The 142,261-nt window shown below is 43.2% G+C and overlaps 1 protein-coding gene and 1 long non-coding RNA gene across 6 annotated transcripts; one reads left to right on the forward strand and one right to left on the reverse strand.

Moving 5' to 3' along the window:
• The first annotated feature begins 60,897 nt into the window (after positions 1-60,897).
• Positions 60,898-69,636, forward strand: LOC148051521 (uncharacterized). 2 transcript variants are annotated; one of them, XR_015699873.1, is made up of 5 exons: positions 60,898-61,254; positions 66,047-66,363; positions 66,800-66,846; positions 67,961-68,122; positions 69,367-69,636. It is a non-coding gene; the product is annotated as an uncharacterized LOC148051521 (long non-coding RNA). The 2 variants fall into 2 exon arrangements; XR_015699874.1 differs by lacking the exons at positions 67,961-68,122; positions 69,367-69,636 and having other exon boundaries at positions 66,047-66,107; positions 66,257-66,363; positions 66,800-67,101.
• A 10,779-nt stretch (positions 69,637-80,415) lies between these two features.
• On the reverse strand, positions 80,416-120,420 carry PRKG2 (protein kinase cGMP-dependent 2). Of its 4 annotated transcripts, none has more exons than XM_087737151.1 (19): positions 120,301-120,420; positions 116,518-117,042; positions 107,632-107,798; positions 105,993-106,106; positions 99,276-99,381; positions 97,873-97,936; positions 96,523-96,600; positions 95,392-95,486; positions 94,537-94,605; positions 90,682-90,780; positions 89,619-89,769; positions 88,191-88,327; positions 87,964-88,053; positions 87,572-87,713; positions 86,657-86,820; positions 85,842-85,964; positions 84,861-84,923; positions 83,954-84,020; positions 80,416-83,125 (listed from the first exon to the last, which is right to left on the reverse strand). In XM_087737151.1, exons 2-19 carry the CDS (start codon positions 117,027-117,029, stop codon positions 83,030-83,032), a joined length of 2,337 nt encoding a protein of 778 aa, XP_087593277.1. In that variant the 5' UTR covers positions 117,030-117,042; positions 120,301-120,420; the 3' UTR covers positions 80,416-83,029. The 4 variants fall into 4 exon arrangements, with proteins under 4 accessions (XP_087593277.1, XP_087593276.1, XP_087593278.1 ...); XM_087737150.1 differs by having other exon boundaries at positions 120,244-120,341; XM_087737152.1 differs by lacking the exon at positions 83,954-84,020 and having other exon boundaries at positions 120,244-120,341.
• Between the last annotated feature and the right edge of the window lie 21,841 nt (positions 120,421-142,261).

Here is a 142,261-nt window from a genome sequence, read left to right on the forward strand (position 1 = left end):
GCATCTTAAAACATTTTTTTCCAGTTAAAACGGATTTCCCAAGCATAAAAAGTATGATTTCTGGTTAGGTTTCAGTTTAATTCTATCTAGCTGCAGGGCCTCAATGGATAGACTGTGGCAGTTCTCTGTGTTTAGAACAGCATAATTAAAAGTATAATAAATTGATAAGAGCACATTATTTCAAGACAGTTATGTTCTCCAGAAATTCTGTAGTACTGTCAATGAAGCAGCACTATAACTCTGCCCCAAACATGTGCTCTGTTATCCATTGCTATCATTATTTTCTCTAACATGCCCTCTTCTAAGGGCAAAGCAGTAACACTGCCCAAGGGGTTAAGAAGATGCGGGGGGGGTTCCCACTCATGGTTCTAGATGCATATCTAGAAAGAAGCCAAGAAAGGCATGAAGGTGTCAGAGACAACAGTACGGCAGGGTGCCTAGAGGTGCCCAGCTGCCCCATGGGGCTTGCATGAGTTTCCTTGCTCACCAGAGTGCTGCTGACTGGAGGTGCTCTATATGGAAGTCATCTTCACACAGTAGTCCTACCCCAGCCATTTTGCAACACATGGGCAAAAAAAGCTAAAAATAGATGCCAAGGTTTTGGAGTGTTCCTGAAATAAGGGGACAGAGCAAATAGCTCAAGAGTAAGCACAGCATTTGTTCCAAATTGCAACCATCTAGCCACAAGGAGCAAGAGCACCCATGGACATATTTTTGCTACATTGCTTCACCTTGAAAAACAGGTAAGACCCCAAGTCCAAATAACGTCTGAAAACTGTTTCCTCCTTCAATCTTCAAAGAAAGGCCAAGAAACTGGAGTACATTTTCGGGTATATCCAAGATTTCCAGGTCAAAGGGTTATTATTGTCACCTAATCTGGTGGTGTGGGCCAGACAGATTTGCCCTGCAATTTCTGCCACAAAGCCTCAGTATCTGTCTTTGCCATATTGCGTCTTATAAGATTATAAGCCACTTGAAACTGGGCAAGGAGTACTCTCAGCATGAGTGTGAGCATCTTCTATTGTACCAATTTCCCCCCCTTAGAATTACAGTTCCTATTTAGCACTGGATTCTCTCTTGTTCAATATTTTCTTTATGGATCAACTCTCTTTTCAATTCAGTTTTTCCCACGCTCCATTCCATTTGGGTGTTTCCATGGAAACAAGAGATACTTCCTTCACAAATGCTCAATAGTGAAAATTGCCTGAATGCATTAATTAGCCAGTTGTAAGTAAAATTAGTGCAACAATGGATTAGTTGCTCTGTACTTTCCCTACTGTATCCTGTCTCTAACGCAACCATGCTGGCCTTTCTGCAATGTTCTCACAGTACTCCCTGCCCATGTTCAGCAACCTCAGAGGCATGTTTGCTCCATGCAGAGGGACTGGGAGACAGCCGTGGATATTATGCCATGTTTTACCTCTTTCCCCTTTTTTCTTTGTTTCTAGTTGATTTGATATAGAATGGTTCCCCATTCTATATCAAATATCTATATCAAATTCTAGATCTACTTTTTTTACTTCTTTGTCATGGACCAATGGGACCTTGGCAAAAATAAAAGGCTACTGCTGTATACTCATCGAGCCTGAATGCCTCTTTCCCACACAGGACTTTACAGAAATACCTGTCTACTAAAAGTCAGAGTTGCCCATGAGCTCCAGCAAGCTTTGGGATCCCAAGAAGGGTAATTTCTATACTGAAGCAATCCCAGCAAGATTTTGACACTACCTCAGTCCTCTTCTTCCATTTGCTTTCTTCCTTCACACCTCTTCAGGAAAGTGGCCATCGCTAAAGCAGCCTGACTTGCTCTGCAACAATACATCATAAGAACAAATGTTCTTCAGGGTCCTGTGTTCTCCTGCTTAGATTTTGGCTAACCCAGCTCATGCTTGGAGTAGTGCCATTAGGTCAAAGAAAGAGCACCATATAGGCGGGACAGGTGGCAAGAAAGAGTTAAAGGACTATTATGCAGCCATGATCACCTGCAAATTGCTGCCCCTGGCAGCCATTATCTTCTGATTTGTAATTTCCTTAGAACCCACAATCTTATGGAAATAGTACAGACGAAACCTCCAAGCTGGAGGGTATAAAACAGTTTAAACAAAAAGCTTTTGAAACGCATCGAATAGGAGCTGGACTGCTGAGTCTTTCCTGCTTCCTGCTGTGATACAGGGGACACACACGGTGATGGAGGAGGAAGGATGACCACTCTTACTGGCGGCTAGGTAACTGATTCTTTTCTTTTGCTCATAGGTGGATGATATTAAGAGTTATGGGTTATAAGTGATGAAATCTTATTATTTCAACGGCAAATAAGTGAATTGATGTGGTAGACGACTCTGTTTCTCATGTTTGTTTATTGTATTTCTTAATGAGCTCATGAAATAAAGTCTAAATCACAAAGTACTTTTTGTCCTGTAAATCTGCGAGATCCAAACAAAGCTTGACAACGTGTCCTGAGAAAACAAGGGAAATTTGCCATTGGCTTCAGCAGTAACAAGGCTGGCCCATCCTCATCCTTGAGGAGGAAAACGAATTCACAGAAAATATCAGCACTTCCCATGATGAGGCTTGGTAGCTCTTACCATATTGACAGTACATCTGAGGAGCTCAGAGCGTAAATAAGTCTGGCTGTTTTCACCAGAGCTGGGAGCTCTCACTGGTCCTTTCTGAGTCACAAATCCATAGCGTCAAGGCATACTTACAGGAAGAGTGGCATCACAGGAGGAGTGGTGTTTGCTGCAATCTATCTCAGCCGTCTCAGGGACCTCCTGGCAAATGCTATCCAGAAATTTCAGTAACTCTTTGTTAACTGTGATCAGCAGATGCTGGGAGGGCAGGAAAAGTGCTCCACAGCCTGTCATGAACATGGTGGTGAGAGTGTTTCTTTTAGGATGTTAAGAATTTTGTTACCATTGCAAAAGTTTATTTATGCTATATATGGCTTGCTTGGTTTTGCCTGATTCAAGCAAATAACTAAAACCTGGTTATCTCTGGATTGCCAGAATAAAAGTGGAAGTCAAAATTTTAAAAAGGTTTCACCAGGTTGCACCCCAACCCCAAAATAAATCCTTCTGCACCTTCCAAAAAAACATGACATTGGATGTTTTGGTTGCTTACAGAGCTGGCCAAACGAAATACCCGCCCCCAATTTCCCTCCCACTTGTTTGAGATCATGGACTTTGAGAGACATGTGGGTATTACATCTTCAGTAACTGAATCTCACACATATACACACAGTTGGCATCGAGCTGAGTTCTTCTGAAAGCCAGCCTCTATTTAGTCAAAAAGGAAACTACACTTTGAATTCCTTGTTCCTGACTGTGATAGTCCATAGACATCCACAAACACAACTTCAAATGATGACAACAATATTCTTAAAAACCTTTTAGCATAAGCTGGTGGCAACAACCAAGAACAGGCATTACTTATTGCCAGACTCCCACCCATTTCCTCTGCGTAATCAAAAAATGGATATTTCGCTTATTGCAATCAGGATCAAAGGGTCCTGTCTCCCTCTCCAATCATCCTCTTGGCACCAGATATTCCTTCTTTCTTTAAATAGGTGGGTTTTATTTATGTTTTTGACCTGCAGTCCTACATGATACTGGGTAAACAGCTCCTATTCTGTAGCCCTATATAAACCACCTGGCTGCAAATGTTTCTGCGTATTGGTACTATCTGCACAGAAGTTCCTCTGTCTCTGCTTATTGCTTCCTGAGCCACACAGAGGCAATTTGGCTTCTTGCTGCTTCAGTATAGGGTCAAAAGTTCTTCAAAAAGTGTGAGTACTGTGTAACAAGGTGTTGAACATGCAAAACTTTGTTCTCCTGAAGACTGCATTGAAGAGCTGGGATGACAACCGAATGTGATGTTTCTGTGTGGAAAGAAAGTTTTGCTGGCAAAGCTGTTAGTCACATTGATCCTGAATAAAGTGGTTTTTTTTTTTTAATCAGGTGTTAAAATTAGTCACTAAAATCCCTATTTTAAGTATATCTTTGGCACTGGGAAGATGATTTTGTCTAGAGTCCTCAGCTCACAGAGCTATTAATGCTGTTTGGGGTCTACATTCTTTAAACTTCAGCACTCTCTGAAAGTAATTTATAAACAAAGTAGGAAAATGCAGGTTTCATGCTAGAAATGGCAGCAGTCCAACTGCCAGCAACAATCAACCAGAATTACTGCATTATCTTGGGGCTTTCTGTACTCCAGGACTGCTTGTTATCTTCCATTCTCCCATTTGCTCCAAACAGCTCAGCTCAGTGTTTTGGTAGGGGTTACAGTAACCTATGGGCAGGTCTAAACCAAGCAGTACAAACAAGCTCTAAATCCCTTTCAAGAATAGGCAATTCAGGGGAGCAAGCCTTGCTAACAGAGATGCGTACCTTGCACCAGGCAGCTTTACTGCTCATTCACGCATTATGAGACAAGGCTTTTCTGAAGCATGCCAGTGGCACAAGTCCCCAGATCCCAGTGTTAGAGAGGAAAGCAGCTTCTAAACAAATTCATTTCTTTCCTGTAAGAATGAAAGGACCCTCTGCACTGCTTTAAACTTTTACTGACTTAAGTTCTTGTGTCATACATAAGCCAAGTATTTCAACACGAAAGAGATTAATACTTCTTTCTTTCCTCAACCCTCCTACCTCAGTTGTTCCTTAGACACCGGAAGTTAGCAGAGATCATTCCCAACAGAGGTAACCATGCATACTGGCTTTCCGCAAAAAACACAAAGCATCACCTTCTTTGAAATCCCAGTCCATTATCATACTTTCAGAACTGTGGCAAGAGAAATCTCTTTCAAGAGACATTTCCAACCCAGCCAAATCAATGGATTCTGCCTCCTGAAGATCATCAGAATAACAGCCAATAAATACCTAAATTTTACCAATTCTTTTTAAATGGGAATTTCAAAGATGAAGAAGAAGGGGAACCATTCAGACTCGTGTACCCCAAATGGTATCTCCAAATGTATTTTTCTTGGAGCTATTGAGGGGGCTGCAAATTGGAGGTCTCAAATTCAGCAGAAGTTCTAGCAGGTCAACACTGAAATATAAACTAGATGAAATTTCACAGACAAAAGTTCTTTAGGATAAATTAAGGCACTCTAGGCCCTTACCAGCTTTCTGATGCTTCAGTATTAAACTTGAAAGCAGATCAAAAGCTTCCCTTTCTCTCCCATTTGTATAAACCAAATTTTCAAACCTCCCTCATTCTCTCCCACAGGAAATCTGGGACAAAGGCTTTGCTTTGTTTTTACTCTGAGACATTATAACATAAGATGTTATTTCACTTTGTCTCTACAGTTTCCAGAAAAAGAGAACAAACCAACCAACTGGCAGAACTCCAGATGCTTGAAGTCAAAAGGAAACGTGTCATTTTTTGTGGAAAATTAATATAAAATAACATTTTCTTTCCCATGAAAAAACAGTCTGTTTGGGGGAAGTTAAGAATTGGTTCATTCCTACGGAAAAGCAGAAGAAGAGCAGTTCAGTGAAACCTTTGTTCCAGTTCAGGGCAGCTCAGTAAAGGCTCCCCTGAGAAGTTTCTGGTGCAGGGCTTGTATCATCTGCAGTAGTGCTCAACAGAGACCTCTCTCGCACAGAGATATTGCTGTGGTAAGAGTGGTCATGATCTTTTTCAGAGCGTTTGCATGGCTTTTAAGCCATGGAAGGAAGATCCGGGAAGTACAGGCCTGTCAGCCTGAACTTTCTGCCAGGAAAGATCATGGAAAAAATCATTTTGAGTGCCAATACCGGGAACGTGCAGGAAAACCAGGGGATCAGGCCCAGCCAGCATGGGATTATGAAAGGCAGATCCTGCTTCACTAACCTGGTCTCCTTCTATGATAAGGCTTAGTGGATGAGGGGAAGGCTATGGATGTTGTCTGCTTGGACATTAGTAAGGCCTTTGACACTGTCTCCCACAGCATTCTCCTGAAGAAGCTGGCTGCTCATGGCTTGGACAGGTGCACTCTACACTGGGTTAAAAACTGGCTGGACGGCCGAGCCCAGAGAGTGGTGGTGAATGGAGTCAAATCCAGTTGGCAGCCAGTCACGAGTGGTGTTCCCCAGGGCTCAGTACTGGGGCCGGTCCTGTTCAATATCTTCATTGATGATCTGGATGAGGGGATCGACTGCACCCTCAGTAAGTTTGCAGATGACACCAAGTTGGGTGGAAGTGTCCATCTGCTGGAGGGTAGGAAGGCCCTACAGAGGGACCTGGACAGGCTGGATCATTGGACCGGGGCCAGCTGTATGACATTCAACAAGGCTAAGTGCCGGGTCCTGCCCTTGGGTCACAACAACCCCATGCAACGCTACAGGCTGGGGGAGGAGTGGCTGGAGAGCTGCCTGGCAGAAAAGGACCTGGGGATGTTGGTTGACAGCTGGCTGAATATGAGCCACCAGTGTGCTCAGGTGGCCAAGAGGGCCAATGGCATCCTGGCTTGCATCAGAAATAGTGTGACCAGCAGGACCAGGGAGGTGATAGTGCCCCTGTACTCGGCACTGGTGAAGCCGCACCTCGAGTGCTGTGTTCAGTTTTGGGCCCCTCCCTACAAGAAGGACATCGAGGTGCTGGAGTGTGTCCAGAGAAGGGCAATGAAGTTGGTGAAGGGTCTAGAGCACAAATTTTATGAGGAGGCTGAGGGGAGACCTTATTGATCTCTACAACTACCTGAAAAGCGCTTTAGTGAGGTGGGGGGGTCGGTCTCTTCTCCCTAGTAACAAGCGATAGGATGAGAGGAAATGGCCTCAAGCTGTGCCAGGGGAAGTTTAGGTTGGATATTAGGAAATTCTCTTCACCAAAAGGGTGGGCAAGCATTGGCAGAGGCTGCCCAGGGAAGTGGTTGAGTCTCCATCCCTGGAGGTATTTAAAAGATGGGTAGAGATGGTGCTTGAGGACATGGTTTTGTGTTGGACTTGGCAGTGCTAGGTTAATAGGTAGATTCGATGATCTTAAGGGTCTATTATTCTATGATTTAAAGTTCAACAAAGCTGAGAAATGGTGCCTTAAATAATTCATATTTTATTGTAATTCCAGGAAAAAGGAAGAGCAAAGGATGCATGCAGCATGCTCTTCTTCAATCACCTGTTAACCACAGCTCCTACAATGCAAATCTCATATGATCTTCCCACCATTATGTGCAGTGTTCCATGCAGGTCCAGAAGTGGGGGGGGGGGGGGAAAATCTCCTCTCAGCCCAGCTGGATGAGCAGAGGTTTGGAAAACAACCTCCCAAGTACCTGCTGAAGATAGGGCTCTTTTGCATAATAAGAATGACAAATTATTTTTTCCTATTCTCTAACCTCATTTGTGACTACTTTGTTTTGCCTCTCCTGCTTTCATTCTCCCTCACAATAACAGTAAAATTCACCAGTAGTATTTTCTCACTTAAAAAAAATTGTTCCTCTCTTGCCTGATGCTGCAGAAGTCTCAAAACCTAATGAGAGGAAAATGTTCTGAGAATATGGGAGAAATATGAACATGCTGTTTAGCAACATGCATCAAATATCTTTATCCATGAGTCAGACATTCCTACACACAGGCAATGGCCTAGTGGGATTTTCAGCAATTTTTCAAAATTCATGGATGTCTGTTTATGTATTTAAACATCTAAAGACCGTTATAAATTCAGGCCATGTTTCCTTTAGTGCCAGGGTGAGTAAAAAAGTGAAATATAGGAACAGTTTTAAATATAATTTCCCCTATATTTGGAAAAGGTAATTGGAGGAGTTACACTTAAATTCAGCCATTGTCCTTTAATGGACTGGGCGAACTCTAAGTACTTGTGCGTTTTTTTGAAATAGCCAGTGTATTTCCTACTACCCCTCTCTCTCCAGTGGTTAATGCGTTTTCTGCACAGTGCGTCAGACCAAAATCACATTAATCGTGTGCACTCTGATTCACATGGCTGGTCTCAGTTCTGTTACATTGCTTTTCCAGATTAGAACCTAATGACCTATTACGCTGTGAAACAGATATATAGGCAGAGACAGCCCTTTCCTCAAAAATCATATGACCTCAGCAAGAAAGAAAGGAGGAAAGGAAGATTACCACAGTCCTATTAATTTTTCTAATGGGCCAGTAAATGGTAAATAGGTGCTGAATCTATGACTAGTCAACACTTAAGATTGCTACAGAGATCAAAAGAGCAAAGAGTTGATCAATGGTTTATCTTTTGTAAGACACCTTCTGTTCTATTTGTCTCTAATATTGTTGCAGTATTTGCTCAGCATTTATTAGATACAACGCTCTGACATTTTATGTCTGCAGATTGTCAATGGGATACTGAAGCAGAGGGGAATTAATTACACACTGATCCAGAAAGACGCTTAAACTCCCTTTTCTATTCAAGTGAGTAGCAACATGATGTATTCAACATCATGTGTTCACCATGGTAGATCTAAATGAACTTATTTAGTTATGAGGAGAAACCCAGCTAGTGCCCCACTTCTATAGAAGAACAAGAAGTGCATCTAGACCTGCAGTCCTCATCTTGTGTTCTATGTCATCCTTATTCTCCAGTTTGACCATCCTGCATGTATTGATCTGTAAGAGCAGAGGTTCAGACTATTGGCACTGGGATCTTTCATGTGGAGAGCAAAATTTTCCAAACAGAAGAGCTGAACAGGACTGCTGAGCTTCTATTACCCCAGAGGATGGTAAGGCAAGAAGTGTTCAGCACCACAGAGGATTTAGCCCAGACTCTCAGCTGTTTCCAGCTTTAAAGTAGTCCATGATGTAAGCCTGAGATTTATTTTCAGCTCTTCACCTTTTCCTTGACATAATTGGGATTGGAGTTTTCACACTGCAGCTTTCATGCTCATGGGGCCAATCCATCTCGACAGTAATGACACTGCTAAGAATTGGAAATGCATTGTCTAGGTATCTTACATGCTGATCATACCAAAGACACTGCAGTGAGAGAAAGTGCAACATACTGAGATCACCTTAGTGAAGAGGAGGAAGTGTAAAAACGCACAGCCTTAGCCAATTTTCTTGCAGCTCAGTGCAGGGATCAAAGACATATTTGGAGAAACACCAGAGGAAGCAGAGAAGAGACAGTCACGCAGGCATTTACTAATACCTTGAGTCCCAGGTAGAGTATAGCTTGCATACAATATTAGCCGCTATAAAAGAATAGGCAACAAAGTTACCACAGAGATTTTGAGTTCTTCCCCTAATAAGAAGCATTTATCATTTGTTAACAAAGAACAGTGTCTGTTTTTAGCCACTCCACGAGCAATAGTGAGAGGATCCAAGGTTCATGCCCTCTGTCCCACTACAATGTTATTGAAGATGAGTAATAACTTTTTCTGTATTAAATACAGCTCATTATGTGATAAAATGTACGTTTAAAATAAATTGCCATCGAAGTGTTCTCTTTGCTGATTCTTATGAGAAAGACTAACTTGGTAAATTCCAAACACTGCCCAAAGGGGATATAAGGATCCTCAGCTTCTCTGGCCTGCTTTAAAATAAGTAAAGTTAGGCTGCACACTCATAACAACAGTTATTGAAATTAATTCAAACATTATGAGCATGCTCCCTGATACAGGGACAGAGAGGGATGCTCCTCCATAAAAAGATGTGTATAAAATCCTATTAACCCATTTGCTTTCATTAAGCTCTGTCCAGGGGAAATATTACAAACAAAGAAAACAGACCTATGATTTGATACATCTCTAAGTCTGCTCTGAGGCAGCATATCTGCAGCAGCCATTCTAGATGCAAAAGATGGATGAAAAAAATACTTTCAGAAGACAAAGCTAGACATCTCTGAATTTACACAAAATGTGCTGCTGCACATCTTAGTCGTGTGTTTCTGTGCCCATGAGATAAAAGGCTATGGGCTATATATCACAGTACTGTGGTTTGTTTTAGAGTTTAGCCAATGCCAAAGAACAAAGTGTTTTTATTGCATAGACTTTTCAGAAGCATAAGCAAATGCTGAAGTTTGATCCTAAAAAAGTTCTACCAAGTCCTTATGAACCTGTGGATGCCACATTCAAGCAAAAGAAAAGGAAATGGAAGGAGAATTCCCCTGTGGTAGAACTCTTAGGCTTTGTCTTCCTTTTTGAACACAGGAAGTGCAAAGGACCATGAAACATAGAGCTCTCTTCAGGGCTGAGAGATCACTTGGCAAGCTTAGCCTAGCACACAATGGGAGGAAGAAATAGGCAATAATCCCTTAAATATCTGCTTCACCACACACTTTTACAAGGCAGAGCTCTCCAAGTCACTTAAGAACCACTTTGCTCAAGACTCAGAGCAGATACACCTGATATCTTTCTCATAAAAGAGTGGTTTTTCCACGTCTATGCAGTAGAGACGCAGTCATGTACAGAGGAGACTTAACTGAGGAAGAGAGGAGGCTTTTGACCCTGCCTGTATGCAGAAATACAACTAATTTACCTGAAGGAGAATTCCTGAATTGTGACTTTAAGGGCAGTTTCTCAGCAAACAGGCAGAAAAGCACTCGGGGAAAAGGGTAGGCATACTGAAGTGTTTGCAATGGGAAGGATTTGTTAAAGCCACTTGCCCGCACTTGGGTGGGCAGTGTGCTACCCAGCACGCTGGATAGTTCAATTTTACACTGTAAAATCAACCCTTTTTCCTGACATCATAAAGTGAAGTAGCTGAAAGAGGGCTCTCCCCCAAGTCTGTGATCTCAATGCTTCTCAGCTACATGTCCAGGTATGAAGAAAAGCTGTATTTAGATGAAACATGACATAAAAAGTACTTGAACACAGTACGAGACATACTGCGTATCATAGAAGCATAAGTAATGCTCCAATTACAGCAGCTACCCTGGAAAAGAAATATTCCAGCTCTTGAATACTCAATGAATACAAAAAGCCTTCGATGGGTGCTTATTTGATCGACTCCAAAGATTAATGCAAAGAATCATATGTAGGAGCAGCCTGTTAAAACCTCTCACGAGAATTAGAGCTAAAAGTCGTAGATATATCGCTGTAAATAAATGAGAAATTAAACAAAAGGACAAACAAATTATTAATATATAATTTTTTTCCTGAAATACAGGTAGAAAACTTACACGTTTTTCTGGTGCCAGGAGAATGTCTAAATGACACAGATCTATGTCTTTCCTCCAAACTCTCCCAACAAACAGCTATTCAAATAGCTTCAAAGAGTGAAAGTGTGAAGTGGAACAGCACTCAACTTTTTGTTGTGTGTGTTTTTTTTTAATTAAGATACCTTGAAATTTTGTTAAGAAACAAAAAAAAGGGAAAAAAAGCAAGAAGAGAGGTTACATAATTTTTTCTTGCACAGAAGGGACTAGTGGATATGATTTCTTCCCGTGAAAACAAAGATTCTTAGGAGCTTCCTGGTAATATTAAATAAGTCTTGATGTCAATAAAGACAACCAGCTATAAGAGTAGGCTACTTTCTTTTACACCTTCTCTTATTTCAGCTCTTGCTACTGCTTTTATTTCTTTTCAAGTACCTACTTAGGAAAGATACCAAAATTGCTACTGTCCTTCAAAATAAAGAAGTGTTGGCTTTTCTAGTGAATAGCAGCAGAATTTTATGGAATTAAACAGATCGTTTCTAGGACAGTTTGTGTCTTTGATCTGCCTCATTATGCCTGAAAAAATTTTAGCTAAGGCTAACCTTCACCTTAGCAAAGTGAAGCTGTCTAAAGATTAAACATCTAATCTAAGGCAGAGGAGCATTCTAAAAGAAGAATTTTATTATAAGTTGCTCTTATCAATGAGTCCTAAAGTCTCTGAATACAGAATCTGGGAGTTTTCTACAATCCTTTGCTTAGCAGCCACTCTGAGGATTTCTTCCTCTCAATAAACATCAACACCTAGATAGAAACGTAGAATCATAACATATCAGAAATTGGAAGAACCCATAAGGACCATCATGTCCATCTACCCACTCCTCAGAGGACTAACTAAAAGTAAATGACGTGACTAATAGTATTCTTCAGAATCTTTTTGAACGCTGACAAAGTTGGTGCAATGACCATCTCCCGGGGACTCTGTTGCAGTGACTGACCACTCTGTCAGTGAAGAGCCTTTTCCTAAGGTCCACGCTGAACTTCCCCTGATGCAGATTCTTTCCGTTTCTTTGTGTCCTCTCACTGCTCACCAGAGAGAGGACATCAGCACTTGCTCCTTGTCTGCCACAGGTGACCTCAGCAAGTCTTTATAAGTCTTGCCCTCAAGACCTTTCACCACCTTAGTCGCCCTCCTCTGGAAAGAGTCTGATACCTTCTTATACTGAAATGCCCAAAACTGTGCACCGTAGTCGAGGTGGGGGGAGGGGGTGTCGTAGAGTGCGACAATCATCTCCCTCGACTAGCTAGCAATTATGTTCTTGATACACCTGAAGACATCTTTTCGCTGCCAGGGCACACTGTAGACTACTATTCAACTTGTCATCAACCCAAACCCCAGATCTCTTTCTGTGGTCATGCTCCCTAGCTTCTTGTCTCCCCATTTTTACATAAAAACAAAGTTTCCCAGGTGCAGAATCTGGCACTTTCTCTTGTTAAATTTCATATAGATAGTGATTGTCCGGTCTCTACTCTATCCAGATCCCTGTGGAAATCTTCTCTGCCATCAAGGGAGTCCACAGATCCTCTTAGTTTAGTATCACTATCAAACTTATTTAATGTACACTCGATTCCTGTGGCCACATCATTTATAAAAGTATTATAAATGACAGGCACACTCTCTAATTTCCTGGTGACTATTTTGCATCAAGAAACAAAGAATATATACGAATAGCACAAGCCAGAGACACATATGCAGTTTTGGTGTGAGTAAGGGCTACATGCTTACTATGTGTCCTCATGAAGAATTTTTCTCCATGTGAGAAACACTGTTTAGGGTTCGTTGAGGCTGTAAAACAGAAGATACAAGGAATCAGCACAACTCCTGGCTTGCTGACGAATTCTGGGGGGCTCGTCTTTTTCTAAAACATAACTCCCAACCATATTATTTCACTAGACCATGAACTACAAATGACGCAATGCAAATAGTCCAAAGTAAGTAAGAAGAACGTATGTCTCCAACATTCAAATACAGCTCATGGAGTTGCAGTATGGCAAGCTCTCTGATATTTACATGCAGCGGGCTTGCTTTCTTTGAATGCTGCCCAACGTGTATCATTGAAGTATAAATTACTGCACGCATTAAGCAATATTTGTGGAAGCAAGCCTACGTCAGGCTTTTACATTCCTCTGGGGCAGGAGCCTCAAAAGATTTAGAGCAGAACTGCATCCCAAGAGATGTGGTTACTGTTTGATTTAGGTACAGAGTGCTCTTTACTAATTGAAAAACAGCTTTTGAGTTTGCCACAATTAGTGACAGAATAGAAGAAAGGACCTGAAAGCTGGAACTATCTGGTGCGAAATTCACACTCAGAAAGTCAGAACCAAATACAGAAAGCATGAGGGTTATCTTTTTTTTTTTAAAGACAGCATTTTCAAATCTGCACCAGCTCTCTAATTCTGCACTAGATTTCTCTTTTTTTTTTTTAGGCATACAAATCACTTTGGGATTTCTGAGACCTCTCAAGGCCCCAGCAACTAGGGAGAGACAGCTAATCTGCCAAGAGGCAGCAACTTATATCAGTCGTGGTGCTACAGGACATGTGCCACAGAAGTTACAGAGGCTGATAGGTTTCTCTTATTCTCTGCGGCAGCAAAGCAATAAAAGCATGACATCAGCAAAGTAACCTGGCTGGGTTTTGACACTCATCTTTTGTGCCAGCCCTTACAATCCACTAGGATTGAGCTATAGCTGTCAATGGAAGGAATACCTTCTGCCCCAAAGTTTTGATATTTCCTCTCTTAACATGCACAAGCAGCAGTTCTGCAAGGCACTTCTCCGGTGGTTCTGGATCAGATGCTCCCACATGTCACGGGAGATGCTCCCCAGCAGTTTCGCAGGACGGTTTTTCTGCAAGTGGAGGTGAAGTTACCAGTTGAGACACTGCAAAGCCCAAATTAAGCCCATGGGGCTTTTCTCTTGCTCCACATTTAAAGGCAATTCCTACATAGAGCAAACATACACAAGCTGAAAAGACCTCCTGTTCCCTCCGCTCTGAAGTTTTTCAGAAGTGATAGTGTCTCAGGATGTAGTTTCGGAGTCACTAGACGCTCTGGTCAGCAAAGGGCACAGCCCAAAGAAGACGAGGGAGAGGATATATCCACAGCTACCTCTTCCAAGCCACTGTGCCATTAGCTGGGGCATCATGGGACTAAACAAGGAACTTGTACGGCAATTCTGCCAGCTCGTTCAGCAAAGATACATTAAAAATCTCCAATCAGATATGTTCTTAACAAGTGTCAAAAAAATCAAAGTGTGCCGCAATTTCCAAAAAGATAGCTATTAGGAGTGTTTGGGAGAGGGAGGCAGGGAAAGAAAACAAATCATGGCATTTCAATATTTCTGTATGATATGAGTGCAAGATTATTCAAAAGAGACTTTTTTATGGGTCGGAATGCCCTCTCTTCCTCTACTTTCTAATAAGCAATGTCAGAAAAGAATAAAAAAAATTGTCGGAAGACCTGACACTTAAGTGCACTCACGCTGTAGTCATTTTTCTGTCACAAAAATCAATCTGATATGTCGTCTTGACTATTTGTAAGTTTGTGCTAGAAAGAAAATTTACTCTGTCCTTTTCTATTAAAAAGCAAGAAGAATTTGTAGAGCTATAATCTGCTTCTGGCGTTCCTTTCAAAGGTAAGTTGCGTGTCATAATGAAAAGGAATACGCTTTGTATATAGAGGAAGGAAAGACAGGTTTTTGCCACCCACATTTACTGCTGTCATTTTTATTTGGTGGTTGTGTTAAGAAAACTCCCAAACACAGACTGTCAGGTCCAAATATAGAGACGCTTAGAAGGCATTGCCCTCTGCTAGCAGTTGACAGATGCATTGATTTCCCATCTTAAAGTGAGAACGGCCAGAGTAACGTTGAAACCTTGTGTGGGATTTAATTACTGCTTTCCAGAACTCATGTTCTAGACAGTGGACCTGCAGCCTTCTAAGAGATTCAGTTTCAAGAATGGGAAGAAGAACACAAAGATGCACAAAGCTGACTTAAAACAAGTGATTAATTTCCCATCTTTCCACTGACTTTGAACTACTGTACATAGGTATATGAGAAATATTAGCGGAGTAAGCCATGTAATTTATGTAAATCCACTTTGCAACTATGTCTTCCTCACTTGCTGCATATAATATTATTCTCTTGTGGTTAAGACAGATTAGTTATATTTATGTTCCGAAGTCTACTGCCACATGACTTTGAAAGAGCAAAATCTCTCTTCCTTGTAAATACTATGAAATTTTTGCAATTTTTGCTTATTTTTCCAAAACATTAATTTTTTAAAAAATCGTTTTGATTAGATTTTAATTGTTTCCATATCACCATCTTGACTTGCTCTGAATTATAAAAAGCAAGCAGAAAAATTCAGGCATGATTATACATTTTTTCCCAACAGGGGATCTTTTCTTTTATCGTGATGTTAGTGCTAAACTGAATTATTCAATTAATTCAAGTCATCTCTCTCAGGTTCACTGCCCAAATCTTCTTCTGTAATTTGAAAAGTCAATCCACCAGTTGATTGGACGGCTTTCTTCAGCATTTAGTAAAGTAGTGTGTACATAGGTTAATTGTATTTGTTAAGTATTTCCAAGCCAGTAGAATTAGCGGTGAGCTGCAGTTACATACTAGCACGTTTAAGTCTCTCTGTTTTCGACCCAACAGTTGAAAGAGAGAACGAAATGGAGCGAGGCAAAAGATCACAGCGATGGAAATCTCGGCACTTGGTCTTACATATCTTTCATAATGCCACTAACATGCATAAGACAACAGCAATAAAGATGTGATAATTCACCAATGATCAAAAGGTCTTATTTTCATGAATGCAAAAGATAACACAAGCCAAGAACTGAAAGTCAAAACACTCTGCTCATCTCCAATCTGGCAATCTCCAAAATTATTGCTCTTTGCTTTCAAGTAAATGTAAAAGCTCTGCACAGGTCTTTCTGGTGCAGAGCCGCGTCCCCAGAGATATCCAGGACAAAAAAAGGCAGAACTAACTCCTCACAGAGCAAGGCTCTGAGTGATATAAGAGTGATATAACAGTGAGTGATATAAGAGTGAGTGATAGATGAATCATTGATGAAGAGGAAGATGTTTCCCACTGACTTATCCTGCTGTCTGCCCTGGAGCTTAGTTTTCACAGCTGCTCAGCTCTAGCAAAATGACCAGCATCAGCGGGAGTAATCCAGACTCTATAGTTTTGAAGTCAGCCCCAAAATATAGACTTGGCAGAAATTTCTCAAGTAAGCTTGAGTGAGAAAAGTGCAGTATTGCTCTTCAAGTCTCACCCACTAATTGCAAAACATTTTCTGGCTGTTGACCACTATGTATAGAATACATATATGGAGTACGTCCATTGCGTTGCTGAAAAACCATTCTTCATAGTACTTAGGTTAAGTCCGTATTTTTTACAAAGAATATATTTTAGGAAACAGCATGAGTGTTCTGAACCTCCAATGCATTTGCTTCAATAAATAGAGTAGCGGAAAAAAAGTCTTTAAATGTTTCTAGAAGCATTAAGGATATAATATTTCAAAATTGCCATAATTCTTATAAAAGTTTATTTTTATTTGACAGAATGGTTAATTTAGTGGACTGTTCTTCTTGCATGCGCACATTTCTAATTCTTAAACTCTCTCTGCAATAATTTGGATATAGCCTGCAAAAGCTCTGAGAGAAGATATGTAGTGATTTTTCCAATACTTTAAAGACAAATAAGAGATCAATATTCCAGAGAGCAACTTTTGCTGTGTTGAACTTGCTCTGTAATTAGTTCATGGTACAAGAACATCCCCGCAAGCATCATATAACTTTTTATTTCTTGTCTGCTGTCTTGCCAGAATAAAAATGCCCTGAGTGGGAAAACAGTGCTATGTCATACGCCAGTACACTACAAGTGCCGGCAAAGTCTGTCTTTCCTAGTATACCACTGCATTCCCATCAGCAAAAAATACCAAGTAATTCATGGCTTGGTTGTCTGCAGAAATCTACAAGGTAGCACAGATGCATGGACGGAGAGAAGATGTGAGGGTGCTGTAGCAAAAAAACGGACTGTCTGCAGCTTGTCTTATAAAATACTTTCCAGAAAATTCATTCTGTGAACTTAGCTGCTAGTTTTTTTCTTATTCCAAAAGGTTATTATAAAATCAAGCAGTAGATAAAAAAAAGTCAGTTAGACAAACCACACCTTACAACTGCTCTATAATCAAAGCAAACAGTTCGTGGGAAACCAGCTCTTATAAAATAAGCCACAACTGAAACTATTCTTAATGTCTGTGCGAACAGCTACATTCATAGACAAATGCATATTGATGCAAGGTGTCTACCAGCAATTCAAATTCCCCTGTTGGATCCCGTATGATTTGGTTGACTCAGGACTATTAAAATATTTCGGTGGGCCCACAGTCTTGTCAATGCAACAGCCCTGCAGCTCTGCATGTGTACAGGGCTGCATGTGTTTGTCTCTAGATGAGGCCACATAGCTTCCCCGTAGTCAAGGTAGCAGTCAGCAATGAACATAAGAACATTGCGTGGAAGTCTCCCTTTGCTGCACCGCTGATGTCCCTTAAAAATATTGCTAATCCTAATCCTTTCCAGTTCCTGATTGGCAGCTTTGATATCTAAGCTCTAGGGTCTTGTTCAGGAACAGGCATAAAAATCGTTCAACAGCTCTAACTGTGAGTGTCTCCAGCACGTCAAACTTCCCCTGTTTCTCAAGGAACAGCATCGTTCCTTCTGCCTGTCGCACTAGTGAGTTTTTTCTTTTTTTAATATTTTTTTTTTTAAATATTTTTTAAAATTTTTTTTAATATCCTTCTTATTCGCTGGTGCCTGCTAAGTAATATGTGTTTCATTTTTACACTATTCCTTCAGGTACACGGGGCTTAAAATTTTACTTCCCCTTACCTGAGACATAACTAACATATATAACTCCTTCAGTCTTTCTTCAGGGAAGTAAAGCATCCCTGTTCCTAACAGTTTCAGGTGATCTCAGAACTTCAGGACATTTTTCTCTATGTATCAAGCGCTTAGACACTCAAGACGGAACTCGGCAATCTTGCTGGAGGAAAGTTAGATCATCCTACCTACAATTTATCTTATTTGTTATGATTGGAAATACTGCAACAGCCCATTACGAAATTACTTGCTACTACTGAAAATCCCAGAGGGATATTAATCAGGCAGTCCAGAAAAAAATAATGTATTTTAAGCCCAGTCAGCCACACACAGCCGCTCGCTCACCCTCCCACCTCTGCCCCCAGTGGGATGGGGAGAGAATCGGGAAAAAATAAAACGCATGGTTTGAGATAAAGGCTCTTTTTAATAGGAGAGCAGAAGAAGAGGAAATAATAGGAACAGTTATGAGACATAATATACAAAACAAGTGATGCGAAATGCAATTGCTCACCAAGTGAATGATGCCTATCCCCCCAGCAGTGATTTCTGCCCCCCCCAGCGAACTTCATCACTTCCTGAGCATGACGTCGTATGGAATGGAATAGCCCTTTGGGCAGTGTCAGTTGTCCTGGCTGTGCTTGTTGAGCACCTGGCAGAGCGTGGGAGGATGAAAGTCCTTGACTAGTTTAAGCACTAGTTAAGAGCAACTAAAACATTAGTGTTCTATCAACATTTTTCTCATCGTCAATCCAAAACACAGCAGTCTACCTGCTACTAGGAACACAAGTAACTTTCCCAGCTGAAACCTGGACAAATAAAAACAAAAGATCTTTTGCTACTCACAGATTTTGGACAAAATAAAGACAGAATTTTTAAGGTGAGAAAATTTCTATATGCCTGCACACATAACAAAGAGAAATAAAAGGATTACTATGTGTAAACTGGTGAAAATTGACCGGAGTGTTTCCCTCTATCATCTTCAGATAGTGATGGTGCAGTGAAGGACAGAAAAATCCAGGTGAGCATCCCAATTACTTATCACAGTAGCCTGACTTTGCTCACTCATGGCAATCAAAATCCCGTCCGTCACAAAGGAAGTGACAAGACCACCTCAATGTCATAAAATGCATACACATCCAGGCAATAAGATATATACAGTCAACCAAGAGTAAGTGAGAGGGAGAGGGCAGCAAAACTTTAAAAATTTACTATAAGCTGCTTCTCTGAATCACTCCATTTTCAGTATTTTTTTTTCTCATGAGCAAGACCATAGGAAAAACTTTACAAAGTCCAATTACTTGTTCGCAAATACATACGACACCTAAGTAGGACGAACCTACCTAAACCTATCCCCTTAGCTGGCGATAACTCAGTTCAACATTAATGTACTCACCACCTTGCATGACATAACCACTAAGTCCCAACCAGTCAGGCATTTATCATAGAGGATGGGTTGGCCTTTCTGATCCTTGTATCAAGCTGGTGCTTAATCTTTCTGAGGTACTGTCTTTTGTCACTCTTCCTTTTTTTTTTAGGATATTATAGCTTTTTGCAGCAGTATTTTTCTCTTGAGTGCTTGAGTTACTAAGTAGAAGGTTTTCAACAATTGCAATTCTCTCTATGCTTGTCTCAATATCTTCTGTCCCTTAGAGCCTAACAGCAGCTTTCTCCATCCCGCTGAAATTGGCCTCATAGCTGTGGTGCAGAGGGACAAGGATTGCTAATTGCCTGCATGCACAGGTGCTCCAAGAGGCTCTTCTATCTCACAAGAGAGAAGGAGAGGAGAAAATAAGCACTGAGGGAGAGAAAGCACTGTTTCAGGAATGGCAACATAGACAGTAACTGTCAAAAGCCTTGTAACTCTCCCTGCGCGGCCACATGCTGGCTTCAAAATTCTGTGTTTTCTCCCTCAAATCCTCCCAGACCCTTGGCAGATTTATTATATAAATTTTGGTAAAGTTGATGCCGGTTGCCATTGGACTAAGCCCAGCACACTGTATATACGTATACATAAAATTATAGTCCCTTGCCCAAAAGCTTATCATCAATTGAGGAAAACAAGAGATGACAGCCAGGCAAGACACTGAGTGCGTCAGAAAGGAAAACGACACGACATAAATTATATGTAAGCGCCCTCTGCTGTTCAGGAACGCGAAACATAAATCATCCACTGCCCAGCCATCACTTCTCAATATATGGATTTTTGACAGCACTGAAACTTGGTCCTTCCTCTCTCAGTACAGTGATGTGAATTTATGGGTAACTAGGTGATCAGACCATTCAGCAAACACGGCTATCTGTTCTTCAGGATCTGTCATGTATCAGATAGATTGTTTCACGGAAAAGCCCCATTATTCAATCAACGACTCAGAGAGCATCCAGCCAGATTTCCGTACATCCAGAAAAAAACCCAGGTCTCTAGTTGCCTTGGTCCTCCTATGGTTTCACACTTATGCACTCCGTTGACATGTAGCTTTGTATACATCAGCTTTTATGTGATTCACTATTTAATGCATTTCTTTTTTTACAGAGACCTTCAAAATATTTCTTTCCTGAATTGTTTTTTTTCCTTGCTACACTTTGTCATTGTTACCTCAATTCTTGCTCAGTCCCAGCACCACCCTACTTCTCTGGGAGACCTCAACGTCTCCTCCCCACTATGCAAGTAGGCCTGAATGCAAGGGCCTGGTTACGCAACTTCAGGGTTGAGGAAGAAATGAGGAGTGCGGTGGGTTTTTTTTTTTGGACAAGATCAGATAAGCAAGTGGGTGGAGAGGAATCAGGTTAACCTTGTCTATGTCATGCCCTTTCTCCCATGTTTGATCATTTTTCTTGAAGAATAAAGAGGGCTGAAAAGTGGAACTTGCCATCCTTTTTGGTTAGAGATAAAACTCCTACAATCCTCTGAAAGGGAAAAGTTAGAGTGACTAAAGACTAAAGTCTATAAGACTAAAAATAGTATGGATGCACTTCGGACTTTTGCAGATCTACACACTGCACTCCATCAGCGACATTCATCCTCACCAAACACTGTGTGATCAGTAAGATGCACTTCATATGCACATATACACATTGAAGGTGGAAAACAAAAGCACTGATAGGATAAACAATTAATTTCCTGTTTTACAGGCAGTGCAGAAGCTGGATGCGTGCTTGTGTGTCGTAATTACATGACCCTTCTGTATGCTAGGCACACATATACGGAAAATGCTGTATTTTGCGCCGTCCTAAGGCGGCTCACTTCTCTCTCAGTAGTAGACAACGATTTTAACTCAGGGCATCTTTAGGACAAACAAATAGTTGCAACATGCACGTCTCATCCTCTCTCCCTGGAATTACTTATTCTATAAAAAAGATTGCTATGAAGCTAAGAATGCAGCCAGAATGAAGGCTATCTTAAATAACCAAACAAGAATAGCTTAAAAATTTCTTGACTCTCTGTGTGCTTCTTCCTTTCATATAACAGCACGCACTGCTTAGAATTCAATACCTTGGCAGTTGGCTCTCTGCTTTGCCTTGTTTAGCTCTGCCCACCGCAGATAATAAGAAGAGCCTGCCATGTACCGAGCCACAGGTATATTAAAGCAACAAGGTATATTAAAGACGCTTCTGTTTCTTGATGGGATGCACACATTTTTTTTCCCTGAGCAAAAGGGTAGAGCTGCCCATTCAGATCTTCTCACTAAGAGTAATGGCACCAAAATCTTTTCTTATATTTTTACTGCCATTAAATTTCCACTGTAGGTGTCAGGCCACGCTTAATCATCTGTTAAACAATTTGTGTTGCCGCAGAATAGAAAGTAGCAGCTGCTAGTCCTTGCATTTCCCTCTCCCTCCTCAACCAAGAAACTCTACACGTTTCCTTGGCATATTTGCAGAGTGGGCCTCGAGGTTTTCCTGTATCAGCAGCTCAGAAAGGTAATTAGCTTAATTCTTATTCTCAAGGAATTCAACAGAATATTCCCTTAAAACCTAGTGAGTTTTATATCACTTTGTAATAAATTATACTGCAAATGTAGTGAAAATGGTATCACTTTGATCGTTGCTGGACTTCAAAACAAATACTTATCTGCAAAGAAGACACCTGAAGCAATGTATTTTGATAGTACAAACAGGCTGGTTTCTCTTATGTATATTTAATTAAAGGCTTCACTCTATTCCTTTTGATTTTTTTTTTAATGCTGGGGACAAGCTGCATTCCTTCCTGAAAATGTAGAACATGTTAGCCAGTTATCTCATTTACTGTGCCCAGCAGCAGTTCTTAAAAGAGGACAGTTCCAGAGGGAGGTACCTCTTCGGTCATAAGAAAAAAGGAAAGGAAGAGCACCATCTCATTTCTATTGGCCTGATACACTATGCAATGTGTAGTATTTCTATATGTTTGTCCACATGGAAGACAGAACAAAACTCATTCTACTTGTCGTTTTATCTGTACTCATTTTGAGTCCTGCTACTCAATTCATACTTTTACGGATATTTTAAAGACAGGATCCACCATATTCAGAATTGCAGGCTCCTGCACTATCGTGCCAGATCTCTATTGCAATTTTATTATATTGTAATAATAAGCCCCTAGTGCTGAACTTTCTCAAGAGTATGACGTGTGTTGGGAGATGGATACATCATTGTAATGGGTTATAAACGCATTCCGTTAGCTAAAGAAATATAGAAGTAGCTCTTGTCAATTTACAGCTGTTTAGGAAAACGTGAGCAGTGTAAAAGGGAGAAATAGTACTCCTCTTCTTCCAGGGAGGAAAACTCTTGCATGACTGTCTCTACGGAATCCATACGGATTATGTGGATGCAAAGTTGATGCATAAAGGATGAGGATATCAAGTCCATTATCAGTAACGAAATGTACACCAACACCTTCAGAAGACACCATAACACTGTAAAAGGAGACTCTCCCTGTCCCCAGCATTCTACACTTTAATTTTCAAAAACGACAAATACATAAGATTAATGATTCCATACATGCACATACTGACACATTTGTTATAACGGCAAAGGAGATATACTTTTTTTTTTTAAAGAAAACCATCTGACACTTCCAGTTTCTCTGTGAAGACAGAAAGCAGTGACAATGCACACAAAAAAGAGCCTTACCCTCACCGAGCAATGAGGACCCGAATTTTTCACATGTCTAATCTCTCTAACAACCACTTAGAGTAAAATGGATTTAAATTGACCTGGGTTCTATCAGACACTACCCAGCAAGCCTCTGCTTAAGAGCAGCCACTCATGTAGCCATGGACAGGACTGTTTAAAAATTCACTGACTGCAGATTTGCTTTCGAAAGACAGTTTTGAAAAATGCAAAATTCGAAACCTAGGGATTTTTGTGACAACACTCAGTCAGTGTCCAGACTTTATAATGCACGTTATTTCAGAGACATCCATGTTCTCCTCCCTTTTCCTAAAAGATGTCGTGTCCCTGTAGGGCACTCTCATGAGAGGACACCAGCTTGTTGACAGCCTCACACTTCAGGCATGATGGGTGCTCAGTGACTGACTTTTTGCCCATCTATACAGCTGGTGACATTCAGATGTCTGTCATGAAGCAGAGAAATTTCAGCGACAGGGATACACCTTTTCTGGGTATGTCACTGGTTTTGTAGAGAACACGAGAGCAGAGAGTGTTATTTACCGAGAACTTAGCAAGAATTTCCATTCCAATTCCCATAGCAGCCTTGAGGCCAAGTTACGAACGTAAAGACTGGATGGGTAATGAATGAAAAACTGACAGGAGCACTGGACTTAATGGTAGTGACTGAAGAGCCAAAGTGTAACCTGCAGGAAGATAGATACCAGTAACATTCTTCAGCGCTCACCTCAGGGAGTACTGCTCTTTGATACCCTCATCAGCTACCTGAGGAGTGGAAAAGAGCACACACAAACCTCTTTCTGAATACAACCAAAACAGAGGAGGAACAGCTGATATTCTGAAGAGCGAGTTCAAGGAACTTCAACTGACTAGAAGGCTGAGGTGACACGATATATCATGAAGTGCTACAAAGGTAAATGCAAATCCTTCCTCTGGAAAAAAATAATCCCAATATACTCTTGAACAACTGGCTTTTCACAGCTCTTCAGAAAAGAACATTGGGATCCTGGTAAATAACAAGATGAACATGAAGTACCATGGATGGAAGCTCCACTTGATTTGATTCTGATATGTGAAAAAAACTCTGCTTTTGTGTTTCCAAGGAATAAAACCATGCCCCTTTCTAGTAGAAGTGTGACTATCATTGAGAATTGCCCTCTGTGTATTAGTACAAGCTGTGACCAGGTGGACTGCTCATCCGGTTTTTCCATTTTCTAGAAAGTAACTGCACCCTAAGGACATGAGCTGCCAGGAGCTTAGGGATATATACATATGTGTTAAAGCAGATGTTACAGCAAGAGGATGCTCCATTTAAAGAACAAATCTGAGGCATATGAAATGTAACACATCCTAGTTAAGTGCATTTTCTGCCGAAGGAAATTAGTTATAACTAAAGCAAAAAGAGCTTCAAAAGCTTTCCACCACAGTGCTGCCTAGAACCGGTGGTTGTTCTATGGTACTTAACTATCTGGCTTTGTGCAGCTAAACCAGGAACTGACTTCCTGGAAAAGAGCTTCACCTGAGGCAGTGGGAACACGAAGACAGAAGCCAGCTTGTAAATAACCCTATAGCTGATGGAAAAGCATACACTGGCAATTCCAGCAAAGGCTGAACTGGAAAGACTGTAATTGGAAGCTATACTTAGAACCTTGAAAGTGGGAGTCAATAGGAGTCCTCATCAGCCCCAATACAGGCTGAAGCAGCAGCTTTTTTTAAGGTCTAAAACACTGTCTGCTAGTCTTTCATTCACTGCTGCTGTGATACTATGCTGCGCCGAGGTCTGAGAAAGCATCTCTTCCCAGAGCTTTCTGATTTCTGGTGCAAAACAGCTGTTTGCCACTGGGTTTGCGTTGTGAAACAAAAACCACAGTTGCACTTATGTAACACAGATGTCAAATTAGCATTAGAGCTTCCACTGCTCAAGCCAGAAACACATAAAAAAAGTTCTGAAAAACAATAAAGAAACAAGTGTAACAAAACCTTACTATAACATAAAAGTCCCCAGTTAAGTATAGCCATATTATTCCTCTGAAATATTTTGCCTCCATTTCTCAAAGAAACTTATAAAAATGCCTGGCTTCCTCTGGACCATATGTTTGAAACAGAGAATAATGGAATATATTTTCTCTTATAAAGGCCAGAGAGGGTGTTTGTGACCAGTGAAGTGCTAAAATGACATTTGCACTTAACTGACAAAAAAACCCTAAGCCTGTTAATAAAGTCCAAGTGCTTTTCACTGCCGCTAAGTGAATTTACAGGGAAGACTGTTCTATGGAGCAGGTCTGCACAAAGATCAGATCTGCAAAGTCCACACATTATGCTGCAAAATCACCATTATTCCTAGATGTATTACAATCGAGAAGACAGGTTGTAAGATTTTTTTTGTTCAATATTAATTTTTACATCTGTTTTCCCTCAGATTATTTCAAATATATTTCTCCATCTAGAGACGCAAGAAAGCACAACTACACTTCAGTGGTGACAATATTTAGAGTCATTCTTTCAACAGTCTGACTCACTTGTAGATATGTTCTCTGTGTTGATTTCTCAAAAAGCCATCATCTTTAGAGGTTTTTGCCTAAAAAAACACAGAAGCATTTTTATCCCTTCGAAATCCATTTTGCTCCTCCCCGTCCAAAGACTGTGGCTAACAGCGAAGCCTTTGCTAGAATATGATACTACTTATCAAAAATGTAAACTCATCAAAAGACACTGCCCTTTCCCTGGTCAGTCTCTGACTAAGACTAAGAGAAGACAGAAGCATCTTCATTCCATAAGAGAAGTGAAGGCCAGCCAAGGAGAAGCGTAGGGTAGGTCACAACTACTGTTGGCCACATAACAGTCTGTCCAAGAAAGTTATCCATACTTCCTCTTGTCAAAGAGAGAAACTTTTTCAGAGTGTATGTCATCTTCCCTTCACTAACAGCACCTCTAGATACCACACAGTCATAGAATCAGAGAATTATTTAGGTAGAAAAGACACTTAAGATCACTTCGTCCAATGGTAAACATAACACTGCCATGTCCACCACTAAACCATTGCTAGAGCACAAAGTCTGCCCTTGTTTTAACTACACGGGGATGGGGACTCAACCACTTCCCTTGGCAACCTGTTCCAATGCTTGACCACCCTCTCGGTGAAGATTTTCCTACTATCCAACCTAAACTTCCCCTGGCACAGCTTGAGGCCATTTCCTCTCATCCTATCACTCGTTACTAGGGAGAAGAGAGCGATCCCCACCGCATCCAGATCATCAATGAAGATATTGACAGGACCGGCCCCAGTACTGAGCCCTGGGGAACACCACTCGTGACCGGCCGCCAACTGGATTTGACTCAATTCACCACCACTCTCTGGGCTCGGCCGTCCAGCCAGTTTTTAACCCAGTGTAGTGTGCACCTGTCCAAGCCTTGAGCAGCCAGCTTCTTCAGGACAATGCTACAGGAAAGAGCATCAAAGGCATTTATGAACTGCAGGTAAAGTATGTCCACAAAATTTTCCTCATCCAGTGATTGGGTCACCTTGTCATTGATGGATATAATCCTCCCAAGTCTTAATATTGGGAAAAGCTGGCCAGACAGTAGCATATCTCATCAGTATATGGCATGCATGCAGGAAGTGACATGGTAGGTAGACAGAGGTATGGATGCAGTGATATCTGGGCTGATCCCACAATGGGCTCCCTGGCCAAGTGTGCTATGCTCTGCTGCCCGTTGCAACAGGATGCCCAATATTTCAACCGCAGCACCTGCTCTCCTACGCCCAGTCAAACCACATCACAGCAAGTTCTTACATGGTGAGTTTGTGGCCTGAGGAGCTGCTTGCCTACTCTCCTCTTGCAGTGTAATGGGTCTAACGAAAGAGCAGATGCCTGAAGTTGAGCATTATCTGCTTTTTCTCTAGCCTTTGCCTACAGAAGATAGTCCTCCGAAAGGAAAAATAAACACTTGATAGGCTGAATGACTAGACCGAGAATATTTTTAGCCCTGCCAGTTAATCAGGTACTTGACAGTGTAATTGCAAATAGTTGGAGGGCCAGGGTGCAGGCACTGTAAGCAAAAAGGAGTTTGGGGAGTGCAAGATGACAGCTGCAGCCTCTCGACCCCTTAATCCAAGTAGCGGTAATTTCTTACTGGCTGCAAAGCTTAAAACAAAACCAGGCCGAGAACTTCTCTAGTTACAATTTATTCTCTGAAAATCCACAAAGAACAGCGTCACATAGGGACCATCGACGCATAAGACCAGGGAACATTGATCATACGATTAACACATGAAGAGCAGGTTGCTTTTCCAAGAGTCATTTATCAAGGAACAAAGTAAGGTTTTAGTACAAGGAATCTGCTGTTTACCTTCTCACTCACATGTACTTTGAGTACAAGCTAAACAATTTATTCCTTAACAGCGTACAGTAGCCTTTGACCTTTCCTGCTAAGCAGCTGTTCGCATGGTAGTTATGTCCCCTTGAGCTGGGATGCCTATCAAGGTTGTTCCTCGAGGCAGAGCGACCTCCGGATCTCTGCGAATTGGCCAATAACACGCATAACCTTGTATTATTGTGCAATACGATTCTGTGTTGATAACTGATTCTTTTCTTGGTAACCTCGATTTTTGTCTTAGTAGTTTTGAATCATTTTAATATCCTTTGTGCACTAAGTAATAGAGTGAACCCTGCTGTCGAAGTTTGTTAAGTGAAATATTTACAATAACGGATTTGAGTAAAAACAGTATTGCTGATAACTTTGACGGTAATGCTTTAAGCTGTTCAAATCAACCTTTGGTCCATGAAGGGCCAGCACCATGAACTCAGTTATAAGGGCTGTCATTGGTCTCTGTGGAGCAAAATAGAGTAGCATAGTGTGGAGAGGAAGATCACCTCTTTGAAAAATGCTGGATATTTCTGCAAGTAACGGTGTAAAAGGTAAAGGATCCCCCTTCCTCCCTTCCAGAAGAACTTGGTTTATTCATTTAATTTTTCTGTCAGTTTGTTTCTTCCTTCCATCAACGTTTCCCCTTCAGGATGAGGAAAGGAAAAAAAGAAAGAGGTGGTAGGGTTTCTCCTATCCCCCAAAAAAAGTTACCTGGCCATTTAAGTTTCTTCATGGAAGAGCGTGTATAAAAAACCAGAGACAATATTTCTGCAAATATTTTTCACTTTCCTAGAAAAATATTGGTTTTTTTATCCTTATCCTCTAAGACATACATTAATGGAAAACAAAATCTCAACCGCACAACTTCAGCAAACTCTTTCCCCTAAGCACTGCATTTTCGGAAAAGCATGGAGGTAAAATGCTAGCAGATTGTGTTGCTATACTGTGGATAAATAAGTAAAGGATGCACAGATTTTGCCAAGGTGTCTGGCAGAGGACTAAGAAACTAAATTTATTGTAAACAAAAATTTTTCACTTATGCCTCAGTTAAATTCTGGAAACAGAGACATGAGATCTTTATACAGGTTGGCCAAATCTTTTTCTGTTCACTTCTCTATTTCTGAAATCTTCCTTTCCCTCTCAACTGAATAAAGTCAACGCATTTCACAAGAATATATCAGAAGAACTTTGAAAGTTGGCTTTAATCCTGTAAGTCACCATGACTAAAACGTGTGTTGTGGGCACATGGGGCAAAAGCAAACTTATCATTACAAAGAAATAGGAAGTTCACCCCTCCATAGCACATACTAAGCAAGGAAATTTTATTAGTTTGACAAACAGTGCTCTTGAGCCTATGGTAGAAATTTTCTAACAATTCTATAAACAGGTTAAGCCAAGGGAAAATAAATACATTTTTACCATGACAAGTGAGACCCTATGGAGGGTTTAGAAACTTGACCCTTTGGGACTCTATATTTCTTTTGTGTCACAGCCTTGTGGCAGAGGACAGCTCTTCATCATCATCTTCTAGGTGGTAGAGGACACAGCTCAGAGAGACTGGGTAAGTCATTCAGAGTCTGCTTCACTAACATTTTTCTGTGCAATGTACTTGGAAAAAAATGTATAAATAATATGTGCTTTTGAAGTAATATATGAATTTTCGTGAATTATAAAATTTATCACTCAATATACTTAACTTGATCATCTCAGTCACCAAGATGAACGTGGAAGCGCTGGCTTTCAAATAAAATTCACCAGTAGAAGCAAGACCCATGCAACATTAAAGTCCTACTTCAGAACTTGTCCATAATTACCTTGACTTCATCATCCTAGGACTGAATGTCCCTGCAGCCAAAGTTTCCAACAACTAAAAGAATTAGGAACTGAAGACTGATAGGGTTTGCGAAGTTATCCCTATTAGCGGTCTGTAAATATTTGTGAAAATCTCCTGATTTTGTGAAACGCAGTAACGCTGAGGTAACTACTAAAAAGAAGACTGATTTTATTTTGCACTTATGCCTACCATTCCATTGCTGGTGACATTTCAGAAATCGTAACTTGCACTTCCAAAGCAATGACCATCACTTTGCACATCAAACATTCTGCCGTTGAGACCGTTAAAGATGTGTGCATATTTTAAAAAAGAAACAATACCTGCTGTGTTTCTACTGAAATGAATTCAGTAACCAGGGCTTTGGGAAAACAAAAGACTATCCCAAGATTTGCAGTTAAATTAAATTACAAAGCTTATGAAAAAGTGCAAGAATTGGCAAGTTGTCATTTTTTTGGATTTTATTTTTATTATTTTTATGGGGCTTTTTTCTGTCGTCTTTAAACTCTTTTCAAGATGAGGATGCTAAACAAATCCCATAGCACCTTCAGTTCAAGTTCTGTCTCAGCATTAACGGAAGAAATTACTAGAAAAATAATTAGTCTGTACTTTTAAAATATATTATTCACTAAAAGTTGCCCTATTTAAGAAATTAGTGTGGCTAATGAAATTTATAACAAATAAAAAAGATTTCAATGCATAGCTGTTTAGTTAGGGGATGAATGAAAAATGCTCAAATCAAAATATATCAGTCATTAACCCCAGCTATCAACTAATAAACACAGAGCCGCTTGCTCACATCACTTCGGTGGGATGGGGAGAGAATCAGAATAGTAAAAATGAGAAAACTCATGGGTTAAGATAAAAACAGTTTAATAGGGAAAGCAATAGCCGCAAAAGGAGGACTTCATTCACTGCTTCCTACCGGTAGACAGGTGTTCAGCCTTCTCAAGGAAAGCAGGGTTCCATCACGTGTAACAGTTACTTGGGAAGACAAACGCTATCACGCCCAATGTCCCCCCTTCCTTCTTCTTCTCCCAGCTTATATACTGAGCATGATGCCATATGGTATGGAATAGCCCTTTGGCCAGTCTGGGTCAGCTGTCCTGGCTGTGCCCCCTCCCAGCTTCTTGTACAAGTGGTAGAGCATTGGAAGCTGAAAAGTCTTTGACTAGTGTAAGCACTAATTAGCAACAACTAAAACGTCAGTGTGTTATCGACGGTATTCTTATTGTAAAGCCAAAACACAGCACTGTACCACCAACTATGAAAATTAACTCTATACTAGCTGAAACCAGGACAACCACCCATAAAAAGAGGAGGAAAGAGGTATAGTCAGAACTCTATTCCCATCCACCTGCATTTCCACTTCCTTTGATGCTTTGATGCTTGCCTTTTCCAGATCACTTATTTTTTTTCTTTCTCTGGCCCAAACCCAAGTATACCACTAGAAAGTAGAAAAAGTGTAATAATGTACAGAGGGTTCAAGAAAAGAAAAATCGGCTGTTGCAATTAATCACGGACTTCGCTTATGAGTTTGGGCGAAGAAAAGTGAAGAAGACGAAGGCACTTTGTCTTTTGCAGTCTATCCCTTTTATAATATGATCTAGTGTTCACGACCAAGCAAAACACATTTCATTGTCTTTTTTCCACGGGTCACTTCTTGGTTCTTGAAGCTGGTGCACGAGAATTCTTCTTCCATGGATATATACAGAATCATACTTCTTTTTCTGCCTCTAAGTTTCACAAGCTGGTTTGTAGCAGGCCTCAAGGCCACAGCTGCTTTCCTGTGAACCTCTTTATAAGAAGCCTCAAGCGCATAGCTGCATCTCGTCAAAAAAAACCACTATCTCCTTTACTCCCACAATCAGCCTGGCAGGCAAAGTTTATCTTCATAAAGCTCTGCCCCAAATACCTTGAGGAAAGACATTGGGTTTCCTCCTCCTCCAAGACCACATGACGTTAGTATCCAAATGCAAGAAGAGCAGATATTCTTAAAGAAAGAAGAGACTATAATTCTCCAGTGCACCTCTAGTATCCTCCTGTAAAGTTTTTATAAGGCTACAAGAATAAATGCTATATTTATTATGGGACAATCTGCCTGAAAATTCACATCACAGACCTGTTATAAATTCTCTACAGCTTTACCAGATTTAAAGAATTTTTTCAATATTTTTCAGGTCAAGTGTCTGAGACTGCTTATTTTGGCGGAGGAAGTTGAATAATTTGGGATGAGGTTATTCATGCATTTCCAAAGACAAAACTAAGAAAAACCCACTCCCGTTATTTCTCTGCTTTAAGTGACGAAATCATCCTTCTTTTGAAAAGGTTTTGTATATCTGAAGTAAACTACAGAGAAGTTGGGACAACAGAGGGAGCACATGAAGATAGTCATCCTGGGGCATTGCGGGATATGACGATAAACAAAAATTCATTTTTAGCAGAAAACATCTGCTCTTTGCCGAAAAAAAAGATAAAGAATTTTTGAAAACAAATTTTCTCCCAAAAAATAGCCCTGAGAGAAAGAGTTGAAGATGCCCCATGAATACAGAGCAGTGATGAAGGCAGCTCTCCCTGAGCTATGCAGAATATGTATCTTCCTTATGATTCAGCAGCACACAGTACTGACCGAACGCCTGTGGCGGAGACAGAATTGCATCTGTCCTTTGCTATTATCAGTACCTGATTTCTCCAAACCTCTTTAGTGCCGCCTTTATCAACGTCATTTGGAGAACATCTACACCAGAAGCACTGACTGTGTGCTAATTCCTGTGGTAATACTGGAAGAAATGGCAAGGCAGCCTGCTTGGCTTGCAGTTTACCTACTCCTCTGAAATTACTGAAATAGGTGCTTATGCATGACTGACTACATCTAAATAAAATAACAAGGCGGTATCTAGCAGATTCTCCCAATATCCAACAACATATGCCTTTCTCATCTGAATATAAATATTCTTGCAGCTTCAGCATATCCCAATGTTAAATTATGTGATTATTAAAGAAACTTTTCCAGATTTTCAGGAGCAAAGTGCCTCGGAAAATAAAAACGAATATACCAATCTGCTTTCAAAATTGGAGTGGGAACCCCACAAAAAAAAATCCATTTTGAAATATATTTTCTCCATATAATCACTGAAAATACATGACATTTCCCAGATGCCAAATTTCTTACAGAACCGGTGAGTACCAGAGCATATAGCAACTCCTCCTTTTTCTCACTATTTCTCTCAGGTATTACTTCAGCCTACTCTCTCATGAAAGTCAAAGCAAGGCAGCATCAGAGAGTTGATTTGTTTGAAGAGAAATAACTAGCAAAAGGGAGGGAGATGTTATTGAGAAAGTAAATTCTTCTGGTCAGAGAGATTTCAACAGGAAGTACTACCCGAGGTAACTGTCTCCACTACCAAAACGGATAAAGCCCTGTTTGATTCATAGTTTCATCTGTAAAAAAATGGTTTATTTTCAGGCGCTATTTTTACATATTCTTGCCTAATTTAGCAGAAAGGCTGGGGAAGATGCCAGAAGACTGGCTTTCCTGATGATAGGTAGTAGTAGTTGGTTAAAGCTGCTCACCATCATAGGCAGCTAGTTTTTCTTTGGAGGGATAACTCAGAAATGCAGGGAAGGAGGATATCGTCACTCAGTGGAAAGGAATGCTGCAGAGCTATATATTCATTTCAAGGGGGAGATAGTAAAATAACAGCACATAAATGAAAAACCAGTTGGAATTCATTTTACATTTCTGATCACTATTTTACAAGAGCTATGATGGACACTCAGCACATGACAACAATTAATAACCTTCTAGATCAGTAGCAACTAACAATAAAAACTAGAGAAGAAAAATAATCACTCAGCATGCTTTGCATGAAAGAGCAGCAAGAGAATTTGCTAGGGCACTGGCTTGTTTGCTGATAAGTGATAAATTTGAACAGGCACGGAATCTCCAAAACCTAAATTGGAAAATCAGGCTGCACAAATTTCTATTAAAACAGGAAGACATATATCACATCCACCTTGGAAAAATAATGAGAAAAAATGACATCAGGCTTCCATGACCAAAAGCAGATGGGAAGAGGATTAATATAATTTTAACAGTTTATGGATAGCAGAGCTGTTCAGACATCTGATTTGGATTCATAGAAAAATTACACTAACCATTAATGTGATGCCCCGCTGAAGTATATTTTGATAATGAAACAGTATGGTGTAACACCTACAGAATACAGTAGATAGGGAGTGCATAACTGATCTGAGAGGGAGGCTTTTGTACAGGAATACTTAAGAACTATGAGTATTTCATGCACAGCTTCACAGGCACCGTCTCCAGGCATGATTGCTTTTAATATTCTTATCAACGAAGCTGAAGAGAAAATTAAAATCACTGCTGCTACATTTTCCTAAAAAAAAGTCTGTACAGGTGAGAGCAGAGCACTGGTTCATAATACACACGTTTTTAAAGGTAAGATCACAAGAACAGACGTGCAAGAATGGAATTTCTGGAGGGTGTGAATTCAAGAAAGGCTGCTCTTAGCAGTGGAAAAGAGATTGCTCCATGACTTTAGAACAGGAGAGAAATCATGACGATCTAAGCATGAATAAACAGATCAGTGTAAAACAGCGGTTGAGTCCACAGTTCTTAAGGGATGGTGAAAAACTAGAAAGGGGCCAGGGAGTACTAATAATATTGTGAGTGTAGAGAAAATTATTTACAGCGACAGACTGCAAGAGGTTTTTTATGTTTACCATAAGAAAATCGAGAGCTGCTTTATTGCAGCATCTAAGTCTTTTCAGTAGAAAGAAGTCTACAATTTAGTAAACAAAGTATCACACAAAGCAAATACTAGAAGATTGAGCCAGACAGATTCAAACTGAGAGCTAGAAAATAATTTTCAGCCATTCAGAAAATCAGATATACTTAGTTAAGCAGCAGTGATACCTTCCCAGGAACTCTGCTTTGGCCAAGTCCAATTTATTGTGCTCCATGCTACTGGGCTCCACACAAAATTTTTTATTATATGTTTTTCCTGTGTATCTAAGAAATCACCTGTGTTTCCACCTTCTTTGACACAATGTAACCAGGATATACAGCCAGGTTCTGTGGCGTTGTATTTATTTCAAGACACATTAATTTATGTATATGCTCTCTCAGTCAGCTTTACCAGCCTTGCCCAAAGAAGGACAAGTGAGTAATTGTTCACACCTAATTGTTACAGACTGTGACCGAGGTCACCTCTTAAGTTTTCCTAAATGCCCAGTTCTAAAAAGCTCTTTCCAGAATTCAGTACATGGACACAGCAAGACTGGACCCTGCCATTAATATTTAGCCTGGAAAGTTCAAGGGAGACAAAGGAGAGTGAGGCAATCAAGACACAGAACCTGCAGATTCATGCTTGTATGAAATCTTACTGCCAAACTGAAACTTTATGTCCTCCACACAGCTTACTTCCATCCTCGGAATAAGATGGCCCTATAGTTGTACTCCCTGTTCATTTTCACACTGAATTTTGTCTCTTGTGATGCAGGCCGGTCAGGCCTTTCAACACTCTTGAACTTACGAAAATAGAGACTCTGGTGGTGGTTTGAGTGGCATCCGAACAGGTAGGCGACCTAGTGCTTGATCTCTTGCTAGTAACAATATTTAACATACCTATATGATCTTTCTCTCTGCCTTATGGTTACATAGATGTCTATGCCTCTCTTCGACACGATGTGGAAGAGGAGTGGGAGCAGAGATGCTTTATTTAAGGTGAGCTCAGAAGATTTCAGGGCAGCACAATCCATATGGAGAGAGCGTTTGTGGGCATAGTGTATAATCTACAAAAATTCAGTCATCTGCAGCTTTTAAGATGAAAAGTATCTTGCGTGGTCTTCATCAAGCTACAGTTTGTTCTTAGGAATCCTGTTCTGAGGCAGCTAGCTCCTTCGAAGCCTTGTAAAAGAAATCTGGCTTCCACGACGAAGACTAGGTGATGCTGTTTGGATCAGAAGGGGCCAAATGAGCATCTGGGGCAAAACCACTCATCTCTCTTCTTACAAAAGTAAAGAAAATTTTCCCCAGGCATTGAGTAGTTTTGACCATGCAAGAAAAAAAATTATAAAAAAAATTTATTGCAAATTTCCAAAGAGATAAAATTGTACAAGATTTTTCTCTCCAAAAAGGACAAAATGTCCAAAGGTAACAATACATATCCCTCACTGCGTATAAAGCCAATTTTTAAACAATGGGAAATATTCAGAACAAAAAATTTCTAATAAAAAAGTTTAGGACCTGCTCAATAAACAGTCCTTAGAAAGAATTTTATGTTCAGTCTTCACAGGTGTAAAGGACAATGGAAACTGCTTTTTTCTGGTAACATAACAATGTCACTTTCAGCCATCTAAAATAAAATCACTGCTTAAAAGTATCAGCCCTGCATTTACACAGTGTTGCTGCTAGCCCAGCCTGGAACTCACCACAATTACACCATAAACTATAACTGCGTGTGCACGACAAATTTCAGGGACTATTCCTTCTAATTCCGCATCTGATAAATGTTGTGCTATAGTGAATTCTCTAACGTTCATACACTAACGTATCCTACTGCCTCTCTATTTTTTTTTAGATTACCTAAAAAACCAGCCCATACACAGCAAGAAAAATTACTTGTTATATATTCCGCCACTCTCCAAAGGAAGCAGCTACAGGAAATGGTAAAAAGTTCTACCTCACTACTAATTAAAAAAAGCATGTAGAGGAATTACTCAGTTTGTGAAACGACAGGTGCACTTTGCTATCGTTTACAATTGCCACTGTGATAGCTGCACTCTCCTTAAAGCAGTACTGAAAAAGTAAGTTACTACACAGATCACGCACTTAGAGTTGTGTCAGAAACTGACAGAGACGAGTCACCCTATTATTTCAGTCCAACCAAGAACACTGTCACCAACTAGTGAAATTGCCTGAGAGCATCCATCCACCTGGTCAAAAACCTGGGAGACTTAGCATATTTGCAGAGAACATAGGTATTGCTATGCTACGGAACTGACCGTCAGCCGCACAGAAAATGTAATTTGGGCCTCCAACAGTCAATCCCAATCACGTGCTACTGTCGCAGAGCAACTTGCAAGAACTGTAGAACTTCTAATGCTACAGGCTGGTGAAGGAGTGGCTGGAGAGCTATCTGGCCGGGGCCGAATGCATGAGATTCAACAAGGCTAAGTGCCAGGGCCTGCGCTTGGATCACAGCAACCCCATGAAACGCTACAGGATTGGGGAGGAGTGTCTGGAGAGCTGCCTGGCAGAAAAGGACCTGGGGATGTTGGTCGACAGCTGCCTGAACATGAGCCAGCAGTGTGCCCAGGTGGCCAAGAGGGCCAATGGCATCCTGGCCTGTATCAGAAATAGTGTGACCAGCAGGACCAGGGAGGTGATTGTGCCCCTGTATTCGGCACTGGTGAGGCCGCACCTCGAGTGCTGTGTTCAGTTTTGGGCCCCTCCCTACAAGAAGGACATCGAGGTGCTGGAGCGTGTCCAGAGGAGGGCCACGAAGTTGGTGAAGGGTCTAGAGCACACGTCTTAGGAGGAGCGGCTGAGGGAACTGGGGTTGTTTAGCCTGGAGAAGAGGAGGCTGAGGGGAGACCTTATTGCTCTCTACAACTACCTGAAAGGAGGTTGTGGCGAGGTGGGGGTCGGTCTCTTCTCCCTAGTAACGAGTGATAGGATGAGAGGAAATGGCCTCAAGCTGCGTGAGGGGAGGTTTAGGTTGGATATTAGGAAAAACTTCTTCACCGAGAGGGTGGTCAAGCATTGGAACATGTTGCCAAGGGAAGTGGTTGAGTGTCCATCCCTGGAGGTAAATTAAAAGACGGGTAGATGTAGTGCTCCAGGATGTGGTTTAGTGTTGGACTTGGCAGTGCTAGGTTAACAGTTGTACTTAATGATCTTAAGGCTCTTTTCTCACTTTAACTATTCTATGGTTCAAAGAGTGATTTACTCTTGAGGAAAAAAGGCATGCCCAGAGAGAGCAGGGGTGGGAATAGAGGGTATTTTCTGGGTGAAGACTTCCAGATAAATAAATCAGGCACCTAAAATCCTTCATCTTGGGTTCTTTTTTTGACTGTGTGTAACAGATGTTGATTTTTATGTTTACATTTTTCTTTCCTTTCCTCAGTAGTCATACAATAACTTCTCTTACTTCTTGACTCACAGGTTTTAGTTGAACAATAAGATTCATGTTGAAAGGTCATGAATACAAGAAAATTAATTTAGGAGAACACATTACTGACAGACTCTTTCTCAATTAACTCCACACAGACCTCTGGTTCTCCTCTCCTCCGCTCTCCTAGTCTCTCTTTTTCTTTATAGCTGCCAGCTATTTCTGCCTTAAATGATTGAGATCAGAGATCTTGTTGGCTTCCATTTGAGTAAGGCACGTGCTGGCTTGAGGTTTGACTCTTGCTAGCCTGACTTTGGTTCCACTTGTATTTTTTCATTGATCAGCTTCCTGGTCTGCAAAAAAATGTTCTGCAGCCCAGCAGAAACAAACACAGCACAACAAACAGTGGCAGATATTGCTTTCATCAAGGCACAGCTCAACATTTCAAAAGCTAGGTGTGCTATTTAAAAATAGACGTTTGCCCTGAGTTACCGTTATACCTCTGTAACCGGCACGCATGTCCGGTATGGTCGAATAACCAACGTTGCTCTCGTGAACTAGGAGCATATCATAGAGTCTATTCTCTACTGAGCAGCAACAGAGGAAGCTATTGAATTCTGAGTACAAAATGTGATTTCGTGGCTGCTCTCAGATTCATTTTTTCTCTTCTCAAATAGACATAAAGTATTTCCCAAGTACATCATTTCTCTTTTAAATCATACTGTCTTGAGTGTATTCAGGTGTGTATCACATATTGATCATTGCGTCCCTCAGAGTCACAACAGTAGGCCCTTGTGGGAAGAGTGCTATTCACCAAAATACATCTGTATCTCTCTGATCCAAAAGTAATTCATTCCTCTCCTCCTTAACTCTCAGCAGCTTCAGGCTTATTCTGCTGGAATAAACCAAACCAAAGAGGAATTTTCTTTTCTCTTCCCAAATATGGAATTGCTTTGAAACGCCTGACTGCACGGAAGCCAAATCTGGACATTGCTCAGCTCAAGACAAACTTCAAAGCCACATCTCTCAGAATCTATTCTTGTGAAGAAATGGCTGAATGTCTTCTTGAAAGGCGCAGGGACTCTTAATAGGCATCAGGAAACTATATTTTCTACTCTTTACCTTTTTAACTAAGGTGAGAGATGCATCTGATGGGGCTTATTAGAACTGTTTTCAGGTCTGGAACCAGCAAACTGACAGCCACACCACCATTCATGTATATGTCTAATGATTAGTTCTCTATTTCCTCAAGTTCCTGAGAAGTTTTTATAGGACAAGCTCACTGCCTGATGCCACCAAATACATGACATGAATTCACACTTTTATCAGAAATAGTGTAACCTATTTCCAGGAGACAGTAATGCAGCATATTAATGAAAGGACTCTGCAGTTCATTAATGTCTCCGAGCAATTTCATATATTTTTCTGTCTCTTTCTGCTATAGCCACAACGTATTTCTTATAGGGACTGATTGCTTTCCATGCTTTTCCAATGCAAGGAAATTTTCAGTGAGAGTTGACTAAGCAACTGAAATTCCCTGTTAAATAGAAAGGAATTCGTGGAGGAAAGACTCTAGTAAGTTTGTTCTTTTCCTTTTCAATTCTCCTGGTCAGCATTATCAAAAACGAATGGATAGAAAAATGGACTTTTTGGGAGTGCGTCCTGCATTTGGCATATCCCATAAGACAAGGAAGCCAATATGGCTCTGCCATGGTCTAGCTTAAAAAAAAAAATCGTAAAAAGACCAGCTTTCTTGGCTTTGGACAGAAGGGTGGAAGTATGCTTTTGGATTTTGTGTCCTTTAATAATATTTTTCTAGACTTTCCGTCAATTAGAAATCTTTTTGTCTTATAGATATGGTGTTATCCATAGAATAGATCCTATCCAGAAGTTTTAAAAAGTTAACTTTTATGATAAATCTTAAAGAAAAAAAAATTATTTTACTTCTTCTTTTTGAGCCAACATGCAGCAGCACTTCAGAGAAGCCTCGTAACTTGAGTAGAGACACAACCCTGTCGTCTGTGCACTAGCCAGTACCTCTCTGCTTTTCGTGGAGCTCTGCAGATCCAGCTTAGTCCTGCTCTTCTCCAAAAAAGACAGCTTAATAGAGCTTTTCATTTCTGGCAAAACCCAGGGTATTTTTCTACCAGGTCTAACTGGTCTTGTAGACATGCCTGACACGGAATAAATGGTACCACTCTATATGGAGGCACTAATATTTCCTTCTGTTAAAGACTTTCTAATCTGCAGAGGACCAAGAAGAATCGCCTTTGCCCTCTTTTTTTGTGTCTTGGGTCTGAGGAGAAGGGGAAAGTAGGCCTCCAAGCAGTACCTACCTTGCCCGAATATCTCTATTCCTCCTCAGGGAGGAGAGTTATATTACTCACTTCACTGTTATATTACATTAGTTATATTACTTACTTCACTGTAGGGAAAGAGGCACTACTACATTGTGCTCTGCGGAGTAATAGGTCACTTTCCTTAACATTTCTCAATCCGATGGCACCTGATTGAGATTGGGTGAGAAGCTAGAGAACATTATGATTTTTCATCTCCCTTTTCCCAGTCTATGCGTAATATGCTGCATATACCGTGATAGCTCATAAAATACAGAGTTTCTACCTAATCACCAGCTTTCATGGAGAGAACAATGAACATAAGAGAGATTTGTAGCAGTCAGAAAACCAGAGATATTTCCAACAATAAAACACAACTGAAAATATTCTGTAAACAGAAAATATTCAGATAACTTGGAGAAATGCGGATGTTTCAACAGAAGTTGTAAAGAACAGCAATTTTATGAAGAGAGTATTTCATGCGAAGGCGCAACGAAGTTCACCTTTGCACAATTGCAGCCTCTGTAAGAGTGTTTTTTTTTGAAAAAAATCCTGACAAATATAAGAAGCGCAAATAACTTATAAAAATCAGCTCAGGAAAGAGAAAGTCCCAGAAAATTCAGGCCACATTTTTTTCTATTTCTTTTTTTTTCTTTTTGCAAATGGTCTTCAATGTCTCTTTGGAATTATTTTTACACATATGCTGTAGATTCAAAAATCAGACTGTAGTTTCTTTCTTATTATTTCTATTTTACAGATTAAGATATTTTAGCTCTCTCCAAGATGTAGCAGTCTCAAATTCTGAGACAGTTCAAGTGTTAGTACGATGTGACTCTAATAACCTTTTTATGTAATGTGTAATACTATGCTTATTTACTCTTCCTTCATGAGTATAGCACTTTATTGAAAAATATTCTCTGCGAACCTGCCAGCCAAACTATGACCCTGGTATGGCGAAAGCAGATTTCAGGCTGGTGAATTAAGTACTAATTGAGATCCCCCTGGGAATCTGCTTTTGAAGTTTTTGAGGTCCTTTAATGCGTGTTGCTTTTGAAGAAATATCTCTTATGAGTGCAAGAGCAGGAAATTCCAAAGTGTTGGAATTCAAGCAAACAGGGCAGAAGACGAGCTGAGCAGGGATCTTCTTCTAGAACTTAGGTGTAAAAGAAAAGTGTACAGATATTGAAAGCAAGGACAGCTGACACAGGAGGACTACAGAGATGCTGTTCACCACTGTAGGGGGAAAATTCTTGTGGCCAAAGCTCAATTAGAGTTCAAGCTGCCCAGTACTGTGAAGCACAAAAAAAAGGCCTTTTTTTTATGTTAACCGGAACCAGATGATCAAAGATAACATTGGTCCATGACTTGAGGAGGTCACTCACCTCACAGATAGGTATGTAGACAAAGAAGAGACATTCAATGCCTTCTTCACATCTCACTTTAAGACTGAATGGGCCCTACGTGTCTTCGTCCCATTCCCCACCCCCCCCGCCCCCCTCCCCCCGCAGAAGTCCTGTGTTGAAAGAACATTACTGGGTGATAATAAACTCGCTGTCGACTTCGAATTTCCTGAAGACTTGCTGCTCCAGTTGGGTGCACATAAGTCTGTGGGGCCCAAAGAGATTCATCACAGGGTACAGAAAGCACTGTCCGATGTCATCGCAGGCCCCCTCTCTCTCCATTATTTTTCAAAAATCCTGTGAGTCTGTAGTGCTCCCAGTGAGCTAGAAGCTGACAAATGTTTTCCCAATTTTCAAGATGTGTAAGATGGAACACTCTGGTATATATAAGACTCTCAGTCTCACTTTTGTGCCTCTTAAAATTATGGAGAAGTTTATTCTGGGAGCTACTGAAAAACACTTGAGAGACAACAGAGTCATAGGGAGAATCTTGGTTAACCAGTTTAATTTCCTTTTATGACATGGTCACTCATGTAGTTGACCAGCGGAAGCCAGTAAATGTGGCGGGTTTTGTGGCATTTTAACAAAGCTTTCTATACTGGCAGTCACAATATCCTTCTGGACACAATGTCCAGCATAGAGCTAGGCAAGTCCATAATACAATGTGTGAAAAATTGACTCATGGATCAGGCTCAAAGGGTTATAGAAAATGGTGTTACCTTATCCTGGCAGCCACTCACTAGTGGGGTTCTCCAGGACTGAATTTTAGGGCTAGTGCTCTTTAATATTTTTACAAACGATTTGAATGCAGGACCTAAATTAGGTAAGTTTGCCAGTCTTATCAATCTAGAAAGAGCTGTGGCCTCCCTCGAGGGCAGAGAGGTCTTACAGAGGGATCTGGCTAGACGAGAGGTGGCCAATCACCAACCATATGAAATTTAACAAGAGCAACTGCCGGATTCTGCATCTAGGAAAGGTAATCCTGGGTTTATGTACAAATTGGGGGACAAATGCCAGGAAGACATCTGGTGGTTTGGCTTGATGATAAGTTGAATAGGTTTCAACAGTGTGCCCTGGCAGCCAAAAGGCGTCCTTAGGTGTGTCAAGCACAGCCTAGCTAGCTAGTCGAGGGAGGTGATTTTCGCACTCTACACTGCAGTTGTGTGACCCCACCGCGACTACTGTGCGCAGTTTTGGAAATTTCGATATAAGAAGAGTATGAAACTGTGAGATTTAATTATCCTCGCCAGAGGAGGGCGAAAAAGATGATGAAAGGTTTTGAGGGCAAGAGTTATAAGGACGGACTGAGGCCACTTTGTTCCGCTTGGACAAGAGAAGGCTGAGGAGTGACTTCATCACGGTCTACAGATTCCTCAAGGGTGGCAGCAGAGGGCGACGTGCTGATCGCCTCTCTTTCGTGAACAGCAGTAGGATATGTGGAAATGGAATGACAGTGCATCAGAGACTTTTAGGCTGGACATTAGGGAAAGGTTCTTCACTGACAGATCTGTTACTGGAACTGTCTCCCCAGGGAGGCGGTCATGGAACCAACCCTGTCAGACTTCAAGGCGCATCTAAATAATGCTCTTAGTCATCAGCTTTATAGTTAGGTAGTTTGTGAGGAGCAGGGAGTTGGCCTTGATGATCCTTATGAGTGCCTTCCAGCGTCTCTGAAATGTTAAGTATTCTGAACTAAAGTGAAAAAAGAGGAAGTACTAAAGATTTAAGGGCAAATGCAAAAAGAATAAAAAAAGTGGAAATTGCAAAACAACTCCGAAGGGAGATGTTTTTTTTTTTTGAAAATTTGGCATTTATTGAGATGAAGCAAATCTGAATGGACTTTTCATCATAATGAATGCACTAAATTAGTATCCAGACAATGTCAGACAGCAAATGCCCTTTTTTAATTGAAGAACCAAACTAGTTGAGAAAACTGTGAAGGCAAGTACGAGAAATGCAAACAGTGGTTCTATAGCGCAAAAATTAGCCGCGAAGTTCTCCATGCATCTGTAGAAATAAAATAACAGTAATGCGGTGTTTTTTGTCACTCCACCATCTAGAAATATTAAATATACTCATTCATTGCTTTAAATAAACCGTTAGCTAAAACCTGAGCTAGGAATGGTCTACACTCCATACCTCATATATATTCACCTGAGACTACGAGTCAAATTTCAATCAATGCTGTGCAATTTGCTGGATGGCAAGTCTCTAGATTGCCCTTTCAGTAGCAGTTGACACCATCTTTTATTAGAGCTAAATGTGACATTAGCAGCAACTACTTTTCTCTTGTCCTAAGAGACACACTGTCCATTAAACAAGCTTGTCACCAAGACGACTCATTGTCAGTGTCCGCTAAGATAAAATAGTGTGACAGAATCTTTCTCTAATAATGAACTTAAGAAGTTTTTGAGAATTTTTAGTTTCCTCCAGTACTGTAAGAAAGGGTCACTTTGCTCTGGCTCTTCTCTGCCAGTCCTACAATATACAACTTCTTTTCCACAGAGTCGGATGGGAACAGTGCTATTCTGAACTCGTCGAGAGTCAACAGTAAGCTCTAAATGGGAAAAAAAGTTGTACATTGTATGACTGGCAGAGAAGAGCCAAGGAACAGAAATACAAATATCAGCATGATGCTAATGTAGGTGACGTGATCACAGAGGAACATTACCGTACGCTCAGATGTCAGTGATAAAAACCACATTTTTGTACAAGATAATGTAAGATATGCCTTCTTATTAGAGGTCAGTGGTCAATGCACGTCTCAAAATCCCTAGGTAAGACCCAAAATTCAGTGGGGAAAAAAGCTGTACTTCCCATACCGCAGAGGCACAGCTAAGTCTAACATGAAACTGTTTCTTAAATACAACCATCTCTTTAAAGAAGCTGACAGGAGCAAATCAATTTATCTCAAGAATGATTAAAAATATCACAACACTGTCTTTATTTCAAGAAAAAAAATTTGAGAAAACTAGAATACGTAAAGTTATTTTAACAGTCAGTAAAGCTCAAACGAGTTGCAGTAATGAATAGTTAGTATATCCAAAGATCCTATACTGTGTTCTTAAGACCAATTTTCAAGCACATGTAGCCCTAAAGTTGGATAACATGGTCCTATAAAAGCTACTTGTTCTTGAAAAAATAACTCATCTGATGATAACTGGCTACATATAGCTACAGGGTTCCCTTGGAACCTTCACTCCGCAGCCATTGACAATGGAGCATGGCCATGGAGCTAGACAATCCTAGGTTTCTCTTCTGCAGGCACCGGTGCATGGAGGTCAGGGCAGATGAAGAGACTACAAGTTGGTTGTTACATATAGTCCAATTGTGGCTACGATGAACACGTCCTGTTCTGGGAACTCAAAAATCAGAAGACGCAATGGCAGGCAGACTACCAAGGCAGGAGGCAGGCAATGATGTATTGAAGGGGCTACGGGGAGAATATTAATTCTGAACTACCCCCTTTGTATTTCCTGTATATGGATATATGCTCTATGCTGTTGTTGCAAATAACAGTAGTATTTGGTATGTGGTTTACAAGTGACCCAGAGATATTTACATAAAAGTGCAGAAATTGCTATCATGAACTTTCAATGATTAAATCCGTGACTATTTTATTTCTATTTTATAAATTTCCTTCATGATATCGGAAAAACAGCTCAGCGCTATGAGCGTGTACTTTTGCTCGCTGAAGAAAAAAAATTGCTGCGAAAGAAGAGGTGTGAGGCTGTTACTGGCATGTCCCCTCTACGGTGCCTAAATGACAACTATTTAACTAACATAAAATTCAGTCCTTGAAGTTCTGGAAGGAGATGGAGGATTCTGGCCACTATGTGAACTGTAAATTCAGTGTGTAACAAGCATATTAAAGTATCTCAGATATTTCCATTTCAAGCGTCCTCTCCTGTTGGCACAAAGGGATCCCAAGTCTACTAAGTTAACGTAGTTACATCTCAGAATATTTGAAAAACTTTGCAATGGCTTTTCACAGATTTACATAATTCTTCAACTTCTCAGATACTGAAAAAGTACCTTTATCACTTGCTACGTTGTTTTTTTAGTATACAGAATGTCCTGAAAATATTTAACTGAACTTACCCAACTATTCTCCATTTGTAAACAGTCTGTGCAACAGGATCTTCCATTAGATTAGTCACTGCAATTCTTTTCACTGCAATAAAAGAGAAGACTACCATAGTCTACTGAACTATCATAGTCTACTGAAATTACACCATAAATTGTTATTTATGTATGTAATTGCCCAGACTGGAACATAGCCTGGCCACGGAGGTTAATGCCTGAAGTTTACAAGTCAAGTGATGATTTCCAGGCCACATCTGCAGGGATCTTGCACTGAGTGGTGGAGTACAATGGAAACAACATCTGCTCTGTTTTAAGGTAACAGTACTCTGCTTTTGGCTACCCACGTCCTAGAGTGATAGAAAAGACATAGTGATGCAAAAGTGTGATTATGGCATGCTGAGATATAGGCACTCATCAGACATCTGTACATATTTTGCACAGTTCTAAAATGGTAAATCTGTTGGAGTCTGCTAATTTGCAGTGCCATGTTTAGCTCAGTCCTTGAATCTGAATTATGGGAGTCTGAGACATTAATGCATGCTTTAGTTCAAATTCCATTTCAAGCTCTTTGTACAATAAAGCAGGTATGACTGGATTCCTCTACTGAATAGCAAGCAAGAAATCGCTTTAAAAGTCTGGATGAGGCAATAATAAAATTAAGGATCAGATCCATGTAATTAATGATCACAAAAATTTTTTTCCGTAAAGGCGCTAAAAAAAATTTCCATCTGTAAAGGTTTCTTTTCACATTTAGTAGGGAAAACCAATGCCTGCAAGAATGTAAACACCTAAAAATGAAATCTGCAGTCCAGTGAGTAGTCAGTTAGTTGCTCAAGAGCAGCTAAATAAAACTTTATCTGCCTTTGCAAATAGCCAGGTTGTCACACATAATCCTGCAGCTGAAGTAGCAGCAACTCATCTGCCAGCACCATCCATATCTACAAGAGCAATGCTGCAGTCTTCACTGAAGACAGCACAGAATCCAAGTACTCTGTCAAAACTAGAAATGAAGAAGCAAATTGAGCTAGACAGTGAAAGAAAGGCTTTTTTTTTTTTTTTGTCAGCACAAAGGCACACACAACTACCTGAGCTGTGATCTATGCATGTGCACACATGAACAGCTCTACCAGCTACTCCACTACAAGCAGGATGGTGTCTCTTCACAGAACTGTATACATGTTTAACTATGGAGAAGGACAATCTCAAAAAAAGAAGCGTTTTTAAAATACTTTTCCTGGTCAGTAGCACCTCAAGAAAAAAAACAAATAGGCCTGCGGTTTTGGTCACCTGCCCCATCTTGAAAAATCACTCGTTTCTAGGGAGAAGAGACCGACCCCCACCTCGCCACAACCTCCTTTCAGGTAGTTGTAGAGAGCAATAAGGTCTCCCCTCAGCCTCCTCTTCTCCAGGCTAAACAACCCCAGTTCCCTCAGCTGCTCCTCCTAAGACGTGTGCTCTAGACCCTTCACCAACTTCGTGGCCCTCCTCTGGACACGCTCCAGCACCTCGATGTCCTTCTTGTAGGGAGGGGCCCAAAACTGAACACAGCACTCGAGGTGCGGCCTCACCAGTGCCGAGTACAGGGGCACATCACCTCCCTGGTCCTGCTGGCCACACTATTCTTGATACAGGCCAGGATGCCATTGGCCCTCTTGGCCACCTGGGCACACTGCTGGCTCATGTTCAGGCGGCTGTCAACCAACACCCCCAGGTCCTTTTCCGCCAGATAGCTCTCCAGCCACTCCTCCCCCAGCCTGTAGCATGGCATGGGGTTGTTGTGACTGAAGTGCAGGACCTGGCTCTTAGCCCTGTTGAATCTCATGCAGTTGGCCCCGGCCCATCGGTCCAGTCTGTCCAGGTCCCTCTGTGGGGCCTTCCTACCCTCCAGCAGATGGACACTTCCACCCAACTTGGTGTCATCTGCAAACTTACTGAGCGTGCACTCGATCCCCTCATCCAGATCATCAATGAAGATATTGACCAGGACCGGCCCCAGTACTGAGCCCTGGGGAACACCACTCGTGACCGGCCGCCAACTGGATTTGACTCAATTCACCACCACTCTCTGGGCTCGGCCGTCCAGCCAGTTTTTAACCCAGCGTAGAGTGCATCCATCCAAACCGTGAGCAGCCAGCTTCTCCAGGAGAATGCTGTGGGAGACAGTGTCAAAGGCCTTACTAAAGTCCAAGTAGACAACATCCACAGCCTTCCCCTCATCCACTAAGCGGGTCACCTTATCATAGAAGGAGATAAGGTTTGTTAAAGCAGGACATTCCCTTTCATGAAGCCATGCTGGCTGGGCCTGATCCCTCGGTTGTCCCGCACTTGCTGCATAATGGCACTCAAGAAGACCTGCTCCACGACCTTCACCCACACTGAGATCAGGCTGTAGTTTCCCGGATCCGCCTTCCAACCCTTCTTGTAGAGGGGAATCACATTTGCTAACTTCCAGTCATCTGAGATCTCCCCGGTTAACCAGAAGTGATGCAAAGTGTCTGGGCGAGTTCCTCCGCCAGCTCCCTCAGTATCCTCAGGTAGATGCCTTCTGGCCAGATCTCTGTTCATCCAGGCTTGTGTTCTCCCTCGCCTGATCGTCTTTCTGCTCATGAGGACAGCCTGCTCCTTTAAGATTTCCTTCCTGAAAAACATCCAGCCTTCCTGGATTCCTCTGCTCTTCAGGACTGCCTCCCAAGGGAATCCCTCAATCACATTCCTAAACAGGCCAAAGTTTGCCTTTCTTAAGTCCAGTGTACTGGTTTTGCTGCTACATATATATTTCTTCAGAACTCAAGAGGCAGCAAATATATCGCTGTTCCACCCGGTCCTGACATATACAGGTATTGCTACCATTGCTGAAGGCTGTAGGAGGTGATGGCTGCCTTGAAAGACCAACACCATGTCCTGTCACTGAGTTGCAACATGGCAGGAAATGATGATCGGGAAGCTTACAGTGACGGGGAAAAACTCTGTTGTGCTAATAGATGTGGTTTTGGTCACTGTGCACCATGACAGAGGGCAGGTGGGCATACGTCTGAGAAATGGAAGATCCTGGCACCCTGTCTGTTTCGAGGGGGTAATCTAACGTGGAGAAAACCCATCTGCGCATCCCGAGACGTGATGTCGTCCTACCTCGGACAACCGCTGGGCTTGTTATTTTGTCTCTCTTGCACCACAGGGGGCCTTTGCTCTGAAAGCTCAGATTATGTAGACCTGGCATACCCAACCCTGCCTGGCAACAGAGATGCAGGAAAAATTTTCCCTGATGCTTGGTCTCACCAAAGCACGGCTGAGCTGCTGAAATGCATCAGAATATCTGCAGCAGCTGTAGCTGTGCCTGAGCTCAGAGAGAGACATGGGTGAAGATCTCGGGTTTAAACAGATGTTTAGATGTCTGGGAAGGGACGACATTGTTAACAGGACTGCTAAACTGCTTTAGGCAGCTGAGTGAAGAACTCATATTTCGCAAGGAGCTGAGATAACCATAAATTCCTAATAAAAATGACGGTGACTAAAGCTATACACTCCTAAAAAATGATGAATGCTACGAAGCATCAGTAATGATGCCAACATATGGGGTTTTTTTTTAAATATTAATATTTCATCTGGCATCTTGCATTGCACGAAAGATAGGATACTTCATTTGTTTGTGTCCATAGCATCAGAGTATCATGGCCCTTGAACAGATGGAGGAGAAGCTTACAGCATGCAGAACTACCGTGCACTGGCTAATGAAATAAATTATTTAAAAGATTCTAAGAAAGGAAAAAAATAAACACTGCAAATTACTCATGCACTAAAAGGGGCTGATTATTCCTCTTTAATTAAAATATGCAGCCGGACTAGTAACTACTAGACGAGCAATCAAAGAACGCTATGGCTGTAAAAATTTAATTCTGTTTGTGTAGCTAATTAACAAAGAGCAACCAAATACTCAGCCAACACTGCTGAACTGTAATAAAACTTCTGAGACTAACAGCCAACATTGTCCATGAGATTATGCCAATGACTTCTTGGCAGCCAACTGCCCGTCCCAAATCACCGTCATAGCAGGTCTGCAATTCAGCCACCAGCTTCTAAGATGATGATCCCCACTAATGAGAGACAGTGTCTCAGAGATCACCTCCTCTCTGTCATGTTCTCCCTTCTTGAAAGCTGGTGATCTTAGTCACACAAACAGAATTTCTCCAGTGACACTATAAAGCTGCTGCTACTGAAAAATACACTCAAATGACTAAGTTCCAGAGAAGTTTGGTGCCCAGCAAATTCAGCTCATGTGTGTTATGTAGCCCGTCCCTACAGTATAACAGACAGCCCTAAGAAGGTCTGAATAGACAATGGATTTGGTGAAAAACTGCCTGCACTATCCAGCACTATCAACAACCAGTTCAAGACCAAACGTTTTATGTTGTGAACTGAAAAGAGATGCAGCAGGAAAAACTGGAAGAGCCATCAAAGCAGCAGGCCCAGTAGGTAACGTTGTTGAACTGGTCTTGTAAACAGAGTGGAGTTGCTTTCTATATGAGGTCTCTCAGTGCTGGAAAAATCTGTTTCAGGTTAGAAATGAAGCCAACTCTTGTACCAAATTAACACTATGACAACAAACAGAAGGACCAGATTTTCTATGCTAGAGTATAAAAGAAGCAAAAAATAAAAGATATGCATCATACCTCCAGTCATCCATGTTAGCCCTCTTCTCTTTTTTCATTGCCAGGACAAAGTAAATGGCATCCAGATGCGGTCAGGAAATCTAAGACCAGTATTACAAGTGCCTCTGTGATTGGTTTTTCCTACGTGGTGGGAAAGCTAGAGTCAGCAGTTCATTCTTTTACCTCAGTGTCTTTTGCTGGCAGGAGCTCACTATTCTCCCCAGGGTGTACTAAAAACTGCTGTTATAAATGTTGTAGAGATTGTCAAAGTTAGTCCAAAAGCAAGTCATTGAATAATCAGGCAAGGCAAGTTATAAAGTTTGTCAAGTTATCAAGCAAGGTAATTTGTATGTTATACACGAAAATCATTACTAGTCCCAGACATTACGCAGGGCTGATTCCTTACATCATTGAAACAGTGATTAAACTGAAACACTAAGCTAGGTCTGTGGATTAAGTAATTTTAATTAATTTTTGGTTTTAAGTAGCTGCAGTCTTGCACATGTCTTAAATATAAGTTATGTTTATTCCTAGAGTGAAAAGAAGTAGGATGAAGAACTTTGGAAAGAAGACCCAGAATCCAGACCTTGTGAGTTGGCCCTCAGCCAAAGGGCAACCTGGAACCAGGACAAGGGGGTGAGCAGCCATCACACGAAATGGCTGCCCATCAGACCACCCCATGTCTCATTCTATTTTTAAAATCACCCCAAATGCAACATTGCTTTGTCATTGCACATCTTTTTCCTCCTAACTGATGAATGACCACCCGAATTATTCAACCCCGCTTCCGATTTCAGCCCTGTCTCTGATGTTTCCTCCATCTAATTTTGCAGAATAGTTGCTACAGAGAAAGTGTGGTAAAATAAATGAATAGCTGAGGCATTACAAGCCTCAGATGAGTAATTTACTATTTTAAATACTTTATAAGCTGCATGCCTTGAACAGAAGGATGGAGGACATATTGGAGCAGATTATGTTTTTCATGAGCTGTTGTAAGATATGCAGCAACCTGGCAGAGGACGTAATGGGAGAGGAAGAAGAAAGACATAAATGACAGCAATTCTAATACTCTTGCAAAATATTTCAAATTAAAAAAGCCAATATTTGACAGCACTGCATCTTCAGAGGTTATGTGAAACATATTCAGCTAGTTCTTTCAAATCATCATTAGTAGTTTCCGTTGAATATCTTCCATTTTCCCTCATGTTTTTTCTAGGAAAGGCAGCAAAACGATTAAATCACTGGTGCAGGAAATAGATCCTAGCTATGGATTATTCAGTGGCCCTCCAATACGGTATGTCAGCTCAGTATCTCATTTTTCCCTGCACATATAGTATTTCTTAGATTACATATCTATGCAAGGTAAAGAGGAGATAGCTTGTCTGAAGATCTTCGATAGTGCTGCCGAGCCCCTAGACTTGATGCTGGGTCTGGTGCCTCAGACAGGAAACTTCAAAGTGTCTTTTGTTTGGAATTTGCTCGTACTGTTTCTATGGCATTTTTAATCTAGCACCTGCATTTTCATGCATGGTTTTTCTTCCGGGAATTGGGATGCTTTGCTGAAAAGCATTTCTACAACTATCAAAATGCCAGTCAACGAGATATCTGTGTGAAATAGTCTTCTGCTCGTCAAAGGGACATAGCAATGAGTGGTCACGTTTCTTGATTCTACTCTTGCCTAACACTTTAAACAGCACAGACATACATTTCCTTTTTACAGCTTCACCAGTGTGCACCTATCTCCGTCAATTCATCAAGCCTTCAAGGGAAACAATATTAACAGCTATCACCACTACGCACTTTTTACACGGGACAGCTCTCCCTTGTCTTCCTCTTTTTTCTTTTCCCTTGGGAATGATGATTTTTGATGCCTCAAGCTAGGAAAGAAACCATGACAAATTCAAATAGTGCTTTTGCAAAAGCTGATAAAATTAAAAAAATTAATTGCATGTGCAAGCAGCTAAATAAAGAAAAGCTATTGTAATAACCAAATGCATTAAGTAAATCTATTCATACATGCTGAAAAAAAAAAATGTTGCTTTTGAAGTAGCATTCATTAAAAATTAAGAGAAAAAAATCATCCCTGCATGGCTTACTGTGTACACACTCACCTGCTGTGCAAATTAGACATAGTGAAAATAAAATAAGTTGCATAGAATTGCAGAGTCCCAGTGTTGATGGGGCTTTGAAGAGGCTGCCAAAAGAAGGTGATGGCAAGTAATAGCATTCTGTTCTTACACCTTCTGTGTGGGAGCTGTCGTGGTTTAACCCCAGCCGGCAACTAAGCACCACGCAGCTGATTGCTCACACGGCCCTTGGTAGGATGGGGAAGAGACTCAGAAGGGTAAAAGGGAGAAAGCTCGTGGGTTAAGAGAAGAACAGTTTAATAACTGAAGTAAAATAAAATAGAACATTTTAATAGGTAAAGCAAAAGCTGCACATGCAAACAAAGCAAAAAAAAAGTAATTCATTCACTGCTTCCCATCGGCAGGCAGGTGTTAAGCCATACTCAGGAAAGCAGGGCTCCATCATGTGTAGCGGTTACTTAGGAAGACAAAATGCCCTCATGCCCTATATCCCCCCTTCCTTCTTCTTCCCCCAGCTTATATACTGAGCATGATGTCATATGGTATGGAATAACCCTTTGGCCAGTCTGGGTCAGCCCCCCTGGCTGTGCTTCCTCCCAGACCCCCCCCCCCCCCGCGGGCACCCGGCAGAGCAGGGGAAGCTGAAAAGTCCTTGACCAGTGTGAGAGAAACTTAGCAATTATTTAGAGAGAGCTTAGCGCTACTCAGCAAGAAACATAACAGCAGTGGTTTATCAACATTGTTCTTATCCAAAACCCAAAATACAGCCCGATACCAGCTATCAAGAAGAAAAGTAACTCTATCCCAGCTGAAACAAGGAGGGAGCCTTCACTGGATGTGTTCGGTCTTGGAGCTCAGCTCTGGTTAGACTGAAAGACTGAGGGGACCACTAGGAGGTGAAGCAAGAGCAAACACCACCCCAGTGCTGGTGGGTGTTTGAAGAGGCCACCAAGGGAAGGTGAAGGCCAGAAAAAGTTTTCAGTTCTTGCACCTTCTGTGCACTTGCTAGATTTTTTCCATTTTGCTCTGGCTAGAGTGAAAGAGTGAGGAGATTATTAGGAGCTGAAGCAAGCTCACAGTCCCAGTCTTAATGGGGCTTTGAAGAGACTGTGAAGGGAAGATGCTGGCCAGGAACAGCATTCTGTTCTTACACCCTCTGAGTGGGAGCCATCACTGGATGTGTTCATTTTTGGATCTTGGCTCTGGCTATAGTAAGAGACGGGGGATAAACAGGAGGGAAGCGAGCGCAGCACCCCAGTGCTGGTGGAGCACTCATGAGCTTGCCAAGGGACAGCTGCATTCCTGTGAACCTGTAACAGGCCTCAAGGGCACAGCAGCATCTCATCAAAGTAAAAGACAATCTCACTTATTCCTACAACTCCCCCTTTTTGTTTTTCTGTCACAAAAGCTTGTTTAATCATATTCTTCAGCACTTTCTGTACCCAAGACACTAGACAAGAAACTATCATTATTATAGTGCAAAATATTAGTAACAACAAAAAACCCATTTTGATTAGAGACATTATCCACCTGCCAATTCCACAACTTGTTAGTAAGTGATTCAGACAATCAAATCCATCACTGACTTTAATTTGCTAACTTCAGAGCTTTGATTGCTTTATGGATTAATTTGTAGTTATCTGATAAGTCATTCCCCATCAGTCTTGTCAGAGTTCAGTGTCTTCTGCTGCTCGTTCTTGTAAGAACCGGTCTTATGCACCTTGCAGATACCCACTTAGGTCCTGTGTCTGTTGAGACACAAACATACCTTCTGCCCCAAGTTAGTAGCCGATATGGCCCTTCCCAACATTTAAATTTTTCATCATTACCATCGCCTTCTCCTGTGATATATGTGCCATTCCCAGCTCCATAGTTTTAAAATATTTGACTATGGATGTGACATCTTCTTGTTGAAAAGGCAGCAATAAGTGTTTTAGTACATATGTAGCTTTTCCTAAAGTTTTTTGGGGAGATTCCTGAGCTTCTCCCTCTTTTTGATTTTGCAATAGAGTTTTTAGGCTCTGTGTGCCCATTCTATGATAGCTCGCCCTGTGGGGAATAGGGTATCCCTGTCTTATGAGCGATACCCCATGTGTGGAAAAATTTTTAAGTCGCATGGCTGACATATGCAGGGCCATTACCTGTTTTTATTTCTTTTGGAGTACCAAGCGCTGCAAAGGCAGCTTGGAAATGGCTTTGTATGTGCCGGCTAGTTTCACCTGTCATTGCAGTGGCCCAGAATGCGTGGGGGTAGGTATCTATGGAAATATGAACATATCTCTGCCGACCAAAGTCAGGTACATGAGTCACATCAGTTTGCCAGAGCTGAAGGGAGGACAGTCCCCTAGGGTTTTTCACAGTGGGTGGGATGGTTGTTGTTGACAGTCTGGACCTGCTTGCACAATGAGTTTTGCGTCTGTCATAGAGATTGCAAATTTTTTTCACAAGAGCTTTGGCAGATTGGTGGAAAAATTGATGTGATAATTGAGTTTGAGAAAGTGTGTTTGGTACTGAGGTATATAATGCAATGTTCATTAGGTAATCGGCTCGTGCATTTCCTTCTCTAAAGAACCTGGGTAACTTTATATGGTTTCTAATGTGGATTACACAATAGGGATGTTTTCGTTGTTCTGTTAAGAATAATAGCTCATTATACTTCAAAAACAAGGCTTCTTTCAGTGTATGTTTTAATTGTGCCCTTTCAATGCGTTGCAGAATTCCTACAGCATATAGTGAGTCTGATATAATATTTAGGGGAGTTAGAGGCCATTCTCTAAAAGCCATGGTAATGGCGTGCAACTCGACTAATTGAGAAGAACCCTCAATTTGTTCTATTTTGTTTTGCCATTGACCTTCTTTTTGCCATGTGATGACTGCTTTTCCTGTTTTCCCTGAGCCATCAGTGAACACCTTTTGACCCTTAACCGGTTGCCACTGGTATAGTGGCACCTCTTCAATTTTTACATTATTTTAAAAGGTGAATATTTGATGGGGTGGTGATGAGTATCAATTCTTCCACTAAACCCTGCTAAGGCCATTTGAAGTTCTGAACTATTTTGTAAGCACCAATCTAGGTAGTCCTTTACGAGAGGAAGGACAATGAGATGACGCTCTTCTCCAGCCATTTCTAATATTCGTTCTCTTCCCCTTTTTATCAAGGCGGTGAACATTTTGATAAGAGTAGCCAGGGTTTTCGCAGGTTGATATGGCAAAAACACCCATTCCAACATTATGAGAGGGTCTATTCCTTTGTTCTCCCATTGTCCAATGATTGCTAGAGGCTGTTGTTTTTGGTTGCAGATATATAATTGTATGGGTAAATTTTCAAGTCATCAGTGACATTGTTGCAGTGAGAGTTTTTCATTTACGATTCTCAGTGCGTTTTTTTTTTGCTTCGGTTGTCCATTGGCGTGGTGTATTAGTATCATTATCTCCTTTAGGTATCTCAAATAAGGGTGTTAATTTGTAGTTACCAATACCACGCTGTGCTCTAATCCAATTTATGTTTCCCAATAGTTTTTGTACATCATTCAAGGTTTTTATGTCTGCTGAAATGATCACATTTTGAGGCTGAATACTTTGTTTTAAGATTTTCCACCCAAGATATAGCCATGGTTCTTCCATCTGATTTTTTTTCAGGTGCGATTTGCAGTCCTTTGCTTTGCAATGCATTTTTTCAAACAGGTAGTGCTTCATGCACCATGGTGTTCGTGGGGCCTGCTAGTAAAATGTCATCCATATAGTGATAGATATATATTTCCGGGAATTTTAGTCGTACAGGACATACGGCTTTAGCCACATATGTTTGAGAGATCATTGGAGAATTCTTCATTCCTTGAGGCAGGACAGTCCAGTGGTATCTATCCATTGGCTCGCCTCGGTTAATTTTTGATACTGAAAACGCAAAATGCGGTGCATTTGTAGGATGTAGTGGGATAGTAAGGAAGCAGCCTTTTAAGTCTACTATGATTATGTCCCAATTTTGGTGTATCATTTTTAGCAAGGGTAAGCTGGGTTGGAGCGCTCCCATTTCTTCCATAGCTTCGTTTATTCGTCTCAAGTCATGTAGCAGTCGCCATTTTCCACTCTTCTTTTTTATAACAAATACAGGAGAATTCCAGGAGCTGCTTGTAGGAGTGCTATGTCCTTGTTGAAGTTGTTCTTTGACCAGTTCTTGAAGGGCAGCGACCTTTTCTTTGGGCAGCAGCCATTGATCTAGCCAAATGTGTGTTTCTTTTTTCCAAATAAGTTTCATTGTCGGTCGCTCATCAATGGCCGCTACTGAAAATTTTCAGGGCAATTTAAGGTGAAGCCGCATTGGGACATTACGTCTCACCCCAACAGGCTCATGGGCAAATTTGTCACATATGGCAGTACAGTATATGTAGACCCTTTTTGGATATTGATATTGAGCAGGTGGGTACTTTGAAAGGTTTGAGAAAGGCCGCCGATGCCAATCAAGCCCTCTGTGGCTATTAAATCTTTTGATTGAAGAGACAGAAAATCAGAGATAATAGCAGGAATATTATTTTTCAGACATATTCAGGTAGTTTAACGCATACACGGCTTTACTTAGTCTGTCTGCTGGAGCGGCTCCTGGCATTCCCCCTTTTTGTTTTTGCAGGTTCAATTGTGTTTTGGAAGATTTTCCAGCCCAGATATTTCCAAGACTCAGTTTTTTGCACTTTTTCAGGGCCTATTTCAAGTCCATATCTGTATAGAGCTCGTCATATCTCTTTTTCTTAGTTGTGGGCAATCTCTTTTAAAATGTCCAGTTTTTCCACAGAAGAAACATGATTTCTGTACTTTCATTGTGGTGGCAAAAGCTGTAGCTAATGTTTCCATATTATGGGACATTGACCCCACCTTTTGGGTACCTTCTATCATATCCATTAAGGAGGGATTTTTTTTAGAGGCAAAAACACTTTTTTACAGTCTGTATGTGCATTTTCAAAGGCTAATTTTCAGAGTAGGACCTCTGGAAAGCAAGGCTAAATTGGCGATTTTCAGCCCCCAAAATGGAGGCCTGGGGGGGGGACAACTTTGGGCAGGCAGGTGAGAGACAAGGGTGTTGGGAGGGTGTTAAAGCAGGGTGCACCCCAAGGTCATATTGTTCCCCAAAGTTAGGGAGGCTGGCATGCAACAGGCCAAACTCTGAGATGGGTGAGAGTTGCTTGCTTTTTCCAGCTCTTTATTCAAGGTTTGTGCAGCTACTGGAATAGTTACAAAGTCAGGTTTGGACAACATAGAGCATCCCTCAGCTGGAAATTCTTATAGCTGGCACTGCTGTATAGAGCTGGAGCTTCAATGAGCTGAAAGCCAAACTTGAACTTGAAAGCCAAACAAGCCCAACTGACCATCAGCCAGAGCTGTAAGAAGCAGAAGCATCTCTTAGCTGGAGTTGTAACAAGCCAGGGTGTCCATCAGCCAGATCTGTAATTGAGGCAGGCCCAGGCAGGGCTGCCCCCAACAAGGAACTAGGAGTAGCAGGGGGCCTGGTGGGGATTAAATCCATGCCACACACTTGTCTCTCCCAGTCCCATTCCAGAGAGCAGAAGAGGAGGGGGGGGGGGTCCTCCCAGCTCTCCTGGGACAGGCTTGCTGCAAGGGAATGTAGGCTGTGGAGCGTGAACAAGGTGGCAGCACAAAGCAGCAGAGTCTCCATCCCTGAAAAGGGGAAAGAAACCAGTCACTCAGAGCTCCCAGATGTACAGCCCCAGAGACCCCCTCAGGAGATGCCTGTCCCCCTCTCCAGCCAGAAAAGTCACATATCTCCCCAGAAGGGCAGGTAAGAAAGAGCATCTTGCTCAAACCCCTCTGCTAAGCAGGGTGCACTTCAGCACAGCACAAAACAACGGAGAACAGCAGAGGGGCTGAGGATGGGCTATTCCCAGCCTGGCACAACTCCACTGCCAACGGGCTGCAACTGGGTCAGACCCCAACAGCTCTTGCTCCACCTTCCCTGAACTCCTTTCCCAGCTCCCAGCCCCCTAAACACGAGGCACAAACTGCCCAGGAGGAGTTTTAGTCTGGGGGGCTGCACCAGCTCCCACAGCATTACTGCGTCCCATGTGACGCTGACACCCCACCCCACCCCACCCACCCCCCCCCGTGTTCGTACACTGCCAAGAGGGGCAGCGGGGGCAGTTCCCCAAAGGGGAATGAGTACTCTCCTTCACTGCTGGTACCCGGGGCCCAACCCTGACCTCTGCCTGGGGAGCCCCTGGCCACTGTTGGGCCAAGACCCTGACAGCTCTTGCCTCCTCCTCAAGCCCCTGGCCGCAGAAGAGAGGGACCCTCAGCTCAGCTGTGCAAGCAGCCACAGAGACAACCCAGTAATGGACTGGCCAAGAGGGACAAGTGCTGAGCTGGGAGCACAAGGCATCCCTGATGAGCTCAGCAGGGAGCTGAGACTGCCTTGTGAGCCAGCACAGAAACTGCAACAACAGTGAGCTGACCTTCCAGCAGCAAGTGCTCTGGAAAGCGGTGTCCTATACCCACTTAGCATGTCTACACAAAAAAAGGTTTAAAAGTTACACAATACCTACCCAAGATAAGGTTCTCTGCAAGAGCTGGTCCACAGGAGATTTCCCAAACAGATGGACCCTCTCTGGGGACGCCTAGCTGACTCCCAACTCCATGACATTGATCATCTGTGACAAGAGGCTTTTCTGTCATTCCTACTCCTGGCAGCCATTTCACCAGTTTCATGCCAGTAACACCTTAAATAATACACAGAGGTGTGCCTATAGGTAAGTGATCATAATAGTTGTCATTTATAGTAACTTGTAATAAAGAAATTCACAGAAAAAAAGCCTCTGTGTCCTATAGCATCCTACAAGCCTGCTGTTGTGACCTTCACATACCTGTGGATCATGTCACCCTCATAGGTCATGGCAGTGACACCTGCATAGTCTGAGCACCAGGGACAGGGACACCCACCCCAGGCTGGCATCACCCAGCTTGGCCTGGCCCAGTTGTGCCCAGTGTGCAGCCCCTGCACAGAAGAGGGGGTCCCCAGCAGGGCTATCCCTGCACCCAGAAACTGCCCCCAGAGAAGGAGGCAACGCACTTGGCTCCATCCAGCCTGGGGGGAGGCACCCATGGACTGCCACAGTGACATCTCATGCCAGTGCAGCAGACCTCCCACCACCTCATGTGGCCTCCAGCTCAGCCCAGGGACAGGCACCGCAGCCCCCAGCAACACTCAGACTGCTTCTTGGCCAGGCGAGAAGAAACAACCAACATCACCACCCACAGCAGGGTTTTCCTGAGCAAGAGCCAGACACAGCCCTGGCGTGCCTGACCCCACTGGGCTCTGCCGTGAGTGCAGCACCTCTCCCATGGTGCGTCCCCTGAGACCGCCATGCCCTGAGTTGCACTGGGCATCTCCCATCCTAGCCAGAAGGAAGAGACCCGTGGCCCTCAGCTCAGCCCTGATGGTCAGGCATGGAGTTGCTTGGCTGCCACTTCAGACACTCACTGGGTAGTGCCTGCAGCTCCTGCGTCCTCTGCCCCGCTCTGAAGGGATCCCATAGGAGAAATTACATCCATGTGGAAAAACAAGCTTGTCCTGTCTCTTGTTGATGCGAAGAGGGTGAAATACCTGGAGCGTTTCCCCAAGCCCAGCGACTGCCCCCGCAGGGGGTGTCTGGCAGGGACAGACTGCACCAGGACCAGCATGGGATGGCTGCACACATCCTCATCCCCAACCCACAGAGGAAGCAGTCCAGCACCCTGGGCAGCCCCAGCCAGGGCTGCTCACCCCGTGCCAGAGCTGGGGGGCATCCTGGCCAGTAGCCACACGTACACCAGCACCACTCACCACCGAGGCTTCCCAGGATGGCCTCGTCACCCAGAGCCCAAGTGGTGTCACAGTTACCTAACATGCCACACTGCAGTGCTGTCCTGGTGTCTCCAGTGGTCCTGCAGCACCAGGACAGTGCTGGGGGCTGCAGCAGCACCAGCGACAGCACAGCAGGATCAGCAGCAGGGGCTCAGCACCCCCTGCCCACACGAGTCCCATCCCAAGGGACATCTGGCCCAGTGTCCTACCCCATCTCTTGTACACCTCAGCCCACACCACCTGGATATGTACCCCCAGCCCCAAGGACATGCACCCCCGGGCAGCATGCAGGCCTCTAGGCCTGGGGAGATCCCCCACATCCCACCACCCCCGGGACATCGCAGGGCAGACGAACAAGGAAAAGGATTTTGGGGCAGGTGTGGGATAACAGCACCAGGACCGGGGCTGTATGGCCTGAGCTCCCCGGCCCGCAGGCAGGACGGGTCCGGGAACGGCTCCTCCCGGACAGAGAAAACAAACAGGACTACAGCGGAGCTGCCGAGACAGAGCGGCTAACGCCCGCAAGACGAAGCCACTGCTGAACGGGAGCTGGGCACAACGGCGGCACGCGGAGCGGCGCCTAAGTGACCGCAGCGAGGGGCGGGGCGGGAAAGGCGCAGTGAGGGGCGGGGACGTGAAGGTCGCGGAAGGGCGGGGCGGGGGCGGAGCGAAAGGGCGGGAATGGGGCAGGCGGGGCGGGGAGGGAGGCGGGGCAGTGATATAGAGGCGGGGAGGGGGCGGGGTAGGAGGAGCATGGGCGGAGAGAGGAATGGGGGAGGGGTGGAGCAAGAGGGGTGGGAACGGGCGGGGATAGGTGCGGTGCGGTGATGGGCGGGGAGAAGGGTGGGGCGTAGCCAGAGGGGCGGGGACGGCCGGAGAGAGGGGCGGGGAGGGGATGGGCGGAGCGAGGCCTAGGGGCGGGGCGGAGCGAGAGGGCTGCGGGGCGGGGCCCCCGTCACCGCCTGGCGGGCGTGAGGCGGGACTGCCCTGCCCGCGCCGCGCCGCGCCTCCTACCTTGCCGTGGCGCAGGGCGCTGGGCTCTGGCCGTCCCGTAGGGCGCGGTGGTCGTGGGGCTGGCCGGGCTTTGCACCCAGGACAGCCACAGCCATGACAGGTACAGCCCAGCCGCAGGGAGGGGCAGGATGCAGGCGTCAGAGGCAGGGCTGGAAAGAGAGAGCACCAGTCTTTTTTTCTACGTTTTTCTGGCAGAGGGGCGGAGAAGAGGGGCTTCTTCAGAACTTGGGTTTCCAAAAAAAGCAAGGAGACCACTGCAAAACAGCGATAACTTCCTGGTCGTACACCATAGAGGGATACTTTTCCATGCAAAGGATCTAAAACCCTTTCTTTAGTCTTCGGGGCCACGATGCTATACATGCAAGTGACGTGCGGAAACAGACTCCACAACCCGTAAGATTGTAAAGTAGGTATGTTTATTCAGCGCTGGGCAGCACGGGGGGTCATCCCGCCAAAGTCGTGCGCGCATACGCGGTGGCTTGTCCTGGATTTATACAATAGAGTGTTACATATACATAAGGTTTCCCAACACGCCTATACATATGCATGACCTGTCCCCGCTTCGTATTAAAATTAGCCCCAAGAAGTCGTTTCTATAAACCCCTCCCAACTGCGCTTGCGCGGTGCCTCCTGGTGGTGGTCGTAGGGGGTCGTGGGGATGAAGACTGATGACTCTTCTTCGTCACCGCTAGTAACCCCTTGTTCTTGCGCAGACTCAGTTGCTCCTTGACTCTTCTCCAAACTGCAGGGTCGGTTTCAGCTGGTTTTTAAGAAAAGTTTCTATTCTTATCAGGAATTGTCCTTTGCTGAGAGAGTACAAGACTCCTTACTTCAATAATTTTGTACAATAGTTAAACTTTTATAGTTACACTCTAAAGCCCCTTTTCACAAGGGCCACTGGATTTGCTCAAAAAAACAGGCTGGGCTGCATCTGTGCATTGTTAATGGCCCCTTGCATGCTGCCAATGTGGGGTCCCACCCTGCCCACAGGGAAGGCAGCTGGGATCCCTAGAAGTAGCTTCTCTGGAGCTACATAAAGGTTTTGTTTGTGCTGCAGTGTGGTGTGAGAGAGCTGAGAGGTGCTGGAAGGGTCCTCAGTGTGCTTAGGACCAGTGCTGCAGAGAGATACAGGCAGATGCAGGTACAGGATTGGAGGTGGTGTCTCAGCAGGTTCAGAAATAGTAAGAGTCCTACAGTGATTTTGGGGGCTGTGGCCTTCGCGGGCAAGCTTTTTCCTTAAATAATTGCCTAGGTAGGCTAGGATGTTCATTAAATTTTTGTAGCTCTGAGGTAAATAGTACAAAGCTGTGGGAGGGTGGTGAGGCTAGGAGCTCCTGGAAGTACTGCTGTGCTGGCAGGAGCTGTGCCTGAGGGGGAAAGGTGGGGCAGCTCCCGGGCGGGGGGCTCTAGGCAGGGCTGAGTCTGGGTTCTGGAGTGCCTGCGGCAGGAAAATGGAGGGCCTGGTGCCAGACGGAAGTGGGTGCTTCCAACAGGCAGTAGGAGGGGAGTGATGGAGATGGACTTTGGTAGCTCCTTGCAGTGTCCCCTCTCCTCTTGTTAGCTTGGGAGGCCTTGGGGGGGCTGTAGTGCAGGCTGAGGGATGGCTGCAGGGGGGCTGCTCTGTCCCATAACCCTAGAGTGACAAGCCTTCTCCTCATCCTGCAAGCCCAGGGGGTGGCTCCTTTGGGTTTGTATGGCAAGCCTGTGGTCAGCTCTCTGAATTATCTGGGCAATGTAAATGATGCTGGGGGACCCAGAGCCTGCTGGAAAGCAGATGTCCTCCTCAGCAGCTGCAGGTGTGGGCACATAGTTACAGGGCTCCCTGCTCACAAAATAATACCACTAAAAGCCTAGAAAATGAACTGCAGTGAGATGGCTGCTCAGCCAGACCTGGCATGGCATGGCACTGCTGTTACCTGCATATCAACTGCTATCGAGGTGTCCCCTGGCTCCAGACTGTTGTCTTCAGTGAAGTTTCTGGTGCTTTGTTAGAGCAGAGCTGTAGAGGAGTAGGGTTTAGCATTAGTTTGTGCAGGACCCGCACACCACTGGATCACTTGACAATCAAGTTGTTACCGAGACCAAAGCACAGCCAAGAGGGGGATTGATGGGGACACACACACATATACTCAAATGCCACCCTGGTATTGAAATTCTGCTCTGACTCAAGGCTCGGAGGAAGATTACCCTCCTGTGGTCACCTAAGTGAGCTGCAGGGCATGGCCAGCAGCCAGCCCTGGGGAGTTAAAGGCTCCTGTGCATGTTTTGGAGAGAGAGACAGCTTAGCCCTGGTGCCTGTGCTGGCCTGGGGCTGCTGGGGCTAGGCTCCTGCAGCTTTTTCCACCCGTGGCAGCCCTGGGCAGCAGGTAGGACCCCTGGGGGTGACCTGGATTAAGGGAAAATGTGCATTTTCCTGCTACTTGATGGCACAAGATCTGTGAAATATATGCTTAAAAATGTGCAGGGAACAGCCTTATTTCCTTCACCTCTGTAGCTCTTCCCAGCTGCTTGTTCCCATGTGAGACAGGGTGCTACCCCAGAAGAACAATGTTGCTGGAGCACTTGGCCTGTGAACTGGCAAGGTGAATACGGGAAAGATTAAATGGGCTGTGGCTGCCCCGCATGTTGCTGAGGGGGTTTGGGTGTCCCGAACATCACTAAGGGGAGTCTCGGGCCCCCTGAGCATCTCCGGGGGGCTGTGGGTGCCTCCTGTGCCACGGCGGGGGCCGGGGCTGCCCCGCTATCCCCGGCAGCACGGCGCCGGCTCCCAGCCGGGGCCGCCTGCTCGCGCAGTCCCTTAGCTGCGCGGCGTGGGAGCGCGCGGCGTTTCCCGCCGCTTCGGGCTCGCGAGCCGTTGGTGGGCGGCAGATTGAAAGCCGCGCTCGCGCGCGCAGAACTGCAATCCCGCCCGGGGGCAGAGCTGAAGCGAGCGCCTACGGGCAGGGTGCACTCCGCGGGGCTAGACAACAAACCGGGCAGTCGCCCCGGGGCAGTCTGGGCTATTACAGAGAGAGAGCACAGAGGGGGCGTACTGGGCAGGGACTAGGCAGTGCCCTCGGAGCACAACACAGTGCTTCAGGGGAAATTCTGGGGGAAAACCCGAGGTAATTTAGAGGGGATACAGGGAACGGTTTTGGGAAAAACTGAGATAACTTAGAGGGGACAGAGGAGACATTTTTGGAAGAAAACCTGAAGTAACTTAGGGGGGACAGCTGCCTTTTTCAGGGAAAATCCGAAGGGATATTTTTGGGGGAAAAGCTGGGGTAACTCAGAGGGGACAGGTGACTTTTTTTGGGAAAAGTTGAAGTAACATAGACGGAACAGAGGGCACTTTTTTTGGGAAAAGATGATGTAACTTAGAGGGGACAGAGGGGCTATTTTGGGGGGGGAAGCTGGGATAACGGGATAGACGTGACTCTTGGGGAAAGTTGAGGTAACTTCAAGGGGATAGAGGACAGTTTTTGGGGTGAAAAGCTGAGGTAACTCAGGATTTATTTTTTTTAAAGCTGGGGTAACTTAGATGTGACAAAATGAGCATTTTGGGGAGGAAAAGCTGGGGTAACTTAGAAGGGACAGAGGTGGCATTTTTGAGGAAATTCTGAGGTAACTCAGAGGGGACATTTTTGGGTGAAAAGCTGGGGTAACTGAGAGGGGACAGAAGGTAAATTTTTAGGGGACAATATGAGGTAATTTAGGGGGTACAGAGGGGACATTTTTTTAGGAAAAAGCTGGGGTAACTTAGAGGTGACAAAATGAGCATTTTTTAATGAAAAACCTGGGGTAATTTAGAAAGGACAGAGGTACAATTTTGGGGGATAACCAGAGGTAACTCAGTGGGAACAGAGGGAACTTTTTTCAGGGAAAAGCTGGGGTAATTTAGAGGGGACAGAGGGGATGTTTTTTGGGGAAAAGATGAGATAATTTAGGGGATAGTGGTGACATTTTTGGGGAACAGTTGAAGTAACTTAGAGGGGACTTTTTTGGGGGGAAAGCTGAGGTAACTTAGAAGGTACAGAAGGGACATTTTCTATGTGAAAAGCTGTGTAACTCAGAGGGGACAAAGGTGACATTTTTGGGGGGAAAAGCTGGGGTAACTTAGAGGGGACGGGAGGACATTTTTTGAGGAAACCCTGAGGTAATTTGAAGGGGATAGCGGTGACATTTTTGGGGAAAAGCCAAGGGTAACTTTGAGGGGACAGAGGTGACATTTTTGGGGGAAAAGCTCAGGTAACTTAGAGGTGACAAAATGAGCATTTTTTTTTTACAGAAAAGCTGGGGTAACTTAGAAGGGACAGAGATGTGATTTTTGGGGAAAACCTGAGGTAATTCAGAGGTGATAGAGGGGGCCTTTTTTGGGAGGGGGAAGCTGAGGTAAATTAGAGGATACAGAGGGTACAGGGTGAGAAACTGGGGTAACTCGGGGACAGAGGGGGATGTTTTTTGGGGAAAAGCTGAAGTAACAGAGGGAATAGAGGGAATGTTATTTTGGGAAAAGCTGTGGTAACTTAGCAGATAGAGAAGTGACTTTTTTGGGTGAAAACTGGGGTAACTGAGAGAGTACAGAATGGACATTTTTGGGGGGAAAAGTTGGGTTAACTTTGAGGGGACAGAGGTGACATTTGGGGGGAAGAAGTTGACGTATCTTGGGACAAAATGAGCTTTTACTGTGTGAAAAGCTGAAGTAACTTAAGACATTTTTGGGGAAAAAGCAGAAGTAACTTAGAGGGGAGAGAGATGACAATTTTTAGGGAAAAGCTGAGGTACCTCAGAGGGGACAAGGTAAGCGTTTTGAGGAGAAAGGGTTAGGTTTCCTAAGGGGGACAGAACCAGCATTTTGGAAGGGAAAGATGGAAGTGACTGAAGGGACAGGGCAAGCCCTAGGGGAGAGCTCCATCATTGATGAGAGTAAGGTTGAGGTTGTTTAGGATGGGGTAAGCATTTTTGAGAGTGTCATCTTAGGGAAGACATTGGCAGCATTTTTGTGGGAGAAGCTATGGTGTTGCAAAATGCTGAAAGTAGCAGAAAGGACGAAGATTTTTATGCCATGCTGGATGAGCTTCTTGGTTTGTGTAGTTATTTTGGCTCTAGGCACTCCGGTCCGGGAGGGATGAAGAGGGCATCATGTAGCAGGATTTTCATGGAAAAGAAGCATCATCATAGGGACTGATTCAATTTAACAACTGAGCCTTGGCATTTTCCTAGAGAAACTCATGGAGACATCCTCTCTGGAGCAAAGGAGAAGAAAGATTACCAGCACCTTCTGGTAAGTTCAGCATGATATCTGCCTTCAGTGAACGTCTCCAGCATCTTTTGTCTGGCAGTTTCCTCAGAATCCACTAACTTATGGAAATGGTATAGACCAAACCTCCAAGCTGGAGGGTATAAAACATCAGCTTTCCCCTTTTGAAGCAGATCCAACAGCAGCTGAACTGCTGAGGCTTTCATGCTTCCTGGTGTGATACAGGGGATGCCCGCACTGTGACGGAAGAGGGAGGATGAGCACTCTCACCATTGGCTAGGTAACTAATTCTATTCTGTTGCTCATAGGTGCATGATATTAAGAGTTATAAGTTATGAAACCTTATGACTTGAATGGTGAATAAGTGAATTCATGTGATAGACTTGTCTGGTTAAAAGGGGATTGAGCCCCTGTTTGTTGTGTTTGTTTGTTGTATTTCTCAATGAATTAATGAAATAAAGTTCAGATCAGAAGTACGTTGTCCTGTAAATTTGAGAGATCCAAACAGAGTGTGACAGTTGGGTGGGAGGGAGAGGCCAGAGAAGAAAGGAGGATGCCAGGATGGAAAGTGGCCCGTGATGCGGGCTGCAGGTAGGGCACAGGCCTGACTGAGGGAGTGGTGCTCCAAGAGTCAGACCATCCCTGGGTGTAGCAGGGAGTAGGAGGGTGTAGGAGTTGTGCTTCTCAGGTCTTACTGTGTCCTCGTTCCCTTGCAGCAGCTGGTGGAAAAAAAAGAGGCATGGTGTGGACCTACAAGGCAAGGGTGAGCATGAAGAGGAGTGGTGCACTGAAAAGGGGGATGAGAAAGGCACCCTGGGCAAAGGGACCTCCCCGTCACCAGAGTTGAGATCTTGCAAGAGCATCGCTGCCACCTTCAGTGCCCTGGCTGGCTTTGCACTGGGTGACCTCCCTATAACCAGGGCTCAGTTCTTTGCTTTTGTTGGCCTTTTGCCGTGTTGCTCCTTTGGCTGCCTGGAGAGAGTGACAACACTGTAAGGAGGGCCCCTGAGTCACTCTACGCCTGTCCCGATCCAATGTCAGGGGAGGTTTCAATACGATCCCAAGGACGAGATTAAGATGCTGGAATCGGTCAGATGTCGTACAACCTTTTATTTGAGGGGAGAAGAGAACGGAGGGAGGAGGGAGGGCAAGGGAGGAGAGGAAAAGAATAGGAGGGAGAGAGGGAGAGAGAGAGAGAGAGAGAGAGAGAAGTTTATCACCACCACTTCGAGTCCGATGATCTTCCGCTGGGTCTTCAGTGGCCTCAGGCTTCGTCGGGGACCGAAGGGGAGGGGAGTGGCCTTGAGCGTGCAGGAATGGAAGGAGTGGTCGCGTGCCCCCACTGAGGGGCTCCTTATATAGGGGCTCTCACGCATGCGCAGATCACAAATGTGTACGTGCGGTTTGTCACAGACTTGCTGCCCTCTTTTCGCGCCTTTAGCCCCTGCCTCTGCTCTTTTCGCGCCTTTAGTCTCTGCGCAGGCGCACGAGGTTGTTTTCCTCAAAACTGTGGATGTTTTTTTCGAAGCGCGACGCTGGATGGCGCTACAGCGGCAATGTCGAGACAAAACCACGTTTTCTATCTGTCCTTTGCAACGCCCAAGGAGGAAACCGAGCTGTCTGGACCTCAAGCCCACCCTGTAAGCTGGGGAGGGCTGTTTCCCTGCCTGCTGGCAGCCTGCCCAGTGTGACCCCTTGTCATCAGGGCGTGTCACGGCATTTGCCCTTTGGCCACCTGTGAAGTCCCTTGGCATGTTGAGTGCTCTGGCCTCCATGCAGCCTAGGGGCAGGTCTGAGGCTCTCCTTCCCTGCTCTTGGCTAAGGCTGGGTCCCCAAGATGTTGTTGGTTGTGCTGAGCTCTCTTTCTCCTTTGGCAGGTCATGATTGTCCCTGTCCCTGCCCTTGTTCACATTGGTGTGAGCGTGCGAGAGGGTGAGCTTGTTCTTTAGGCCTCTGATCAAATTGCTTCAGCTTAGCCTGAGTTTCCCAGGAGAGAAAGAAAGGCTCTGTGCAGCCACACTGGGGTGTCCTCTCAGCAGGTGAGTGGAGGGAGAGTCCAGGCTTGCCCCTTCTTTCCCTGGATGGAGCGAAGCCACTTGACAGCAGTGCAGGCAAGGTGACTTGCCTGTAGTCAGGGCCTGGGTCTCTGCCTGGCCAGGTGTCCACCTGCGCAACCACCACCAGTGTGACAGCCCCATCCTCGGGATGTGTTTCAAGAGCCGAGGAGCCCTCTGTCCCCAGAAGCAGCCCAGCCTCCTCCCTGTAAGCAGGGCTGGGGAAGCTGCACTGCTGCAGCTGTCTGCTTTAGCCAGCCAGCAGGAACGACCCCTCCCTCACCCGTTAGCGAGTGTAGACTAAGGAAGTGCTGTGCTGGAGGGTGGGCACAGGCGTGCCTGTGGCGCATCTTTTGGCTGGGGCAACCTCCCTGCAGCTGGGCTCGAGGTCACTCCCTGGGCTCCTGAAGATGTGGTGGTGTGCTGCAGCCAGGAGGACCAGTCCACAACTTGTGCATAGGCTGGAGCCTCCTGCTCTGTGACGCTTGCTGGGAGTGCTGAGTGAGCGGCAGAGGTTGCTTGCTCAGCAGGAGGTGCTTGGAGGGACTCTCTGTAATCAGGCAGGTATTGCTGGCCCTGGCCTTTCAGAAGCGTGGGGCTGAGACATGTGGGGCTGGGTGAGCCCTCCCTGTTATCAGGGCTGGGGTCCCAGCCCTCTAGCCTTTGGCCATGCTGCTTCTAGCTGCCTAGATTTGTTCCTGTTGCTGTGGGGGAAGGATGAGCTCTTTGGTTACCTGGGTGTCCACCTGCCTGCCTGTAAGCAGGCTGTGGGTCTGGGACCCTTGGTGCTCCACTGGCAGCTCATGCAGAGTGACTGCCCTGTTAGCAGGGGTCCAGGTCAGGGTGCCTGCAGATTGGAGGGAAGGAGCCTCCTTTGGCCTTTGGGACCAGGACTGCCCTGTAACTCCGGACCTGCAAGTGCCCTGCAGTCCCAGGCACTTTGCAGTCCAGGTAGCGGCTCGAGCACCCCCTAAGCAGGGGCACAGCCTCTGTGGCCGCTGCTTTGCATGCCCAGGTCCATTTGCCCAGGGTGCCTGCCTCAGAGCCCAGCCAGCTCCAGCACCGTCCGGAACCCTGCTGTCGTCACTTTGGTGAGAAAAGCTGATGGATATGGGGTGGGCCGGTGGCCAGTAATGCTGTGGGGAGCCGACTCCGGAGCTCAGAGTCCCTCTGTCCTTCAGGCAGAGGAACAGAGCTTCCCAGCTCTAACTGTCCTCCTTCTTTTGCAGTAGCTGGTGCAGAAGACAGAAGAGGCAACATGTGGAACTGCGAGGCAAGAGTGAGCACGACATGTTATTCATGGGTACCCAGTAAAATGCTGTGGATTTGGGGCTCAGAAAAAAAACAAACCAAAAAAACCAAACTTAAGTGCTGTGGTTTTGGGGCTTAAAAACAGAGAGTGAGTGTTGCGTTTCTGAAGCTCAGAGAAAGACTAAGTCATGCATTTTCAGCACTTGAAAAAAAATACTTTCCATAGCACAATACTATGGCAGTTTTAAGGTTGCATGCACCACCATCTCACCTCAGAGAAGGCGAGTCCTGTGTTTCTGGTACTCAGAAATAAAGTGCTGCATTTTTGGAACTTGGAAATGGAGCCTAAGTAAGTGGGCTGTTTTCTGCCCCCAAAATGGAAGCTTAGGGAGGACTTCGGGTGGGTGGGAGACAGGAGGGTGGTGGGAGGGTGTTGGGGGCCAGGTGGGCAGGGTATGTGGGGGCGGTGAGTCTGGTCACATTGGTCCCTGAAGTTAGAGAGGCCGGCATGCACCAGGCTGAACTCAATGTCTGAGCTAGTCTCTGGGGGGAAAGGTACTTTTTTCCAACTCTTTATTCAAGGTTTGTACAATGACTTATGGACTTATTTATAAAAGAGTCAATATTTAGACAACGTACAATTATGACAGTTAATATTCATATTCAAGTTATGACAGTGATTGATACTACCTTGCCAAAAGCCCAGATTGCTGCAATTAGCTTGTAACAAGAAGGAGCATCAATTAAGCAAAAGCTGTAACAAGAAGGAGCATCAATTAACAAGCCAGAATATCCAGCAGTAAGAGTGTATATGAGCTTGAGTTGAGGCACCCATCAACTGGAGCTGTAAGAAGCAGAAGTTTTCTGGAGTGTCCAGTAGCCAGAATTGCTGTGTAGAGCTGGAGTTTCAAGAAGCAGGAGCTAAAATAACCTAGGGCTTCAAACACCTTGAGCAGTAACATGATGGAGCGTCCATCAGCAGGAACTGTAAGAAGCAGAAGCATCTCTTGTCCCAACTGTGCAGTAGCCAAGCTGCACTGTAGAGCTGGAGCTTCAAGGAGATTAAGCTGTAAGAAGCAGGAGCTGAAACAACTTGGAGCTTCAAATAACTTGGGCTGGAACAAGCTGGAGGATCTTGTGGCCAGACCTGCTACATACAGCTGGAGCTTCAACGAGCTGTAGCTGAAATTACCTGAAACTAACACAGGCTGGAGCATCCATCAGCCAGAGCTGTATGAAGCAGGAGCACCTCTTAGCCGGAAGGTCTAGTAGCGAGAGCTGGAATGAGCTGGAGCTGAAACTGAAACAAGCCCGAGCGTCCATCAGCCGGAGCTGTAAGAAGACGGAACAGCCATGCAAAAGCTGGAGCTTCAACAAGCTGGAACTGAAATTACCTTAAACTGAAACAAGCCAGAGCTATAAGAAGCTGGAGTGTCCAGTAGGTGGAATTGAAATTACCTGAACCTGAAACGAGCAGCAGCATCTGTCATCGCAACTGTGCAGGAGCTGGAACTGCAATATAGAGCCAGAGCTGTAAGAAGCAGGAACTGAAATTAGCTGGTGCTTCATGACTAGTAACATGCTGGACCGTCTGTCAGCAAGAGCTGTAAGAAGCAGGAGCATCCGGTTGCTGGAGCTGCCAAACAGCTGGAGTGCCTATTAGCTGGAGCTGTAACAAGCTGTGGTGTCCGTCAACCAGGGCTGCAGTCCCAGCACAGTTGAACAGAGGAGTATTTGCTATCCATAGCCTCTATTAGCCAGAGCTGAGATAACCTGCAGCTGTAACAGGAAGGAGCATCCATGAGCAGGAATGTCTCCTGACTGGAGCTGAAACTACCTGGAGCCAGAGCATCCATCAGCCGGGGCATCCATCAACCAGATCCATACTCTGAGGCAGACGCAGGCAGGGCTGTCACCACCAAGGAGCTCTTTGCAGCCTGGAGCAGCGGGGAGGCAAGTCGTCCTTCTGCGAGGGGGGAGCCTGGCCTCTTCCCCGCAGCTCTCCCAGGGCAGCCATGCTACAAGGTGCAGGCTGCGGGGCACAGGCAAGGCGGTGGCACAAGGCAGTGGTGTCTCCTCTGTACCTGCGAAGGGGGAGAGAAACTGGTCGGTCAGAGCTCCCGGGGTGCACAGCCTGGCCCTGCACAACCCACTGGAGATGCCTGTCCCACGCAAGGGCAGTGATTCCCTCCTGCCCGCCCCTCTATTTTGGCAGAGGCTGCCCAGCGCCACACACAGTAAATGGTGAGGGGAGTGAGAAATGAAAACAGGAAAGCTTGGGGCTCAGCCTGGAAAAAAACACATTTCTTCCCAGAAGAGCAGGTGAGAATGAACACTCCTTGCTCAGTGAGGAGCATTTCAGGCATAAAATGACACAGAGCAATACTGGGGCTGAGGAGAGGCTGCTCCTATCCAGGACTCGGCCTGGCACAGCACTTGTTCCCCACCAGCCGCCAGCTCCTGCCCAGGAGCAGGACTCAGGGAGCCACAGGCTGCACGTCACATCCTGCTAAATGTCATTGCTAAGCCAATCAAATAAAGCTGAACCAAGCCAAGTGGGTTTCAGGAGGAGCCTGGAACAACCAGGAGCCCCACAGGGGTGGACAGGGCTGTCCCCAGCCCAGCCGTGACCGAGAGCCACACCAGTGCTTGCCAGGGGCAGGCTGCGTGGTCGCTGATGGTGTGGGGAGAAGCTGCCCTGGGGCAGCTCCAGCACCAGAACTTCCCTCAGCTTCCCCCATAGTGACCAGTCCCAGAACTGTGGGGCACAGCCCCGACCTCTGTTTTGGCCCTGCTGCAGCTGGGACTCCTGCCCCAGAGTGCTGCCAGTGCAGCCCTAAATCACCCTGCAGCAGGATGCGCAACACAGCCAGAAGCCACAAGCAAAAACGTTTTCCTCCCAAGCAACAGCCAGGCACAACAGAGATACGAGGTGCAGCCATGGCCACGACCCCAACCTTGCTGCAGCCAGGGCCCCTTCCCAGGAGCAGTGCCAGTCGCAAACCACCCCTCAACAGGACCAGGACTGGCACCAGCACCAGAAGCCACAAGCAAGGCATGTTTTCCTCATCAACCACAGCCAGGCACAGCTTCCTCAGCTCACGTGCATTTGGGGAGTTCCGGCATGCCTGACCCTGCCGGACAGCCCCCGAGCAGGGCACACCAGCTCGCCTGCTTCAGAGCATTCACCTGATATTTCCTACTGTGTCAGTGTCCTCCAGTGCTGCCCATGTCAGGGCTGTGCTCCTTGCCCAGGCTCATCTTCCTGTGTTGGCATTGACTGGCGCTGCCCATGCCAGGGCCATGTTCCTCGCCCAAGCCCAGGTGGAGCCTTTCTGCCGCTCAGTTGCTCCCTTGCGCGGTTGCCTGCACTGAAAAAAAACCCTTGTGAGGAAGCAGCCATAGTGTTGCAGCTGGGAGGACACAACTGGAGCCAGTGGCCGGTCCACACCGTGGCAAACCGAGAGTCAACACTGGACCGCAGCTCAGCATCCGGAAAGCAGTTATGTGGCCCTTAACATCAGCCAAAGTATCTAAGCACCTACCAAGAGAGATGCTATAGCACAGGTGTTATGTTCCCTCAGTAGTACACAAGTTTCAGTGATCCCTTGTAGTACAAACGGTATTTTTAGCTATATGTTACTTACATTTGATTCAGCTGTTTTCATTACCATGTACATGAAAAGGAAAGACAGAACCCCTTGTTCTTGTTAAAAAAAAAATGTTTTACAGGTGAATTACCATGGCTGAAGGGTTAAGGTAAAACCGAGATATTTATGGGTAACGCAAATTAACAACCAGTGAATCCTATTACAGGTGAAAACTCATTTCTCTTGATGAGGGATGGTGACCCTCCTGTTAGCCCTTGTGATTATGAACATAACGAGTGCATCTGCTTCCCTCCATAAGGCTTATAGGCGAATTTCACAAGTCAGTAAGAATATTTGTGTTGCCACGGTCAGCGGTGCGTCCCTAACAATGTTTCTGATTTCATGGCCTCTTGCCTGGTGTGGAAGAGAGATGATCCTGACCTGACTTGTTTCCCTCCAGTGGGATGGGCATGGGTATAACCCAAACATTTTAAGGGGAAATAAATTCTGACACAATTTAAAGCATAGCTTTTTCACATCATAGAGGAAACTTTTAACATCACTGTAGACAGCCAGGCTGGTTTGGCCCAGCATTTACCCATTTTTTGAAAAATATCACTAGTATTAATACAGCTTGTATCCAACCTAGCTGTTCACTGCTGAGACCACCCCAGGACAGTAAATGCTGGGTAGTGGTCTCTCGCCACAAACGCATCCCTCCTTTGTCTGGTAACACACATTGTAACAGTGCCAGTGCTACAGCCATAGAAAAAGTCGAGTTGCTCTGCAGGCTTCTGAGCTTCCCTGGCCCTGAGGAGAGGACCTCCTGTCCTGTCAGGCACAGGCCCCCGCCAGACCAGGGAACAGGAAGGTGCCAGGTCAGAGCTGCAATGTGCAAGTGCAGCCCTGTAGTTCCTGCATTGGGTCCAAAGGGGCACAAGGATCACCTCAGGGCCTCATCTCACACCCTACTGCCCCAGCCAGGGAGCAGGGGAGGTCAGGGAGGGGGTGGAACTGGGGGCAGCCCCAGCCCAGGACTTCAGGCACCTATGTGGGGCACAAGTCAGCACGTCACGGCTGAGACCTGCTGCTGTTATCCTTCTTTGAATCATGAGCTCTGATGACAAATATACGTTGCTTTGTTCTGAAATAAGCAGTGCCGTCACTGAAAAAGGGGAAGGTACAATTCCAGCAGAGTGATATTTGCTCCTTTAAGCATATCTGATTAAAGATACTTATTGTTCTAAACCTATTGTTTTAAGCCTTTGGTTGAAATCTCGTCTCTGTGGTCTTTCTGATTATATTTATACTCTCACTTGACATTGGGTGGCAACAGTTCTACAAACACACTATTCATTAATCCCTTTCCTCCTTCTCCTCCAATATTTTCACAGTTCAAGTGCCAAAGCAATAAATTGGAAGTGGTTATCAGTTTTGGACACTTTTCAAAGTGTCAAAAGGCCTTTCCCAGATCTCCCAGGTAACTCACCAGACCAATTTTTGGGATCCTGTAAGATACATGGTTGTGTAATGAGACCAAGAGCTGGTAGGATTTGTTGAAACTTGTCCCTGTTTCTAGTCCAAGAAAAGAGGTGATGTTGCATATGACAGCTGCAGTCTTGAAATGGACAGCCAACAAGAAAAAATGAATACACTATTAAGTAAAAGAAGCATCTTAGCAACTGTTAAACGCAAGTTTCTCTTTCCATGGCTCAGTCCTCTGAGGGGATAGGATGAGATTCAGCCAGAAGCACCAGATTTCACAACTAGACTGTATTATTAGTGGTTTGTTGTTCCAGCTAGGGTTTTTGGCCTTTGATTTTGATGAATGTTCATGTGATCTTCTATTCAGGCAAATTTGTTTTCCATTAATCTTGCTAAATTATCTCAAAACGTAATTGTTCTGTCTGAGTCACTCAAAAAAGTAACCTTTGATGCAGATACAAAGCTGAAAGAAACCCCAGGCCCCAAATCCATTACAAGTTAAGTTGTACATCATTCACAGTATATCTAGTTAGGTTCCAGCACTGTTCTCCCTCATTGACTTAACCACTCTAATTTATTTCTATATATTTGAGTTAAAGGATGTTCAGCCTGTGATTTCTGTGACAGCTGTGTCATTGTTGTGGGATATTTCTGGGATGACACTAGCAGCCCCTGTCCTGCTTAGGCCAGGCCTCACAGTGAGCTCTGCTTCAATAAAAATCTTAAGACAGAGCTTTTTCCAGTTCTTTGCCTGTGCGTACGACAACAGTGGGTGGTTTTCCATCTCTTGTGACTCTAAAAAGAAAGCTAGGAAGAAGGTCAGATGATACGTGAGTTACAGCCAAACACTGCCAATTCTGGCAAGTGTACTCTTAAGCTACGGCCAAGTCTCTGCATCAGTTTCTGCACACAGCTGTTCTTTTCTACTGCTAGTTATCAAAACTGCTGAATGGCCAGACCTCCAGCTCATACAAATCTACTTACCTTCAGTGCTTCCCATAGAAGTATGCTGATCTGCAACTTATGAGGCTCTGGATCTGGAGGAAAGACATAACCTGGAATAAATAGAAGAGATTGGAAAGATTGCCTTGAACGCAAGACTTTCAGTTTGCTTTTGAAAGCACCTTTAATCATAGCATCGCTAAAGGAACATGTCTTGCAAATGAGTAATTTAAAAAACTCATCTTTAATTGGAGGTTCCCTCTAATGATGTTATAGTAAAGCTATACAGTCACAAATTACTTTAAACTCTCTTTTATTGACTGAACTTCAAGTAATTTTAGGTATTACACCTGCCCCTGGGCCAATTCTTGTGGTTTAAGAACTGTATTCTCTTCTTTTAGTTGTGGTATGACATGCCCATGCAAATGGGAAACCAAGTACTGCACAGGGAAACCAGCTAGTCACTGGCTGTCATCAGCCTGTGAAAACCAGTATGGGCCAAATTCTAGCCTCTTTGAGCTCTTACAAAAGACATTAAGAGTCTTTTGTAACGAGAGGTTTAAAAACATTCAGGCAAGAGATGGTGAGAATGTGGGGTTTTTTCATTTTCCTTTTTTTTGCTGTACCTCTATAAATAAAATGCAAACAGCAGTATCCTGGTAGTTTTTAGGCAGAAGGAACTTGAAAACCATTAAGCTATTATTTGGGCAGGCTGGGCCCAAATCTGCAAGCCTTTTCTAAGGCAAATGGGCAAGAGAAAAGTCAGACACTCTGTGGGCAAATCAGATGGACTTAAAAACTGGAAGACAAGAGCTGTGCTTTTCTCCTGGCTGAAAAGACAGCCAGTTGCAGACAACAAAGAGCTTTTCACTGCTGTGTCTTTGTAATGAAAAAGAGCCTGTCTCTCTAGTGTGGAGCTGTGTAGGCTTCTGTCTTGACTTTAAGGACAGTCAGAAGTAGTAATGTGCACAGACAGACTGTACGGTAGGGTTCACCTTTTAATCCTCTCCTGGGTCCAGTGTCATTAGGACACGTAGGGGATGCCACCTGCTAAGCTGGAATAAGGCTTGGATTTTCAGTAGACATCAGGTCCTGCAAGCAAAAACAGATGCAGTGGTTTCCAATAGTTGCCTTTTGTAACAGCTGCACAAATAAATCCATAGTTTATAAAGTTCAGTGTCACAATGGCTACTGTTAAAAAACAGACAAGCTCAAACAATAAACCTAACTAAATCTAATCTTCAATTTGTAGAGAGCTTGTTGCAAAATAGATTTCATAGAGCTTGACAAGGCAACCTCAGCTTTGTGCCAATATGTCCCATTTCTTTGTTCAGGATGAGTAACACTTGATCACCAAAATAATTTCCTTTATAGTATTTTTGATGCTCTTGAGGTGCACACCTCTTATCCTCAGTAGAAAGGTGGGAGCTGCTCCGTAGCCCTTGAGGGCTGGATTTCTCCCCACATTGCCTTCTGTTAGGATTACAGGATGTTCTTTTCTTAGAATAGCACCAGACTACATCTTCCTGAATACAGTGCAGAGGAGAAAGTACCTTGCAGCTTTCTAACTCCCCACGGGAAGGCTGGGGGGTCATCACACTGCAAACAAGACTGCTGCTTCGGAGAACATCAGTCACTCACCCAGGAAAATATCTGCTTCTGGTGCTCAAGTACAATGCCCCCTGAGTGATGGGCAATGCACAAGCTGGAGGAACAATGACAGAGGTAGCTCTCGCTTTGTCCCCAGCGGGATGACGCGCCACAGAGGACGCAGTTCAAGATAAGGTCTGGCATGTTTCTGTTGCTCTTCTTCTCAGTCAGGGAAGCTGATCCGAAACACCTCTAATGTAAGATCTCAGCAGCCAGGCACTACAGCAGTGTAACTGTACAATATTGCTGGGTGCCCTTTTGAGTCCCATTAGGGTGGGTTTCAGCTGTCTTTTTCTGGAATGCATTTTGCTTAGCAAGACAGCATGGAAAACAATCTACCCAGGGATGGACTTTGCTTCCCTAGTAACTAGCTAGACTATTCAGCAGCCGTGCCTCCTGCTATTAGCCCCACAATTTAATTGGAATACTCATTCTGTCTTTTGCCATTGGTGGCCTGCAGCTCGGTATGGGTAATGGCTTTTGGTTCTGCAAGCACATCAGATGAGCTTTAAAATTACATTTGGCATTTCTCAGCTGCCACACATTGATGAAATGCTGGCTAGTGGAGGTCAGACACAGTATAACCTTGACTTCTGTGGATCAGTTCACCTTATTCAGTAGCTTTGTCCCAACTCCCACCAACCAGCGATGAGCTGGATTTGCGAGAAAATGATTGCCCACCTTTTCTGTGGCTGCTGTGCAAGCCAATTTGCTTTAAACCTGTAACTCCCTGTCTAGCATCATCTTGCACACAATGTACAGAAGAACCAGGCCCTCATCTCTTGCCTCTGATTACAAGAGGGTGACAAGAGCAGAGACTCTGACTCCTGAGGGAAAAGATGCTTCTGACTGCTCGATCGTTCCCTGCTGGCCCAACCTACCGAGTATATCTGTGCTGGGTTTCAGAGTAACACCCCGCCCTCTCTCACCTGGAGGTGACCCAGGTTCCCAAGCCACAGGGACATAAAGGTTCGAGGAAGACAGGTCATGGCTGTGCACAATTATGGATGCAATTAATTTCACATCTTCACGCCTCCTCTCCGCACAACATCCTCCTTGCTTTCCACCTTTGGGAGGAATTATCTGGTTTTACTGATGCTGCATTCTACCTCTTTAGCACTGCCTCCCCTCTCTCCCTAAAACTGCACCATACACACAATACGTTAATCATAATGTGGTGCAAATCCATTTTCCTTGGCCTTTCACCTCAACAGATCTTACACACTTGAAGAGCACCACATCCATAGGAACCATTTATCTGAGTGTGGACCTGCAGCCACTTCAGTGGTGAGAAATGAAAGTGGGAAACAACGTTCTCTAACAGGCATATTCAGGTGTGCGCGCCTGTCTGTATGTCTTGATACAGACTTGTTCAGCTCTAGATCAAGAAGTAACGAAGTCAATCAGAAATGCTCAAACCAATGCCTGGAAGAAAAATAACTGCTACAACGTTCAAGCACAAGGAACTCAAAGAGATACAGAGCACCAGTCTTGTGCTGCCTTGCAAAAAATGGGAAGGGAGGATGAATTTAGGGCAGTGTGCTATGCTACAGTTGAGAAGGCTGGCTTTAATTGTCTCTTCTTTCCCACACTTTCTGAATAATCTTGAGGAATTCAAATTGTCAAACTGTCAAAGGTGTCTACACCAAAAGCTACACACAACTGTCTAGAAGGACTTCAGAAATCACCAAAGGGTTTAAATCTCTCGGGACTTCAGCTCCCGCTTCGTCAAATAAAGATAAAAACTGTTCTCACTGCTACACCGCAAGGTCCTTGGGGGACACAGCAGGGGAAAGCTGGGTCTGTTCAGAGACAGCTTGTTGAGTAGTGGGAGGAGAAAGGGATCTCAGATGCTCTTCATTGCAAGTGAGACCTGTTAAATCCTGCCTGAAATCACAGAGATTCTCTAAATGTCAGGACAGCTGTTTCCTCTTATTCAGTGCAAAAATCTTACAGGCTTACACTCTCTAACATCCACCCCACACCTTTTTATGTATGAATTCAAACATTTGGGGCACTGAGGTTACTTCTTCCCCTTTCTATTAACAGATGATGCATTCAGACATTGAGGTGGCCAACCTCATCCTTCTCAAAGCCTTAAAGGGCAGCTGTGAGGACATGGTGAAAAATTCATCACTTGCACTAAAAACTGGATGGAATTATCATACGTCTGGGAATTTTGTCTTTCCCTCTGCTGCTGCTCCTGCCTACATGTCTTTCGCAAGTGCTCACCTGCATCTACGGTCTGATGTGGTAGCTGGAGAAAGGCACTTCCATCTACCCAGCCCAGGCTAACCGCTCATCTCTGTCCTCTGTCAGGAAGAATCGTCATCCCTCCTGCCTCCTGAGGCATGTTCTCTTGTGGCAGAAGTTCAGGAAAAAAAGCATAGCTATAGCTGGGTTTCTCAGGGACCCACACAATAAAAGCAAAGCTGACAAGACAGAAAGGCAAAACACGGATAAGAACACCAAGGACAGAACTCAGACAATTACTAACATATCCACAGCATGCCCAAAACCCGAATGTCAAAATCTGTTTTTCACTGACCTGAAATTAGAAAATGCAACTATAAGCATAATCTGATCATCATCATAACTGTCCATGCAATTCTCCCATGATCTCCTGCACTGTGAAACTATTTGAGCCTCAATCACTTATTTATCCTCTTGTTTTACAACAGCATAACTCTGCTGGTGCTGAGTTGAAGTCTGAAGTGTATCTGTCTGTTAAAGACAGTTTAGCTTAGTTCAAGTAATGTTTAGCCTGTACCATATCAGCTTCTGCTTCTGTTTCTGGAAAACTTCAGCTCAGTCAACTGCATACATGCCAGAAATGAATCAAATGTACATGGGAACTCTACATAAATACAAAATGATCTGTGACCTCATTTATTGCAGCTTATTATGCATTCATTTTCTCAACATCCACTAGGGAAAACATAGTCTGAGTGGGAGACATGCTGCAAGAAATTACATCAGTGACTCTCTCTCTCTCCAGGGTAGTCTTTTCTGCCTCAGTTTCTTCTGAAACACGTGGACAACAAATATAATTCAGGGCTAAGAATCTGGACTCCTGTATGGAATGTGATTGTAAAAAAATGAACGTCTTGCTCATTGCACAGTAAACTTACTTTATTTGCACACACTGCAAGTTAAATAAGCTTTATAAAGAAAACATATCCTGCAGCTGCACAGACTTAATGCTAACAGCACTAAATTTATCATACGGCTATTTCTTCACTTAAAAAACATGTATGTATATATATATTTATATATCTATATATAAGAAAACCACCTATAAATACAATGGAAAAATACATTCAAAAGATTTTTATAAAACTTGGTGCAGTATTAGTTTGACTGTGATAAAAATATTTATAAGAGGAGAACAGACACACAGAGAAACACACATACCTAATGTATAGTGCTTGTCTAAATCCTGAAAAGAAAATCTGGTCTTTGGTATTGCTAAACAGAGTTAGCTGCAAGTGTCTAAAGCATCTACAGTCCCAGCTTACAGTCTTTCTGACTGTGTATGCTTACCACTGTTTTGCACAGGCTTTGCTGGCTGTAAGTTTCCACAATAGTCTATAACCAGGCAGGGAAACAAAACTAGCTAAACATGTAGTGACTTCCTCCAAGGGCTCAATCCAACCTTCATTAAATTCAATGGAAAATATTCTATTGCCTTTATCTGGACTCAATGTTATACAAAATATTTAAATTGATTTGCTGTCAAAGCGATGGCCACTCAGCAGTAAAAAATAATTGTAACCCTGGAGCAAACCATGGCAGTCCCTCCCTCACCCAGTTGGGATAAGTCATGACCAGCAGCTAGGAAGTCTAGCCAGCAGTCATGGGTAACTAAACCCTGCGCACACATTAGAAGTTGCCTGCGAGGTTTTCCATCCAACATGTGAAATGCAGTATGCTGTGGCAGCTTCAATATCAAAATTTAGATTAGACTTTGTCTCAGTGGAAGCTGAAACAAATCCTAGCAGGAGTTGCAGATGCATCAATCCCATAAGCCCAGCATGACACCCAGGAACATCCCTGTTTCTACAGCAGAAGAGAGCAACAGAATTTTTCTGTATAAACCATGAATGCACAACATCCGACTGCATTTATTATCCCATCAACATTTCAAAATAATTCCCCTGTTCTAACAATTTAAAGGTTAAATGGCAAAGCCTAGGCATATATAAACTCATACGGGAACATGCATTGTACTGTATTCTGACTATACAAATGGCTGACAGATAAAACTAATTCCTAGAGTCACAGAATCACTCAGGCTGGAGGGGACCTCGGGAGGTCTCTAGTCCAACATCCTGCTCAAAGCAGTGTCAACAGTGAATTCAGATTTTGTTGCTCCAGGCTTTGTCTGGTCCTGTCTTGAAACCTGCAAGTAGATTGCAGAACCTGTCTGGGATCCTGCTTCACTGGGTAAACACTTTTTTCCTTTGGAACAGGAGAGGTGCCGACCTGACAAATTTATGACCCCTCTTTCCTGCGCAGCTCCATAAAGGGCCTGTCTCTGTCTTCTCAATAACCTCCCTACAGGCACTGGCAGGCTGCTGTAAGGTCCTCGCAAAGCCTTCCCTCCTCCAGGCTGAACAAACCCAGGTCCCTCAGCCTTTCCTCACAGGGCACGTGCTCCAGCCTCCTGACTATCTATCTCAGCTGTTTGCTGGACTCCCTCGCTCAGGTTGTCTGACAGTTCTGGTTAGCAATTTGTTTACTTGTACCAAAGTAGGTGAGGACAGAGCCTGAAAAATTATACAGATCACCATTATATTTTTGTATTGGTTTTGAGAGAGGCTTTGAATTTCTTGCCTTTCTAAAACCTCATTAGTAGCCATTAGAGAAAAGGGAAGGCAGTCAAAAGAAAACAATATTTAAACTGATTTATGAATAGAATTCCTTACAAGAGAAAAAAAATCAAGTTTTTGCTCTCTTATTCTCCCCTCCTATATGAGTACAACTCAGACTAATTATGTTAATAAGATGTCTGATGATATATGATTTCCATGTTCCACATTGAAATGGGTGGGAGTTTTAGCACTGATGTGAACAGATGTAGCATTTCAGCAAAGTATCAAAGAAAACAATCTGAAAATATATTTGAAGGGAAAAATATGATTCTATACTTATATTTTTTTTTCCTGCAAGGTAAATGCTTTTTTATCCATCTATTTTATCTTCACACTACATAAAAGCAAAACATTTTAAGAAATGGAGATAGCTCTGAAGCAGTAGGGGAAATACATACCACAGTCTGCTCCTCCAGGCAACTTCTATTACGTATATACCTTGTTTCCTACTGGGTTTTCATTTGACCGGCTATACCCTGTCTCACATATTCAACCTAGTGCAAAGCTAGACTGACAGAGAGGCAGCTTCCACAGTGATACCCTTTTAGCTGCAGCAACAGATCAAATCAACCTTTCAGTAAAAGTCTCTTTTCTACACGCTTCTGGATCAATGCAATACTGGCCATTATAGGAAAAAGGGGAAACACACAGCAGACTTAAGATAAAATGAAAAATAAATGCCTATAGTGTCAGCTGTTGACAAATGCCACAGAGTTATTGGCTTCCAATACTCATCCAAAATCATTCAAAATAAAGACATACAGTAACCTTGTTAATATCAAAATATTAGCTAGCAATATTTCCAATAGCAAAACCATACATCCAGTCCATAGTGTCTGAAAATGTTCATAGAGACATTGTGTATCAAAAAACCTTCAGGTTACATCTGCTGACTGAATGTATGCCCTTGTTATAAAGAGACGCACGCAGATTTTGGTGCATTAGCCAAACAAGTTCTGGTTGCTGTACTGTCTTCGATCCTTCAAAGAACATTGTGTTTGTCACAAACCTTGTGTAATTTGATTTTAAGCAAGAAACAAGAGAGCAGGTTCAGAACTGATGCCTATGAGTTTCTATAAATGTCCTGGAAGAACAAAATATCAGAAGTCCTTGTCCCAGCCTGAAAGTTCATCTGGAGGCGTTCCCTCTTCAGGTGGATAGCTGTCAAAGTAGCTGTAATCAGTCGGTCCAGACAACTAGGACATTAAGAACACAAACAAACGGTTGTATCAGAAGGTAACTTTTGAAAATACTCTCCATTGATTATGCACCATTTTTATTGCTACCAGTAGAGGAATGAAAGGCTATCATGATATGGATGACTTTCAATGGATGCAATTCCTCATTCTTTAAAAGATAAACCTGCAGTAATTAAATTGTACAGCAGAACAATGGCATTAGCCTCCTTACACAAAAACACTCCCCAAATACTATCAAATCCTAGATTTCACCCAAAGCCCTATAAAGTCAGTAAGAAAACAGCCACACTGCATACAATTTTGATTCAAATTTGTTTAAGACCAAATCTACACTCATGGGGTAGCTACTCAAAGCAGATCTCAGAATTATTTTTTATTTCAAAGTGAGTTTCAAATTGTTCACCCTCAATCTTTTTTCATTTTAGGGCAAAGAGGGCCCTAAATGGGCCATTTAAAAGAGGAAGCTTATTCAAGGATGTGCTCTAACTCAATAGTAAGAGAATACAGGAATAGTAAGAGAATACTCCCACTGTATGTGCCCATTACCAAGGAAAATATGTTTTTTCAGTATTTGTTTCTGACCAAACACCATTTATTCTAGCAATGGTGAAAATCTAATGCAAAGTCCACAGGCAGAATAATATTTCCATTATTTAACTGAAAAGTTACATATCGTTTTCTGTCTCTCTTTCATCCGATTTTCACTAAAAATGGCAAGCCATAATAATTCAAATGCATTTTTGGGAAATTTTGCTCTCGCCATCTTTGTAGCCAAGCACCTTTATATTAGTAAAGCATTATGATATTGAAAGCCAAAGCTGATACCTCTCTTTTTAAAGGCGATGTTAATTTCCTCACTTTCAGACCATCCCAGTTAAAACCACTCAACCACCTGATTAAAAAGAAATGAGAGACAGACAGGGAGAGACCAAGAGAGAAAGACAGATTGTTTTCTGTCATTATACTACTAACAGCTGAAAAACATGTGAACAAGGGCTATAAAACATTTTTTCATGACAACTTCTGTCCATGTGACAACACAGTTGTTAGGAGGAGGAAACTCAAGCACTGTCATTGCCATACAAGGGAGTGGTAGCAGAAGGAGCTTCAGGACCACCACATTGCATCTCCTCTGTACAGAAGTGACAGACAGTTTAATATATGCATAAGCACAGCCATGCAAAGACATATGCATTCCCTTGGAATTCCACCCTCTTTTAACAGCATGAGAAGAGGAACACAAGCAGAAAAGTCAAAGCACTTCTTTTCCCAAGCACAAACTGCAGGGCTTAGAAACAACTCAGATAAAAAGAAAAAGCAGGGAATGTTTAATTCACAGAGGACTTTCTTCATTAGAAGAAAGAGGACAAAAACCTAATATTGCTCCAGAGCTTTTAACTACCATTCTTACAAAGCAACTGTTTAAGGGTTGGGACGTCTGAAAGGCAGATGCTGAACTGGCATCAATTTCTCTGAGAACTGAATTAAACTCCTACATCAGCAACCTGCGACAAAACCAGTAAACAACAAAATGTTCTAGATAATCATGCTGAGGATTTATGTTTATATGGTTGCTTGCTGTAGTTGCACAGATACTCAATAGCAACAGAGACCTCTCTTACACAATCTGCCTGGAAGTGCCTGGATGGATTTACCAGACTGGGTTCTAAAATATTAAAAATAGTTTCAAATTAAAAACCAAATTTTCTTCTTGGCAGTCTCTTTCATTTACCTGTGCTTCTTGATGTCATTAATTCCATTCCTCAGATTGCCTAATCTTTCTGTAGGGTTTTGCCTTAAAAAAAGAGAAAAAGAATTTTAAAAATATTCTTCTTTTTTTAAAAGAGCATTTGTAGGTCCTAACTGATTGCATTTAACAGTTACACAAGGATGGAGGTTGCATACAACATGTTATCTCATAAGGAGACATAATGAGGTGTTGCTCACTGCTCCTTTCTTTTGAGGATGGAGACACTTTCCAGGAAGCCAAAACAGTGTCACTCTGCTGTGAGAAGAAGCAGAGGGAAAACAACTGGTTGAATTCTAGTTGCACAACTTTTTTTTCTTGGCCAGCAGGTCTGGTCATGAGTTACAAAAGGAGGCAGACCAAAATTTGCAGCTACAAAGATCCTTTCAATCCTGCTACACAAACACACTGTATACTGTTCCTAGTGCCATGAATGAAATCCCACTGGAGCTAGGAGTTCAAAGTCAGCAGTGTTCCCAGCCACAGGTTGTGCATGCCACTATGCACTAACGCTTCTGGGTTACGCTGGCCCTTTTGAAATACCGCCTTTCTGCACATTTTCAAGTGGGCTTAAGTCAGTCTTTAAGTGCCCTATGCTTTCTGTAGAAGCTATACACCTAAGTAATTTTGGAAGCACTTTTTTAAAACACTGAGCTTGATAATAAAATTAAATTCTTTAGCTCTTTCCTTAGCCTACACTAAATAAGTTTTCCCTAAGACGTATTTTAGAAAAAAAATCACAGCTACGGAGAAAGCCTAGAGCCTGCATTTCTACATGACACCTCTGCAGACTAAGAGGTGTGACATACACTCACGAGGCATGCATGTGTACTGAATATAATCAGAATAGACCATGCTGGGCATAACAATTTTAAATGAAGTCGCCAGGAATTCAACATTTCAGTCTGGATCTTAAATAGCTCAATCCATCTACACCCAAGCTCTGCCACAAAGTGCCCCTCCTACCTGCAGAGTCTGCGGATTAAATCCTCAGGCCGCCTTGTTATTATTTTAGGAAAATCCAGCTTTTCAATGCCTTTGAGAATCAAATTATATGTCATCATTTGATCAGCCCCAGAGAATGGTGGACTAGAAAAAGAAAGCAACACTGATAAATGGAATGGCTGGCAAGAGCAGATGTGGCCATTTCTCATCAAAGCAAATATTTGAGAATATGGAAAAAACCCCACCTTCCTAGTTTTACAACCTTCAGCCTTTCAGTCTGTTTAAGATATTAGAAAGGTTTGAAGCTGAGAAGCTGCCTGTAGGTACCAGGAAAAATGCATGATCATACATGTCCGTCTAAGCTAGCTGTGCCTCCAACCTAACTCAGAGAAGCTTCCATGTTGTACTACCATTGAGCACTCACAAAGAGTTGCCATGGAAGTGTGCATGGAGGCAAAGAACGAGCCCTGCTTACAGTTCACCCACTCCACTATACCCTGTCACCCACCAAAGGGGAAAAGAACAGTCTGTTGTCAGCTGTTCCTCGCAGGAAACATCATCATCAGTTAAAGGACCTCTACACCTGCCACTTATAGCCAGTGTCTGGCCCTTTCCTTGAGCAGATAAACCAGAATTGAGAATATGTCCCACACTTTGTCTGTGGCATTTCTGAAATGATGGAAGATAAAGACATGCATAAGAGGCAAAAAGAAGTATCATTTTGCAAGTCATTCCTGTTTACTGATGGGAAAAAACCAAACCCTTTTTTTTAAAAATAACCTTGAAAATGTTTCTAAAAACAAACAAGGTAAGAACTTGGAGTAGGAGCCACTTACCTGCCAGTAAGGAGTTCATACACAAGAATCCCAAGGGACCAAAAATCCACACTGAAGTCATGGCCTTTACTCAGAATGACTTCAGGGGCAACATACTCAGGGGTTCCACAAAACGTCCAGGTTTTCTGCCCTGATCCAATCTTCTTTGCAAATCCAAAATCAACCTGATCAAAATCAAGATATGCTGCACAATGAAGAGGTGTTTTTCACTTGGAAGCCTTAAGGTCTTAATTGCTTCCTCACTTCCTGCAAAGACCTGAGAGTTGCCAGTTTACAGCTAAAACAATTACACAGTGTTGTTGTGAAGGAGAAAGAAGTAATTCCACTGGATTACCAAATGTTACAGAACAGATCTATTTATTTTCATGAGTGATTTCCTGAATTATTTTCCTTTTAGATAGAACAACCCATGCTTTCCTTGAGGACATGAGATTTACAGCCCATGGAAAATGGTGGGTTGCTCATCGTCCTCAGAGTGGATATTTCAAGCTCTTTGAAGGGTATCCTCTGCACTTTTCACTGTCACAGTCAAGTATGGCTGGAGCTCTTTACTGTATTCCCTTTCTAGAGAGATAATATAGAACCAGCTTGAGGCTGGACAGGGAGGTAATTCTGCACCTGGGAAATGTGGTTCCTGCTTTTACATTAAGATTGGCTGCTAGGAGAAATTATTTTTGCTGTTTATGCTGTGGCAAGAGCTCTCAGAGGCTGCAAATCCCCAGTTTGTCTGTGGCTTGCAATGGCTTTGTTTCTCACTGTGCAATGAGCAGCCTGTCCTCTTTTCTACTGAAGCATAAGGGTTATTAAATGCTGGGATCCTGGTACTATAATTACATGCCGTCTATTTATATCTCCCCTGCAAGGAAACAGGATACAGGCACAAAAGCATAACATTACAAAAGGATTACATCTTACCAGTTTTATATATCCTTCAGCATCCAAAATTAAATTTTCTGGCTTCAGGTCTCTGTAGATAATTCCTATGTGATGTAGATAGTCAAAAGCCTCTGTCACACACCCAACACAGAATTTGGTAGTGGCTTCATCAAAGCTGCCTCTGGAACAAAAATAATCACTATCCTTGCAGACAATTAACTTCTGAAAATGCCTCGCTCATTAACCAGATAACATATAACACTCAGAATATTAACAGCTTTTTTGCACTGACATTAAGTACATCACTCGTGGTTGAAAACTGAACCAAACGTCTTTTTATCGGATAGCCCTTGAATAGAGAACCTACTCAGCAGACACATGGAGCTGACTGGTGATTTTAAAGGACAAGGTTCCACTTTGTTTGCTGTTACCTGTCTCTCAGCAAGCTCCACAATTCCCCTCCAAGGCAAGCCTCCAGTAGCATGTATACATACTTACTATCTTTGAATGTGCGATATAGTCTGTGGAGACAAACAGCAGCAATTTAGGAAAAGCAAAATAAAATGCGAGACTTGCAATGGCTTTTCTCCAGAACTCATATATGCCAAACCTCATTCTTAATAATGCTGTCCAGTGGGTCAACTGGGGGTCAACTTACTTCACAATGAATGGAGAACATATCTGCTCGAGGATTTTCTTCTCAGAATAGATATGCTCTTGTTGTTTGGTGTCCACTATGTGTTTCTTCTTTATACACTTCATAGCAAAAGTCATGTTCTCATTTTTCACTTTAACCTACGAATAAAAATTATGAGTACACATGAGGCAAAGAAAGGATGTTTTACCTATCCGTTCTCAATACGTACACTGATATCCATCTTTCTGAACACAGCACAGGACTGAAATTGATGACTGTAACAAGGGACAAAATTCCAGATTTTCTGCAGATTTTCTGTATGATTTTAAGGAAAGCATCATATCTTTTTAGTGTCCCAGTCCCCACTTGTAAAATGAAAAGAAATGTTCCCTGTGTTCATTTTATGTATACAAAATAGCAGCATAGTTTGGATAGGTATTGTATTTTAGAATGAGTTTATACCACAATGGGTCCTAAATTCAATTTAACATTTCTAAACACTAGCATAATACAAAAGAACAAAAAGCAGAGGCAGTTTATGAAAAATGTTTACAAATGATTTTGCATTACACTGAAATATTATCCAATACGCAATGAAGAGATGGAAGTTAAAACAAGGCTTCCAGGAAACCAAGGAAGTGTTCTACAGCTGGCTGAGAATTCAATTTTTGGCTTATTATTCAGGTGATGCTGTAGAATTTCCAAGCTGGCAGTCAGCCAGCGCGGAAATTTGTTTTGTGAAGCATGAATCGGAATGAAACAATTGATGGTCTAACTACTGTAAAGGATTATTGACTTCACTAAAATCACAGTCTCCTTTAATTTACCATTACCTTCAGCAGCCTGCACAAGAAGTGTTCACATTTTTTCAGATGTTTGTTTGCTACTCAGCCAGAGGAGAGTGGAATTTAAGACTTTAGTCTAATGAGGCTCTTCACATCCCAGAAGCACAGCTGTTCATGCTACTAAATATGACTCAAAAGAGCCATTACAAATGGTTGGAAATTTCAGAGTGAACACAGCTCAGAGCTAGATCACACTGGTTATAGTTGCTGTGGGGGCATACCAAAGCAATTCTAACAACACAGACTATGTGATGCTAGAGATTACTTCAGGTCCAGGCAGAATCTTGGGAAAAGGCCCGCAATTCAGGGAACACAACGCAGACAGGCACATCTGTGAACTCCACGTGTATAAACTGATGAATATATGTCTAGTGACCAGGAAGATACTTTTAACAGCAGGAGATGAAGGCACACAAGAATGGATTTGTTTCTTTGAATATCAAAGTCCTGAAAATATTTTTTAACTATGCATTGCTTTATATAGAATTGCCTCTGCCTGAGAGGCACAAGCATGCAGAATATTACAGTCCTTCACCTTTTACAGCCGTTAAATCAATCATCTAAGACAGAGAACTACTTGAATATGTTTAAAACAAACCCTTACAAGCTCAACCCTTCCGAACCCACCAACACCCAGAGTTGTGACAACTTCTAAATTCTGGAATGGGGAAGGAGGGAACTGGGCTACTTTCTCTTTCAGCTCTATCATCTCCAAAGACACCTCTTTGGTCAACTGTCCACAGAAGGATCTTCCTCTGCATTAAGAAAATTAACATAAGTTAGTGTTTTCCTTGCCAGCAACCACTACTCTAATATTAATTAAAAAAATAAAATAAAAGCTTTCTTATTTCCTAACAGAATCTTAATTTCATTTTATGCAGAAGCACTTGCTTTCTGGACATCCTACAGAAGTAAATTAGAAGCGAAATGCTACTGAAGTTCACTGAGTACAATCAACAGTATTTTTGTCAAAAGCTGACCCATGATGAGGTTCCTAATTATGCAGTCAGCTGCAAAACTTTGGGCACTCCAAGTTGGAGACCCAATTTCTGAAGGATTGTGTACCAGTTCCAGTAGAATGATCAGAAATAAAAATGCAGGTATATTTCTAAACAGAAGAAAAACATTGCTAATCTTCCAATAGTGCTCAGGTTGAAATCAGAGGCAGATACACTAAAAGTGTGGTCCATAGCTAAAAGTAAACTCTTCAATAGCACTAGTGCTACACTGAAACATTAAAAATTAACTGTTTCTTTTATGTCTGCTTATTTCTATTTGAAATGGCAATTAGTCTTTTGTACAGTAATACAGTTTCATTAACTCAATCGGGAGTTAAAGTTGACCTTTAGGGGTTTTACCAGTCAAAGAACCTACCATCAGAACGCAAAAAAATATTTGAGCACACTTTCACTTCTTTTCCATGCTCAGTTTTCTCGCGATAGAGTGAATTCTTGGTTGGAAGTCAATATACTGAGATTCTATGTAATTTTTGTTTCAGAAAAGTTCTTGGACTCCATAGGCATATCCAGACAGTTTTTTTTATAGTGATTGCTGTCATTCCTAGGGGCCCATCTCCATCAACTACCATCCATGATTTTAATTACATATCTATCACTCTTTTTTATGATTACCTACTAAAGATGTGCCTAACAAATGATCTGACTTACTTCGCATGTCGCTTTTCATCAGCCCAGGCCAGATTAGCCACATAACCTTCAAGGTAAGTTTGGAGCTCCTCATAAGTTCCAACAGTTTGATTAAATGTCCTAAAAACATGAACGAAACAGTATAAACTACTGAACATACAGTGGAAAGAGAAAGAAACCAGTATCTGTGCTGCTGCACCAAAGCTTTACATTGCCTCTTAAGTCATGACCCACACTGAGCTTTACACTATCACTTTGACAGTACAAGTTTTAAGAGCTTTGAAGAGGCGGTAATCAGCTGAAGTACCAAACTTGGTATGCCAGAGGGTAGAGGGACAGAGTTATTCATGTTATTCGTTATGTTTAAATAATTCGAAGCAGGCTAGGTATACTTTGCCTCCCACAAGCACTACAGTTATTAAGCGTGGTTCCACCATCCCTATCACAGGAACCAGCTTGGCTTGAGTCCAGGCTATCAGTCCTTCCATCTCAACGGATAGAGCCCTTGGTATGCAGTGCCAAAGTGATTGAGATTACCTCTCCTGCTTCACAGATGAGTAACAGCACTGTGGGAAGAACAGACTTAGAACAGACTATTTCAGTTGGAAGGGACCTACAACAATCATCCAGTCCAACTGCCTGACCAATTCAGGGCTGACCAAGTTGAAGTATGTTTGTTGCCCTCCTCTGGACACATTCAAGGACCCTAACATCCTTCTTAAATTGTGGAGCCCGGAACTGCACACAGTGTTCAAGGTGACACTGCACCAACACTGAATACAGCGGGATAATCACCTCTTTTGACTGACTGGTTGAACTGTGTTTGATGTACTCCAGGATCCGGTTTGCCCTCTTGGCTGCCAGGGCACACTGCTGACTCATACTGAGCCTGCTGCCAACCAGCACCCCCAGATCCCTTTCTGCAGGGCTGCTCTCCAGCCACTCCTCTCCCAATTTATATTTGTGCCCAGCATTACTCCGTCCTAGGTGCAGAATGCGATATTTTGACTTGTGAAATTTCATCCCATTAATCGTTGCCCAATGCTCCAGTATATCTAGATCCCTCTGCAAGGCATCTTGTCCCTCAAGAGAGTCAACAGCACCTCCCAGTTTGGTATCATGAGCAAACTTACTAATGGCGCATTCAACTCCTGCATCCAGATCGTTGATAAATGTATTGAACAGAACTGGCCCTAGAATTGAACCCTGAGGAACAGTGCTGGTAACTGGCCGCCAGCCAGATGTAGCCCCATTCGCTACAACCCTTCAGCCAGTTCTTCACCCAGTGCACCGTGAACCCACTCATCCCACAGTTGGACAACTTGTCCAGAAGGATGCTATAAGATCAAAAACTCTCATTAAAATCCAGAAAAACCACATCCACCGCCTTCCCTTCATCCACTAGGTGACTGACCTTATCATAGAAGGATATCAAATTAGTTAAACAGGACTTTCGCTTTGTGAACCCATGTTGACTGTGCCTGACGATTGCATTATTCTTTAAATGCCTTTCAGTAGTACCTAGTATAATCTTCTCCATAATTTTGCCAGGAACTGAGGTTAGACTAACAGGTCTGTAGTTCCGTGGGTCTTCCCTTACGTCCTTTTTGTAAATTGGAATAACACTGGCTAGCTTCCAGTCAGCAGGAACCTCCCCAGATTCCCAAGACCTTTGGTAGATGACTGAGAAGGGTCCTGCCGTAACATCCGCTGGCTCCTTCACTACTCTGGGATGAATCCCATCAGGCCCCATGGACTTGTGAACATTCAGGTGATACAGCTGGTTCCTTACAATTTCAGTGTCCACAAATGGAAAGTCACTGTTGCCACACTTGTGGTCCTCTGACTCAGGGGACTGGGTAGCCCAAGGTCTACAAGTATTATTAAAGACTGAGGCAAAAAAAGCATTGAATGCCTCCGCTTCTTCTTCATCCCTATTAGTCAGATGACCACCTTCAACAAGTATCAGTCCAATGTTTTCTTTAGACCTTTTGCTATTGACATACTTATAAAAGCCTTTCCTGTTATCTGAAACAACACTGGCCAGTTTCAACTCCAATTGAGCTTTGGCCTTTCATGTCTTCTCCCTGCATATACGAACCACAGCGCTGTAATCTTCCTGTGAAGCCTGACCTCGCTTCCAGAGATCATAATACAATTTCTTTTTCTTCTTGAGCTCCACAAGGAGTTCCCTCTTCCGCTAAGCTGGTCTTCTGCCTGGCTTGCTTGACTTACGACACAGTGGGACTGGCTGTTCCTGTGTTTCTAAAAGGTGGTTCTTAAAGACTGACCAGCAATCATGGACTCCTAAGCCCTCAAAAGCAGATTCCCAGGGTACCCTGCCAAATAGCTCCCTGAATAGCTTAAAGTGTGCTTTTTTGAAATCCAGGGTAGCAACTCTGCTGTCCTTTCTTCTCATTACACAAAAAAATTTTAAACTCAACCGTTCCATGATCACTGTGGTCAAGACAGCCACCTACCATCACACCTCCCATGAGTCCTTCTCTATTTGCAAATAGCAAGTCTAGGAGGTCATCTTTCCTAGTTGGCTCACTGAGTACCTGTGACAAGAAGTTATCTCCTACAAACTTCAAGAATTTCCAAGACCTGCATCACAGTAGTATGATATTCCCAGTTATGGCTAGGAAGTTGAAATCTCCATAAGGACAAGGGCTACCGATCCAGAAGTTTGTCCTAATTGCCTACAGAATAACTCATCAGTGCTTACATCCAGGCTGGGTGATTGGTAGTAGACACCCACTACAACATCTCCTTTGTTTTCCATCCCCCTAATCCTCACCCAGAGGTTCTCAACCACATCATCACTAACTGTAAGGGCTGTATAATCAAACCTCTCCCTTACATATAGTGCGACACCTCCACCTTGCCTGCCCTGCCTCTCTCCTGAACAGCCTGTCCTCCACCTCAGCACTCTAACTGTAGGACTCATTCCACCAAGTCTCACTAATACCAATATCGTAGCTCTGAGAGCTGTCCAGTGCTTCCAGTTCATCTTGTTTGTTTCTCATACTGTGTGCATTGGGGTACAAGCATTTCAGATACACTCCTGAGCCCTCTGTGCTCCCAGGAGCAGTGTAAATGTTCCCAGTAGTATTGCCATGCTCTGGTGATGTCATGCCAACCCTTGGTTTACCTACTGCAGTCCTGTTGGTATCCCCTTTCCCTAGAACACACCAGCTTTGGCATGCTTCTCTGCAACCTATTTGAACAAGCTAAAGAAGAGAAGACGAAACTGCATTCACAGCTCAAGATGCCATTTCCTGGGTTGAGGTAGAATATTAGCCCTCAGAAGGAGCCCTTTTGGGGATTCAGCAAGGAAAAGGATGGTGGGTGTCCATATTCCAAGTAAGCATCCTTACAGCTAGCCCTGAGAATTGTGGGTTTGCTGTTTCACTTTCCACTGGGAGCTTCTTTTTTATATCTTCCATCTGTTACATTCTTTTCCACTTTAGAAAGTGTAAAATTGGCCTCTACCTGACAAAACCAGGAATGTGGCTGCATGTCCCCCTCGACAAAAGGACATCCCTAAACCAGGGACACACAGGGGCTTTTTTTATTTCCTGAGCCAATGAATAGCACTTAACAAATGTGAAACATCACCACCATAAGGAGAGAAAGAAAATAATAACTCTGAACTACTCCTAAGCTTCTGTGCTCCTGCACCTTCTGTCAGTCTCCCTTCATGACGTCTTTGTCTAAAGCATAGCCACAGCTCAGTATTCCAAAAGCACAACCACTTGTTCAGTATTCACTTAAGAAAACATTGTGATTGTGCCTACAGTGAAATCACATCTTATTGTTAACGTGCTGGAAAGAGGATGCAAGTCTTTCATTAAATTGTAGCATGATACTTACTCTCTATCTATAACGAGGCACTCCACATTGTATTCATCTGCAATAACGTTTGCTGATCTGACATCATCACTAAGAATTGAAACAGATTAGAAGAATTCAGAAGCATATCAAAATCCTCAACGTACCTCATACTGTACTCACAGAGGGTCACAGCTGCTATAGGTGAAACTCCTTGAAGGCCTCTGCAGCCTGTATCTGGATTAATATTGCTGAACCAAATACACAATTATAGCATTTAACTAGTCATTATTATTGTCTAGCACAGTATTTTTTCCAGTTTCAATAAGGTTTGGATCATAGTTTCCTTTAGCAACCTTCCAAGAAATTAGCATTACATCAGGATTTACTACTCATTTCTGAAATGATCCTCAGACATTCCAGAAACCAAATGATCCCCAGTCAATCACCCACATAAATATGTGCTATATGAGCTATTTGTCTCATAGGTCATATCTTCTCTGTACTTGTCTTCTCTGTTTCTTACTATCATGGGCACTGGCACAGAAACAACAGCTCAGTCCAGTAGTGATGGAACTTATACATGCTATGAGTCATAGAGAGGCTGGCACAAGTTTTCATCACAGCTTTTACTGAAATATAAAAAATAAGCAACAATGCAGAGAAGGCCACCGTTTCACTTTTTCAGGGAAAACCAAAGGTAGATGACAGTGTATACTTTCAATTTCTCCCTGCAAAAACCAAAACATTAAAACAAACTCAGCCATAGCCTTCATCTGTTGACTTTACAATCAAAACAAAGTTTATATTCAAAACAGCCATGAGTTGTATAATCTGACACATAGTGATAGGTCAATTGAAATACTATACATTGTGAATCAGACAATATGAACTAACCTAATGAGAGCCTTTTCTCCAAAGTAATCTCCTTTATGTAGGTTTTTAATCAGCTGAGGCTGCAAGTGATCTGCAGTACTCTGGGTAACTATCACCTGGAAAGTACAGGAACAAAAATTTAGCAAGGTAAGTTTCAAAGTATTGCGCAGTTTCCCCTTCTTTTCTGTGTATTTTATAAATGTCTTAAACTCAGTAATGATGCAAAAAGAGTTACAAATATATATAATTACTCCCTCCTCTCAAAAATTAAAACCATTGAATGTTCCGTGACACCTCTCTGATTTTTGCTGAGATGGAAAAATGAATATATTAATTGTTGCCCACCCCCCCAACATTTTCTCGTTATACCTTTTAAAACAGAGCAAAATAAATAACATTTTAATGAAAAATCTGACAAATACTTCAGTTCCCACAGTCGGCAGGCATCATATGAGCTTTTTGTCTTCTCAGCTAAACAGATTGTCTCCAGAAACATTAACTAACATTACCCCTCTCATGAAACTCTGCTTCCACAGTGGCACACGTTCTGCTGATGCCCACAGCAATTAGCAAAAACCAAACCAAAGTATCTCCAGACACAGACATGTTTTGGAAACTTGAAACCCCTACTGGAAGTTTATTGATGAAAATTCTCCTGATTTGATTCTTGAGAGTCCTGTGTCAGCCTCCAGTGTAACAGCTGATGGATAAAGGCTGCTGCCTTACTCCCCTGGGACTAACAAATGAAAGGAATAGACCCTGAGTCACCTAGAAGGCCATTCTCTATTAAATCTAGGACTCCTTATTTCTTAGATATTTCATATATTGAAACATCCAGGAGAAGACATAGGATCAAATCTCATTTACAAAACATTGACTTTATGTCTCTGCTACTGTGTCAAGAGGTTTCAGGACATACTTTAATCACATTATAATTATTAGAAGAGTATAACATGGGTACATTGTGAATTAAAATTAGGCCCTGAATCTCTGAAATGCCGCTCCAGGCTTTTATCACAGTACTGTGAACTTTACAGCATCCTCAAAAACTCTCTGCACAGATTTTACTGAAGACCCCAGCCCTCAAGGTAGCTTTTGAAATACAGGTGTTTGTATATGTTACTTTATAAGTTAGGTTTTTTTATATCTTACCTTTCCTTTTGCTATTATAAAGAAGGTATTCCCTTCTTCTCCTTCACGTATAACATAATCTCCCTTGTCATAGTATTCCTGTTGCGGGGGAAGAGAAAGACAATATTGTCCAATTAGTCTCTGAAAATTCTGATTACTATGCAGAGTTCTTAATACATCTGGATGTTCACTGATGTTTAACTTCCTGTCTCCTGCATATGCGGCATCCCATAATATATATAAGCATTCCACTATATAAAGCATGGTGGCCAATCTGTAGCATATCTTAATGCAGCAGCACGTTATTTCTTTAAAAAAATATTAACACTGGTATCATCCTTGTGAAGCAGGGGAAAATGAGGAAAAAAATATCAAAAGATCTTAAAAGAGTTCTAAATAAAAATCCCATTTCCAAAAGTAATTTTGGGCTTGACACCTCAGTGGAAATGCCTAAATCATCTATTGCAAGCTACCAAAGCACCGACTTTTCTGTCTCTCCTAAGGAATCCTGCCTTCATTACCTAATAGTTTAACTTTCAATCAAGCATTTTTTCCATGTTAACTTTCAGCTTTGTGATCGGTGAATTTTTCTCCTCTGAGTGTCTCCTAAAAGTTCTCCCTTGCCAGGGATCCCACACAAAAAAAAAAAGTCACTGCTTAGGATACTGCTGTGCTAAGGCCATTTGCCGTTTCACATAATCAACACCATGATCTCCTCATCCCCTTGTGCTATGGCCATGCATCACTCTATCTGCCTCCTCCGACTCATTGGGACTGAGGTTCTTAGTTTTCTGAGGAACTTCTGCTCACCATCTGCAGAACTGTTCCAAGACTGGGGTTCCTACAGACTTTCCCTATACAAAAAGCATTAATAGTTACCACTGGTCCTGGAAAACATCGCAGCTATGACTATATATCAAGCCTTTACCTCCAAAGGCTGCTGGCAGATGCAGCCCTAAGACACATAGATATCCGGCTGGTTTCATATGTTGAAGTAGTAAGGCCTTATTTCCCTTATATTTTGCACTGTATGTAGTCCAAGGCATATGAAAGTATTACATATCCATGTTGCAAACAGGTAAGGTGTGATTCCCAAAAAAGAGTCAAGAGACCTGGACAGCAACTTTGTGCTTAATCTTAATAAAGGCTAGATTACACATCCTCTTATCTAATTGCTTGACTCCTCCAATGCCAAAGATATACCTTACTTTTATGCCACTAAATGTTATTATTTGCTATTGCACTCTGGCCACTCTAAAAACACTGTCATATTAAAAAAAGCTTGGGTTTTTTTGTTTTTACTTATTTATTCTTCTTTGCTATTTTGAAAGCTTACTGAATACTATTTAGAAAAACTTAACAGTATCTTACCACCTCCAGGCAGTCCATGATCTTGGTTAATTTATCCTCAGGTAAGTTTTTCAGCAGGGACACGCTTCCAGAAAACAGAAATACAAAACAAAAAAAAAAACCCAAGGTAGTTATCATTAACACTTTTTTCATAATCTCTTCTCATCTATACAATTTGTACAACCACATTTTGTAACTAGCTAAACTGGTGGTGCTATACAAAACACATAATATACAAATAGATCTTAATTTGGAAAGTTCAAGCATTATCATCGTGGTTTTTTAGATAAACAGAACTTGCACAACTTACAACTTAGAAACAGGGCAAATGTTGGTCAGTTTGTAAATCAAGTTTGTATTTCAGTAGGGGAAAAAACTCTAGCAGGTACATGGACTAATTTCAAAATTCAGTCATACGGAATCCATTAATTGCAAAACCAAGACGTTACGGCAATTCAATAATATATTTTCAAATGCACTGCAGACACTGCAAAATCAGACAAAAGTAGCAACTTCAGTTGAACCCCAGTCTTGGAACAGTTCTGCAGATGGTGAGCAGAAGTTCCTCAGAAAACTAAGAACCTCAGTCCCAACTACTTGGACAACTAACAAAGGAGAATCCAACTACAGTGATGACTTAGTGAACTTGCTGGTAAGAATGAAAAAACTTCCCACCCTGAGCACTCGGACTGGTAAAAGTTAGGAAATCAGCTCTCTAGCTACTTAGGTTCAGCAAAGAAGTATTTACAGAAATCAAAAATGGAGATGGATGCAAAAATACACAAGACATTCTATGCATGGCCAGGCTTGAGATCTCGATTTGAAGCCATAACAGAATGGTCATTCTTTGTTAAAGAAAGAAAGTATGAAATCAGCAACTTATGGTTTGGAACCTCTAATTTGGCCTTCTTCCTAAGGAAAAGCACTGTACAACTCTCAGTGTTCCCTGTAGGAGAGAGAATTATTCTACTCTCTGCAGATTTCCTGCATAGTAATTTATGTTGGAATTAGTTCATAAATTAAGAGAGACATGCAGCTCTCATATTCAAGTCTCCAAGAGATGAGGAATACTCCTTAATCTACTCCAGCAGCAAATTAACTTCTAGTTGGAGGATTTATTTAACTCTCTCTATTTAATATATTGTTTTCACTTCTAGCCATGTAACCTTCCTATACATTTATCCCATTACTTAAAAGCATTCAAACACCTATTGTTGTTTCCTAATGTAATACAGGAGAAAAACAACCAAAATGAGAAAAATGATTTTGTGAATCCTAAAAAAATGAAGAGAGGTAAATATTTAGGTTTTTGAGGCCCTTTGCATTAAGAGCACCTCTTTCTCTCTCTAAGACAAGCGCAGTATTGTTGTGCAGCTTAGGAAGTAGCCCAAACCAGTATTAGAAATAGAAATGCATTATATTACCTTCTAAGGAAGTTTCTGTATTGCTCTTGTCTTGTTTGTGCTGTCACTCTCATGATATTTTGAAACACTTCTCTGTCCAATGCCCATGTTTTAACATTGGTGATTGCTTTAAGAAAACAAAAACCAACAACAAAATCAACAATGTTTCCAAATGATTTGTAAGAAGATATTACAGTATCAGGTCATGGTACAAGACAGACTAACTCTTTCAAAATGCCCGAGGCCAAATTTAAAAATATCCAGCACCTACTGCAATCAGACTTTTAAAATAATTCAGCTCCCACTTAAACAATGCTCACTAAAGTAAGGCATAGATTTCCAAATGTTTCCTCCATGGATCACTTTCCATGCAACACCACAGGCTGAGTAACCTTGAAAACCTAGGCATTTACTATGAGCACAAACAGGGCTGAACACTTGTGAAGATCTACTCCTAATCATGGACAGTCATTGCACTCCAAAGCTGCAATGTAATCTGCAAAGGAGCTGACTTGAAAGAAACAAAACTTCGCTGAAGTTTTTCAAAACTTATGAGGTAAATGTTGAATACTATGGCTTGGATCCATCTCTAATTTAAACTACATGCAAGTGTTTGTGAGATACGCAATAAGTTAGAAATACCAGAGGTGAAGAAATACATTGCATTTCATTTAATCCTGTGATCCTCACACAGTTTTTCTCCAATGTAGGCATTTTATAAGGGAATAAAGGGTAATCAAAACATTAATGATTATCTTTTGAAAGGTAATCGAAATATTAATATAGTAAGCATGCATAAGGTCCAGCATCAAAGATACAAACCACTAAGCGGCCTCTGTATGCAATCACTGACACAACAGAACATATTGCCCTTATTTTTTTTAAGCAAAATAAGGTGATTCTATTTAATTTAATCATTTCTTTTAAAAGATGCTACACCATATTCAGCAGTTTTCCTTCTCTCATAAGAAGGAACAAATCTGTTTTCTCTGGGATAAAGGAAAGCTACAGAAAAAAATTAGAGCAACTGATTTCCTCAATTTATCATAAACATTGAATTATTTTTAAAGGAAAGAAAAATGCCAGGTTTAAAACAACACACAGCCATCGGTCTTTGTACTTAACCCTGATATACACTCTTAACTGGCTCTTAACTGCCATTTATCAAAATAGCTCAAAAAATATTTTTGGATGCTGGAAGAGAGAACAAAGGTATTGCTTTCGGTTTATTTTTCTCCTAAATAACATCTTTCAGTTTACTTCGCACGAAGAAAATATGGCAAGTATCCAAGCTATCATGAATGCATTTCCTGTATCTTGCACCTTAACTAAATAAAGCAATTACATAGCTAGAAAAAAGCCTGTAATCTCAAAGATGAGACAGAGGAATTGAAATTCAGAAACATAGGACTAAATCACACTCCCAGATTCAAATACAGCTACTGCATGTAAAGATGCTGCTGAGTAGCAGCACCCATTGAAATGCTGTCTGGCTACAGTCCTTCACTTGTCAGTTTTCAAAGACTGCAGGTAAACGGTGTCACTAGATCCAGCATCAAGAAAGGGTTTTCACATGTATATTTACCAGTGAGTGACCAGGAGCATGGCAAATAGGACAGGCAAACAGGGCGTGGCGCGTCAGAAAGGGCATGGCGCGGCAGTTTGCGTGGCAGTTCGCGCAGGCAGAGCGAGCAGGCAGCTGTCGAGCTCTCCTTGTGGTCTACGCCCTCCTGGAAGAGGCCTAGCCATGGTTTCCGCTCGGACAAGAGCCATCACCAGAAGGGATGTGGTGACGCAGACGGAGCTCCCACTAAAACATGCAGCCACCCAGGTCTCTGGCTGCAGGGAGTGCCAGAACCTTGCTCTGGTGACAAGGTACTGCCGAGACAACACCTCCGTGAGGTGCGAGCAGGTGGAGGATCTGCTCAGCATGGTGGCAGAGCTGAAAGAAGAAGTTGCAAGATTGAGGAGTATCAGGGAGTGCGAGAGGGAGATAGACTGGTGGAGCCAGTCCCTACCATCCCTGAGATGACCAGGCCGGACAGAAGCATCAAGTGAGGGAGAGGCTCCCCTGCCCTTGTACAGTCAGACAGAGGGAGGGGACCCAAGACAAGGAGAAGGATGGATGCAGATCCCAGCTCGGCGCACCAGGCGAATCCTCTCCTGGCCCACCTCACCTCTCCAGGTGTCCTTACACAACCTGAGGGCCAGAAGGATGAAGATACAGACAGGGATCCATCCAAAGGGTTCACTGGGGGGAAGCAGTCAGCCCCGCACATTACAACGGCCATCGGCAAGAAAAAAAGAAGGGTAATTGTCGTAGGTGACTCCCTTCTGAGGGGAACAGAGGGCCCGATCTGCCGACTGGACCCATCCCATAGGGAAGTCTGCTGCCTCCCTGGGGCAAGGATAAGAAACGTTACCAGGAAGCTCCCCAGACTGGTGAAAGCTTCCGATTATTATCCACTAGTGGTTGTTCAAGTCGGCAGTGATGAGATAGCTGATAGTGGCATCAAGACAATCAAAAGGGACTTTAGAGAGCTAGGGCGATTGCTTGAAGGATCAGGAGCACAGGTGGTGTTTTCCTCCATCCCATCAGTAGCTGGGAGGCATATGGAAAGGAACAGGAGGACCCACCTCATCAACACGTGGCTTGGAGGCTGGTGCCAGCGATGGAATTTTGGGTTTTTCGACCATGGGGCAGTTTACATGGCACCAGGCCTGCTGGAGTCAGATGGGGTTCACCTGTTGCAAAGCGGGAAAAGGATCCTGGCCCAGGAGTTAGCTGGCATAGTTGAGAGAGCTTTAAAGCTTAAAGAGAGATGTGAAGGGGGAAGGGGATAAAACCAGTCTTGCTTGGGATGAGCCTAGGGGTGGCATGCCTGTGTTGGTGAAGAGATCTATAGCCCAACTGAAGTGCATTTACACCAATGCACGCAGCATGGGCAATAAGCAGGAGGAGCTGGAATCCACTGTGCGGCAGGAAAACTATGATGTGGTCGCCATCACGGAAACGTGGTGGGATGACTCACATAACTGGAGTGCTGCAATGGATGGCTACAAGCTCTTTAGAAGGGACAGGCTAGGAAAGAGAGGGGGAGGGGTAGCCCTGTATGTTAGAGTGTTTTGACTGTTTTCAATTCTAGGAGAGTTAAGGAAGGGGGTCAGCAAGACCACTACTTTAGAAGGGCGGACTTTGGGCTGTTTAGGAGTCTGGTTAACAGAGTCCCTTGGGAAGCAGTCCTGAAGGGCAAAGGAGTCCAGGAAGGCTGGACGTTATTCAAGGAGGAAATCTTAAAGGCGCAGGAGCAGGCCGTCCCCATGTGCCGCAAGTTGAGCAGGCGGGGGAGAAGACTGCCCTGGCTGAACAGGGAGCTCTGGCTAGAACTCAGGAAAAAAAAGGAGAGCCTACCACCTTTGGAAGAAGGGGCAGGCGACTCAGGGGGACTACAAGGATGTTGTGAGGATTTGCAGGGAGAAGATCAGGAAGGCGAAGGCACAGCTGGAACTTAAACTGGCTACTGCCGTTAAAGACAACAAAAAAAGTTTTTATAAATATGTTAGTGACAAAAGGAGGGCCAGGGAGAATCTCCCTCCTTTGTTGGATGCAGAAGGTAACCTTGCCACGAAGGATGAGGAGAAGGCAGAGGTACTTAATGCCTTCTTTGCCTCAGTCTTTAATAGTCAAGCTAGTCATCCTCGGGTTTTTCAGGCCCCTGAGCTGGGAGACAGAGATAGGACGCAGAGTGAAGTCCCAGTTGTTGAAGAGGTGGCAGTCACTGACCTGCTCCTCCACCTGGATGCGCACAAGTCCATGGGCCCAGATGGGATCCACCCGAGGATAATGAGGGAGCTGGCAGAGGAGCTGGCCAAGCCACTCTCCATTATTTATCAGCAGTCCTGGTCAATCAGGGAGGTCCCGGATGACTCGAAACTAGCAAACGTGACACCCCTCTACAAGAAGGGTCGGAAGGAGGATCCTGGGAACAACAGGCCTGTCAGCCTGACCTCGGTGCTGGGGAAGGTCATGGAGCAGGTCATCTTGAGTGCCATTATGCAGCAAGTGTGGGACAACCGAGGGATCAGGCCCAGCCAGCACGGGTTTATGAAAGGGAGATCCTGTTTCACTAACCTGGTCTCCTTCTATGATAAGGTGACCCGCTTAGTGGATGAGGGGAAGGCTGTGGATGTTGTCTACTTGGACTTTAGTAAGGCCTTTGACACTGTCTCCCACAGCATTCTCCTGGAGAAGCTGGCTGCTCACGGTTTGGATGGGTGCACTCTACGCTGGGTTAAAAACTGGCTGGACGGCCGAGCCCAGAGAGTGGTGGTGAATTGAGTCAAATCCAGTTGGCGGCCGGTCACGAGTGGTGTTCCCCAGGGCTCAGTACTGGGGCCGGTCCTGGTCAATATCTTCATTGATGATCTGGATGAGGGGATCGACTGCACCCTCAGTAAGTTTGCAGATGACACCAAGTTGGGTGGAAGTGTCCATCTGCTGGAGGGTAGGAAGGCCCCACAGAGGGACCTGGACAGACTGGACCGATGGGCTGGGGCCAACTGCATGAGATTCAACAGGGCTAAGAGCCAGGTCCTGCACTTCAGTCACAACAACCCCATGCCATGCTACAGGCTGGGGGAGGAGTGGCTGGAGAGCTATCTGGCGGAAAAGGACCTGGGGGTGTTGGTTGACAGCTGCCTGAACATGAGCCAGCAGTGTGCCCAGGTGGCCAAGAGGGCCAATGGCATCCTGGCCTGTATCAAGAATAGTGTGGCCAGCAGGACCAGGGAGGTGATTGTGCCCCTGTATTCGGCACTGGTGAGGCCGCACCTCGAGTGCTGTGTTCAGTTTTGGGCCCCTCCCTACAAGAAGGACATCGAGGTGCTGGAGCGTGTCCAGAGGAGGGCCACGAAGTTGGTGAAGGGTCTAGAGCACACGTCTTAGGAGGAGCAGCTGAGGGAACTGGGGTTGTTTAGCCTGGAGAAGAGGAGGCTGAGGGGAGACCTTATTGCTCTCTACAACTACCTGAAAGGAGGTTGTGGCGAGGTGGGGGTCGGTCTCTTCTCCCTAGCAACGAGTGATAGGATGAGAGGAAATGGCCTCAACCTGCGTGAGGGGAGGTTTAGGTTGGATATTAGGAAAAACTTCTTCACCGAGAGGGTGGTCAAGCATTGGAACATGTTGCCAAGGGAAGTGGTTGAGTGTCCATCCCTGGAGGTAAATTAAAAGATGGGTAGACGTGGTGCTTGAGGACATGGTTTAGTGGTGGACTTGGCAGTGCTAGGTTAACGGTTAGACTCGATGATCTTAAGGGTCTTTTCCGATCTTGACGATTCTATGATTCTATGATTTACTAGTTGTGCTCAGTTACGGCATTGTACTGCTCTTCCTCCACAACAAGAAACACAGGAAAGCTGTTGGGGATGGGTGGGTTTCTGCAGTGATTTTAAGTACTCAAACACCCTTTCTTGTCCTACCTCAAAACCAATTAATGTTAATAAAGGTCTAAAGCATGACATCTTACTATGCAGAAACACTGCTTTATAATGCTAATACTATAAAGCAGGCAAAAAAGAAAAATAGGGAACATATTCAAGTAGAACAGTGTGCTAGTAAAAGAAATAATCACATTATTGATGCTGTTCTGTTTATCAGGCAGCAACAAAAACAGATTACATGTAATAACTTCCATCTGCACAGCCAGCAATGATTAAGTGCTTAAACTGGGTGCAGGAAGAAAGACCAGAAGCTTTTAAAGCTAACAAGTTCTTGTTCTATTCCATTTGCTCCTTTTTAAGTCAACATGAACTCTTCATACTTACTGGTGGTTCCAAGTTCCTGCAGATTTAGACAAGAACAGAAATTACCCTTCAAATACAAGTAATATTTATGGAATGGTGGAGAGTGGAAAAATGATTAATTTAATTGTACTTGGTCACTTACTGGTCTGTCACAGAATAATTATGCCAGGTTAGAAAAGGAATCAAGGGGTACTTAATGGGTGAATACCCAGTCTTATGCAGGAAGAGGGATATTTGTATTAGAGCAACACTTAACTCCATCCGGGTCAGCCGGTAAACACAAAGCAAGAATCAGTATTTGCCTCAGAGAACCAGCACATCTCACCTACAAGTTTAATCTCTCCCACTCCCACAGTTGAGATCAAATTCAAATCTTCTCCCGAGTGCCAGTCACAAATGCCAGGTGCAAATGGACCTTGGCAAGACTCAGTAACTTAATGATACAAAACTAAAAGAAGTACAAAAGCAACTAATTCCTATATAGTTTATTTCCTCTTGAATTAGGCTTTATCTGCTCTATTAAAAATGCCATGATTCTAATCTTTTCAAACTTACTGTAATTTCATCCTCAGGGTTGCATTTGACACAAGAACATAAGAGCCAAAGACCATCACTGCTACTAATTCATTCAACTTTAAAACATAATCCTTCCTTAGCAGTTAGTTTGGTACAGATCTGGCTAATCAGCATACTTTGGAGATGCCTAACTGTTTATCAAAGGTTGTGCTAGAGATGGAATTATAATCATGGCATAATATTATTAGAGTTCCCAAGCAGAAAGAACCCAAGGAAGGAAACACGAGCTTACTGTAGATAATCAGGACAGGCAGATATCTATTAAATGAAAACTTGAAAGAAAATCTGGATATAACAGGGACCTCACAAAAGTACATAGTTTTCATTTTGAGCAACATTGATATAATAAACCTTAGGTACCTTTCACAGAGGCTGTCCGTGTGCAGTTGTACAAAATGGCTAGTTCACCAAATGCCGTCCACACAGGTATTGAGGAGAGTAGTTTATTCTGCTGAAAGACTTCCAGACTGCCCTCTGTTAAAAATCATCAGGATAATAGGTATTAAAACTGAGCTCAACTGCACAGAGTTAAGGGAAAACAAATCAATATATTTCTGGCTTCACCACTCCGTGGAACACAGGAATGGGAGCAATGATGCAAACAGTGCTTTGAAACACATGTACAAACCAGTAGAGAGTTGTTTTTTTTTTAAATGTATTGCTAATCTACAAATCTGCTCTGGACGGGAGGGAAAGCTGAGAGAAACTTTTCAACACTGTTCATACATGTGTATTTGTATATATGTGCAGAATGCAAAGGAGAGGGCAGAAAAATGGAAAGCACATTAAAGCTTCTTCTAAGAAATTGTCCTTGAGCCTTACTACAAACCTAGCAAAAGTCAAAGAAAGTCTGAATTTCTTCACAGGTTATGGCCCAAAAAAACCTTCCCTTAAACATGCATAAAGTTTGGCCGTCTTCTCTCCAAGACACCCACTGACTCCTCAGAAAAGGTCTAATGTGCCAGAAAAATTCCCAGGTGCACAACTTCTTCCTCGTATTTCATCTGTTTTTCAAAATATTATCATTTTATCTAGCAACGATATGACTACCCCATTACAAACCTGCCTCCTCTTTCTCCTTGCACCATCTATGTTATCCTAACACGGCTACCATCAATTTTTCAAACTAACCTAGAAGCCAGAAGATGTGCTTTCCAACATATACCAGTATGCTCCTGGCTTAAATATGCCTGCCTCAAGAGAACATACTCCTTACAGCATGAACTCTAATTCATAGGAGCCTTTGGGCCTTCTAGTGGCCCAGAATTGATGAAGTATGCAAATTAATCACAAATACTGATTTTTTTTTTATGGTGAGATGATGCAAGAGAGTATTGCCGCTAGGAGCAACTTTCAGGTGTTAAACTTGGGCTCCACTATGGCTGATCTTTAATTTAAGATTTGAGTGTAAGCACGGTAGCAGTCAGTACAGACAACTGCAGTGAGATTACTTCAGAGCTGTTGGCATTATTTTAGGAAAGTCTTCTTATCCTAAAGATTGTTTTTTGCTTTGTTGGGTTTTTTTTCCCAGAAAAAACACGCAGCTCTTTTGAAAAAGAATTCTAAGCTTGGAGAACAGTAAACTCAGACTTTCTCAATTTCCCATACACAGAGAACTGGTATAAGCTCTCATAATGTTGAAAAGTAAGTTTATTTCAGAAGTGGCTTCACCATTGAGTAGTTTCCCGTATTTTAAATTATACCTGCTCTTTGGAGAAGAAAGGCTGTACCTACAACAGAAAGGATTTTCTGACCTCTAGGCTTTCAGGAATGAAAGAGGTCATGAAATAGCATTAAATCAAGGTTCAAGTTTCTAAGGCGCTTTTTGTTGCTCTCACTCTGTTTCATAAAAGTCACAGGTAAAACTTGCATTGCCCTCAACAGGGCCAGCATAAATGATTTAAAAGCACAAACATCATCATTGTGGTTTCCTGCAAAGACTTCTAAATGACCTTCTTGTTTCTTGCACTTGTGCATTGTACGACTAAGCAGTATTTACCTTTGAGCACAAAAATGTGATTGCCTGGCTCTCCCTGTCTGATGACATAGCTCCCTTGCTGGAAAGTCCTTTCATACATACATTCCACCATATCTCGGATCTGGTGAGGCTCCAGTCTCTTCAAGAACTGATTTTTATTCAGGGCATCCGTGATAAGCTTCTTCTCACTGGTTTCAAACAAAAAAACCCAAAGTTTAAAAGATCCAGCATAGCTGAGATATATTATTCACCAGGCACTCATTCCTCTCAAGATGTTTCCTCTCATTTCTGACACTCACATGACCAGTACCACTGACAAATGTTACAATCCTTGCAATTAACATGTGTCCCATTAGCAGTGCCAGCCTATGGCCTCTCTCCTCCTGCATGACCCTGCCTGCAGAAAGCATCAGGTTAGATGTAAAAAGGCTCCCAGTAGAAGACACACTCCCCAGAAGGTTTTGCACTGTTTCTCACCGTATGCTTTCCCCATTGCACAACTAAGGTACATAGCCTTGCTTATCTGTAGGAAAGAAATGTGAAAGGTATGTCTTCACATACCACCACCTGTACAGGAACGGCAACTTGTTATAAAATCAGGTCCACTTTTCTAACACTCTAATACATTTTTTCTAATATCCAGCAAAAACATAACACTGATGATAGTAATAAGGTTAAAGTCAACACTGGTGGTACTAAGACCTCATCAAGAGTTTCTCCTTGTGGTGAGGAAAGATGCAAGGAGAGAAAAGTATGCAGAAACATGATTAACAGGTGCTGCTGTTTCTTAGGAGAAAGTTAGAAGACATTGGTCGTGGGAAAAACGAAGGAAGTTCTAAATGAATGTGGTTAAAAAAAATGACTGCAGAGAACTTCCCTTGCCCCTGCAAAATAACATTGATCCTGTGGCATTCCCTGTTCATAGTTACTAAGCAAATTTATAATCAGGACACAATCGCAAGGTGAGCTTGCAAAGTACCTGTTGAACATTGTCCCAAAATTCACAAAATAAGTCCAGGATCCCGGAGAGGTGTGTGTGGAGGTGGAGGGTTAGTGCTGGTCCCTCCTGCACTGCTCTTTGCCCTCCATCTACCTCCCTGCAAAACTCTTCCTACCTCTGCTATGTCCACTTCCTTTGCACAAATGACAACAAACAGCATAAATGCTCTTATCTGAATAAAAATCCTGTAGTAGTTTGCTCATGTGGGATGCCAAATATATTGTCTCATTAAGAATGACCAGACATGAGAGAATCTTCCCAAAGCAGGCCCTTTCCTCTACTGCTTTTAGGAATTTTTAGGGTATAATCAGAAGTAAAAATATGACACAAGGGCTTGTGGATATAGGTGCACAGCTATTAATGCCGACCTCTTCGCTTTCTGAAATTCAGCATTCAGGGAAATAGCCTTATATTATATTGCACTTTGGTGATGCTATAGCAAACTACAGCCATCCCAAGTTGTTTTATTAAGAAGTCTTTGGAAAAGCTTCAGGGTGTCTGTAAAAGTCAGACAAAAGGCAGGTAAAGCAGGCACATCAGTGATCAAGAACTAGCCTGTCAGGGCCCTGAGGGCAGTAATAGGCCTTAACTACCCTGATCAGCCTCACTTGGGACCACCACCAGAGATGCATCCTCTGCCCATTGGCCTGCATACTCTACTTAAGCTCAGGTCTGGGCATTCAATTCTTGCCTGAGCTTTGTTATAGAAATAATTGATTTTGGTTTTGTCTTCTGGATGGGTATTGGCCCAATATTGTAAGTACTTTGTCTCTGTTCTTTGTTAGAACTTGCGTCTGATTGATCTCTTCTCTGGGACTCCTGGTGGACCCTGTTATTACCACCCTGCTCTGCCTACCCTGTCCAGACCTTGTGGGATGGTGCCCTGGTTAGTGAGGGCATTGTCTGTGTGGTAGTCACCCCTGGTTCACTTGCTCTTGCGGAGCAACCCTGTTCTTGCTGCACCCTGAGACAGAGCCTCTGCATCATTTCCTGCAGTAGTAAATACATATAAATGGGTGAGTTGTAAAGACAAGAACAGTCTATTTGAACTGCTGGTGGAAGAGTGGTTGGATTTGAAGAAGAAAATGTAGAAAAAGCAACAGTGGATGAATCCACTAATAATGACTAACCAACCAAGACAAAGCTGGCTATACATACATACTGAGCAATCTGAGTTCTGATTGACTTGTGTATGTTCTGGGTCAGGGGCTTCCTATAAAGCAGTGCCTTGAATCCAAGCCAGAAACGAACCCAATTAAACTGCTGCACTGATGGTGCTTTTATGGGCCTACTGAGTAGTTTTCCCTTACTGCTGAAGTGAAAGATAAATTCTGCCTTTAAGTCCCCATGTTCCTAATGTGCATGTGTAAGGAATCTGCATAACAAAATAAACACCCTAACAGCTTTCTGAGGCATTTAAGGCCCACTATTGCTAGTTATCAAGGTTATCATCAAAACGAGGATATGTGTGAAAATCTCCTGAGGGAAATCCAGGAATGAACAAACAGTTAAGGCAAGTAAGTAAACTCACAATGTTACTAGCCATATAATGTCTGAAAATAAGTAAAGGTAATGAGATGAGGCAAGAAAAATAAAATCAAGTAGCTATGATGAGGATTATGTTTAGAAATAGAGATCATAACTTAGCTTCTGCTGAAAGCAACAGGGTTACTAAAATATAAGCTTTAACTTTGTTTTCTGCTAAAAACAACCTTGCTTATTTAATTTACTCTGGCATGCATCATGCATACAATACTGCAATAAAATACAGTAATGGCTCATAAACTGATAGTTAAAATGAGCACTAAAGCTTTCAGAACTACAGAATAGGAGACCGTGCTGTTTTCAGAAAGTGCAGTTGGCCTCAGAACGAAGGACACATGAGTATCATAACCATGGCTCAGGCTCTTGAATCAGTTGCTTGCTCATTTCATGGGCATCCAGCACAGTATCTATCTAACAGTTTTCTCTCAGTTGTTTTCCTCAGCTTCTCCTATACCTGCCCCACTTTTGAGAACTGCTGCTGGAAATAACTAGATGTCCTGAAAGGACAGAAGACATTTAATCCTGTACTCATGCCGGTCACTGTCCTGATGAAAGGTGAAAAAGGGGGTGCACAGCTCCACACAAATGTTGAGGTATTTCTTGGTCCCACCGCTAATAGGACTCTTCACTGCCTAGGGCCAGCTTTGCCATAGCATTCTTCTCCAGGCTTTGTTCCGCCCCCTTCTGTCAGCTCTTGTGGAAATGTTCCCCCTGCCCCTTTCCATACATTCCCAGGCAACCCCTAGAAACAGCACTTGACACTCTAAGGAAGGGCTTTTTGTGAACAGGACTGGGAATTTATTCCCATCATAAGATAGATGTAATCTCATAGGTACAAGAGTACAACATATACTTTGCAGAGCAATGCTTTCTCTTCATATATCTTTCTGCTACTTATGAGAGATTTTTGGTTATCTGCTGACATTGACTGGTAAAAGACATCAATGTTAAGTGTCAAGATAGTTCTTCCCCAACCAGTAATGGCTGATAACAGAACTGCGTCATGATCCTGAGCCCATAATGGCAAGGGACTTGATACAGGCAGCTTAAATGCTGCTGATGGTGATGGTGTGCTCTGGAAGGACAGTGAAAAATGGAGAACCAAGTTCTACAGATACTGAGACACCTAGATTCTTAACACTGCAAAGGATAAGAGATTAAAAAAACTTTCCATTTGAAAGACTTGTTTGAGAGATCTGCTTTCATATACCATGTTCAAACTCTAAAATCTTCAGCCTTTAGTTACATTTTCAATGCTCAAACTCCCATTAAGGAAAAACTCATATTTTTGGAAACTGAGATGTATTTATCCAACTAGCTCAAGAGATGAAATATATACATGAGAAAACACCCACTCTTATGGGATAGATCAAGAACCATTGAAAGCTCCTAAAACTTCGATTAAAATCATTCATGCTGAGATACTCCAAACAAAAGTATGGCACTTAAAACCCTGCTAAATGAATAGCATAAAATTGTGCCGTTTGTTTTACAAATGTTTCTAAAAAGGACTGGTAACACTCTGGACTCAATGAAACTTCAAGAACATAGCATGGAGCTTCCCTTCCCTCTGAAATAGCTCCTTTCACAACTGCATAGCAACACTGTGCAGTGGTCTTATGCATTGTCTTAAGTGGGGCTGCATTAAGTCCTCTCTCTGTAAAGGGGAGGCAGCTACTTATATCAGCAACTCTAAACACTTCTATAGACATGTTAGGCTAAAGGATCAGTATTTTTTAATTACAGCGGACAGAATTCTGTAGACAGTGAAGGTTAGACTTTGTATACTTATGCCAACTGTAAGTGTATATGTATGCCAACTGTTTGAATTTGACCTACTACAGTTTTCACAGGCCAGGTAAGGAAACCAAATGTTTGCACCTTCCAGCATTTGGTTGTCTCAATAGCAAGGTGATGGTGGCTTAAACAAGTGCATGTGTATCACAGGCTTATCTAACTGAGAGGCATAGTAGTGCTATGCCCAAAATAGTTTTGTGGTGTTTTTTTTTCACATCTGTTTGCTTCCAAAGTATTTGGAAGATCAAATGATACTTTGGCCACTATCACACCAAAAGAGATATCTGTGCCCACCCCAGAAGTCTAAACAAGATCTCTCACTATTACTTGATTTATTGGAGAAAGCATAAATTCTTCCCTCTGTGACTATAATGTATGTTGGTTTATAAAATACATTTTCTATAAGGGTAGTTTAAAAAAGCATTCTGTCCAGGTCTACGAGTTGTCACAGAGCAGCATCTAATGTTAAGCTGGCTGTGGCAGGAAAAAAAGGTTAACTTGCAAATGACAAATACTTTGGGTATGATCTTCAAGAATTTTTTTAATTGATTATGCCACAGGAATTGAGGTTTCATTAGTATCTTGCATATGTATTAACTCAAGTCACCCATACTTGCTGTACTGTAGTCCGAGATGTCTAGTCTTTCAAAGCCTAAGATACTTGAAAAAAGTCACTTTGATCACTGCAAAGCAGATGACAAGTACCCATTAATAAGACAGATTTAAGTTTCAGAACCTTAGCCAAAGGTTCAAAGACATGAAATCCTGGAGATGGTCTAGACTGTATATAAAGCCAAAACTAGTCTGACCTGGCTTTTACATGACTACTTAGACTGAAAAGAACATTAATACAAAGCATCACTAAAAAACCACAACAAAAAAAAAAAAAAACCCACCTGCTGTAATGCCAATAATACAAGACCATATTCTGCTATTTAATTGTCTTCCTGACTACTGGGCCATGCTCTTGGACCTACATGTAAAACACAGGAAGATTGCCACTTTATTTCATACCAAAAGCTAAAGCTGGAAAATGGTTAACTGCAGAAAATTAGGTTTAAAAACACTGGTGCCATGGTTTAACCCCAGCCAGCAACTAAGCACCACATTGCTGCTCGCTCACTCTCCCTACCTCCCCACCCCTCTGGTGTGATGGGGGACAGAATTAGAGGGGTAAAAGTGAGAAAACTTGTGGGCTGAGATAAGAACAGTTTAATAATTGAAGTAAAATAAAGTAGCAGTAATACTAGTAATAATAATAATATAATATACAAAGCAAGTGATACACTATACAATTGCTCACCACCCACTGACTGATGCCCAGCACATCCCTGAGCAGCGACCACTGCCCCCCCCGGCCAACTCCCCCAGTTTATATACTGAGCATGATGTCATAGGGTATGGCATAGCCCTTTGGCCAGTCTGGGTCAGCTGTCCTGGCTGTGCCCCCTCCCAGCTTCTTGTGCACCTGGCAGAGCACGGGAAGCTAGAAAGTCCTTGACTAGTGTAAGCACTACTTAGTGACAACTAAAACATCAGTGTGTTATCAACATTATTCTCATCCCAAATCCAAAACATAGCACTCTACCAGCTACTAGGAAGAAATTTAACTATCCCAGCTGAAACCAGGAAAACTGGGTAAAATATGAAGTTGAAGGTAAGTTGAATATTCTAAGAAAATACATTTTTAATGTCTGGAATGATCCATTGAATACTTAGGATACTCTAGAAATCACTTTTTCTTAATTCTTGCTCCTTTGATGATTTACTATTCAAGAGATCAACTGTAAGATGATGGAAGAAAGGATGAGGGAATGGAATGACTTGGGTTGTAAGGGACCTTAAAAGATCATCTAATACAATGCCCCAGCCATGGGCAGGGACATCTTTCACTACTACATCAGGTTGCTCAGAGGCCTGTCCAACCTGACCTTGAACACTTCCAGGGATGGAGCATCCACTTTTCTGGGCAACCTGTTCCAGTGTCTCACCACCCTCATTGTAAAAAAGCTTCTTCCTTATATCTAATCTAACTTACCTTCTTTCAGTTTAAAACTCTTGCCACTGTCCTGTCACTACAGGCCTTGGTAAAAAGTCTTTATCTCTCTTTCTTATAAGCAGTCTTTATATATTGAAAGACTGCAATAAGGTCTCCCTGGAGGCTTCTCTTCTCCAGGCTGAACAACCCCAAATCTCTCAGCCTTTCTTCACAGGAGAGGTGTTCCAGCCCTCCGATGATTTTCATGGCCCTCCTCTGGACCCACTCTAACAGGTCCACGTCTTTCTCATGCTGCAGGCACCAGAGCTGGACACAGTACTCCAGGTGGGGTCTTGAGAGTGGAGTAGAGTGGGAGGATCACCTCCCTCAACCTGCTCGCTATTCTTCTTTTCATGCAGCCCAGGATACAGTTGGCTTTCTGGGCTGCAAGCACACGTTGCCACCTCATGTTCAATTTAACATCCACCAGTTCCCCCAAGTCCTTTCCTGCAGGGCTGCTGCAAGATACGTTTTTCTTCAGTCATAATCCTGACTCCCATGAAAGATGTTTACATGAGCTCTTTAGTCTGTTAAAACTCATACATTTATGTTAAATCAATATTTTAGTATTAAAAGTTGAAGATTTGGTTGCATGTCCAAAATTGTTTTTACTTAGTTTCGCACTGAAGCTTGAAGAGCAACTTCTTTTTTTGTATAGAACACATGGCAAACTCTCTAATGCTAATTGTTCTGCCCAAGTTGGTACACTTCCTAGCACTAGATAATCAAATAAATGATGAGTTCCACTTCACTCTCAAATTACTTACTCTAAGGACAATAATTAGCAGATAAATCCAAGTTTAATGGCCATTGTGGAAGAGAAGAATTTAAATGAAAATTCAAAAATGTGCAAGTACTGAAGAGAAGAAAACAAAGGTATGAACAGAATCATAGAAAAGCTGGAAATGGTGGGGAGGAGAGGGGAGGATGGTGTGCACTTACTGCCAATGCAGTGCATACTTAAGCAGTCAGTTGTTTCCAGAGGAGTAAATATCAGAATAAATTTAGGAATTGTGTGTTCTAAATTGCTATGAATCTATGGGAGCCTTGGCAGCAACAGTGACAATCTCTGAACCAGATTGTAAGAGATGAAAGGAGGGAAAAGGAAGAGAACTGTTCCTTTATCCTGTTATGGTACACTAAATCTTTTAGAAAGACAAGAAAACAGAGATGGTATACAACAAAAAAGGAAATGTTTTTAGAAGTGCTGAGCCACTGAATCAAGAAGGAAAATTTCTAGCTCTGTTTCTATCGCATGATCAGCATCACATTTAGATTACTTAAGCTGCAATATTTGGTTTTGTTCTGAACAGCAAAGTGCTGCACTTGGCTAATCAACTGGCTCTTCTCTTTGCTTCGCTCCTCAGTGGTGTTACAATTCTGTCTCTGAAAGCACCCTAGAAAACCATCTGGTGGACTGCAGTACAAGGATCATGCCAAGGAGAAGACAGATAATTACAAATAGAACACTCCTAAAACAAACAATTATTTAAACTGCCCAAGTACTTGTGATAAAATGTTAATGCAGTTCCCTTACTCTGGAAAAACACTGCTAGACAAAGATTTCAGCTCCTTATGGTGACTCAGGCAGCCTTTCTGGTTCACAAGACAGTCCATGATGAATGAGAAATCAAGTCTGATAACTCTCAGGTCTACTACAGTACAAACTGCACCATGAATTCTTAACACAATAATAAAGCTCCCCACAAGTCTGAGGCACTTAAGCTGCTGGCTGAAGTCCAGATAGATTCTGGCTACAAACATGTTAAAACAGACACTCAGGTTATGTCTACACTGCAGTGTAAAAGAGGGTCTAAGGTATGTTTAAGGATACCAGTCTGATACCTCTGTCCACGAGGTCAGCTGCGACCATGGATATTTCTGGCTCTTGCAGAGGCTAGAAGTATAATTGGATTCAAAGAGGAACAAGTAAAATTAGGTTCCTACACCATGACTGTCAGAAGCTGGAGGGAAGGAAGAAGCTGCTAAGAGGATAACCACACCATACAAAACATTTCATTATATTTTGCACCAGCCTGAGTTGAAACTCGGCTGACAAACTTTGTACACAGCTCAGAATCAGTGTCCATATTGCAATTGGGAGAGCTGAGCTGGGGCCACCGGCTCCTTCCCAAGCCATCCATGCTATAGGAATAAGCATCTGAACCCATGCTCACCAGTGATGCAGAGTATAGCTTAAGCTGCAAGCACTAGGCAAATCTAGACCTGAGAAGATGCTTAGGTTCTGCTTAGCTGGCAGTAAAGATAAATCCCAAAGAGACTATAAGAGTCTCCTCAACTAAAATACAGAGGCTACCCACCACTCTTCATCTTAAGTCTGTGGGACACAAATGATTCTTGGTTGAAATTATGCACAAACTCAACCAGCATCTAACTACCACAGTGACAAAGCCGATATAAAAAAGATGGATACTTTAATCTTGATTTATCATGAGGAGAGGATATCATTGTAATAAAAGTAATAGCCTTGTAACACAAGCATATAATCCCCCTGAAATGAGCTCACCTGGAATCCTTTCGGACTCTTGCTTTTTCAAAGGAAAACATAGTTTGTCTGTTCGAATCATACAGCCGTGTTGTTGGCTCTGCAGATACACCTTCCTTGGCTCCTCTCCTCCTATCAGCAGAGACTTGAATCCTTGAAGCCACTTTAAATGGAGAAGGTTGAAGAGAGTACTCTCCTTGAGTGCTAACAACATCCTGCAGCTTGTTCAACTGTATACACTTGCTCTGAAGTTCCTTGGTGAGTTCTGCTATGACCTTAGTCTGCATAGCCAGCTGCTCCTGAAGCTCAGCAACATGACTTTGACCCTCTTGCAACTCTTGATCCTTTCTCTTCAGCTCCTTTTCCAGTTCAAGCACCCTGCTGCAAAGAATATCAGCTTGCCCATTGATCACATTGATGCCTAGACCTTCGTCCTTCAAAAACTTATGGTTGCCAGCACAGCCAATAGAGAGGTTTGCTACGTGTCTATCCGGCCGCCTCAGATGCTTGGGTTTCACTGATCCATTCCCCATTTTGTCCAGAGACCTAAGTGGTAAAATAAATTTGCAGTTTTATTTCATTCCGCAACAAGAAGAAAAAAAAAATCATGGAATGGTAAGTAATGAATTCAATATTTAACTGTCATCTGAATTTGAGATATACAACTATAGTAAACATAGCAGATTGCTTTCATCCTTTCCAGTCCTGAAAGTCAGAGGAGTAAAGGGCAAAGAGAAGAAGTAGGTAGATTGGTGGATACAAAGCAAAAGATCTGATGGCTACCACTTTTTTTTTGTCAGTTGAAGAAGAGATGTGTAAGCTCCTATCAGCCTAACAAAGACAAAACAAACAGCAGGAAGGAGGAAGGCTTGTGATCTACTGCTGAAGCAAGAAAATTGTTAGGAACAAAAAAAAAGTTGGGTCACTTCCCTACTGAGGAAAAATTACTGAGTACACAGAGCAATTTAACCAGTGGATACATAACTGCCTGGCATAAAGGGTATGTGATTATTAAGCATATGTATTAATAACAATTTTTAAAAAACCCCAAACTTTAAGGGTTATGACCATAAAAGAACAGTCATACTGATCAGAACAGGGGTCTGGCTAGCTTGTAAACTGTCTCCAACCATGGCCATAAGGAGATGCCCAGGAAAGGGTATCAACAGGATGAGCATATAGGATGCCTGACGGAAATACTGTCTGAAATTTCAGATTTCCTGAGCCTGATATGCTTTATTTAATCCTCAATGGATTTCTAATCCTAGTACTTGTCCCATTTCCCTTCTAAGCCCTATAAACCTCATATCTGCAGACCCTGGCAGGACCCTAGCAAGGAGTTGCACAGGTCTGCTTCTTGCATGAAGAACTACCTCCTTTTATTTGTTTCTTCCAGTACAAAACCAGGGACATCAAAGTTAGGAAAAGCCAGCTTCAGGAAGACTTCTCTCTATTAACCTTTTCTACACTATTTTGTAATAGTGTAACAGCAGCTACTGCTGTCAAGGAACAATTGCCTTTTATGGGGAATTATCCCTTTCCATTGTCTACTCATGAAAAGTGACCAGGAAAAAAACCAGCTTGGACTCCTGTCAGAACACCTATGCTCCAAGCACGTGCTGCAACTAGCAGCCTTCAGTAGATTTGCACTGACCCACCTCCTTCCCTGGACACTATCTTTGGCATATTTTATTGTATCATTTTAAGAGGAGCAAAGAAGAAGTGCCTGCTGCTTAGGTCAGACTATATTAAAGCTGAGGGGGGGAAAAACTAACGCGTTGCTTTTGGGAGTCTAGTGTTCAACAATCACTAACCACTGTACCCCAGAACTAGTCTTGGGGAGCAATGCCTGACTATAAATCCCATCTGTGAGCCACAACAGTGCCAGGTTAGAGTTTGGTTTAGTTCAAGTCTGAGGAGACCTCCACCAGGAGAGAAGGAATGAGCTGTATTGTCCGGGCCTTAGCACCACATAGAGCTTTTCCCAAAACCTCTGCTCAGGCGCTTGATGAATCCTGTTCAGTTGTATCCTGCTATTGCAGAAGACCACAGCACAGCACAGCACACCTGCCTTAGAGGAAACAGAAAATTGTTTCCTTGGACTCTGATTTTTACCTCATCAATAAGTTATTTTAATAAGTTTTATAAAAGTACTGGTGCACTAACCAGGCAACCATGCTGCTATTGTGATCACTCATCAGTAAGCCCAAAGCAGCTGTTGGTCTGCCTCATGAATGAAGTATAACTTTTTCAGGTTGAACCTCAAGTGATGTGGCTTAAGCTAATCTCTTTTACCATTTCATTGGAACTGGATAAGAACATGCCCCTGACAAGGTACACTTGTCAACAAGAAGAAACAACAACTTGATCACAAAATAAGAAATAAATTGAGAAGCTTCAGCAATTTGCTTTTACTAGCTAGTATAACCATACTTTTAACATGCACAATTCTGTTCTGGTTTGCAGCCTTCAATGGGTTAGAATTTAAATACTTGACAAGGTAGTTGCAAATCACATTGAAAATCTAGTTTTCCTTAAAACAGTCTTTCTTCTCAACTCTGTCTTGCTTATTGTGACTTTGTACAATATTTTTCTTTTGCCCCAATTTCCTGGATGCATTTTGACAGCTGGTGCTTCAGCTCCAGTATGTCAGAAATAAAGGTAAATCTACTGCACAGGAGGATTTAAATTTAAATTGCACATCAAGGTACCAAATCAAATAACTCTGAAGAGGGACCTGTGTGTCAGTGAGTATGGCTTAACCAAAGATCTTAGCTCAGCATGCAAACATATTTAAAAAACCCAAAACAACAACACAACAACCAACCTAAACTAAATGTTACAATATAGAGAGTAAAAATGGAGATTACAGAAAATATGTCATCACACACAAAACGGTGGCAGCCTCTGCTACTAAGTGCAGTTCCAGTCACTGCATTTAAAAAAAAAGGATATCACAGACATTTTAAAATGACCTTTACAAAAGGATAAGGTGACTGCCCCAGGGCATAGAAAAACCTACTATTTAGATAGTATCCAGAAACAGAACAGGTTTACTGTATAAAGAGATGACGATTAAAGTGCATAATATAAAAATTGCACTAGAGTGAACACGTTAGGAACTTCTGTCTTCCCATATGCACAATTAATCATCAGTGTACAATGGAACAAGCAGTCAGATCTGACAGATCCCTGTTTCCGCATGGTGCCCTTTATTGTCTACTGGTATAGGAAACTCATGGCCAAGTACATAGCAGGAATCAAGAAAAGACTGACAGGTAATTCAGCGTTACAGTAGTTAAGTCTAACAGAAAACTTAAAACCTGATGCCTCCAAGGTTTGACCAATCTTTATCTACACGTAATGAGACAACAAGCAAAACCAGAGCATGCTCTAGGTTTACTAAATGCTCTTTCGAGTGGTCTGCCACTGGCAGAGACGCGGCCAGGAACCGGGCAGACTCAAACCCACCCAGGAGAGAAGAGGCTGCCCCCGCCAGCTCGCCCACTCGGCCCGGGCTGCTCAAGGGATGCAGCGCAAGTCGCCGCCGAGTGCCCGGGCTGCGCTCCTCGGAAACCGGCTCCATCCCAGGGCCGCGGGGTGCCGGTGCTGCCGGGCCAGGGCCAGCGCCAGCGCCGAGACCTCCCGCCCCGCCGGAGCCCGGCGTCGCCCCAGGGAGGCCGCAGCTCCTCCAGGCTCCCCGTCCGCCGCGGCGCGGTCCCGGCCTCCCCAGCTCTCCGCACGCACCCGCCAGAGCCGCCCGGTGCCTCCTCCTCGGCGCCGGTCCCGCGGGGTTGCCCTCACCTGCGCGCTCGGCTGAGCCCAGGCCCCGAGACAGGACGGGGCTGGGCGGCAGGAAGGACAAACAGACGCTCCCGCGCTCGCCGCGGAGCCGGGGCGGGCGGAAACACCGCTGCCCGCCTCGCTCGCTGCCCGTCACGGACGGGCGGGAGGTGCGGCGGGAAGGGAAGGGGAGGGGAGGGGGGCGGCCACGGAGGTGCCCGCTCGTCGCTCCCGCGGTGGTGCGGTGGCTGTGGGGCCGTGCGGGGGCTGAGGGGGCGCTGGGCTGCGGGGAGCCTCCGGTGCAGTGTCCGGGCTCGGCAGGGAGGCAGATGCCCCCTCCCAGGCGGGCAGGGTCAGGAGCCGCAGGGACAAGCGGGGCTCCTCAGCCCATTCCACTTCACAGTGAGGTAAATGCAGGGCCCAGCTCGGGCCATGTTGGCAAGTGTTTGTCCTGCTGGCTTTCACCTGCCCTGTGGAAGGGTCCTGGTGTGACTATCGGGCACACAGCAGCTAAGCTGTAGCAGAGATCCTACAGCCTTTGTTCTCTGAAACTGACCCCCAGGCACCACTGCACAGCCCTCCTGCAAGGTACGTTCTCACGTCCCAGGGTCTGTCCTCACTCAGGCTGGAGCACCACGGCCTGCCCCAGAATGGAGCATTACCTCTGTGTTCAACATTGACTCTTGGTAAAGTGCAGGTTTCACAGGGGCTGTTCTCTCCTCGCCCATATCTTTATGGTACTTCAAAACAGCTGTCTTCAAACCAAGGCCTGTTAGACCCAAACCATCAATGAAAGGATTTTACAACAGCCGAAGAGCTGCACGCACAACTGATGCTGTCAAGCAGACTTGGTCTAACCCCAGCCTGTAGCCTCTAGGACACTGACTCTCCAATTTTCTCCTCTACGCTTAGCCTCTCTTTTTGAGACTGTCTTTACATTCACCCCAAATTCTTTCTTGTCCCACTCACAAACTTAAAATTGCTGATCAAAAGTGCCAGCTCTGGAGGAGAAATATCACAGGCAGTCTCTAAAGTCTTTGCTGGTATCCCTCCTATGTGCAATTCCTGGCAGCCCCACTAGTGAAAAATCTCTACCAATGCATATTTATGAAATACTCCAGGCAACTCCATCACATGCACCAATGTCAGCTTGCCTACCTATAAATCCTCCTTTGGCTTCAACAGACCTCAGTGTTCAGCGTGGCTTCCACAATTGCTGCCTATGGCTGGGATAAAGCTCACATAAACTCTAATGGGACCAGCCTGGGAAGGGCTGCGCATTCTTTTACTTACAATGGAGTTCTCAATTACAAAAGACAAAATTCTAAATAAATGTTGGCCACATACATTTCACTGACTACTCAGTACCTCAAAACACAAATGTTACAGTGATCAGAAAAGCATGTGATGAGAAAACATGTCGCAGCAACTGTTTACACTTACACTTACACTTGGAAAGTGAGCTGGTCTGGGAAGCAGCAATTCAGTCGGATTCCCTGCATGAGGCAATGCGTCAGCACCCTCTTTTCCTGTTGCAAAGGTCCACAAGGAATGCAGTCACAAGTCCAGAGACTGCTCCCTAATTATGGTACACCAGGGCTATATGGGGTCTTGCTCTTTGTTGGTAAAGTGAAAAAGCTAATGGGTACCCCCAGTTCACCTACCAGGAGTCTTCAGAAATTATTTTCTCACCAGCAGCCTGATAATCAGAAAGTACACAGCTGCAGTGGATATACTCTCTCGTTTAAACTCCTGGATAATAAGTGTTACAACTGAGCTATTGAGTCAAAGGGTAAATTTTCATTTAGCTTGTAACAGATTTTTTGGTCCTGTTCATGGCATGTAGCTTACATTGTTAGAAAACTGTTCCATTTTAAAAAAGCCATTGAAGATACTACTACAGATTCCAACAGCAGTCTGGAACTTAAAACACATGAACAGTTCACATGTTGAGGATGTTACTGACTAAGATTTTTGGTAAGGAAAACCTAGATAACAAAGCATGACTAAAAGAGTTAAACTGAGATATTATGGAAAAAAACAACCAACCAATGATGTAATACCCAGCTCTCTATCCTTGCTTTCATCTCAAATGCACAAAAAACCAGCCCTGCACTAAGAATTTTAAAAGTGAGTGGCAAAAATTGAGACCTATGTCATGTATCAGCTGCAATGACAGCCTCAGAGCAATCCTGAACACAGTTCTGGACATGCTGCAGCTGGGGCGCTGGGCACAGATACATTGATTTCACAGTGTCATGCGGTTTCAACACTGTGGCAAAACCTACCCAAGGCAAAACGTACTGAGGGCAGGACTGTGAAAGAAATGGTTGGGCTGTGTCAGGCCAGGAGGTAGGAATGCCTACTGTTTGCACAGCACATAATCTTTTGTAGGAATCTCACTAGGAACACACTTGTGTACAGCTACTACACACTTCATTATCAGCAGACTCAGTCAAGATGAAGGCCCTTCTATGCTTGTTGCTGCACAGCCATAGAATAAAAAAATAGTTCCTACTGTAAGAGATAGCAATTACAATAGACAGGGTGACCAAGGAGGGTGGAAGGACAGAGAAAGAAATTGCCCAAAATCACACAGAAGTGACTTGCAGATCTCTGAAAGGGACATGCTGCCAGGGACCCTGAGGGCACTAATAAGCTTTAATGGCCCTCACCAGCCCCACTTGGGGCCTCCACCATGGGCCCAGGAGCTCTATCTAAGCTCAGCCTGGAGGTCTTAGTTCTCATCTCAGGTACAGTGGTGGAGTAGTCTGTAGCTTAACTACAGCTATAATCGGCTAAAGGTCCTTGATCAACCTGTCTTGATCTTGGTCCTTACTATCTGACCAGAAACATGCCTGGCAACACTGGACATGATCGTAACCCTAACCTGCGGACTGAGTTCCTGGGTTGACCTTAGACCTGCCTCATCACCATGATGTAGCCTTATGATCTTGACTCTTGGTTGGACTTGTCATGATTTCTGGCTCTGCTATCTCACTCAGGTACTATGGGAGTGGGCCCTGGTCAGCAAGGCCCTTACCTTGCTAGCTGTGTGATTTCTGTGCCCCTTTCACCCTCTTGGTTCACCTTTCCTTAACAGCCTTTCTTTTGCTGTTCCCTAGCACTCTGTTACACTATAGTCTTCTGTTTTATGCATAACTTCAGTCACCTGTAGAAGCCAGGAATCAGATCTAAGAGCAACTTTGTCAAAGGTGTCTACTAATATTTCCATGTAATATTGGAAGGAGCTTACTACCAGCTTGAGAACCTATAAGGTAAAAAGATATTAGGAAGACACAGATGGGGGATGGGTGGTTCAGAGAACTAATCTGGCAAAGAAATACTTCAGAGATCACAGGACCAGTAATGCTCCCAGAAATCTCAAGCTCCCCTATTCTAAAAATTCCTTAGATCTATTACAGAAACTTTTTTTTCCTCAGAATTTGTTTCAGGGTATGTCTGGGTTACAGTTAGGGATGCTTTGGTCAATCTAGACTAGAACTTCACTTGATACCAGTTAGTTTAAAAACTTGGAAAACTTGCTACTTGTTTTGGTTTTACTGTGGGTTGTTTTGTATTTTTTTTTGTTGTGTTTGTTTTGTTTTGTTTTTTTTTTTCCCTTTGAGCAGATTAGTATGAGTGCACTACAGCCCAGGATTTGTGGTTAGATGCTGTATTGTGGCATGAGCTGCTTAGAGGTGACTCGCCTCCACTGAAAGTCACCAAGTAACACACAGCTTTCTATGCCAGAACAGATAGAAACGGATGAAGAACCTGGAGCTAGAAATCAGTACCCCGGGCTGTTGGGTTCAGCAGTCATAATAAGGTTCTGGGCCAGCATGAAGCTGCAGAAACTGAACAGAGCCTTTTGCAGATAATGTTAGTGGAAGCTGGTTTACCAGGAGGTGGGTCTTCTCAGAAAAACTGTAACTGCATTCATGGCTCAAAGATGTTTTCATGGAGAATGAAGACAGAAGATTTTTGCCTAAGAGAGGGATTTCTTTCCCTTTTGTACAGGAATGTCACTAATTTAGATGTACTACAGTATTATATATTTTCTTCAACTTTGATGTGCTCACTGAGTGATCAGCTGTGCAACCTGCAGTGAGTAAGAGAGCTTATCCTGGGTCCAAATAAATGCCTTATGTCTGACTTAAGAGGCTGTGATTTCTTAAAAGGCAAGACAGAAGTTAGGCAGAGAGCTGCACCCCACCCAAAGGGGCTCCTGGCTAACTGTGACAGCAGTGATGCACAGGAATCATCTGGGAGACCTGGTGAAGGAAGCTGAGAAGGCCAAGGGAATGGCCACCATGGGAAGCGTGTGTGTGTGGAACAGAAAAAAGAAAGAAAAAGAGATTTCAACCAGACCTGCAGGTGTCAGTGGGTCTTTGTAATGAAGCGGGTAGTGATTTAGCAGCCTCACAGAGGATCTAAAGAGAGTACTCTGAGAGCATGTACATAGCAAAGCCCTCCACTGTTCCTGGCCACCCTGGGCATTCACAGAGCTCCCCTAAGCTGCCCGAACACCCAAACACAGTTCATGTTTTGAAGCAGAACAAAACTGATGGTATTAAATGCATTTCTTTGTTGTTGTTGTAGATGGGAATCAAGCAGGTAGGGATTACAAAATAACTATGCTTCTGCTTCTTTCATGCTTTGGGAAATATTTCTGTATTCTAAGAATTTTGCTTTTAATTTTGTGGCTAGCCTGTTAAATCAGTAATCTAGAAGATGCACTTCTATCTGAAAGATGACACTCTCTCACTTGCCCACTGTAATCCCAGAAAGAGTGTTTTGTTTGGGGTTGGTCCCTTCTCCCCCCATATAAAAGTTTTTTTTTTAGGGGGGGAGGGGTGTTTGTCTCATCTAGCACCTCAGGGCACTAACCTTCTTTGGAGCAGACCCATAATTAAACAACTAACAAAAAAAACATTGTTTGAAACCTAAAGCACATAAATCATCTAAGCTCCACTGCTGTCAAGGAAAAAAAAGAAAGAAAATATGATTGTAAGGGTTAAACTTATACGTACTGCATCATCACTGATTTCAGGGGCTGTCTGGCTTTAATGGTCTGCCTCATTTCCTTAAGCAGAAAAACTTCATCAAGTGAAACACTCAAATGAAGCTTAAGCTTTCCTGCAGTCATACCACACTCAAAAGTCCATTTTCCTCTGGTTTGCTCTTTGTCAAAGTTTGCTTTTGAAACAGAAACACTTGTCAGAGACCTGAGATCAGACTCACAGACAGCACAGCTGTTCTCTCTCTCAGCTAGAAATAAAGGCAAACAAAAATCATGTCCCCCACATTTGAAATAATAAAAGGTCTGGTACCTGACATGTGAAAAGGGAGTGCAGCCACACTGATTATCAGCAGCTTCAGTATATACTTTAATCTCTCTTGTTCATCTCTATGCTTTTGAAAACAGTAAATAGCCCAAATGGGCAATGGCAAGATTTGTAGTAAATAAAACTTCCAAGTTTTTATTTCAAAGCCCCAGTGCTCACTTTGAGCAATGTTCCTACAAGCAGACACCACTTGTCACCAGTGATTTATCACCACAGATATACTCCAAGACACCATCCCCCACATACTGAGGAGCCGTCAGGCTGCCAGACTCCCCAGGGTGTGTGCTGTGCCTGGAGGGGCTGATCGTACTGCAGCTCCATCCATGGGCTGAAAGGGGGAGATGCACAAAGAGCAGCAAGAAAGCAAGCAGAAAGGAGACAACCTAACACATGGGTGCTTTCTCCACTTCAACCATGTCACCCACACATCTTCCAACCAAATTCAGGCAAGCGGGGAAAAAAATACATTAATTCTGTTACAGGGATCACGCTAAGCTGGAAGACATAGGCAGGGCTGGAGTCCTGGAAAGGCAATTGACACCAATTGTTAGTTTCTCTTATAATAGCCTCCCACAAGCTCTAGACTATTTACAGCCTCACTTCTGCTCAGAGCCTTGTAAATAGGCCCAGTTTTATCTGTGTACAAAAATTCAAGAGATGCCTCTTCCCCAAGGACCCTGCAGTCTATGCAACCAGGACACACCAGCGCTGATGGGAACAAAGGGAAGGGCAGAAACATAGAGTCCTTGGCCATGGTCATCCAGCAGATTAGCAACAGTCCAGGTGTAGCACCCACCACCTGACTGCCAGGCCCCCCTCACGATCCCACCACTGCACACGTCATGTCCCACCCCTCTCCTTGGCAAGAGATGGTGCTGCAGTCCTGGCTGGAGGCAGGGCTCATGGCAGCAGCTGTTCAGAGCACAGCAAGTACCAAGAGAGATCCTGCTTTTCCTTCTGTCACTGTTTGCCAGAAAAATCCTCCTCTCTTGCCTTGTAGAAAAGGCAGCTTCTCACCCCCCTAAAAAGGTCACTGGGCAAAGTCCACCACATTTTACTGCCTTTCTTTATAATTAATCAACAGACTGAATGATGCTAGCACATCTTAAGCAGTCTCCTTCTACGGGTATGATAATAAAGTGTATGGCATACAAAAGAGGGACTGTACAAGGGAAATAGCATTGCTTCTTAATTCCCAAACAGAAACCAGTCATTCAATTACATGAAATAACAAATATTTATTTGCCATCTTTTCCCCAAATAATAAATAAGCATTTGAACACTACCTTATTCAGTGTCAGTTCACTCATCAGGCTATCTTCTACTTGCCCATAACTTCCTCTAGCCGATAATACTCTAGCCCTTGGAAACAAAAGCACAGCAAAGGCATGTCTGACAGCACTTTGACAGGATTTGTGCATGGGAAAATTCTTGCCCCAAACCCTCAGGGTCCACCACTCTCACTCAGTTTGACTAACGTAGGATCAATACTGCAAGCTGCAGCAGTGCAAGATCCAGGAAAGTGAACTGCAACAGAGCTCCACTTGACACAGATCATTTTTCCACCTTTGCTGGCTCTTCTGCTTTTTTCATTGCATTGAGAGCCAGCACCAAACTGGCAAACACCTTGCCCATCTTCATGGGACACTGAGCATCAGCCCAAAGTCAGCTGCTACCCCCTCAGGTATGGACTGTGAATGTTGGCAGCCTGCATAAAGCAATAGAGGGCACGTAAAGGGCCTGTGCTGCCTGGGCCACATGCTGGCTGAAAATAGTGCTATTAGTTGTCAGGAACCACACTACCCACATCAGACTGAACCTGTGTGCAGTATGTATAATGTGTAGAGCCGTTTGAGCTGGCCTTCTACATACTGAGTCTAGATCAGTTCCCACTTGCTGTCCTCCCCCACCACAGATGAAGCAAAAAGGAATACAAGTTGTGCCTATTCATGGCAGGAAGAGTCAGGCAAACTCAAAAGGCTTTCAATGGGAAGAGATACAGTAGCTATTTTACTCTGGTATCAGGATGCAATCAAGATTTAGCACACATGAAAAGGCACACTTTTTTTCTAGTTCAACAATCATGTTGCAAAGTATCCTGCTTTTATTGTTACTTTTTGCATGCATACCTTTTCTACTTTTGACCCAGATCTCATTTTTACATCAAATCAAGTTCTCATGTGGGACTCTCTGTCAAGTCATGCATTTGAGACAAATGGCTAAGTTAAAAGGTAACAAAAACAACAAAAGAGCCATGGACCTCAACTACCTGTGCAGTGTTAAGGCAAACTGAAGAAAGGCTCCAAGTTCTCATAGCTGCATAGGCAAGCTGATCATCCAGCTGGGATCAGGAGCGTTGGCATAGCTCATGGTGCTACAGCCCTGCACTGTTTAGCTCACTGGGCAAGTTTTAGGTTCCTGTTAAACATCTATCATCAACAGGGATACTGAACTAAAAATTCTCCTGTGGTGCTATGGAGAGATGGCATTTTCTATTTTTTTTAAGGTCCTTCAAGAGGCAAAAATTACTAATTTCTATCCCTGGCCAGCCTTTCAAAATTGAAATTTCAATATTGAAAGTATTTTAACACGAGTTTTATGATGCTTCAAAACTGTACTGTATTTGGCACTGGAAGTAAAAACAAAATGATACTTTAAACAGAAGATTAATATTATGGAAGAAATGGTGTCTTGATGACTTCAACAAGGTCAAGATTTGACCCAGCACTTACAGTCTAAGTCAATGCTTCCCAGGGGGGTTGTATCTTGCTAATGTTTTTCAGTTACAGACATATTACAAATTTTAATCAAACTACTACACCAGAAACTCTTTAACATGGACCCAGTCACAGCTGCCTGTTCCATTTCTCCTATAGCAACCTGGAAGATACATTTTATAATAATACAACTGTAGAATGTCTAAATGCACTGTGTGACCTTAATAGCAATCTAATTAAAATGCTACAAGAACATGTTCAAGGCAACTATTTAGCTATTAGTTTTGTAACATGGGACATCACTACTCATGACCATTTGCTATGGCGGAGAACATATCTTAATTCTACTGAACCCTCTAAGCAAAATCAGATTGACATCATACAGCAAAGTCACACTGAGGTGGATATAGAGACAACTTGGATACTTGATTTCTGAATGCTGTGACCATGGTTATGAGGTTTCCTAGAGTCTGAATCAGTGAGATACTTCAGGCTGTACGTAATTTTAAGCACAAGAACTGGCTTACTAAGGCTCCAAATAGGAACAGAGCCAGGAACCACACCGTGCACTACCATTGAAGATGTTTTCTCCACACTACTTTCATGTTAGTATCTTATAAAGACTTCGGGAACAACTACTTCTTTTTTCTCTTCAGTAAGTACACAATGACTATCACTTCTCTATCTCAGAAAATACTCTATGGTACACCTTTTCCTGTTCAAATTTTTCATTCAGCTTTTGCACACTCCCTTGAGTAGAACACAGTCTTTTTTTTTTTAATGTTTCTAAGAAAATGAAAGGAGACAAACTATATGTAATCAGGTGGCTCAGTACAGAGCAGAGAGACAATACACCATGCATTGCCTGCCCTAAGCAACAGTAAACAACACACAGTGCCTCAAGAATGCTAGTTTTATTTCCATGTTATGAGAGGAGCATTCCTGAGATGTGTAAAGGAATATGCTAAAATGAAAAAGCTGAGCTCTGTGAGTGGATCTGCCCTCACTTGATCCAGAAAGGTAATTGAGCACATGGTGCACTGAACTCAGCATACAATCTCACACATGAAGCTTGGTGCCCTTATGTGGGTAACGTGACCAGGGCACTGCAGGATGGCATCTTAAAGAAAAGAAAAAAATCCTAAGCCTAATAAGACAGCATGGAAAGACAAAATTTAATTATAAGGACCAAAAGAATTGGAGGTAGGTCTTGCACATGACAAAGGACCATCTGAGATGCCTGTGATTGAGACTGAGGTATAGAGAAGCCAGAAGTTGTGGCTCATAAGGAATATAACTGTACTAATCTGAAGAAAAGGCCAGTATAATTTAGGGAAATTGCAGTTTTCTCAGACTACAAGATCACAAATCTAAGCGTGTTGTGTAGGCACACATTTTTCTGTTTTAATTACATGTATAGTTCCTTCTATGGCTTTTTTATATGATTGTGCTCTCACCATGTCAGCTTTCTTTGCTGCTGTCCAGCTCATTACCTTTGATCTAGCAAAAAGGACTCTTGCTTATAACCATGCATGGTTTTTCTTCCCCTGTAGCATGACAGCCCCATTAGCCTAAAAAAAAAAGAATCAGCAAAGAAAACGTAAAAAGTGAGAGGAATGTAAGCTAAAAGTATCTTGTTTGACCCATGGAGATACATAGCCTGCTATGTGTGTCCTACAGGAGGTCACATAAGCAGAGACAACACAAACAGAAAAAAACACATTTTAACTAGAAATTTCCAAGTTACAAAGTGTGAGGGAATTGTCTGCTTCTTTAATTCATCAGACTTGACACCATTTCTTACAACACTATAGATGGAAGAGTATTTAAGATTGTTATTAAATTACTTTTATCTGTCTCTTTGGGTAGTTTATTTAGAAGGTTTATTAAACAGGAAAACCAAACACACCTTTGTGTGTGCACACGCACACACAAAACCTCCTGAGGTGGAGGTTAACTCCAGAACTAGAAGACCAGGGGACCACAGTGCCAAGACACCTGCATCAGCTACACCCCAGCCAGGGCATCACACTGCTGAAACTGCACAGGCCACATTTGCTGTGTGGACCAGGCAAGGCTGTGTCAATCCAGGTCCTTAGTGGCTTACTATCCCACCACAGAACTTGAGCATCTCCAGGGCAGCTGTCCCCTCTGTGCTCTGTCAATCTAACCAGACAAGACAGGCAGCTCCCTTTGAGCAGCCAGGTTAAATAACCATAGCAGTGATGCCAAACATGTACCACCAGCACATACTACACCAACTGGAACTGGAGGAACCTCCCTTTTTCCTCCCACTCTCCAGAGAGATCAGTGGGAATATAGTCCTGGACTGTGAAACGAGAGCTCGACAAGAGAGGCATGAGGACCATCCCTGCCTCAAAAAGTGTCCAAGCCTGTCAATTCGCCCTTCCAGGTCCCTTTGCACTTCCCCGCCCTGCCACTTTGGTCTCCTTTCCTTTTCCCAACTGCTCGTCTCCGCGCTACCTTGCAGTTTTCTGTTCAGTGGGGACATCTGGTGGTCGAGTCGGTGATGGCAGCTGAACAAGGGAAGCTGAACGAACGGATACAGGGTCTTTTTTCTTACACCTTGGCCCAGTGACAGGAAAACCAAACTCTGCTATGCAGAAAGGACCTATTTTCGGTTTTGTTCCTCCTCTACCTTGCCGTTCATCTTGCCCTCTCCTCAAGCCTCAGGGATCTGCTGCTCCTGGGTGTTTAGAGGAAAGGGCGGGCAGTGCCTGCAGTCTGTAGGTTGCTTCTGCAAATGCAAGTGCCCAGAGACAGAGAGGAGGCTGTTTCAGCTTGGGACTCGATCTGCAGAGCAAGCACCACACCCCCAAGCAATGTCAGCTACATAGATGCTCCATATTGCAAAGAACGGCTTTGGTCAGTCCTGCCTGGTGCAGATAACTGCATTTTACTCCTCCTTCTGACAGCCAGGGCGAGTTGGCAGCAGGCAGTGTTTCCAGACAGCGTGTGTGACCCTCCTGGACCACCTCCAGCTGCCTGCAGTCCCCACTTCCTGTTTCCAAGTACAGGCTTCATTTCTTCCTAAATAAGAAAGGAGGGTGGGGATATTTGCCCTTCCTGCAGTGTTACCATGTCTATCGCATCCTTGGTGGCCACTGGCACCTCTAGGCTCTGCAACAATCTGTTGCTTGGGAAATGCCATTGCTCCAGGCAAACTGAGGCACACAGTGAACGACCCGACAAGGAGGAAGAACGGACTGCTCTACAGGCAAAACACAGACATATACTTTGCCTGTTAAAAAGGAGGCGGGTGGGCAGAATGCAGATAACACAGTCAAAAAGAAAATCCAAAGACAGATATTGTAATATTCCAAATCCTAGGAAGACACTCAGGAAGACTGCATCAACAGAGAGCAGTTCTTGAGTGCTCCAAGCAAACTCCATTAAATCAAGATGTCAATTACTCACTGCTTCTGCAGGAGGGTTACTCCCAAGCAGGCTTTTTCTGTGACACTTACATGACCAGCCTCCTTAAGAAACATTTTTAGAGCTGCTTTATCAGAGGAGAACTGCCTTAGCACTGTGACAAAAAATCAGGATGCATCTCATCTGCAGGGGTTATCATTGTCCAATATCTTACTTAAAGAAGGAGTCTGAGGAACCCATGGAAAGCACCACAGAAAATGCCCTGCACGACTTCATATGAAATCTTCTCAGCAAAACCACTCTGTTCCCTGCTAAAGAAATCATTAGTTTCAGTTCCAACCTTTGTAATCAAACCAGACTCTTGTGGGAATTCTCAAGAGAGGCAAGCTGGAATGCATGTTCTCCCTGCTCAGAGCTATTAACTTATTTCTCTTCCTATAACATTGACAGAAGAGTATATCTGGAAAACTCTAGAAGATAAAATGCTCCTTATCTTTAGAAACAGCACAACAGTGCCAGCACCATGCAGATCTACCTGAGGTGAGATGTTCCCCACACCTGAGGGACAAATCAGCTTTCCTGACTCGCTTACTCCACCTTCCCCACGTCACACAGCACTCATAGTGCTGTTGTGCAGCAAAACCCACAAGCAATGGGCAAATAGTAAATTTGCGATGGCAGAACTGGCTTAGACCCAATGGCAAATTGTGTCACTCATATAGATGCATAAGAAAACAAATTGTAGCCTGAAAAAAATGCCAAAGTAGATTTTTACCAGAGCTGGCATGAACTTTCTGCTTTTCGTGGTTTTGCTTTGTTTTACAACCACACTCTATTTACCAAATGCAGGATAATTCAATGGTGCTCTCAGCTTCACCCTGTAGGAAAAGCAGCACAGGACACTAAGCATCTCAGCGATGCATTTTTGCAAACATCTCTGCATGCTGCACTTGGCCCAGATCTGTGCTCTGGAATGGGTCTGACTGGTTGTAAAACTACTTTTTTTTATTTTGCCCCTCTCCCCATGTTACTGCTGTACGGCATCAATGCTAAAATGTCTGAATATCAAAAAAAAACAGGGCTGGATTAACACCTAGTATTTTTTGCACAATTATTTGTGTTTCAGCTCCAACCTTTTTTTAGATGTAACTTCTCTTTTTCGTTAAACTTACTGTGTCAACGTCACAGCAGGTCATCCTGTGAGACTGAATATTAAACTCAAACTGATTTCAGTTAGTGCTACCTAGATTACCTGCCACAGTGAACAAAAATGCACCCTGGGAAATAGTAGCAAAATTACTAGACAGGGATGAAGCTGTCATATCAGCTGTGCATAGCCCTCTGCTGAAACAAACAATCCTCTCCCAATATCCTTCCACATCAGCCTCTGGTCCCCCACTGTCAAAGTCCTATGGAGAGTTTTGCCCTTATCGTCAGTAAGCAGGGAAACAACTGAGGCTCTGCCCCTGCCCATATTTCTGTGTAGGCTCTGCTGTACAGCAAAGACCACTGTCTATATACTTCGGGGAGGAGAAGATTGGCTGCAGATGTCTCACAGCTGTGCACAACACCTTTGTTGCTCCAGAAGCTCACTGTAAATCTGTTGTTTAAATATACCTGTTGCAATTATTTTTAATTTAGAGGACTTTGGGGACATCTCTGTACCTGATGCTTATTCATAAACATCTGTAATGTGGTTTGGCTTGGGTTTAAGACCCCATGCAAACCAAGGGATGAATTCTGAATCTGCAGCCACAACATAGGTCCTTCCACATAAGCCTCCTTGGAATCCCCTTTCCTGGAGCATAATTGTATTTTGTTAATTAATGCTACAGACAGAAATAAGCAGGCCCTTCTGCATAATCACAGTTTTGATCATCCAGGTGAGGTATGAGGATGATAGATAATTTGAGTTCTATTTTAGAATTGAGCTAGAAAACCAGAGGAAAGTACATTTTTCACAAAACACTCCCAAGCATTGTTACTGCCTCTCCCCTTTTCACCACATACATTTACAGGACAGAACATTTCTACAGAAACTGAAATTTCTTACAGCTACAGTCTAACTTCACTGGACTTTCCCATAGTAATGACACCTCTGTCTCCCATTAATTACAGCAGTATGCTACTCTGGGCTCAAGAAAATTTGGCTTTGCGTATTGAATCCTGTTTTACCATATTCAGCTTCAGATGAGATACTACTTCTCCAGTGTTCTTCATAACTCCAATCTAGTCTGCAGCCAGAAGTAATAGAGTAGATAATATAAGGCAAAATGTGACACTGTCTATTTTATAAGGAAAACAAAAGCTACATCAACTCTGGAAAGCACTAGGGCTTCCACTTAGTACACTCATTTGCCCCAGAAGATATCTGTGCTGCTCTTTAATTCAGTAAATGTTTCTGGGTCTTTCTCATTCTGCTCATGTTTCATGTTTTCCATTGGTATCATCTACCCCACATTCAGTTATGTTCAAACTGAAAATTACTTTTCCTGATACCTTCAGCTCTTCTAAGAAATAAGAGTCTCATGGATGAGTAAATACAATAATATTGGGAAAAAAATTACCAGAACTAGAACAAAGTCCTACGTGGGTTACTTGTGGGAAGCCTAATCTGAGAATGTCAACTGAGATTATTAACCTTAGGAAATCTTTAGGACAGGTGAGCTATTTCCTAAAGAGGAACACAACTTTTAGACCTATCTCCAAAGAGATGAACTGACAGCTCTTTAAAAAAGTATTCTCAGAGCTGTACATCTATATAAGCAATATAGTATCTGAGCATGCAAGGGACATGCTTTGTCTCAAATTCACCTTGTGCTCAGTTCCTAGAAATTCAGAAGCATCTCAAGAACTCCCATATTTTCCCTTATTTTCTTCAAAACATAATCAAGTTGAACAAATCCCTCTGGATTTGGATCTATTTGGACATTTGATATGGCAAAGTTTAGTGCTTTTCCCCTTAGCAGTGTTACTGTAAATTTATTTTGCCAATTTACTGTGTTAAAAGAAACCATGACCTGGTCAAGCCAGGACACAAGAAATAGCAAAAGTGAGTGTACAGCATATATAGAATACTCCCCAAAATAATGAATCCCATAGGAAACAGTGACAAAGTAGAAAAAAACTATTTTTGACTTAAATATGAACTTTGTGACAATGCAGTTTCTAATTCCTCAGCAGAGAGCCATTAACCCACTTCTGAGGCAACAGCAGTTTTACGTATTTCATAACCTAGCTATCAATGTCTGGTGACAGTTCAAGCTATGTATTACATACACACTGAATAAACTAAACATGCACCCCCACCCCCACCACCCCCAATATAAAAATGTACCTACTCTTACCAAGTACATGCTCCTACTGAAAACAAGAACATGTTTACATGCTAAGGAAATCTCCCCCTTTGGAATTAGAGGCTAAAATATCATCTTTTCCTAAGACATTTCAACAGCTGCAGGGTGAAAGACACAAACTCATTTCCCAATCCAAGTTTTCGCACACCTGCCTGGTACTTTTTCACCCAGGGATATAAGGTTTTCTGCAGGGCAGAAAATGATGACACTTGTGATGACAGTCTCCCGGCTTTGTGCTGATTAGTCACATAGCTCCCTGAAGGGGAGGTTCCCACCCCTGGAGATTCTCTTTCTCCAGGGCACTTAGGCATGGCTTTAAGTAAGCCATTGTACCATTATATCTTTCCAGCTGGCCAGGGGTGATAGGGAATATGATGTACCCAGTCTACTCCATGATCTGCAAGCCCATTCTTGGATGGTTTTGTTTTTGAAAGGACTTTCATTATGTGACTCTAGCTCAAGTGGCACTCCATGGTGACAGATATGCCTGTTTATTCCTCCTAGGATGCTACTCCTATTTGCTTTCCCAGCAGAAAGCTTCTAGTCACCATGGTGACAGCTGTATCACTGTGAGACCGCAGCACCTGCTGGTCTTACTGGAACCAAGCGGGGGCCACATAACCTGCTGGCCAGGCTTCTCCAAACATGCATTTCTCCCATCATGTGCACTGTTTTATCACTGACACTTTGTGAGCATGTCGTATCAGTCCACAGATCTCACACTGTCTAACTACTAGCATTATGGCTTCCCAAGAGAAGCCTAAACTCTGTTCTCTGTGCCAGTAAGAAATTCGGTCCCTTGCAGCATGCCCAGCAGTTTTGTAGGCCCACCTGGCTGCAAGTATTCTCCATTATGCTCCCATTCCAAATCTATGTGTTCAGGTCAGGCCAGTTGGTCAGCCTGCTCATTGTGTTTCTCCTTCTGAATTGCCTTTGAGACAGGTAAAATACTGTCAGGAAATGAGACAATCTAAAGATGACCACAAAAGAACAGAAAAAAACTATTTCTTTCTTTGTTGGCACTGTCAGGTATTGCAATGTATATAGTATAAATGAGAATGGGGGGAAATAATGTGTTCACAATAGCCACTAATTATTTGTAGCATTTGCAGATCTGCAAGCCTTGTTTCAGATGCGGAGTGCAATCTGGAAAGTGGAATTCTTCTGCAAAATAGAGCCCATTATTTCTAGCAAGAGGAGAAAGGAGGTAACACATCACTTTGTTTTAGTACATGCTTAAGAAGAACTACTTATGCAAGGCACAGATCCTTCAATGTATGATGCATCTGGAAGGGTCTTCAAGCTCTCCCACGGAAATCAGTAGTACTCTATAAGTGGAAAGAAATGTATAGAGTCAAGGACTACTCCATACTCCATCTGCTAAAGGTGGCTATTTTTACCCTTTCCAGGAAGTGCAGCAAAGAGTGAGATGCCTTTTACTTCACTTGAGATGAACCAAGTTCTGGAGGTGCCTGGTTCTTTCCAGTGTCTGAAACTACATGTGCAACACCCTGGCTTGTAAGTGTGACATCAGGTGAATCTCTCAGTATACAAGCCTCTTTTGTCTGAAAAGCCAAACATAAATGTACTTTGACACAAAAGACTAATCTCAAGAATGAGCAGATAATCCCAACCTCTAGCTGTTTTCTGTCTCTATCTCTGTTCAGTGTTTCTTCGAAAACTTAGTGTGTTTCCAAGACAAGTGATTTCCTCAACTTCAGATTACTTTTTTAATGCCATTTTGTTTCCAGGTGTTTGTACCTGGAACAGCAGGAGCAGAGTTGGCCAGCTTGTTGCCATGAGCTTACTTACATCATATAATTTGTTCTATAAATAAGTAAATGCGAAATTGTAAGCTAGATGACTTGCCTGCTTACAGGAGGTTGTGGAAACAATGTGATATCAAACTGATATTGTGAATGGACTGACAACAGTAGCAAGAATGTGATTTGACGCAACATGGTGAGAGATACCACTTAGAAAATGTTTTTGCATTTTGATCAATGTTGGTAAATGGGGAAGGGGGAGAGGAGAGAGGGAGAATGAATTTATCTAAAAAACATTTTTAGATCCTCATTGGGTTCACTCCCCAAGTATTTGAGTATTTGTTTCCAAAAATTAAATAGGTTTAATTATTTTAATAATTATTAATTAATATTAATTAAGTAATATTAATTGCAGGCTTGTTTTTTTCCCCCCACAAAGTCAGAATTCTGTTTGAGGTTTTCAAAGCCCAGCTCTCTTTCTGCAGTTAGAGGAAAAAAGGAATTATGAGAAAAAAATTTATGTTGAATCATATGTCCCATTTGGTCAATCCCAAGAGAAACATTTCGATGAGTTCAATTTTGACTCAGTAGGATGTAAAATTACAGGGAGAAAGCTCTGCTCATGCTCTCAATGCTTTAATTTCTTTCATTTTGCATTTTACTTTGTCCCCATCTCCAGAATATCTGAGCATTTTTCAGTGGGGCATTAAGCAAGATAGCGTTAAGTAAGATAACATCGGTCATGTGCTGAATCTCATTTCCTTTCTCTGAAGAAGCCAGCTTTCTAGTTGGCATAAAACAGGCTGCAGTGTCCTACCTGAATTGCTGCTTGTTTTTAGCATTATTCCAATTACAAAGTACCTATTTCAAGGGAAAAGCTCAGTGGAATGAGACCATCTAGGAAATATACCCTGGTAAAATTTATTATTATTCTCATTGGCTTCACACCACAGCCTCAGACAGTTTTCTGGAAAAGATCCACCTTTCAAGGCACATGAACTTCCTCCTACAGAAAGCCTCACTGTGTTACAGAGAGGGGAAAACCTGTGACGTTAGTCTTCATGATGAAGTTTTCTATTATCATTCATACTGACTTGCTAGCAAGTTACATGTTCCTAGCCTGCTATTAGAACTAAACTGTGGAGCTCTTCAAACATCTCAGGAAGCAGTTTATTTTATATAAATCAAACAGTGTAAGTCTTGGCAAAATTCAATCCATTAGCAAAGAAGATAGTATCATACAATGTACCACTGAGTTTTGAGAGACACTGAAAGCTCTTTCATAGCTAAATTGACTTCTATCATAGATGACTATGAAGTGTAACAGAAGATGTAAAGAAGGCTTTAAATCTTAGCTTAGTCTGACAGGGAAAAGAAAGGCATTAGTTACGATAAGCAGTGCTGATGATGCACATGAAGGAACAACTCTGAACTGGAGACTGGGCATACACTTGCTCTGACACATCAAACTGTCTCACATAGATCATACTGTCTCTCCCTTTGCAGTTTGGGTCTAAGCTGAAGCTTGAAGCACCAAGAATGCACATGGGGTGAAAGAACATAACAGCACAACTTCTCAGTCCCCTAAACAGCACCGTGGCTAGAGGAAGATTGAGAGGGGGTGGGAATTCTGATCTGCTTCTCCTCACACATGGACAATTCTGAGAATCTCATGTGTGCTGGCTCCCCCAACAAAGTTCCTCCTTTAACAGTGAGAAATAGAGCATGCAAAAGCTCTCAGCAGAGGCTGGGCTTGAACAATCCACTACAACCACTTATGCACCAGGCTGAGGTTTTATGCCAGACTCCCTGGAGATTTATTTTCTTATGCGGAGTAGCCATGGACAGTATGGAGAAGGGTCCAACACAGCACTGCCAAAGCCTCGTGGCATGGCTGCTCAGTCCTGACCCGGACTGGTCCAAACACTGAATGGTTAACAGGGAATCTCACCTCTCTTCAGTCAGACCATTTTGAGATGTGCTGCATCTTCTCTGTCATAGTGGAGCTGCTGTTCTGTGCTGACCAACCTCACGGCCCTGGGGGTAAAGGTGCTCCCTCACACTGCTCCAGTACTTTTATTTCCCTTTGTTCTCATCTAATTGGGAAGGTCTATTCACCCCATATTTGTTCTGCTTCACTATGGTGCAGAAGATAACAGGCTAGATTTACATGGGCAAACAGAAACAATCGTATGACCTACGAAGAAATTCACAGTGCAGGTAGAACGTAGTAGGAGCTAAAGCATTGATTATATAGATGCAACCACGTGCCAAGCAAAGGCTTTCAAACACAAAAGACCTAAAACAGATATACATTCATACTAAGGCAAAAGGGGCTTTGTAACCCTGCACAAACCTCTCCATTCCTACATACACACACACAGAGAAAATGCTGGACTGAGCCATTCACCACAGTCAAGTGAAGTGACACATGCTAACATGGTGTAACACATGAGGTGGGCAGAATTTTTTTACGCTCGTGATCTTTTGGATTACGGATCTGTCATCTCTCCACATGAAATGCACCTGGCCAGAAGGTTTTCAAGTAGCCTGAAGCACTATGAAGTGAAAATGATCAGGGAGAGACCTGGATTTGTCAGTTGTTTGGGAAAGTGAATGGTTCCTGTCCAGGACTTCTCTGATGGGACCACGGACCACCAGCAGCTGCCCTGTGGTTACCAATATGTGCGCCACCCTGTTCTGCCAAGCAGCTGTCCAGGACAGCCAGTTGGCCAAAATGCCATGCCTTCTGTGGGACTCAGATGAAATACATCTGCTGCTGTCAGCGCCAAATTCCACAGGCTGAAATCAGTCTGTTCTCCCAACCACACCCCATCACCCTCCACAGTAACAAAATGATGCCCTCCCATTCACCGTTACCCTTTATGTGAGGTGAGGGGCAGCCTCACACAATGGGTGCAGAAGCTACACCCTGCTTTTGGCCCCATCACCCCAGGGCCAGCACTCACCTGTGGGCAGTGTCGTGCCAGGACTGCATTGATGCTGCTGTCTGAGGCTGCTGTGACAGGCGAGGCTGGGGCACGGTGAGGCCTTGTCATGTCCCCGAGGACTGAAGACAATGCCTCCTCCTGCCATCGCTGCTGAGGGGTCCGTTGCCAACAGTCTGGCACCAGTTCTAACAGCCACACGCGAGCGCTCCACGTGCCCACTGGCCCTGTGCCCGAGTGCCCCCGAGCACCGGAGGCAATGGCCACCTCCGGCACTCCTTGCTGGTGCTCCTCGTGGCACCCCAAGCTGCTGGTTGCGTCCTGCGTGGGTTCTCGCCGCACCAGAAAGAAAAGCTGCATTTTCTCACAAAATGCCTCACATGGACATCCCAGGAAACCAAATCTTGTCAACTGGGAATGACTATCCATCTTTTGATGTTACATCAATTTTCCTTCAGTTAGCCTTCCTACCTGCCAGGAAAACACCTGTGTGGCAGGGTTTTCCTGCTTGTTCCACAGTTCCCCTCGCAGTCCCCAGACTGAGGGGACTTGTGCCTGCCAATTGCAGGGGGATGGACTAGATGACCTTTAAAGGTCCCTTCCATACCAAAGCATTCTATGGTTCTATGATTCTATGACTTTCCCTGGGAAAATCATTACATGACGGCTGAGTTGTTCCAGCTCTCACCCTGTCCGTACCGAGCTGAGGACTTCTCTATCCCATGGAAGACACCCAGAAACTCCTCCTGTGGCAAGTTACCGCAGGTGAATCACTCCTCCTGCCCCTTCAGTGAGATTAGTTGCAATATGGGCTAAATTAAAACGGCAGAAGTTGAAGAATATGTAAATAAAGCAGTTGCTGGCTGCTGAGTATGGGCCAATCTGAACACGTTTCTTGCTGTGGACCTTCATTCTCATTTCCTCGTCCCCTCCCACCCGTATCTCTGCATGTTTCATTTATATCACAAGAGGGCACCCTTCGCCTGACTACAGTAAGTTTCCCATCCGCAGCTTGAAGAGCAAAAGCTGAAAACGGGAAAGTCCTTGGACTGAAATGGGCTTACAGGCAGAGGGGCACCGAAGGAAGAGCCACCGGGGACCAGCCAGTTGCACCTGCAGTGGCAATGACCTCTCTTCGGCCGGGAGTAATAAATATTCATTCTCCTCTGCGTGATCCCTGTAGGAAGAGGACTTCTGCAATTTTTAAAAGTAGCAGACTAAAAATAAGGCATTTAAACAAAACAATTGTATAACACTGCACTGAAAATGCTCTCTCAGTCATGCTGAAGCTAACTGAAATGCAGCTCTTCACTGTTAACTGTTCAGACCTCCAAGCAACCCAACTGCCAAAGCAATTTAAAACTACTTTGGCTGGTTATGCAAAGAGCACCATTTTGGTCATCAGTTGCTTGGGTTTCTCTCCTGCTGACGAGGCCCCAGGCTCCCGGTGAGAATCGTGCCTGAAATATTCTGTTTGCTGCAAGTATGTGCCTGCAATGGCCCATGGCCAGTGAAGGAGGTGACTTTGCCCTCTAGGCCCCTAGTACCATTCAAGACATGCTGAAGGTTTCTCTCGGCCCCACCCTGTAGTTCCTCTGGAAGGATCTGGGTCTCCCCTAGATCCTGAGCCAAGCCTGCCATTTGCAGGTGAAGAATATCTGATACCCCAGGCCACCTGAACTCCTGCTCTGCCTGTAGGCATCTGAAGTACACCCCTGGGGTGCTGACTTTAGACATTTAGATACCTTCATCCATGAGTCACGTCCCACCCCTATATTGTAAGGAAACTTTAGACTGGCAGCCCACCAACACAAATGCAGTGATACTTCCTTCCTCTTACACTGCTGTGAATTTTGTTTGAAATCCAAAGAGCAGTGTCTCATCAGGTTTACGCCCTCACTAACATTCCTGCTAACACTTTTACCAACATTGACCCATTCAACGCAGTACCATGGCTAAGTGTCACAGATCAGTTCCTTAAGCTGATGAGTGCTGACCTCTTCCTATAAACAGTGCACACAGCCTTTTACACTATTCACAGGAAAAGAAAAGATTCCTGCCTGGCTAATTTACTGAGCCCTTTATACTCTGAAGCATTTGAAGATGTATAGCTACAAACCTATTTTTTTTTTCAGAATAAATTCCCAGACCAACTGTCCAAAATCTTGGGAAACAGAAACCTTTTTTGTGTACTCCCAGTTATTGGCATCAATTGTTCTAGTTCCCTCAGGTTACATTACTTTGCTCATTTCCCCTTGGCTAGTTTTCTGTCTTTTGGTGTCTGAGGCCAAGCAGCTGTTTAAAACAAGCCAAGCCTCCGATATATTAATTTCATTACTAGCCAACATAGTCACAAATAATTACTGAAAACCAGCTAAATATACAACTGCTACTCTTCCCAAGACATTATGCAAGTAGTATTACTTTGCAAGACAGTTAATAAAAGTTTTA

This window comes from Nipponia nippon, unplaced genomic scaffold (assembly GCF_047370975.1).
Source record: "Nipponia nippon isolate SJK-2023a ecotype South Korea unplaced genomic scaffold, ASM4737097v1 scaffold_6, whole genome shotgun sequence".
NCBI classification, from domain to species: domain Eukaryota; kingdom Metazoa; phylum Chordata; class Aves; order Pelecaniformes; family Threskiornithidae; genus Nipponia; species Nipponia nippon.

Excerpts from the sequence above, each read along its gene's own strand:
- PRKG2 (XM_087737151.1), bottom strand. The coding sequence starts at position 117,029 with ATGGGGAATGGATCAGTGAAACCCAAGCATCTGAGGCGGCCGGATAGA. Across the intron at positions 107,799-116,517 it reads AGAGTCCGAAAGGATTCCAG|TGAGAAGAAGCTTATCACGG; the intron begins GTGAGCTCATTT and ends GTTTGAAACCAG. Across the intron at positions 95,487-96,522 it reads TTATAATAGCAAAAGGAAAG|GTGATAGTTACCCAGAGTAC; the intron begins GTAAGATATAAA and ends TGTACTTTCCAG.